The 127,302-nt window shown below is 40.8% G+C and overlaps 6 protein-coding genes and 1 long non-coding RNA gene across 10 annotated transcripts; 4 read left to right on the forward strand and 3 right to left on the reverse strand.

The window, feature by feature from the left end:
- The first annotated feature begins 6,926 nt into the window (after positions 1 to 6,926).
- LOC119483600 (H/ACA ribonucleoprotein complex non-core subunit NAF1-like) lies at positions 6,927 to 15,923 on the forward strand. Of its 2 annotated transcripts, XM_037761830.1 has the most exons (10): positions 6,981 to 7,064; positions 7,415 to 7,484; positions 8,608 to 8,867; positions 8,990 to 9,134; positions 10,789 to 10,882; positions 11,052 to 11,134; positions 11,319 to 11,479; positions 11,651 to 11,702; positions 14,008 to 14,095; positions 14,186 to 15,923. In XM_037761830.1, the coding sequence occupies exons 1-10, from the start codon at positions 7,009 to 7,011 to the stop codon at positions 14,578 to 14,580; spliced, it is 1,404 nt and encodes a 467-aa protein (XP_037617758.1). In that variant the 5' UTR covers positions 6,981 to 7,008; the 3' UTR covers positions 14,581 to 15,923. The 2 variants fall into 2 exon arrangements, with proteins under 2 accessions (XP_037617768.1, XP_037617758.1); XM_037761840.1 differs by lacking the exon at positions 7,415 to 7,484 and having other exon boundaries at positions 6,927 to 7,064.
- A 2,080-nt stretch (positions 15,924 to 18,003) lies between these two features.
- Positions 18,004 to 24,123, forward strand: LOC119483605 (galactose-specific lectin nattectin-like). Its single transcript, XM_037761854.1, has 5 exons — positions 18,004 to 18,139; positions 19,501 to 19,608; positions 22,032 to 22,192; positions 22,443 to 22,546; positions 23,821 to 24,123. Exons 1-5 carry the CDS (start codon positions 18,025 to 18,027, stop codon positions 23,969 to 23,971), a joined length of 639 nt encoding a protein of 212 aa, XP_037617782.1. The 5' UTR covers positions 18,004 to 18,024; the 3' UTR covers positions 23,972 to 24,123.
- A 4,289-nt stretch (positions 24,124 to 28,412) lies between these two features.
- On the forward strand, positions 28,413 to 73,009 carry LOC119483592 (zinc finger protein 638-like). The gene is made up of 24 exons (XM_037761821.1): positions 28,413 to 28,694; positions 48,826 to 50,575; positions 53,510 to 53,571; positions 55,625 to 55,654; positions 57,045 to 57,241; positions 59,601 to 59,779; positions 60,544 to 60,759; positions 62,573 to 62,671; positions 63,218 to 63,255; positions 63,359 to 63,405; positions 64,575 to 64,606; positions 64,872 to 64,991; positions 65,442 to 65,573; positions 65,764 to 65,805; positions 67,245 to 67,382; positions 67,576 to 67,740; positions 67,899 to 68,450; positions 68,575 to 69,051; positions 69,147 to 69,317; positions 69,451 to 69,712; positions 69,829 to 70,101; positions 71,311 to 71,436; positions 71,570 to 71,691; positions 72,711 to 73,009. The coding sequence occupies exons 1-24, from the start codon at positions 28,627 to 28,629 to the stop codon at positions 72,765 to 72,767; spliced, it is 5,355 nt and encodes a 1,784-aa protein (XP_037617749.1). The 5' UTR covers positions 28,413 to 28,626; the 3' UTR covers positions 72,768 to 73,009.
- Positions 73,010 to 76,434: 3,425 nt separating this feature from the next.
- Positions 76,435 to 94,464, forward strand: LOC119486020 (zinc finger protein RFP-like). 2 transcript variants are annotated; one of them, XM_037765913.1, is made up of 11 exons: positions 76,435 to 76,568; positions 84,469 to 84,957; positions 86,661 to 86,841; positions 87,296 to 87,391; positions 87,951 to 88,040; positions 88,203 to 88,346; positions 90,131 to 90,278; positions 90,601 to 90,645; positions 90,779 to 90,805; positions 90,922 to 91,097; positions 92,521 to 94,464. In XM_037765913.1, the coding sequence occupies exons 1-11, from the start codon at positions 76,561 to 76,563 to the stop codon at positions 92,887 to 92,889; spliced, it is 1,773 nt and encodes a 590-aa protein (XP_037621841.1). In that variant the 5' UTR covers positions 76,435 to 76,560; the 3' UTR covers positions 92,890 to 94,464. The 2 variants fall into 2 exon arrangements, with proteins under 2 accessions (XP_037621841.1, XP_037621843.1); XM_037765915.1 differs by having other exon boundaries at positions 90,925 to 91,097.
- On the reverse strand, positions 93,958 to 119,701 carry LOC119486027 (GTPase IMAP family member 9-like). The gene is made up of 4 exons (XM_037765927.1): positions 119,496 to 119,701; positions 117,010 to 117,610; positions 103,186 to 103,192; positions 93,958 to 94,185 (listed from the first exon to the last, which is right to left on the reverse strand). The coding sequence occupies exons 1-4, from the start codon at positions 119,536 to 119,538 to the stop codon at positions 94,120 to 94,122; spliced, it is 717 nt and encodes a 238-aa protein (XP_037621855.1). The 5' UTR covers positions 119,539 to 119,701; the 3' UTR covers positions 93,958 to 94,119.
- LOC119486029 (UPF0687 protein C20orf27 homolog) lies at positions 98,607 to 112,071 on the reverse strand. 2 transcript variants are annotated; one of them, XM_037765928.1, is made up of 6 exons: positions 111,905 to 112,071; positions 107,416 to 107,488; positions 105,643 to 105,779; positions 104,104 to 104,257; positions 100,418 to 100,543; positions 98,607 to 98,858 (listed from the first exon to the last, which is right to left on the reverse strand). In XM_037765928.1, the coding sequence occupies exons 2-6, from the start codon at positions 107,432 to 107,434 to the stop codon at positions 98,746 to 98,748; spliced, it is 549 nt and encodes a 182-aa protein (XP_037621856.1). In that variant the 5' UTR covers positions 107,435 to 107,488; positions 111,905 to 112,071; the 3' UTR covers positions 98,607 to 98,745. The 2 variants fall into 2 exon arrangements, with proteins under 2 accessions (XP_037621856.1, XP_037621857.1); XM_037765929.1 differs by having other exon boundaries at positions 107,416 to 107,493.
- LOC119486030 lies at positions 101,590 to 103,046 on the reverse strand. The gene is made up of 3 exons (XR_005206422.1): positions 102,180 to 103,046; positions 101,903 to 102,073; positions 101,590 to 101,787 (listed from the first exon to the last, which is right to left on the reverse strand). It is a non-coding gene; the product is annotated as an uncharacterized LOC119486030 (long non-coding RNA).
- Positions 119,702 to 127,302: the final 7,601 nt, after the last annotated feature.

Genomic DNA, 127,302 nt, shown 5'->3' on the forward strand with positions numbered 1-127,302 from the left:
GAGGAATCGATAGTCAGAGTTTCCTCCGCGTACCACTAGAGAGAGGACGCGTACCACCAGTGGTACGTGTACCATAGTTTGAGAACCACTGCACTAGAGCACCAAATGTGGATTAATCCGCCACTGGAAATAGTCCCAAAACAAAAGCGCTACTTTCTCCTGTTTGAGTAATGTTTGATGAAGGGATTGGGATGGACAGCATAAGGATGTCAGAAAGTTTTGAGACAGACTAACACATTGTTTGTATTGCTCTTTACATGGGATTTGTTGACAGTACGAATGAAAATATATAGAATATCGCCAGCATTATCCTTTAAAGGGACTATTAGTAACTTTCAGAAATGCTTGTTAACAGCGACACCTGTGGCCATTAAGTTAATGAAAGTCAGCGTTGGGCTCGCGCTTGCTCGCTCTAAATATACCTGAACGAGCATCGCTCAAAACAGTGAGGCGACACACGTCAGCTAAAACCACAATATCACTCTGTATTTCACCTGCTTGGCAGTAATGTTAGCTGACCAGACGAAGGTCTCTCCATGAATCACTGCTGATTCTAGTGTTGGCTTTTCCTGCTTCAGCGTCGGTGACGGGGCTACACAGCGAGTAACGTTATCGTCTCCCAACTGCGCCCGCAGGGAGACACCGGCACCCGGTCGGTAACGAGACGACAACGCTTCTCGTTGCGGAGCCCCGTCACTTCACCTGACACGGAAAACCTCTGTTGGTCTGGAGGAGCTGCAGCATTTATTTCTGCACAAACGTCCACTGAACATTCACTAGATATTCTCAGAGCTAAACTAACTCTTCTGCAGTGTGGAGTGAACGCGCGTTCACGTCTAGAGGTGGAGCGAGCTGAGCGAGAACGCGCGCGGCTTGTGTGAGTGAAGGTTAGCAGGCAGAGGAGCAGTGAGTCCGGCCACACGCGAGCGCGCGCATACGCGAGCGCGCGCATACGCGAGCGGCGCGCATACGCGAGCGCGCATATGTCCTGACCCGGTACCTTTATACGCTTAAAAAGTTACAAACAGTCCCTTTAAGTTACATCACATGTTGGTTTGAAATGTACACTCTGACCTGAGTGTGTTGCTAGCATAGTGTTCAAAATGAGAGGAATATATGAGAGGTATTATTTGTTTTATTAAAAGTTGAAATGTTGTCTTGCAGACAGATCGTGTCGACCCTCACTCGCGAACAAGACCCCGAGGTACTTGAACTTCTTCACTTGGGGTAAGGACTCATTCCCTGTAATTAACAGTAATTTCCCCTTGTTTTAAAGTTTAGGTAAACATTGGGAATGAAAGCTTTTATTGTGCATAAAAACTCTTAAACCGACATCAGAGAGGCAGAGAGTGTATGTAATGTCAAAATGTATAAAATATAGCGTTTGAAACTGTAATGTTGGTCTTGTCCTTTTAAGGCTTTTTAGAGTGTCTTTTTCCTTTAAAGCTCATAAACAGCTGAAACTTGTCACACACGGGAGGAAGCGTGGAAGTGACACACTGACGGGAAAAGAAATCCAGGAATTTGAGGAATTTTCTCTGACATATGGAGATGTCACAGTGGAGACGCAGTCAATTTATTCTGTTTGTGTGAGTGTGTGTGTTTGTACATGTAAGGAATGCTGTTGACAGTGTTTTGTCCTGTGTGACACAATGAGTGACATTGGGACCATTACGAAGAATACGCACTGACAAACAGCACCTGCTCTGTGTGTGCGTGTATGTGTGTGTGAGTGTGTGTGCGTGTGTGTGTGTGTGTGTGTGTGTGTGTGTGTGAGTGTGTGTGTGAGACAGAGAGAGAGAGACAATGCCAGAAAAAAACACCTGCTGCCTTTACGACCAGCAAACACATCCTGTGGCCCCTCAGAGACATCAGTTCAACTTCTCTGTGTACTGTATATAAACAAACAGGCTCAGGTTGAATGCACATCTGTATTATACGACCACGTAGGAGCAAATGTGTATATTCACCTAAGTGGTGAGAGTGAATCAACAGCCCCCTTTGAGATGAAGGACATGCTTAAAGCCCCTGCTCCAGTGTATTTTGACATTTCTATGATATTTCCTATTTATTTGAGTCATTTCTTGGCTAAGTGTGGATGTACAAAAGTATTTTGTGATTTATATATAAATGACTCTCCACCAAAATAGTTACCGTTGTATATAAATGTAAAAAAATATCCATGTATAAAAAAAATAAGCTTTACAAATATCTTTCTGACGCACAAATAAATATTCTTGTTTTAAATAAACGTAATAGAAATTCACAAATATATGTATTTAAAAATAGTTCATCAAAAACATTTATATACAAACTGTTGAACCTGCATTTACAAACTGCTGGTGATGTATGAACTTCACTGCATACCCTCACGGGGGCTCGCTCATGTGATTGGCTGAAAAAGGAGGGAGACATCTGATTGGCTACATATATTACCTGTTGAATTTATGGATCGGTGCACATCAGGGGAGTCTCATAAAACCCCACACACAGATGCAGTGAAGTTCACACATGACACGCTGTTTGTAAATACAGGTTCAACAGTTTGTATATAAATGTAACAACATCCAAATGTGTTTTTGATGAAACTTGCAAATAATTGTACATACATATATTTGTGAATTTCTATTACATGTATTTAAAACAATAAATATTTGTGTGTGCATCAGAAATATATTTGTGAACCTTATTTTTTATATGTCGATTTTTTTTTTTTTATGTATATACAACAATAACTATTTTTGTGCGCATAAAAAAAAATATTTTCGCGGAAAGAGTCATTTATATATAAATCACAAAATACATTTGTGAATCCTTCTGTGTGCATTCATTAATATTGAAACTGATCTGAGGTTCACACCTTGGACATTTTTTTGAACAACAACATGTTGTTGAGTCACCTCCGTAGATGTTCCTAATAATAAACTACGACATCCAACAGTTGCATTCCCAATTCTGTAAGACAATATCAGAGTGACCTTGATAGGCTTCCTTCATTTATTTTAGTTTTTATACATTCTTGTTTTCTTCTCCAGTGTGGACAACTGGCATACCCAGAGGAAAACAGGTGGCATTAACTAAACAATAATTGTCATACAGTGGACCATCAGTGACACCACAGTGAAATACAGTATGAGTTACTAAGGCTCTTTAGCCTCTTGAGTCACCGGGATAAATATGAGCTGTAATGTTTTCAAGGTTTTCACATTGGGGAGTTTTCAGCTATGTCTCCTGTCTATTTTGTCCCGCTGAACAATGGGAATCGGTGTTTCGAGGCCTGGCTCATACAATGTTATCGTAGGAAATATCATAAGACACAGAGGCATGTATCTCAATGAGGCGTATTGGTGTTCCACTTCCTATCCACTTGAATTCACACAGCAGTATAATTCTAGTAAAGCATTCTGCTGAGGTGAGTCACACACACTAACAACAATAGCACATTTCTCAACTCCTTTGGTGTGTGCAAATATGAGTCCTACTAGGGTTCTTTTACAGTTATTCTCAGTGCTGACGCAGAACTGTGACTGGTGGCCGTTTATGTCATTTTGTTTTTCAAAAGCAACACTGATTGGCACAAAAGCGCTGCGGCTCTGAGGCGCTTGAGAAGTGTTGTTTGATGTGTGAACTGGCTTTGAACTAAAACAGTGGCACTGAGCCGGTGCCAGTCGATTAGCGCAGTAACAATATGGCCATTGAGGGACCGGCATGGAGTATTTATTTGACCCTGCTGCCAGGTGAAAAATTGGAAAAACTTGTATTCCAAAAGATTGTCAGTTATTAGGAAACTCAGTTGAACCGGAGACAGTTTTGCATTTTTGACACGAGATGGGAAAATTGATTTGGGGGGGTTCTGATTATGAAATAAGCTGTGAAGAAACCGAAATGAGTGCGATTAGAAATGTCATTTCCTTGCGTATTTTCAACATTTTACATCAGAGGCTTGTGCAGACATTCAGCCAAGGAAAGGTTATGAAAGGACATTTTGAAAACTGAGACATTTTTAGCAACAGTCAACCACAGCTGACATTCAAAACATTCAAAAACAAAAAGGTTTTAACAGTTTTGCTCAACCACACAGAAAAAAACCCCATGCATACTCCACATCCCCAAATCTATCACCACTATTGATAACTTAAATACAATGAGGACTACTATTCATGCATTCTGGGGAAATTATGTCAAATTTAATCATGTCAATCAATTTAACACAGGATTAAGACAAAAAAATTGACTTTTCAAGCTTAGTGAGCTTAGTGAGCTGCAGTATTTAAACTATTTGATACCAAATATCACGACATCGCTTCAGATCAAATCAAGATCAAAGTTGTATTTTATGAAAAGATTCAAACCTTTTTCACTCCACGTTGAGCCAGACTCCTTGTGATCACTGTCTAGAGATGAAATCAGCAGGATTGTGCCGCCACCTACTGGCCATATTTGATAAAGTGAAATTCTACCTGCATCCTATACATCCTCTTTTAAAATACGAAGCTACATATCCATCTATCCGTTAAGGTATTAACATGTTCATTCTGCCTCAATCGGGTCTCGAACTCACAACCTCAGACACCAAGTTGCTGTCTTGGTGAGCTTACTACTCAGACAATGCTATATATGCATTGATATTTTTACGTTTGAAATGTTTTGCTAATGTGTCATTAATAATAACTTCCAATGTGTCCAAAATTGCAACAGCATAAGCTACAAATCCTACTTCACAAAACAATAGTAGTTATTAGTTTTATTCAAGTAGAAGATTTGAATATTTCTTCCACCACTTCCTCCACAGTTTGGAGGTATTAAATCTTTATTTGACTATTGCCACTTTTGTTATTAGTTAGTATGAGTATACAAGTATTTTCTCTTGTGACATGTGAACTTTGACTCGTCACTTGCATTGTGGCCGTGGCTTGATGATTCAGAACTGACACAAAATCGACACAAAATCTTAGACCCCATTGACACTTGTGCCGGGTTCAGACTACACAATATTTTTGTCTGTTAAATTGGTCACTGTGTCAGATTAGGCGAGTATAGAATCAATCAATCAATCAATTTATTCTGTTTAAAGTGCAGAATCGCCATACAACATGGTCCCAATACACTTTACAATTAAAAAGAATATAGAACAAAGCATACAGAAAGCAAATAAAATAAAAAGCATTAAAAGTAAAAGAACCGCATTAAAAACATCAATGGATGTTAAAAAAGGTGATGGACCAGACAAGGTTCTAGGGTAGACTGTAGGCTAATGAAGTAAATAAAGGTAGGTTTTCAGTCTTGGTTTAAAGATTTCAACTGAACTGGCAATTTAATGTCTTTCTAATATGACTAAATGCTTTAAATCTATTACAGTCTTAGTGTTTGTTTGATTCTCCGTGTAACATCCACACCTATAAGCCTAGATGTTGTAACAGCAATAACATTGTAAGTGGTGAAATTACTGAACATTGCACATTTAGCCTCGAGTGTTTCCTACATTAATTAAGGTGATTTAGGCCTTTTAACAGACTTTTCAGTGTCCCACATTTTGGACATGACTGTCCCACATTAGGAAATAATAATTTGTCTGAGACAACTTGGCATTAAGAGCATAATGCTATGTCCACCATTTCTTTTATGAGTGTGATATCTGCATTTTCTTTTTTTGGTTTGATTAGGACACATCCTGGAGATTTCAGAGTGGTACTGGGTGTGGATTTAATGTATTAGCTTCATATCACAATATTATTCCAGAAGTCTAAAATGCAAAAAATGTCCCACATTAGGCTAATTCAGCCTAATTTTCTGAGTGTAGTTGTTCTCCCACCATTTTTTAAACCTAAAAGCACCAGCAGACTCATTTAGGCTATAGTTTTGCATTCTGAGTAGGTCTATTTGTGGCAGAGGAGTTAATAATGAGACTGGCTCTTCTAAAAAGGAGATCTCACAAGATGTTGGTGCTGAGGACTGTGTCTCTTGTCTCTGTGGTTGGCCTATATTAGTATGCCTAGAGAGGACTAGCTGTTTAAATTAGCAATCGACCCTCGCTCCTCTATCCACAAGAAGTGAGACGAATGTAACAACAAAAAAGTATGGGAGGCGATGTTGACAACACAAGAGCCGTGCGCACACCCGGAAAAACACAAGCCCACGTGTTGTGGACTGGAGAAACCAGCCAGTTTCAAGCTCACAGAGAGAAACGATTACCACCGGAAGTTAAGCATTTGGCTTCAGGATAAAATGTATATATATATTTGTTTTATTATTATTAATCGTTTATTAATGTAGTCTACTGTATGCTGTGAAAAGGACAAATGAACATAAAATGTATCTTAGCATAACGTCTCATTGTACTGTATGTTTCCATTGTAGTTTGTACTACATCACCTGTTTCACCTGCTGCCCTCTGGCAGGCGTACAGGTCAATGAAAGCACACACCTCCAAACTCACAGACAGTTTCTTTCCCTGGGCCATACGGACACTGCACAAATTATAAATCTGTGCAATATTAATACACTGAATGTGAAATACATGTGTCTGTGCAATATATCCTTGAGCAATATACACCTCAAGTGCAACTACCTTTGTTTACATTTTATTTATTACATCTACCCTACCTATTTTACAAGTGAAATTACCTCTGTTTACATTACATCTATTTTTATATTTTATACTTCTAGTGTAACACTTATGTTTATATTTATCTATTACATCTACTTGACCTGTTTTATTTGCTTTCTAACTGTGTGTGTTTAACCTGTTGTATGTTTTATCAGCCTTGTTTAGTCTTGTGAAGTATTTGTTTTAAAGCACTGACCAGAAGTGGCAACTGTGAATCTCGTTGTATTTAATACGATGACAATAAAGCTTTCTATTCTATTCTATTCTATTCTATTCTATTCTATTCTACTAGTTTAGCTGTTTTTTAAACCCAACCGTCTATGAAGCTTATATTTTGAAGGTTGAAAACGGAAGTGGTTTGGTTCATTTGGAGGAGCTTTACAGTAGCCAGGAGGAGGTTCATGAGGTTTCATGAGGTTGTTCTTAGCGCGGAGCCAGGAGTTTCACAAACGAACAGGTATTATACACGTTTAACTAACTCAGTGTTGCTTTGCTGACATGTTTGATTGTAGAAATCGCTTTAAAGGAGTCTCCGGGATGATGCGGGTCGCGGCTGTTTAGCCCGGTTCACTTAGACCCAACGCTGTTAGCCCCGGTTAGCTCGTTAGCCGAGTGGCGCTAACGGGGTTGTAAATCAGCTAACGTGCTAAACATTTCTTTAACTTTTAGTTTGTTCGTACTATAACTCTACTCTGCCTGTAAACTGTTTTTTTTTATTTGATAGAAACATGTTCAATGCAGACATTAGACGTTAGTTTTGAAATAAATGGAGAAAAGTGTTAAAGTGTACCTTTTTAACCCGGCCAGGTGTTCAGGGGACTTTCACACACATGGATCTCACGCTGTATTGGCAGCTAGGGAAGCTTTCAAAATAAAGGTGCCATTTATTTTTTTATGTTTGAACAGTGTGAATTAATATAGCAGTGAACGGGTCCTTAAATATTTACTGATCACAACTCTATGGCAAGCTGTTTTAACAGTCAATAGCTAGACAGGATATTCATTAGAGATATCTGCAACGTAAGTTTAAGATAAGATGAGATATTCCTTTATTAGTCACACAGTGGGGAAATGTGCAATGCACAGCAGCAAAGGGGATAGTGCAAAAAACAAGAAGCATCAGCTAACACTGTAAACAAAAACAAAGAGCTAAACAAAGTGTAACAAAATATGAACCATTTAAATAGAAGGAAGTATAAGAATAGGAGCAGTATATACAGAATTGACAATAAACAGACTATTAACAAAATTGGAAGTGGAAAATGATATTGCACAGTGACAATGAAATGAATGAAATTCCACCTGAAAATATGAGGTTATTGTCAGTTTTTGGTGTGGAAGTGGTCTACTGGGAGCAGTGCTGGTTGTGGGACCACAGATCTGTGATATATTGTATTTTGCGCCAGTAAAGGCTGTTGGGAATGACTATAAACAATGAAAAAAATATATATTACCATGTAATCCATTTATATCTATATAATATACAATATAATGTCTATTTTCTAGTAAGTATATTATGAGTATATAACATACAGTACATGTACATGTACTACATGTGGGAGCAGTGCTGGTTGTGGAGTCTAACAGCTGCAGGAAGGAAGGACCTGCGATAGTGCTCCTTCACACACTTTGGGTGGAGCAGCCTGTCGCTGAAGGAGCTCTCCAGTGCTGAGATGGTGTCCTGAATCGGGGTGGGAGTCATTCTCCATCATGGATGACAGCTTAGCCATCATCCTCCTCTCTCCCACCACCGAGCCGGCCTCCCTAATCACTCTGTCTAGTCTCTTCCTCTCCGCAGCCGAGATGCTGCTGCCACAGCAGACCACTCCATAAAAAAATGTCTGATGCCACCACCGTGTCATAAAAGGTCTTCAGGAGAGCCCCCCTGCACTCCAAAAGACCTCAGTCTTTTGACTAGTCAAAACTCTAATACATGTTAAGTTAATTTCATGTTATCTGAAGACCTGTCTTCAAAGATTTCAAATATATGTATGTTTCAGATGGATACAAAATTACCAGAGGAGAATGGACAGATGTTATCAGCGCACAAGGAGGAGGAGGAGGAGATGGAGGTTACCATGACAACGCAATTAGAAAATCTCATTGTAACCCCTGCCAATGCAGACACATCATTAAATCTAGAAAGCCATCCAGAGGAAACAGAAGATGTACACACAGACAGAGCAGCAGCAACGCTTTCTGTAGACAGCGTGTGTAAAGCAGAGGACTGTGACGGCGATGAGTCAGATGATTCAGACAGGTATAATTCACACACACACACGGCATGTTATTGATGTATTTAGACTGAACATGCTGGTTACAGTACAGTACAAGAATGGAAATAAAGAACTGACTCTGACGCTCTCCCTCTCCTCTCCCCAGTGACAGCTCTTCCTCATCCTCCTCTTCTTCCTCTTCATCCTCATCCTCCTCTTCTCCCTCTGTCCGCGTTCTTGAGCGTGATGATGACGACGAGGGTTTCAGCCAACCAGCGCCCATCAAAACCAGAGATGAAGTCCTGCTCGAGGTCAGTGTTGCTCGGCAAAAATCATAATCACGATTATTTTGGTCAATATTGAGATGATGATTATTTAACACAATTACACGTTGACTTTGGAAACATGCATTTAGAAAGACAATTTCATAGCATATGTTTTTAAAGTTCAGTGCTCAATCTGGTGCACTTTGAAAGCAAAACTAAGAGGCTAGATTTATGAAGAATTTCATGCTCTTTTATTAGGTACAATTGATCCGTACCGTGCCCGAGTACGATTGTCCCCCCCATCTCCGCTCAGCTTTCACATTAGTAAACTTGCTCCGTACCCGAGTACACTTGCGTCATCATCAACGTGCATTTGTTTATGTTGAGATCAGCTGTTCTTGTGGCGGAGCATCGTAAAACACTTCATTCAAACTTCACAGAAACAAAATAAAACTCACCAAAACTGTCGTCGTTAGTCTTTCCAACAATCACCAACTCTGGTTTGGTCTAAATAAACTCTTATTTCACAGAGTTTGATGTGAAAATATACCGGATCTACACCTTGTCTCCCCCCGTTGTCTCTCTCTCTGCCCGCTGAGCAGCTGAGCGTCTCTCGTTCTTCGGAGGCAGACCATTAAACTAGCTAAATAAAACAACAAACATCGCCAAACACCATCGCCTACTATTGTCTATATTTTAAGGAACCTCTCGCCTGCCTTCCTGCTTTATCATCCACGGCCGTGCAGTTCAGAGGATGAGATCGGCGCATGCTGCGCGCAGATTCAGACATGGATATGAAACAGTTTTATATCTATGTATGTATACAGATTTTGAAGGAGACCAGCGATATTGAAAATACTTTGCCCTTTCACAACTACTGGCTGACTGCTAACGTTACGTTAAATAGCGGTCCACTTCTGTGTTTTGGTCCAGTTGGCTTTCAGACCTGATGTGAATGTGTATATATACACATTCACTCACTGATGGCAGAGGCTGCCATGCAAGATGCCAACCTGCCCATCAGGATCTAATCTAAATACTCATTCACACACCAATGACACAGCCTTCAGGAGCAATATGGGGTTAAGTATCTTGCCCAAGGACACTTGGACACTTGGGTTTAATCGTTTTGTTTGAAATATAACTGCAGGCCCCTTGCCACAGCTTCGACGGCTCGTTCTATTTTCAGAAATGATATGAATATGTGCAGGTGCGCTATGGTCGGCTTTGAGTCTGTTGGTATCATTTAAGTATAGAATGATTAGGTTAAAGATAGTTTAATGTGCTGCAATTAGTTTTATGTTTATTTATAATTCATTTTAGGCCACCATGTAGAGTGCTCAGTGGCTGATTTAGTTAATCCAGAGATAGAATTTCCATTGAGATTTTCTCTGGTGGACTACCCTTAGCAGTGAGGAAGTAGGGTTGGGCGATATGTTAAAATTTTCCAACCGACCATCGTGGCGATTGCCAATATATTCGTGCAGGTGTGTGTGCGACACATAGGCACACTGTCATGTTCAGTTCTCATTTGTGAAGTCTGAACAGTCTCCACATGCTGCCGCCGAATGCAGAACCATCTTACTAGATGTCTTGGTGTACTTTTGGTTTTGTTTTGTCATTGTGTTCTAAACCCTACAAAACAAATGAAATCTATATACCATCAGACCAGAAGCTGACATTGTGTGTTTGTGTGCAGGAGCTGCCAGCAGTGGAGGAGGTGTCTGTGTCATTACCAGAAGATGCACAACTGCATCCTGTAGGAACAGTCTCCAGTATTATACAGCAACTTGGTAAATGTATACACACACACACACGCCAAGGTCATACTGCAACTTCTTCTATCCGATTTCTAAAGAACTAGAAAAACTCAGCTCTTCTTAGGTAGAAAACAAATAGAAGTGGAGGCTTTTAATGTGTATTTTCCAGCTCTGTCTTAAACCACACTTTTGGTGTCTGCAGTTATAATCCAGTCTCTGAAGGACACGCCCCCTCTGACCGATGACACCATCATCTTTAGATCTGATAGGCTCGCTGTTGGCAAGGTGGGTGGACCAGCAGAGGCTTTTTTACCTCTGTCTACTCTTGTTTAATGTTATCACTTTGTTTCTACATGGTCATGTTCTCTTGTTTTATGTTATCACTTTGTTTCTACATGGTCATGTTCTCTTGTTTTATGTTATCACTTTGTTTCTACATGGTCATGTTCTCTTGTTTTATGTGTTCCAGGTGTTTGAGGTGTTTGGTCCGGTGTCCAGTCCGCTGTACATTTTACGTTTTAACTCCGCGGACCAGATAAGCAGCAAGGGGCTGACAGAGGGACAGACTGTTTATTACACACCGAACATCAAAGAGTACACAAGATACATCCTCACACAACAGCTCAAAGTGTAAGTGCACGCAACCACAGTATACACTACATAGAGCACATTAAAGCGAGGCAGATAATGATTCGTTATTTAGTTAGTTTGTTTGTTGAGTCACTTTTGATACGATGAAGTGAAGTTTGTTTTCTGACCAAACCTAACTAGTGCGTTTAAGTGAAAATGCTTTTCCTTCAGTTTTAAGGGATCTGATGCATCCTGGAAGAATGACCAAGAACCACCAGACGAGGTAAGCACATAGACGGGAATGTAAATGAGTCGGGCGTAGCATGTTTATTACACATCACTGTATAATCGGTGGCCTCTACTTAGGGGTGGCCGGTATACCGGTTTCATCACCGTCACCGGTGTCACGCTCGGCCACGACATGGATTTTGCAATACCGTCTTTACCGTGATAAACACACAGGTTTTGATTTAGCACTCACACACGATGGAGATACAACACCCGATCAACTACGTCACACCCACGCAGGATGTCTATGGTTACGTACAGGCTACCGCCGTTCCGTCACGGAATTTTTTACTTTTCATTCATATTGACAGGTTAGAGCAGCCACACAGAGCGGGTGAGCAGCGCGGGTGCAGCCGCTCGTACGCGTGTGGCGTCCACACAGACAGCATTGCTGCTGCGGAGCTGCTACTGCATGCAGCCCTCAACAGATTGTTTTCATCATCTATTTTGGCTGAGAACTGCACGCATCACTCGGAAAAATTAGGCGTCACACGGCGAATCTCTAAATGAGCCGCCTGCAGCCGAGCCGCGCAGCTCACGGTCCATGTGTCTTCTGTACAGTACCGGTCCAACAGCGTCACTCTATACGCTGGATATTTTCAAACTCTATCTTCATGTGGGTTAAGATGTAAAAGGTGATTTCAGTTTCTTCAAAGATGTAAATTCTTTTAAATGTAATGTAATTCCCAGTTTGGCTGTGGCGAAAAGAGGTGAAAAACTTTTCAAATAATAAAACAACAGCAGGCTAAATATGTGAAAAAAACAAATATTCTTTACTGCTGAGATCCAGGTTGCTCGACAGTCAGCTACAGGTCACTCACAACTGGAAACAACAGCATGACTGTTATCATTAACTCTGAATGGATCACATTACATTCACATTATGGGGCAGGCTACTCCTCCCAAAACACATGTAGGCCTATAACTCATTTTTTAATTTGGAGCCGATAAACACATCTGTTTTTGTTAAAAAAAAATGTATCTGTTCTTTCTTAAGATATGTCCCCTTACATTGGCAATAGAGAGAAAAGAGGTAGAATCATGCTTTGAGTGGAGTATCCCTTTCAATTTTGTAATACCGTGATATAATACCGTCACCGCAAAAACCAAAACAACAAACATTTTCATGTGGTGAGTGCAGTTGTCGTCGTCTCTCCGCTGAACCACTGTCTGCCTGTCCGTGAGGAAACACCAAGCATGGTAGATGACTGCAAAATGCAAGAGACTCCCACACTGAGCTGAAATGAAACGAGTGCACATAAATTAAGTAAATAACTTAAAGGGACTGTTTGTAAGAATCAGAAATTGGTTGTAACAGCGACACCTGTGGCCGTTAAGTCAACGAAAGTCAGTGTCCTGTTGCTTGCGCTCGTCCGTGTGCGCGCGCAACGTAAATGTGAGCGAGCATCCGTCAAAACAGTGAGGCGACACACGTCAGCTAAAACCACAACATCACTCTATATTTCAGCTGCTTGGCAGTAATGTTAGCTGACCAGACGAAGGTCTCTCCATGAATCACTGCTGATCCTAGTGTTGGCTTTTCCTGCTTCAGCCTCTCGACCGCGGCTGGAGGGAACAGGTGAGACACCGGCAACCGGTCGGAGACGATAACCTTACTCGATGTGGAGCCCCGTCACTTCACAAGACACGGGAAACCTCTGTTGGTCTGGAGGAGCTGCAGCAGTTATTTCTGCACAAACGTCCACTATACATTTACTAGATATTCTCAGAGCTACGAAGTCTTCTGCAGTGTGTAGTGTGCGGGTATTCACATGAGGTGGAGCGAGCTGAATGAAGACAAGCAGGCAGAGGAGCAGAGTACAGCAGACACTCCGGCCCTGGAGACCAAAGCTACGGTCTCCCCCGCATCCTCCGACCGCGGCCAACACTGTTTAACAGACGGCCTTCACTAGATACAACTTTGCGGTTTTGGTGCTTCCGTGTAGTTTGTGTTGGAGTCTTGTCTGAACAGCATGGCCACACGCGAGCGCGCATGGGACACCGACCCGCAATGATTTATACGTGTAAGAAGTTACAAACAGTCCCTTTTAAATAATCTTTTTCTGTTGTGTGGAGCTGCTGCACACACATACACACACACACACACACACACACACACACACACACACGGAGCTCAGCGGCGTGGAGGAGAGACGGACAGTGGAGAGTTGGCCGCTGACGGCGGCTGCTCTCGTTGTGTTGCCCGACCGGGCGAGTGAAGAAAAACATGAACATTGAATCTCTCTCTCTATCTCTCTCTCTCTCTCTCTCTCTCTCTCTCTCTCTCAATCTCTCTCCAGGCTTTAGATTATAGTGATGATGAGAAAGAACAGCAAGCTAAGAGGAAAGCCAAAAACTCCAGAAAGAAGAGGGACAATAACAACGCAGGTATTTACACACGTTACAGTCTTAATCAAGTCTTAAATAGAAAGTAATAAACTTGACTTTGCTTCATCAGATTGTTTTCCCCCTTTCCAGATAATCCTGCCCACGTTACCCAGAACACCTTGCCGCAGCAGCAGCAGCAGCATAATGTCCGGGGTTTCCCACCGAGACACGCAGGACCGCCACTCAGGCATCAGAACCCGAGGAATAAACACCCGCTTTTCAGCCACACACCCACTCCACACAGACACGCCCACCCACCACCACCGAGACACACAAATGTCCCTCCCATGTACCTCCCCCCTCCCTGCCCTTACCCTCCTCACCTTTTCCCCCCACCCAACTTCCCTCTGTATCCCCCCCATCCTCCTCCCTCTTTCTTCAATCCGTCTTTCTCCTCCCATCTCTGGCCACCAAACTCTGTGCCCTTCTCTGACCTTCCTCCTCCTCCTCCTCCTCCACCCCCTCCTCCTCCTCCTCCTCAGTGATGTACATGTACACACTGACCAGAGTTCCTCCCGCTGGGGAGTCGATGTTATCTCGTTAGATGAATATGTCATCTGTTTGTAGACCGTCAGACCGGACAGCTGGACAAATCATCCACGTGTGATCGATCACTGGCTCTGCTTGTTAGCTGTTTATTAGGCTGTACAATCACTGATTATGAAATAAAACATTTACTTAATATAGCTGATGGAGCCCAGTGACGTGCTGTCACCAACCACATATCCTTCCACTGCAGTGTTTTTAACATTTAAATACTATGTACAAAATATTAGTTAGGTTATTTTTTTGTTTACCATGGAGACCTCCTGAGGGAAAGTAGTCACTGATTAAAATGTTTTTGTTTTTTTTATATATATATATATATTTGTCATATTCCAAGTATGTGACCATTTTCTTTGTCAAATGCCTCTTATAACACCCTATTCTCACGTGCGCACTGAAACACCGGAAAAAAGCGGCACGCTGCCATTCATTGTGAAGTGAACCTCAAAAAAAACGTGCCGCAACTCCGGACTTAAAAGGCACGAAGTGGGCGAGTTGAGAAACGTTATGCACATGTTGTTGCGTCAGCCAGTCGTGCTGGTTTTTGGTTTCCCCACCAAACGCAAGCACATAGTTGTTTTCTATCCAAACTGAAATCGGTTAAAAGACCTCCGAAACAAAACCGAGACAAAGCTGATCGTCACGGTCAGTGGACCCCTGAGTCTTTATGATCACACACCTCATTTTAAGATGGGCGCGAGTGCATTTTCGCTACATACACAGCGTGGGGGCGCTGGGCGTGAAAACGACAACTGCATCGGTCCGAAACTCGCAATGACCGTTGCGGTGCGCCGCGTTGCGCCGGGTGTAAGATGGGGGCCTTATATGTCGAAATAATACACAACACTGTTCTACTGATTATGATCTGTATACTGCTATATTTGCATTTCTACACTCGAGCTTCATTCTTTGAATGTATTCCTTTGTTATGGTCCAGTCTCATCTCTTAAGTTTGTGTCCTTCATACAGTCATGTCTGGAATGGAATGGGAGAGCATGTGTTGGTTTTAAGGTCTGAAAAGAAAATGGACTAAGGAAAAGAACTACTGTTCAGTCTCCGTTTAGTTGCAGCTACTTGATTTGTAGACCTTCAAGGACTTCATGTGGCATTTGTTAAATGATCATTAGCTGATGTGTCCTGATGTGAAAGTGATGGGATACCAGTCATTGTCACTCATATGTGATATTGTATATGTACTGCATATTTTTTTGTAAATGTCAATATTTCCCCCTCATTTAATTAGCTGCGTCAGTGGAAATAAATGTCCTCGTGTGAGACCGACGTCAGTAGTTTGAGCCACATTTCTCTTGTCCCATGTCAACATGTGTCTGTAACACTGTTGTGTAAAGCTGCTGCTGTGTTCACTCTCTTTGCACAACACTTTTCTCAACAGGACTTTTCTACACAGAGTGAAACTGGAATCTGGCAAGACACACAGAGCCATGAATATTTGAGTTGAAACACTTTAATGATCCTGTCCCGCCTGAGATTATGTTATCTTCAGTTTACATTTTTTTCGGCTCCAGCCAGAGAGCCATGGTTTACCTGCTGCAGACATGCTGGACTCAGTCTGCAGATCCCTGAAGCCCCGCCCCCCAGCTGCTGTCACTTGTTTGTTCAAAGTTTATTAATATTGAATGTGTCCAAATTTGATGGGGTCCCCAGCAATACACCTGCCAAATGTGAAGTCGCTGATGAGATGTGAATGACATACCCACCCGCCTGGAATGACATCGCCATTTGATTTGATTGAGTGGCTCATCATGAACTAATTCAAATGGAAAAACGATGGAGTTTGACATTTAGGTTTGTTTCAGGGTGATGTTTAGTGTTACATTGAAATTATGTCATTTGAGTTTTAATTTTGCAAACATAAAAATGGGAAACTTCAATTTCATATAATCTGAAAGGGTCTCAGTGTAACGTATCTCTTAAACAAACCAAGCATGTATTCTTAAATTACACACTAAAAAAAGTTTAAATTTAGTATAAAAAAACCAGTAAAATCCTCTGTAAAGATCCTTCAGTAACGCACTAAACCAGGGGTCAGCAACCTTTACTATCAAAAGAGCCATTTTAGGCAAAAAAAAATCTGCCTGGAGACGCAAAACATTTAAGCATTGTGATGAAGGTAACACAGCAGTCTTAAGTATATAGTATATACACTCACCGGCCACTTTATTAGGCACACCTGTTCAATTGCTTGTTAACACAAATAGCTAATCAGCTAATCACATGGCAGTAACTCAATGCATTTAGGCATCTAGAAGACGACTTGCTGAAGCTCAAACCGAGCATCAGAATGGGGAAGAAAGGGGATTTAAGTGACTTTGAACGTGGCATGGTTGTTGGTGCCAGACGGGCTGGTCTGAGTATTTCAAAAACTGCTGATCTACTGGGATTTTCAAGCACAACCATCTCTAGGGTTTACAGAGAATGGTCCGAACAAGAGAAAATATCCAGTGAAAGGCAGTTGTGTGGACGGAAATGCCTTGTTGATGTCAGAGGTCAGAGGAGAATGGGCAGAGTGGTTCGAGATGATAGAAAGGCAACAGTAACTCAAATAACCACTCGTTACAACCAAGGTATGCAGAATAGCATCTCTGAACACACAACACGTCGAAGCTTGAAGCAGATGGGCTACAGCAGCAGAAGACCACCCAGTACTAGCAAGGTGTACCTAATAAAGTGTCCGGTGAGTGTAAGTCTAATGCAGTGAGGGCCCAAGTGCAAATGTACTACAGAGTATTAGGGCCACATTGAGGGAAAAAAATCTGAGATTTCGAGAATAAAAGTCATAACTCAACAAGAAAAACTTTCGTAATATTACGAGAATAAAGTCATATCTATGAGAAAAAAAGTCGTAATGCTACGAGAATAAAAGAAAACATAAATTACTACTTTATAATATTATGACTATTTTCGAGATCTCAGATTTATTTATTTTTCCTCATTGTGGCCCTAATTCTCCGTCGTACCGTCGTACCATAGACCTACAACAATGATAAAAAAAGTGCAAATTTAAACAAAACTGTTTTCTAACTATTTTCAAATCCAGAGGGAGCCACTGGAGAGGGGCTAAAGAGCCACATGTTGCTCTGGAGCTGCAGGTTGGCCTAACCAAACCAAAACCAGAAAATATTCTCACTGATTTTCACTGAAAATGTTAATCATTAATATGTAAAATAAATAATAAGATAACAACTTTGTACACAATAAGAAAATAGCCAAAGAAGCAACAGGTTTTTATTGTCTATGTAGGAAACATTTACTTCCTCTAAGCAGGACAGGAGGACCAGTGACGCACAGGAAAAGATTCAAGTGTAAAGAGTGCGGCGCAACATCACACATGTAACACACTTTCTCACAGCAGCTGCTTCAGCATGGCTGTGTCCTTTCATTCTAGTGACTCTCATATCAGCTATGAAGTTGGTGATTATCAGCAATTCCCCAAACCTGAACCTGAAGACGCTGCTTCAGAGAAGACTCCAAAACCAGGTAAGTAATCTTGGAAGCGTAATGCATTCACTTGAGAAAAAAAATAATATTTGCCCTGTTTTTTTCTGAATTAACAAGATTGTTATCTCAGAATTATATGAGAAGTTTTCATGGGACAAAAAAAAAAATAGTTTGGCTAGTGTGGTGCCCATTTCGGTTTTGACACCCCATTGCCTCGTATGAAACAAATTGGCACTCAAACCGATCCTGAAAAGCCTCGGCACATCTCTCTGTGGACCATCTGCAGCTCAATTCAATTTATTTTTATACAGCGTCAAATCATAACAGAAGTTATTTCGAGACGCTTTTCATATAGAGCAGGTCTAGGCCATACTCTATAATCTAGAGACCCAACAAGAGATCCCCCATGAGCATTGCATTGTTATGCGACAATGGCAAGAAAAACTCCCCTTTAACGGGTAGAAACCTCGGGCAGAAGCAGGCTCTGGTTGGGCGGCCATCTGCCTCGACCGGTTGGGTATCTGGGTCCGACTGGGTTATTAAGGCAGTGAGTATTTGAGACACAATGAAGTGATTCCAACTACTGCTGTCCAGAGGCTAACATGGTCATGTCTAGATGGTAACCCTTAAATTGCGAACTGCTATCAGTCACACCGGAGGAGCGGACGGGCCACGGCTCCAAGGATTTGAATTTGGACTGCTGTTAACCCTTTTTAAACATGATCTGTCAACGCTGCATATTGCTCCTTTAAGTATTATAGACGGTATTGTTATTAGTTTGTCAACTTTGCGCAGGCACCTCAATACTTTGCAGTTGTTCAGATTTAAAGCCCATTCTGGACATGGAGGTGTTTCTCCAGGATCAGTTAAACCGATATGCTTTATGGATACAAGATGATGCATCTGAAATGCATCCAGGCTGGCTACGTGGTGACTCAAGAGACAATCGGACAATTACGCCTCAGTTGCACTTACATCATTCTTCATAGGTTTCATAGTGCTGGATCAAACTAAGCAGGCGGGACATGTTTGCTTCCATGAAATGGAGCTCCTAAGTAAATGAGAGCTTCTTGGGGATTTTGAGGTATTTTGTTAATTCAGAAAAACAGAGCAGGATTATTTTTTTTTTCATGAAAACTTTTCTCAAAATGCGCGAGATAATTATCTTGTTAATTCAGAAAAATAGGGCAAATATATTTTTCTCAAGTGAATGCCTTACTCTTCTGTACATATGAGATTATTTAAGTATTGTTGTGTTTTTGTTGTACAGTATATAGTATATTATTTAAGTTGGTTTAAGACCGTTTATGTTACGTACCCAATGTACTCTTTGATTAACGGGACCAGAATTGAGCTAAGAAAATGTTTTCTGTACGTGTGTGCGTGTGTGTGTTGTCCAGAACTAAAACATTTCAGTGTGGTTCTGCTGAGCTTTGGCCTGCTGTGTGTTCTTCAAGGGATTCTCAACATCTCTCTGAGACTCGCTCTGAGTGCGCCCACTGATAAATGTAGGTAAACCTTACTCTGCACTCTCAGTTCAGCTCTGTGCACCTTTTTAGTGTCTTTTAGCACGTTGTTTTGGTTTTAACAGCATCTAACTCTACTCTTTTGGTTCACACGAAACCGCAGACAGACACAGTTAGAGACTAACTGGTGAAAATAGTGGAGCATTTAGCAGCTAAAGAGACAGATATATTTCCTTCAGGAGTTGGTGGAGCAAAAAAATTAGAAGTGAATATGGGACTTGCATTCATCAGGTGGACAAAACACCACTCCTAATGAATGCTAACGTTTGCTCTGTAACTGCTGGATTTGTAAACAGACAAACAAGTTGACCATTGCAACTTCAAGGTGATGTGTGTCAAAGTTGTGATTGCCAAAGTGACCAAAAACAAAAAAATGAATTCTGCTTCAGGATGTTTGATTACAATTTATATAAAAGGTTATTATTACTCTAAGTCTACAGTGTAGTTATAGCTATGTATTGTGTGTACTGTATTTAGAGGTATGTAATATAGGGATTAATACTATAAATATATAAAGTACTAATTGAAATCTATCATAGTAGCAGTATGAACAGGGATACATTTATGATAGTCCATCCCTTCTTCAATATGTACAGTCATTAGTGAGGCCCACAGCGGAATTTGATCTGTCCATGGAATTGTACTGACATAAATAACATTGTGTGTAAAGCACTGAACCGCAGACTGTATATAAAGATGGACGATGCGTCTCCACTTCCTCCCACTGTACAGAAGTGAAGCCAGAGTCTGCACAGTAGTGATCGGGTGGGGGCTGGAGCCGCGGAATTGAGGTCACCCGCCCGAACCAATCGCGAGCCGAGCACGGCCGCAGCTCGTTAGCGAGAGACTCACAGCTGCCAATCATGACGTCTCTCTCACCCCCGTTTTATAGCATCAAATAACTAATGAAAACCAAACTGATCAGTAAAATGAACTCTTGAACATCCATCAGCGTGGTAATAACTACCTAAAATGACAGAAGGGTCGGTGTCCCATGTGCGCTCGCGTGTGGCTACGCTGTTCAGACAAGACTCCAACACAAACTACACGGAAAAACCAAAACCGCAAAGTTGTATCTAGTGAAGCCCGTCTGTTAAACAGTGTTGGCCGCGGTCGGAGGACGTGGGGGAGACCGTAGCTTTGGTCTCCAGGGCCGGAGTCTCTGCTGTACTCTGCTCCTCTGCCTGCTTGCCTTCACTCACACACCGCGCTCGTTCTAGCTCTTTCGCCCTACTCTCACGTGCATGCGTGCACACTCCACACTGCAGTAGAGTTAGTTTAGCTCTGAGAATATCTAGTGAATGTACAGTGGACGTTTGTGCAGAAATAACTGCTGCAGCTCCTCCAGACCAACAGAGGTTTCCCGTGTCTTGTGAAGTGACGAGAAACGTTATCGACCAAAACTCCGGTGTCTCCCCTGTTCCTGGCCCATGTCCCATCCACTCACCTGAAGGATGCAGGCTTGGGGCGGTCCAGATGTTTTGGAGTCACCTTTGGGGAGCTGTCATGTCGTCCATCTTTATATACAGTCTATGCACTGAACACTGAAATGTTGAAATTTAAAGGGCCAGTTCACCTAAATGACAAAAAAAACATCTTGTTCATTTACCTCTCGTGGTATGCTGCCATGCAGATTGCTTTGTTTTATTTCAAGTTCAAAGATTTCCGCTTCCATCAATGCAATGCTTTAGGGAAAACCCTGAAGGGTTCACCCCTGAAGTTACCTCGCTAACCCCAAATCCTGCTTCGTAGTACAGGCCTCTCAATTCGTCAAATACCACCGCTTGGTCAGTAGCCCAACCAAGGCACCGTTTAGCGTCTGTATGACATAATATATGTCATCTGTATGACTGATGTAGTATAAAGAGCGAGAAAGTCCGCTTAGGGAGGAAGTCGGGGTGGATAGTTGGGTCAAACAAACACAGATTTTCACCCAGGAGACCGCTGTTTGTGACCCGTGGGAAGCCAGGTCAGTGCTGACTATTTTACCTTAGTTTTATTACGTAACTACTGTACTTAACTCACGGCAGTTACGTAACTAACGTAGTTATTTTATGTAACAAATTTCGTTATTTTACGTAACAAACATAGTTATTTTAACCTTACCCACAATCTTTTCCTAAACCTAACCAAGTATACCTAAAAACTAAACCCCCTTGGAAGTTTAATTTGAAAAGAGACTGTATGTAACGAGTGAACACTTCGTTCCTGACACGTCCAAAACTGACGCTATAGGGGGGTGGAGGGGTTGTATTTGACAAGTTGGAAGTGAGAAGGTGTTGGTGTTTTGCAGCATGCTGTTCTCCGTTGCATCATTACACTGTTCTGTCCTATATGTTCTGTCCTATATGGCCTGTATTGTGACATGTTATGTTGGGACATGCTGTGTGTGTTGCTGTAATGAGGTGAGACAGAGGAAGAGAGGTGTCCACAGGGCTGGCTGATGTTTGGCTCAAGTTGTTACAACATTTCCTCCGAGAGGAATAGGCTGAGCTGGGACGCCAGCCGACAGATCTGTAGGCAGAGAGGCGCCGACCTGGTCATCATCAACAGCAGACAGGAACAGGTACCTTCATATTCCCGTACTCCACTGCAGGTTTACAGCTTCGGTATTTGCCTCTTCTGTTTTGAGAAAACCATCTGAAGTGTATCTTTAAAGAAATAGCCTATAGGAGGACATCTATGGAACATCTCGTTTGCTCATAATTAACCTGTATGTCCTTGCGACAAATGCTCTGTGAGACTAAGATATGTAAATAGACAGTTTGTGACGCTGTAGTTCCTTTGTTGTTTATGAGAATGTTGTTTTATGACAGGCTTTCCTCACTGGATTCACCATGCAAGCGTGGGTTGGTATGACTGACAGGGAGGAAGAAGGAACTTGGGTCTGGGTGGATGGAACACCAGTGAACAAAGACGGGTGAGATATGGATACACATACATGGGTAGCTATGGTGTGCAGATAAATGATGAGCACATGCCATTTCATGTATGGACAGTGATCTAGGGGTATTTCTCATTTCCCGATTTTGTGCCTCCTCGCTCCACCTGCTTGTGACCCAGAAAATCAATCTTAGCGTTCCATCTTGAAGGACGTCCCCATTTCCTAAAATGCATCTCGAGGAGCGAGCATCGAGGTGGTGAGGATACACTGATGCATCCTTTGCGGAAGTGTCTTCGTCAAACACAACGTAGTTATTTAAAGCAGCAGTTGGCGAGATTGGCGCAAATATGGTTAAAAAAAAGTTATTTTTATAAAACGGTCGCTATATCCTGACAGTAGTTCATGAGACAGGTAATCTGAAATAAAATCATGTTCCTCCGTGTCCTCCGGCGCTCCTAACGGCATCTGCAAGTTTTCACAGACCGGAGGAAAACAACCAATCAGAGCTGATCTGAGGTCTGCCGTCCAGCTGCCGTCTATGAGAGCCAGCTGTCAATCACTCGCGAACTCCGACCAAACGGTCAAACTAGGCAGCGCTGATCAAATATGAATCAATATTCTGTTACTGTAATGCCTATTTCTTTCCTCAAATGTCTTCAGAATCATCTCGTAGTGTACTGTTTAGCTGTAAAATGAGAAGGTCTGTGACGCCGGCAGCTATGTTGAGATCTGTTGAGGAAATATCATGCACCGCCCACCACAGCACAGCCAATAAGAACGCTCTCTCTCTCTCTGAAATGACCTGTGATTGGTCAAAGTCTCCCGTCACGGGCTAGATGTTCTAAAGCCTGAAAACAGAGCCATGAGGAGGTGCAGAAGTCTAGTTTTCTCTCAGAACACTTGAATTACAATATGCTGAAAGGTTATTATGGAATTTTAGCCCGATGATGCCAAAAAATGATGCCTACTGAAGCTTTAACAGGACATAAAGAAAACAGTACTGATGATTATGATATTTGCAGTCTAGATGTTAACGTTCCTCTTTTTAACGCAGTTTCACAACAGCCAATTAAAAACATGATACTAGTGATGCAAGAGCAAATCTAGTTTTTTCTAAAACTAAAAATGCACTGCACTGAAAGCCATAAATCAATAATTAGAAAAAAAATGTTTCCGTCATGGGTTCTGTACCAACATCAATGAGAACTTACTTGATTAGCTAAAAAAAAAAATAATAGTAATAAACAACTAACTACCAGTCAAACTGTGCTATATCTGGTTGATTTGAACAGTGTTCTGTCTGTCTGTAGGTTGATCTGGGCCCCTGGGCAGCCTGATGACGCGTTTGACGGAGAAGACTGTGGTGACCTTCGCACAATGATTGATTTCATCGGCTTAAATGACGTCAGCTGTAGTGTCAGAATCCGGTGGATTTGTGAGAAAAACCTTACGGTAGCTTAAATGGATATGGACTGCTCTGTCACCTTGTTTTGCTGTAGCTAGTCCAATTACTGTGTTTGTACTATTTGTGTATGTGACGAATGTCAGAACCACTCGTGTGACCAGCAGACCTGCTTTGTTGAACAGCAATAATAAACATAATAATAGCAATGAACTTGCAAACATTTTACTCGTAAACTGCTCAAACTAACATAGATATTTAAATTATTTTACTTTATTGTCATACATTTATACAATACATTTAAACAAATATTCGTATTTATTTATATTACTACACGCTTAATGATAGATCCTATTTTTCAGCATTATTATTTGCACTGTTGTTATACATATTTTTTAATTATATTATCTTATTATAGCTCTAGTACAGGGGTCAGCAACCTTTATTATCGAAAGAGCCATTTTAGGCATGGCAAAAAAAAAAAAAAAAAACTGGAGCCGCAAAACATTTGATCATTGTGATGAAGGTAACACAGCTTATAGTCTAAGTATATAGTATATAAGTCTAATACAGTGAGGGCCAAAGTACAAATGTACAACGGAGTATTTGGGCCACATTGAGGAAAAAAAATCTGAGATTTACAGAACAAAGTCATAACATTACGAGAATAAAGTCATAACTTAACGAGTAAAAACAGTCGTAATATTAAGAGAATAAAGTAATTACTTTACAAGAAAAAATGTTGTTATATTACAGGAATATAGTTATAACTTAACAAGAAAAAAAGTCGTAATATTACGAGAAAAAAGTCATAACTTTAAGAGAAAAAAAGTCGTAATATTACGAGAATTAAGTCATAACTTTACGAGAAAAAAAGAAAATAACATGTAAAATTACTACTTTATATTATTATAACTTTATTTTCATAATACTACGACTTTTTTCTCTTAAACTTATGACTTTATTCTCGTAATATTACGACTTTATTCTCAAAATCTCAGATTTATTTTTTTTCCTCAATGTGGCCCTAATGCTCCTGTTAGAGCTACAACAATGATAAATAAAAATAAAAATGTAAACAAAGAACAGTTATTCATTTCCATTTTTAATAATCCACAGGGAGCCACTGGAGAGGGGCTAAAGAGCCGCATGTGGCTTCGGAGCCGCAGGTTGCAGACCCCTGGCCTAGGCTATGTCTATATATATAAATATCTATTCTAAAATGGGAGCAAAACATAACTCAATTTCTCCCCCGGTATCAATAAAGTATTTCTAATTCTGATATTTATTTATTTCCTTTGCCGGAGAGAGGGAAGTTTGACTTGAAGCATAGCCAGTACTCCCTCAGATATTGTGGTGTACAGATATGGAATACCAAAAAACTCGTTATTAAGAGTTCGTTATCCTTAGAAAATTTTAAAAGCAAATTTTCATCACATTTGATTTGTGACGTGTATATATGTCATCTTCTTTGCCCCCCTCATGTATTTCTTTGTTTTTATTGGATTGTTGTGTACTGATCAGTCAGTTTTTCTTGTTCTTGTTTCATAAAGTGGATAATCCGAGGTGATGTAAGGGAGCAGAGGAGAGTGATAGAGTTAATAAATAAGGGTGTTATGGATAGATAGATAGATAGATAGATAGATAGATAGATAGATAGATAGATAGATAGATAGATAGATAGATAGACATATAGATGACCTTAAAACCAAACTCAGTCCCACTTTCACCTCCCACACACATGCACACACGCTGACACACGCTCATGGACACAGATGGAATTTCATGCTGCTCAGGGTTTTGCATTTTTTGCCTGGGCAGAAATGGAAACATCATCACTCATATCAATCAACACCTGTCACCGTGTGATTTGCTCAGGACACCCACAGTTTACAGGCAGACACAGCCAAACCACTAATTTACATACACGACAATAATAAGAGCAATCTTTATTTATATAACTCTATTTATACAGCAAGTATCAGCATCAAGATTACACCGACGAACCTGTATGTCGACGACCACGGACTGAAGATGGACGACGCATCTCCCACTGTAATAAAGTGGAGCCAAAATATCCCAGATATGGGAGCTGCCATCTTGAGTTTTGTGGCGTCATTTGGAGCCAAAGTCTGCGCAGTAGTGATGGGGGGGGGCTGGAGCCGCGGAATCGAGGCCCCGCCCACACAGTGACGCAGAGTGGCGAGGGAAGAGGCGAGGGAAAGAGCAGCCTCTGACGGGTAAGACAGATTCCTGCTGAGACATCATGACCCTTTTTAACATTCCTCTAATATCTGGAGGGAGATCAGTCCACTGTTTAGTTTCTGTAACTGAAAAAGCAGTTTGAGTAAATGTTGCGGATGAATATTTTATATTTCCCGTCTCCCCTCGTTGATGATCCTGTTTGTCTGACTTCATTATGAGCTGTTAGAATAAATAGTATAAACCTGCAGTATCTTATAAAGTAAACAAGCAGAACATAAACAACTAAATCAAAGTTGTATTTTTCGATAATATTGTAATAGTGGTACGAGTTCGTTTTTTTCTCCAGTGCTTTAAGAGCTGGTTTGAAGGCTAAAGCCTGGTCTAGCATACTGCTAGATACATCACTTTAACCGTCACATACTGCATACTACTGAGGAACGCAATATGTACTGGTGATTGTCATTAAATGACAACTATGGGCAATGAGCAGTGGCATTGTGTATATTGTATGTGAATGAGAAAAGAATATGATTTGTAAATGGCCAGGGGTCTCATTTATAAAACAGTGCGTAGGATCTATACTAAAAATGTACGTGCGCACAAAAGCCGAAAATGGCGTGCGCCAAAAAAAATCTGACTTATAAAAATGTTGCCAACGTTCCCTTTATAGATCACAGTCCACATGGAAATGTGCGCATGTGGATCAACCTCATATCCCGCCCTCTACACCCCCACATTTAACCAAAAATGGTCAATTCTAATTACCTCATGAATATTTCTACACAGTAATGAGCCTGTTGATCTTTACGATGAATCACGGCAACTACCGAGAGGAGGACCAAGAAAAGTGTTTTTCCGACACAGAGATGGAGGTGCTTGTGGGTGAGGAGGTCCCTGAACACTCGTTCCCTCCTCATTCTACCATTCTCGTAGTCCTCGGTGCCGGTATATCCACCATGCAGCATGTTACGAGTGCCAACGCGGTGTTTATATGTTTACAGCCATCAGACTGATCAATTCACTTGTCAAAATGATCGTGACAATCAGTGAATTCCCCCCACCCTGGATACCATTTGACTGGAGACAGTCTGATAGTTGCACCGAATAGCTGTTTTCATTGTCTATGTATACTGTATCTGTCCCTATCTAATAAACCATACATAAATTAATAAGTCATGTCATGTTCACTGCAGCGATTTATCACACATCAACTTTATGAAAACTAATATTGTACTTGGTGATATCTGCACACTATTAGAAGATATTATTAAAACTATTGGCGCTCTGTTCTGATATTTGATGTAATCTTGGATTTCTACAACCGATGATGATGATTATGTCAACAGGTGCTTCACAGCTGACCACGGGTGTCTGTAGTCCGACCCTCTCCTCTGAGCTCCGGGGGAACATCCCCTCCTGGCAACAGGAAGTCAGCGTTATGTGACAAACATCATCTGTTTTACATTAAATTTACATTGTGTGATCTACCCTTGATATGGAACAACATAATGCATGTTTAGTGCGTGTTGTCTAGCGCCATATAGTAGACACAGAAAGTAGTGCAAAATGTGCAATACATCAATTCCAGCGCCCCCGACATGCGGGAAGGTGCGAGGGCCCTCTGCTTTAGTTATATTATTACTATTGCTCATTCTGTCATCTTGGGGTGTTCCCTCCTTCCCTTCTCACTCCCCAAAAATACACATCGCTCCTCTTTCTTCTTACGCATCGCTCTCTCTTCTTACATCATCCCCGACCCGTCTTCCCTCTCACTGTCCCCCCCTACGCGTCACCATTCCACCTCTGAATCAGCGGTCTGGTGTAACCGGAGACTCTGAAGCTGTGACTTGTGACCCAGTAATTCCTACCATCCTGTAAGAGAGGGCTAACCCTGGATGCTGCCCCAACTGACTGACTGAAATGAAACATTAGAAATAGCTTAATACAATTTTAAACGATACAGGAATTCAAAAGGAGCAGCGTCAATGTGTTGTACGTGTTATACTGTGATCCAAAAGCTACTCCGTATGACACAGCTTGTTCTATATACGGCAACGAGACATATTAGATTTGAAGTGTGGCTAATCTAGATGCTTTTCATTTGTCGGCGAACAGTTTCTTTCGGTATGCATTTCCGACACTTAGGGCGGGTAATAAAAATTCCTTACGCTGGTTCAGTGTGTCTGTGTGATACAGGGAGAAGGGGGTAATGTTGTATGTGTGTGAAATGCCAGAGAGGGAGGAGGCAAAAAGAGAAGGAGCACTTCAAACTCAGAACACTTCACATTTGTACCGTGCCGGCTGCACATGGAGCAGTGTTCCAGCACACAAAGGTTCTAAGTTTAGTTTCTCTGTTGTTGAGATGGTGCCGGCAGGCCTTCGAAGGTCTCACATTGTGGATTAACTCCTGTCTTTTGCGCTTCAGTTTTGGGTCTTTTCATCCTCCATTTCAATCTATAATCACTGAACCACTAAGGGAGGTGATCCGGGTTTCCAGAGTGGTCTGGAGATGCAGAAGACCAATAAGAAGAAGCGAGCTCAGAGGACCAGCACTAACCTCACAAAAGCAGCTCATCAGTGAGTAACAGGGTCAAGATGAGAGGGTCAAGTCAGGGACAGAAGATCCACTTCAGTTAAGGAAAATAAAGCATGATGTCATTTTGTGTCTGTTCACCCTCCTTACAATTATGTGATGAATTAGAAAGTCATTCAGCAATATAGTTTATTCCTGCTAAACAGGATGTACTTTATACTTTTGCATTTGGCAAAATAACTTTTTGACTATTTGGAAGTTTGATTCATTTGGTAATTTCATCTCTTTCCCCATAGATCAGTTTATAAATTGTAATTATCAGTGAAACTGAAAATCAAATTTCAAAACATTGATGAATATGATAGAAACTGATCTCTCAACAGATCTAAAATTCAGACAGTCCACTCAAACAAACTAAACTGGGTGCCAAAATGTTGATGTTTCCCCGTGAAAGTAAAATCAATACAATTTAAGATGCATTTACTACAGGAAAGAATAAAAACAAAAGTTTTTTTTGACAAAAGTCAAAAAAAGTTTAAAGAAATTAAATGTTGCCTTTTTGAAATTTCACAAATAAAAAGGACCACAGCGATCCTTTAATGTTACTGTATATGAATCAGCATGATTGGGGATAATTATATTATAATGATATTTGTCATGACAGCAGTGATAGAAAAGATCAACCAATAGTGTTTAAGCTATTGTCAGTTTGTGTTTTGTATACAGCTCCTGTAGGTGTTAATGGATGTGAATAGAAAGATAAAAAATGAACATGACAGTGATAGTTATTTTACTTGTAGCAAATTTAAGTCTGAGTGTTTTCCGCTGAATAATTTTCATGTTCTTTCAGAGAGGACTCACTTTTCATTTGGTGTAGACAGCTGTAATGTTGAAGGCTTATCTATGAGCCTCTGCTTGTCAGCATGGTTTAACATTCTCTCTCTCTCTCTCTTTCTCACACACACACATGCACACGCAAACACACACACACACACACATACACACACACTAGGGGTGTAATGATATGTTTTTACAACAATACGAAACGATTTCCATGGTTCCGATACGATTCAAGGACGATATTTGGCTCATCTAGAGCGATACGATACGATACGATTCAATGATTTGATTGATTTAAATGATGATTTAAATAGCTGATACTGGACAGTACAGGTCAAGAGTCCTCAATGTTTTTCTTGTAAGGGAATCAGGGATAAATTAATTATGGATATAAACATGTAAACAACGATTAATGGCAAATACGTAAACCTTTTATTTGGAAATAATAAAAAGTGCAACTGCAGGACCCACTGATTCAGTTCTCAAGATACAAGGCAGTGCAACATTTAACACAAAATATAAGTTAAATGAACAGTGATTTAACCTGCTGCTTCTGTCCTCATTTTCAAGATAAACGGTAGAGTAATAATACAGTGATCAACCGCTGATAGTGATCAAACCGCTGATAGTGATCAAACAGCTTGGGACAGAATCATTCCTATACAAACGCTGTTTAAATAATCTGTTTATAGTAATCAAGTAGTTCACCTACAGTGTTCATTTGGGGTCTTTTCCTACATGAAAACAGGGAAGCAGGAAAAGCCAACACTAGGATCAGCATTGATTCATGGAGAGACCTTCGTCTGGTCAGCTAACATTACTGCCAAGCAGCTGAAATATAGAGTGATATTGTGCTTTTAGCTGACGTGTGTCGCCTCACTGTTTTGACCGATGCTCGTTCATGTCTATGTAGAGCGAGCGCGAGCAACAGGATGCTGACTTTCGTTGACTTAAGGGCCACAGGTGTCGCTGTTAACAAGCAATTTCTGATTCTTATAGAGTCCCTTTAACACAACTATTTATGTCTCCTTTTATATAGCTGAGTGCAACACCATAAATGTCTTTGGGGAGAGACTATCCTGAAGTGTGTGCCGTCATCCACATTTGTACATCTCGCCGTTCTCTATGGCACCAGGCTTTTCACCCTGCCGTTGAGTGAAGACTTAGCAGACATGGTCAAACAGCACTTTGTACGAACTAGTTAATTTTAAACAGAACCTGGGGTCTCCCAGATGGTGAGGTGATAATGATGCCTCTCACACATTTAACTCCACTTGATATCACACGTTACTGATAGATCCACTTCATCGTATCATATCCCATATCATCATCATTTGTGCTAGTGAGCCATAACTATTCCATTAGCACCTTACAAATGTAGAATATATAAACCAACTCAAATCTCATATCAAATTCCGCTCAATATCTCATCAGCGTTGTCTCACCATCACGTCCCCCTCCTCGGGAGCACAGAGGAGAGGACCGGACTACCAACACTCACGGTCAGCTGTAGAGCAACATAGCTGTTGAAATCAACATCATCAGTTGGAGAAATCCAAGATTACTTGAAACAGCATTATTACACGGCTGTGTTGAATACTCGATTCTGATTGGTCAATCACGGCGTTCTGCGGTCTGTCATTTCTTTATAGCAGACCGTTGCGATATATAACAGACCATTGCTATGTATAACAGACCGTTGCTATGTATGGCAGACCGTTGCTATGGGCGCAGTTCTGATGTCGGACTCTGGCAGACCGTTTTTGTGTCAAAATATTGATTTCTTCAGTAAGTAGCCGTGTAATAAGCAGGATAATGTACAGCTAGCGGATCATTGTTGTGAAAGAATCCCCTTCAGTCCTGTCGGGGATTCTTTCACTACAATGACCGGCTAGCTGTTCATTATCCCTTACTTAAAGAATGGCAGAACAGATCATTTTGACAAGTGAATTGATCAGTCTGATTGCTGCACTGTGATGACTACGAGAATGGTAGAATTAGGAGGGAACGAGTGTTCAGAGTCCTCCTCACCCACAAGCACCTCCATCTCTGTGTCGGAAAAAAACCTTTCTTGGTCTTCCTCTCGTAAGTTGCCGTGATTCACCGTAAAGATCCACTGATCAACGGGCTCATTACTATGTAGAAACATTCATGAGGTGCTTTGCATCGACCATTTATGGTTGAATGTGGGGTTGTAGAGGGCGGAATATGAGGCGGATCCACGTGCGCACATTTCCAGGTGGACTGTGATTTATAAAGAGAACATTGCCTGCAGGTGTGCGTACGCACAGTTTTATAAGTCTGATTCTTTTTTGGCGCACGCCATTTTTGGCTTTTGTGCACACGTACATTTTTAGTATAGATCCTATGCACTGTTTTATAAATGAGACCCTAGGTCTTTAGAGCTTCCAAAGAGAATCTAAAACACTTGGTTACCGGTGACAGCTGCTTCAGTGTGGGATACATGCTCATTGATTTGAGATGCAGGGCAAGGTATGGTTTGACTTCTAGAGTTTCAATTTCATGATCCACTTTGACAGCACAATAAGCTTCTTTGGATTATACACAAACATTAATGTACACTTATTCTCATTTTTTGTCTTGTCGGGAACTGCCATTGATCAGCCAACCCTTTACCTAAATCGAACCCTGAATCTAACCGTAAGACTATATCCAACTTCCAAATCTAATAATTAACTTCACTATTTCCTCTACACCAAACCACACGTTACTCCAAAACTAATCCGGAGAATTGAGGACCGGCAAAAGAAAAAGGCCTTTAAACTGTCTCTCACTGCGATGATGAATGAGAACACTATACACCACCTAAGACAACCCCATGCATGGCCTTGGCCTTTCAGAGGAGTGCCGGCAGTAAAGGGGTTTATAAATCTTGAAGACAATTTGACAACTCATGCAGGGTCTTCGACACGCTTTGACCTTCAGACGTGTACAAATCTAAAGTCGTCATCGTGCTGGCATCTTGTGCTCAAGTGTTTCATACGTTCGCTCCAGTTGTGACAGACTCTTAAAATAGTTATTCTAGACTGACACTGCACACCACTTGTCCCTATAAAGAAAAGCCAATGTAGCTGCTACAGAGTGACTGACGACAACAGTGTTGGTAAAGCGCAGGGTTTGACGGCTGTATCGGCAGGAGGGTTAGATCAATGAAGATATTATTAAATGCCAATTAATATGGCTGCCAAGGATGTTTTGTGTGCCTCACTTTTGATTACTTGCAAATTACTATACGTCACGGAAGGCATCAGTTTATCAGGATGTGGCAGACATAAGAAAATGTAACCAGGTTTCTTGTTTACAAGATTCGATTAATGCTGAAAGACAGTTACTTGCATGCATAAAAACACATTGAATGAGACTGAAGTGAGGAGTTTTAATTAACTTACAGGATATCATGAGATCTAGATGACAGTAGTATCACTCTCCTTTTAGCAAGCAAGTTTATTATTCCTTCTTTTTTGAAGTTAGTCTGAGAAAAGACTTGAATGTTGAATTTATAGACATGTATGGTACAACTTGCTGAATAATTCCAAAATGTTGTAAAGGAAGATAAAGAACTACGTTAATTTGCTCTATAATCATTTTATTGGGTTCCCACTCCCAGCTTCCTATTATGTATACATCGCATATAGATCAATAACTTATTAGATATCGTCCTTGAATCGTATCGGAACCATGGAAATCGTATCGTATTGTTGTAAAAACATGGAAAACGGGGATGATTCATTCGCTTCCCTAGTGCGTTCGCAGGGATGTTGTTAATAGTAGCCTACAATTTCATTCTGCAATTATTGAAAAGATCTTTAATAAAAGACCATAAACAAATGCTTTCTATTTGAAAATGTTCTGTGTATATCGGACGACATCCATTTGAGCTTAACAAAAAAAGTTCTGTCAGGCCAAGCACTTATTTCTAGCACCATCTGCTGTAACCCTCTAACATCACAGCTCCAGTTAAAGCAGTTAAGCAGGTCGTCCACCAATCGGAAGGTCGGTGGTTCGATCCCCGGCTGCTCCGGTCACCTATCGATGTGTCCTTGAGCAAGACACTTAACCCCAAATTGCTCCCGAAGGCATAGCCATCGGTGTGTGAATGAGTAATTTGAATGGATCCTTTGCCATGCAAAGTTGGCACCTTGCATGGCAGCCTCTGCCATCAGTGTATGAATGTGTGTGTGAATGTGTGAATACTGATATGTAGTGTAAAGCGCTTTGAGTGGTCGGAAGACTAGAAAAGCGCTATATAAAAGCAAGTCCATTTGCCATGCTCCCGTGGCTGAAAGGCCGCGTGCCTGCCGTCATTTAATAGCCTTGGCACTATTTTGATCCACTATCTAACGCAACACGTTATCTAAGATGATCTAATTAAGTCATTCATATGGCTCAACGCAGGAATGTTGCCTGGGTGTAGAAACAAGTATCAAGTGGAAACAGGAGCGCTAATCCGCAGCATGTGGTCCATCCTGAATATGACTATATATCTCCAATGTCAGTCGGTGGTTTAAGTCTGGAACCCAGATTCATCAAACACCTTGGAACCGTGTGTGTGTGTGTGTGTGTGTGTGTGTGCGTGCGTGCATGCGTGCATGCGTGTGTGTGTGAGAGAAACTCAGTCCCAACTGACATGAAGTTATTACCATAGCACATCAGCACATCAATAGAAGCTCTGTCTTATTGTCTTAGACCAGGTGTCAGCAACCTTTACTGTCAAAAGAGCCATTTTTGGCCAAAAAATAAATAAAAAAATCTGTCTGGAGCCGCAAAGCGTATTTGAGCCTCATAATGAAGGTAACACCCCCTATTAAGTCTAATGCACAGAGGACCCAGGTGCAAACGAGAGGCAGGACATTGAAGAATCGTCTTGAGGAGATTTGTGCTGGAAGCTCTTTTCAGCAGGAGTTTCCAGTGTGTTTGTTCTGGAAATGTCTTTCAGATACTTTTTTTGTTGTTTGCTAATTTCTCGCCGCAGAAAGCAAACAAATCTGTCCGGGCACTATTAAATTCTCCATTTTCCTCTGACAGTTTTCTCTTTTTTTTGGGATTTGGAAACCTACTGTAGCTAGGGAAACTCAAGACTAGCCAACACTATTGAGGATCGGCAAAATGAGATGATAAGTGCCGTGCCATAGACGTACGTAGGCTATGACACACAGTTTAGTTTACTGAAATGTTAAAACTTATTTTATTATTGTGTATAGGCTACACATTTTTGCAGTTGGAGAATGTAAGAATCACTCTAGGCCTACAACAATGATTAGTGAAAGTTAAAATGTTAAAAAATAACCTTTAATCATTTCTATATCAATTTTTTGTCAAAGCCACAGAGAGCCACTGGAGAGGGGCTAAAGAGCCGCAGGTTGCTGACCCCTGTCTTAGACTGTTCTCTCTCTCTTCCAAACACACTCACACACAAACACACACAGAGCAGTGGCTATAGCTAATAAAGTTCAACCCTTGACATTCAGCTTAAGATTGCGAGCAGTGCAAACTCATTGCAGAAACAGATGACCACATTGCAACCATTTAGTTACATTCTGTTCTTTCCATCTCCTCTTTCTTTCTTAATGGGCATATTATATACACTTTGTAGAGTTAATTTAGTATATCTAATATAAATATATATATATAATAATATCTAATTACCAACATCCATTCTCATATGTTTTAAATATCTTAGTAGCTGGCTCAGGGGAATTCATCTGCACGTCTTCGTGGGGATAGTTGGCAAACTTCCTGTAACATGCTAGCACTAGTCACCCAGAATAGCCCATCAAGCTAGCTGACGTGATAACTACCAATAAGGTAGCTAGCTTGGCTGCCAACAGGACAAAGAGTTAACACATTGTATTTCAAAAGACATTTTTGTAACATTGTCTCCTGTCTCACCATGCTTCTTTGTGTAGCAGTCTATACTTCGACAAAGACCCTTACCAAAAAGAAGATTATTCAAGTGTGCTATTAGTGTGCTATTTTTAAACTTAAAATACGAGAGTATACTTTCAGTTTGCTTTTTATGTACTTATCAGAGATATACTTAACACAATTATACTTTTGTACTTGGCTTAAACTGACAATTATACTAGGTTTATGCTTACTTTTTGATAGTGTAGCCTGTTAGAATGTGTGAGAGTTTGTAAACGTATGTTTTGATATGAATTTACGTCAATTCATCAATAATTTTCTACGTTTTTGCATTCTCCGTTCCCCGTGGAGGCATGTGAGAAAAACAAATTTTTTATATATTTTTTTAATCTCATCACAAAACATCAAGTCAAATAGCAAAAGGAGCCAGTCTCTTTATGTGATACATAAATCATTGGCTATGTACTACAGTAGAAGTTGAAGAAAAGTATACATCCAGTTGAACAATTAAACTAGTAGATATACTATACTTTAAAGTGTACTTTCATAAACTAAAAAAGTGGGCTACAAGTATATAACTAGTAAACTAACGGAATACCCATAAGTTCACTTCATAGTATAGTTGCAGTACAAAATACAACTTAGATGTAATAGTTGTGTTCTCAAAGTTTCCTATTCTTACACTTAAAGTACACTTAAAAGTATACTTTTATAAACTAAAAAGTGGGCCAATTTAGTCCCAAGTATCGAAGTAGTACACTTACAAGGATACTACTAGTACATTGATATCAGTATACTTACTACATAAAGTATACTAATATAATTGATTTTATTCAAGTTTACTTCATAAAATAAACTTGAAGTATACTACTTTTTCGTAAGGGGGGAAGGATATATAAAAGTGGACGGTGCAGCATTGCTAACATGATGACCCTCAGAGGTCAGTACCATGGATGTACAGTAGTAGAACTGGACAGGGTGTGGCTAGACTGGCTTGCTAATACAATTATTACTCTAAATCATCACGTGTATTATGCGTATGTAATTTTTTAACCATGAAAGGTTTTCTGTTTTCTCGCCTAAAAAAGTGTGTATGTGGAAAGCACAATGTGGAAGCAAACCAGGAAGTGGGAAACTTTTTTGACTTGTGCAAAGGAGAGCAATTTTTATTCACGTGAATTTTGGAGTCCAGTATCCAGTTCTTGTTGACATCCGTGGTCGGCACAGTCCAGATGGTATGCTCAGATGGTCAGGTCACCAAAAGTTAAACCCCACACGGATTTACTTTGTCTCCATGAACAAATGTTCTGATCACGCGGATTCTATTGATATGAATTTCTTTTGGTTCAAAAGTTTTGTCGTAAATGATAGTCGGACCGGGACCTTCCGCACAGTTTTTTACCTCTTGTTGACAGACTTCAGTATCCCAATTGTATTTCTATTGATATTAAAAAATGTATATATTATGCTTGCTTACTGGAGATGAGAAGAAATTCTTCCATATTCAAATTACTGGCATTTCATACATGGTCCATCTTTCAGCTTGCCTCACTCAACCCTTTACTCAGCCCTGTATAAACACAAACAACGTTTCTGCACCTCATTTTGTCACCTTGTTTTCTCTTCAGCCTCACTGCCAGTTAATCAGTCTCCCCTTGCTGGTCTATCATAGTAATGACAGGCTACACAGGCTATTTGTGTGTGTGTGTGTGTGTGTGTGTGTGTGTGTGTGTGTGTGGCGTGTGTGTGTGTGTGTGTGTGTGTGTGTGTGTGTGTGTGTGTGTGTGTGTGTGTGTGTGTGCGTGTGTGCGTGTGTGTGTGTGTGTTGGGGGGCGGGGGGGATGTTAACTGTTAAAATGTTAACATCCACTAACAAGTTCTTGGTGGCACATTCAGGGACACAAGTGTGCTTCATAGGCCCTGTTCAGACCTGCCATTAACAACATGCCTCCTGAGTGATCCGAACACAAGTGGAAAGCTTTAAGTACGTCTGTTCACACCTGGCGTTAGAATGCGTCGTCACATGCGTCTTGAGTGACCACTTGTGATCCGATCTTACTTCCTCGCTCTATATGTGAATAAACACGCAGTAAACACATGGCTGATACAGCAGACGATGTGAGGTAATACTGCATGAATGCCATTGGTAATATCCTACACAATTTGGGTACATTTCATTAACATTAAAATAAAAGGTTGGTGGTCCCCGGGGACCTCCATGCCGCCGGCACCGCTGTCTTTGCCAGACACCAGCAGGGTACAGAGGTTCAGAGAGCCGGGGAGGAGAGAGAGCGGGCGGGCGGGTATCAGCTCTGTGCAAAGCAGTGGAACAAAAACACCGACACATCTCCAACAGCACTTTGTGTCTGTAGATATGTAAATGGACTTGCATTTATATAACGCTTCTCTAGTCTTCCAACCACTCAAAGCGCTTTACACTACATGTCAGCATTCACCCATTCACACACTGATGGCAGAGGCTGCTAAGGTGCCAACTTTGCCCATCAGGATCTAATCTAAATACTCATTCACATAATCACCCCTAAACCAGTCTGTGTTGATTTTATCTCTGCAACAGTTTGCCCAATTTATTATCTCCGCCAGGAGATTATGTATTCAGTTGTGTATGTGTGTGCATATGTGAGTGTGTGCATGTGTGAGTGTGTGCATCTTGGTGTCTGTCCACGGCTAATCTTGCATAATGCTGGACCCATCGGCCTACTATTTTTTGTGCTCATTTATGACTGTATGCTCGAGGACCTCTCATGGTTGCAGTGATTCACACTTTATGAAAACATATTTTATTGACAACACATTTTATTGCCTGTTCATACCTGACTCCTGAGTACTCTTAACCGGCCGGTAAGTGCCACAGGTGATCAACACCTGCTTCAGTTTGGAGTCTTGTTTCAGCTACGGATTACAAATTGTTCCTCTCTTGATTTGTATGTATGTATGTAGGCTACTGTATGTACATATGTATATCGCTTTGCAAATGACAAACTGAACCGAGTGCTGACTACAGCGGAGCCCATCCTCTCATGTCAGTAGGAGGAGAGCTAGTTAGCTGTTAGGCAGTCGTTGGGCAGCAGAGGCCTGCGGTGTGTTTGGCCAACAGAGATTTACAGAACAACAGATTTAACGTGGCTAAAATAACTAACAGTGCTAACAGCTAATGTAACTAAACACACAGCAGGACTGACAGTTTCAGATGAAGCGTTACACAGTGAACTGCGCTTTAGCTGCACGGAGCCGGCGCAGACTTCTGTATGGAAATGAGAGCATATCTGTTGCATGAGGCGTGCCAGTGAAAAACGCGTCTGATACACTTACGGTCTAGACGGGGTGGTAACAGTTGTGGTTTGTATTCATTCAATCAAACATTACAGCAGTGGTCGTTGCAGACACACCTGGCGGAGATCTGGGTGTGGTGTACAACTAGGCTGTAGTACAGTATATTACAACAACCAACTGACAAACAAAAGTATCTTTCCTTTTAAAAGTTACATGTAAAATAAAAAAAGATATATTTTTCCAGAGAGTTCCTGTAAGAGGCACAAAGTCATTTCTAAATCTTGTATGTACAAACCTCTATTTTTTGCTTCGATGTGGGTGCTGATACATTAAAACACCAAGATTTCTAAATTTCTAACCCTGATCAAACTTTGAATCCTTGTTGCCAAATAGGTATCTGTCTTTTATTCATTACATCAAGTATTGGCAGTAAATTCAGGAGACCATTTATCGAAAAAGAAGTGTCGTTCAGGTGCCATCTGAATAGTCATGATCCTAGTTTTTCAGGGTTAGTCAGGGTTCAGCAACCTTTACTATCAAAAGAGCCATTTTAGGCAAAAAAAAAAATCTGTCTGGAGCCGCAAAACATTTGAGCGTTGTGATGAAGGTAACACAGCCTAAAGTCTAAGTATATAGTATATAAGTCTAATGCAGTGACGGTGCAAAGTGAAAATGTACGACGGAGTCTTAGGGTAACATTGAGGGGGAAAAAATCAGAGATTTTGAGAATGAAGTCATAACTTTACGAGAAAAAAGTCATAATGTTACGATAATAAAGTCAGAACTTTACGAGAAAAAAGTCTTAATATAACCAGAATAAAGTCCTAACTTTACGAGAAAAAAGTCATAATATGACAAGAATAAAGTCATAACTTTACGAGAAAAAAAGAAAATAACTCGTAAAATTACTACTACTATACTACTATATATATATATATACTAATATTATGAATTTATTCTCATAATACTACGACTTTTTTTTTCCTAAACCTATGACTTTATTCTCATAATAGTATGATTTTATTCTCCAAATCTCAGATTAATTTTTTTTCCTCAATGTGGCCCTAATACTCCGTCGTACCGTCGTACCATAGACCTACAACAATGATAAATAATAATGAAAATGTAAACGAAAAAATAGTTATTCATTTCCACTAATTTTTTTAAAAATCCACAGGGAGCCACTGGAGAGGGGCTAAAGAGCCACATTTGGCTCCAGAGCCGCAGGTTGAAGACCCCTGGCCTAAGTAATTCAAGATTTAAACCCTGGTGGATTCTGCATGACACGGCTATCCATTCAGATTGATGATCTCCACTGGCAACAACCTAGCAGCTGCTCTCTCAATCTGAACCAACTGCGGGACCATCCAAGATATTACTTACCATAGTGCATGTATCATCTTTGTCACATGCCCAGACTGTTGCTTGCTCATCACATACGCTCTCATATTTTCCCTCTGCCCATTCCCCATTCCAGTCACTCAGCAAGTTTTCTCTGTTTATTCCGGGCCAGCCCACCAGAGTGATAGATGCCCCCTCTCTTGGCTCAAAAAATAACCATCACTGGCTACAATAGTAATAAAATGGTATTTTAATCGGGCTTGGCTCGAGAGGTCGCTATGTGGCGATAGCGCCACACTCGCAATATGAAGTGCCCCGCCCGCGTGTAGGAAAGCAACAATACACATGCCCAAAGCCTTTGGCAATGAAAGTGAATGGCACAAATTTGATGCCAAGTCTGGCTCATTGTGTGTCGCCCCGCTGCAATTTGATTGCCAAGTTGTTGTTGTCTTTATTCGCTCGTAGCTGGCAGAAGTTAAAGAAGATAACTGTGGTCACCATGTGGATTATCTTCCACAGCACATATTTGAAAGTCTGCCTTTTGAAGAAAAACTTGAGATCAAACACCTCGGTACCCACCAGCTGCAGAATATCGTTATAAACCAGACCTCTGGTAAAAAATAATCAGATCAAACATGGAGTGGATCTCCAGGAAAGATTCTGTTTTGCTTCCTCTGTGTGTGTTATTCAGAGGGGAAGGTACATGGTCAAGAACAGGCTTTCAGGATCTCAAGCACCTTTTTGAGAGGATTACCAAACATAACAGCAGCAGCACCAATAAAATTGGGCTCGCTCAGCAGAGCAATATAGCTACCCAAACTGACAGCACGTAGCCTTCAGATGGGGAATTGAGCAGTATAACAGCAAGTTGAGGAGGACAGGTACGTGCTCAGATGGATTATTACATGTTAAACTGTGTGGGAAATGTGAAATAGCGCATTATGTAAAATTGTAAAATTGTGTAATTTTCTGGTTTTGCATCTGTCAGAAGTAGTTGCCCCACCATTTTTTTCCAAATAGATAATAACACAAGTTCCAAGAAAAGGGGGCTGATGTGGTTATAAAGAAGGAGAAGAGTTGACGGAGTTCAATTCATGACTGACAAACGTTTCTCTCACCTCCCTCTGTTTCCGGTCTTCATCTGCTCCGCCGGCGTCATTGCAGCCAGGGAACCACTGTAACCAAGTTTAGCTGCACTTCTACCGTGAATACCACAATAATCACTTCTTAACCAAAAATGACTGCATGCTCCAGTGGGAGAAATGAACAACATCTGCAGGTGCATGGTGCTATGTTCTACAAAGCCCCATAGAACGTCACACGGAGAGGCAAATTTGATTCGTTTTTTTGGAACACACATTTCCTGATAGATGGAGCTGGAGAAAAATGGAGAGGATGCTCTTTTCTTATTTTTGTGGATCTCTAGACACACATGTTGAATAGCCATGAAAAGTGCATTTTGTAGCCTAGAGTATGTGACCTTTAAAGGACCTAAACTAAATTGAATTTTTCGCCCCATACAGTAGGTGTATCAACTAACATAATATAGCTATGTATGCCAGATTGTCATCTAAACACCCAAACACACAAAAGACCCTGCAATACACAAGATGCACAAACTGGAGCTAAAAGACCCACATCCAACATATATGCATTTAATACAATTAACTAGTGATGTTACGTGCTGTGCCGAGGCTTCGGAGCGTGTGTCGAGTAATCCAGGAAGTTTTCCGCGATGCCCTTATCGAGGCTTGTATCGTTTTAGACCGATGACGTCATTGATGACGTCCAAAGCCTCGCTGCCCGGCCATACCGCTGACTGGTTCATGAAGTGGTTCAGATATTCACTGGTTGAACCAATGCCACTTTTAAGAAGTGACACAGAACACTAATATTACCCCTCCTGCCATTATTATATTATATTACACTACACTACAATACAATTATTGACCAAAGGATTGGTTTACACACATAAGATGCATTACTCACAAAACAATTACAGTTAGTACTTGTACTGTATGTTATATACTCATAATATACTTACTAGAAAAGAGACATTATATTGTATATTATATAGATATAAATGGATTACATGGTAATATATTTTTTTTTTCATTGTGTATAGTCATTCCCAACAGCCTTTACTGGCGCAAAATACAGTATATCACAGATCTGTGGTCCCAGTAGACCACAACCAGCACTGCTCCCAGTAGACCACTTACACTTACACACCAAAAACTGACAATAACCTGATATTTTCAGGTGGATTTTCATTTAATTCTCACTCTGCAATATCATTTTCCACTTGTGCAATTTTGTTAATAGTCTGTTTATTGTCAATACTGTATATACTGCTCCTATTGTTATACTTCCTATCTTTATACTTGGTTCATTTTTTGTTACACTTTGTTTAGCTCTTTTTTATTGTGTTAGCTGATGCTTCTTGTTTTGTGCACTATCCCTTTTGCTGCTGCACACTGCAAATTTCCCCACTGCGGGACTAATACAGGAAGATCTGATCTTATCTTATCACATGGTTAAGATCATATCTGCCTGTTTTACACTCTTTGACCACCAGGTGGTTTCGTGTGCACATGAAGCCTCGAGCAATGAACCCTTTTCCGAACCCTTTTGCTGGAAAGCTTCAAAGCTTCATGAAGCTTCAGCTCGCCATCGCTACAATTAACCATTGGGAGAATGTTGAAGCGTGTGCAGTTTCTGTTCAATAGTTTGCATGTGATTTGTGGGGATGCCGGTTTTATTGTGAAAAGCTCCGGGCGGAAGTGCATCTCGTCTCGTTGTTCCCGATGACTGCCGGCTGAAAAAGAGTCAAGACCTTCCGGTAACAACAAAGATCCAAATCGACTATTAGCGAAAGGTATTTATTGAATGTGTTGTGCACTCGGGGATGGTAACGTTACGAGTGGCCGTTAAATGTAACGGAACCGTCGTTGTGCTCTCCTCTCGGTAGCGACGTTACCGAGCTGTGCAGTGAAAACACCCAAAATGGCGGATAGATGTGAGTCCTCGTCGGGTGGCCTGTAGCGGGAGATATACATATATATATAGATATATACACATCTGTATATATCTATATATATGTATATATCCCGGTTTACAAAGACGCCATCTATCCTATCATAATACGAACAGTTGCGTATGTGTGTAGTTAATTGATTCTATAGACTATGTGTGCATATAGCCGGTGTGTAGGGGTTTTAATCCAGATGTTACAGGGCTGTTTGTGGTTCAGGGGCTCTCAGTAACGTCACTGACATCTGAATATTGGAGAGGTACCTGAGCGGTCCGAGTTGTACCAGAATACTGTTACAAATACGAACCACTACAGCAGAGGGAGGAGAAATACAGAGTGAGAATAGGATATGATGTTATCCCTCAGGGGTTTCCACCAACATCACTGTTTCAAGCTTTAAAGGCCCAGACACACCAACCCAAAGTCTGAACTAATAATACGATATTAAAGGTCCCATATTATAAAAACGTGAGATTTAATTTTTTTTTATTTTTTATAAATGTATAAAGCAGGCTTAAGTCCTATATAAATACTGTGAAAGTATCGAAACACTCAATCCACAGGGAAATACAAACAGCCCGTATTCAGAAACTCTGCATTTGAAACAAGCTGTCAGGAGTTCTGTCCATTCGTGATGTCACGGATATACAATATTTAGACCCTTGACACAATTTTAAACGTAAACATTCTAAATGTGTCCCAGTTTATTCCTGGCTACAGTGGATGTGAATGTCATCAGCTGACAGGAAGTACACATGGACCCAAGCTGTTGCCTAGCAACGCAATTCTGTTGCAATTCCATCAAAATGCAGTAAAACGGAGCGTTTCAGACAAGGTGAATACAGGTATACTCAGGTCGACAGTATGAGGAAAATAAAGTTTTTTTTGATTATTAAAGCATGTAAGCATGTTCTAGTAGAAACACAAAATACAAGTATGACCCTGAAAATGAGCACGATATGGGACCTTAACTAATAACGCCTAGTTACGTGAAATCGTATACTTAGAGTTAAATTGAAGCGTTATTGATGTTACAGAGATGTCCATTTACGTCTCTTATGAACATCACCCCCGCATTGCATTGTGGGATATTAATGCCGCCTTAGTGTCCAGCGTTGCATGCTGTAATATTTCACCGAAATAGTATGCAATTTGTGCACTAATGGTTTCATACTAAGGTTTCGGACATACTAAAATGTCTCACATACATAAATTATAACGTTATCATGATGTGTTCAAATGTAATCTCGTAAAATTAAGTTTTTGGCGAGGAACTTGAATTAATCCAGTTGTTTGTAGGAGATGTTTTCACATCAATATAAAATAAATATTAGAGAGGGGATTATGACCTGTTTAACTTCCAAACAACTTACCAAGATTATTTTCATCAAAGCAAATATTTAAATAATCATAATCATTTGAATTGTGTTTTTATGCAAATAACCACTATAGATGACAATAACAAAGTACCGTACAGTACTGTGCACACTACCCTCCCTCCCCCCAAAAATAGGGCTCCCCCGGAAGCCACGGTGTAATTAAAATATATCAAACATTGAATGACATCGGATCTCAAATGTTATTCCTTCATTTAGCGCATAGATTACGAAAGTGGCAGCTAAAATTTTTGAGTGGCAGACAAAAAAAAGACTTGTCTGCCACAGTGGCAGGCGGTGAAAAAAGTTAATTTCAGACCCTGCTCGTTAGCTTGCTTTCCTCACTTTTATTTCTCGTGCACTGATTTGTTTAAGCCGAACAGCGAATCAGAGTGATTTCTCTCACCGGCGAGCGCCGCTGACACAGTCAGACTAGAGCCGACGGTGTGGGACGCACCATAAAAACTAGGCTGACGGACGCTCACTGACGGCCCCAAACTGACCATGAGCTTGGTGTGTCAGGACCTTTAGCTTCTATAATGCTGTCTCTGCGAAGCAGTGCTGACAGCTTCTCCATTTCTGGGTTTTAATGAAACTAAATTCTCCACTTTCTCTACAGAATGATATGTTGACCATTGCATATAGGGATGCTAATTTGAAAAGTAAAAATTTAACCGATAACTGACAAGATTTGTGCCTTGCATGGAGCGGAGCGCCAGCTGCAGTGTTTGTCTGCTGAGTCCCCAGTTCACCCGTCCGGGAGCATTACTGTAGCAGCCGCGGTGCTGCGTGTAGTGTCGCGGACATGCATCCCCTTTCCCAGTAAAAGTCTCCACCGCACATTTAGTTTAGTTTAGCAGGTTGTCAGCTGTGTGTCTGCCTGGCGTAACTGAACTGCGCCCATAGCAACGGTCTATTATAAAGAAATTACTGTCCGCAGAATGCCGTGATTGATCGATCAGAATCGAGTATTCAACACAGCCGTGTAATAAAATCTGTTAAAGTTCTTGACGTCAGTTAACGGTTAAACGGTTAATTATTAACATCCCTAATTGTATAGAGACTTCTGTGGTAATATAATGCAAAAATGAGTCACCCCTTGTGCCATATGTTGCATCAGAAATCACATTGTGAACTTTAAAACTCTTATGTGCTGACCCTCGAGTGTTCAGCCAGTGACAGAAGTTTAAATACACCGCTCTGAATATACGTTGTCTGTCTGTAGAGAAAGTGCAGATGGATGCTGTTGTTGCATTTATTCTACACACTAAAAAGCACTGCGAGAAGTCAGCACTGGTTTTAATGAGATGAAATGCTGAGGCTTGGATGTTGTTGTTTCAACTGCTTTTTCTGTTGAATTCTGTGGGACCTTTCTATTTGGGTAATTTTCCAGACAGCTAATGTTACTCTACATTAGTGAAATGTATGTGAAGTAGCTGTAAAAGGCATTATAACCAAACTGACTCTTTGGAGGACTGGTCAGTCATAGCTATATGCCAGACCTTCTAAACATGTGGCTTTACGGAAATGATATGTCAACCTGCATGTGATGTTTTCTTCAGTTGAATGCTGCTTTGCTTAACTTCCACTAGCCTATTTAACCTCCGTAACTAATATCTGGTGAGATGATTGGCAACAAAATCATCTCTTTGTCTCTGGTATAGTTTGCCCAGCATGCAAGCTCACCTTTTTCTTATAATAAGTAAATGTTTGGTCAAAGGTTGCTTGGCTTTTTCTGTTAAAAGGTATCAGTTCTTCAAAGACTGGAGAACTTTACTAAAATTGATTGTGCATACCAACTTATTTTTTGATATATTTATGACCTGACATAGATTAAGATGACAGGGTGGATTAATATCTCATCACAGTTTGACAGGAGTGACACTATTGCTAAAACAAAATCATTTTTAAGGCAGCTTGGTATGTTGTTAAAAGAAAACATCCAACCATTCAGCCCAATTTGGGCTCAGGTACAGGATATGGAAAATAAGAGAGGGTGGCTAATGATGCCAAAAGTATGTTAATTGTTTAGATCACATGGGCTGTCATATCTGATGATAGTCTGGGACAAAAACTTTGTGCAAATACATACAGCAGTGATGCTCAACTTGTGGCCAGCAGGCCAGATAATTCGCAATGAAAATAAATTGATTCACAATAGGATTTTGTTGTAAACTTTTAATGTAAATGCGGTGCCAGAGTGCATAAAAAAGCATCAAAATAGATTAATACAGCTTGGTCCGGACTAATCACCGAATGTCCTCATATCCTAGAAATTATTAACTGACCCCTGGCCTCCTGTCATTTTTTATAAGGCCCCCGGGTAAAGCAAGTTGAGTGTTCCTGACATACAGTCAAAGCCTGCAGGTATCTTCAATGGACTTGCTTTCTTCTTTAGGTCTTGCAGAACATATCGGTAGGGCTGGGACTATATGCTTATCTCTGATTTGATACTATCACGATACCTGGGTGCCGATTCAATATGTATTGCGATTTTTAAGTATTGTGATCCGATATCACGATTTATAGCAATTTTTGTGAACTTTTTTTAACACTATACCATGGGTAAAAGTTGAATCATGCACTTTCTAGGGACTTTTAATTGGGAATATCTCTAAATTGATACAGTAAAAACGCTTGATTTCTCTGTTTCCAACTTCTTAAATATGAATTTTCTGGTTTCTTTACTCCCCTATAAGTGTAAACTGAATTGTGAACAGACATTTCCCTCCACAGTCAGAAAATGTCTGTGGACAGACATTTTCTGACTTATTATTAACCAAAGAACCTATTAATTAATCAATAAAATAATGGGTAGTTGCAGCCCTATTTCCCTTACAAATTAGTGGTATTTACTTTTTTAATTTATAATATAACGTGTTATACTTCTGGTGAATATAGTCCAATTAATCCTATTTCCATATATGTATTTTGTATACGCCCTTAATGAACATCTTATTTTGAAAACTGGACAAAGTCACATGTCTATACTTCCGCTAACTTCGCCAAGTCTAAAACTAGCTCTCTCCATCAGCTCCGTTCTCTTTATACATCCATGGTCAGCTCCATCGGGGCCGTTTGATTGCATTTAACATAAATGTCAGTATATTGGTGCTCTACAGTTGTACTGCCGGCCCATTTGACCACGGAGATGAGAGTGACGGCTGGATACCGCAATACAATAACGTTACCTGTCCATGACAGAGTTAGCATGTAGCTTTAGCCATCATGCCTAGCTCTGCTTTTCCTGCAATGTGTGAAACCCAAAGTGTTTCCATACTTTACTGTATGTGTACTGTAGTGTTTACCATACTTGCATACCATACTCTGCTTTCTAGCTTCGGCTTTGTTTGTTTTTTTAAACCGATATGATGTGACATTACTCAGACTACAACAATAAAAGCCGTAACTTCCTTCTACCTTCTTCTATCGATTCAAGCTAGGAATGTGAATTCCAAGCAAAAATACTATTCGAACATCACTGGGAATTAGTCGATTATTATTCAAAAATTGCTGCAGTTTATGCAATTATTTGTCCTGCATTGTTAAGACGGGATGAATATTCGCATAAACGGTTCGATTTTTTTAATAATTTAACAACTATTTGAAAAATCGAAAATCATGACCCATCCCTAATTCAAGCAGTACAAAATCGTAAAAAAAAAAATATATTAAAAAAAATCGTGATACATAGGTGAATCGATTTTTTTCCCACCCTTAATATTTAATATGTCAAACAGGCCTACATGTTGTTCAAGATGTTTAGTTAAAGCTCACCATTTTATTATTTGAGTTTTACTGGCGTTATGCAAAGAAAAGTTCACAATTTGTATGATTATTTTGAATGCATTCCAGGACATGGTAAGTGTGATTTAGAATTTGTAGACATTGCAATGATCTAACGTCACCTGCAGGGAATATTCAGGGAAAACTGCAATATGTGCTTGTAGAAGTGTTTTGTTCTGCTGTGAACATTTGGCAAAGAGGCTTATGCCATTTTTTGGACAAAGTCCACTGTGTTGAAATGTTGAACATGCATTGTAGGCCAGCAAGTGGTTCTTTGGAAACAGGATTATATATTTTTTTTATTTTTCTATAAGAGCTTTAGGCTTCTTTGTAGTGTCCCCGTTGGTTAAATCCATATTTGCTGTGTTGCATAATGTTGCTTTGCTTTCCCGTCCTGAAAGAAAAGCACAGTGGGACTACAGGAAAGTGATCTTGAAGGGATTTCTTAGTGCTTTGACAAATTTGAAAGGAAAGAAACCACAAACAAAATGAGGACTGAGCCAACTTGTAATAAAAAAAAATACGTGGGAAAAAGGACTTCATCTGAAAGCTGCTTTTGAAATGAAAAATGAAAACTTGTTCATCTGTAATAGTATATTTCTGCTTTCCATCTCACAGCCTCGCTGTGCACACCTACAGTAATTTGCACCCTGCTCCTACCCTTCGTTTGGAGCCCAGTGCAACATTTTCTGTTGCCAACCACACCAGTGGAACCCATTTCATATTTGGACCTGTGGCTGGTGCTGCTGCAGCGACAGCTCTCCGATTGGCTCAGATTGAGACTCAGGCACAGATTGCTCTCCAGCAGCTTGCTACTCTAGCAACCATAACTGTTGGCGACCAGTGTCACAACAACAACAACGGACTTGCGGCGGCATTACCTCCTCACCTGGCCCTCCTGAGTCTTCTCAATAGACAGCAGGTGTCAGCTGTTGGGTTTACCGTGGATTCAAACAGCAAAACTTACAGAAACACACGGCCGAGTCTGTCTGCTGCCATGTACCACCACCACCACTCCCAGCAACAAGGGCCACAACCCTTCTCTAATGGGCCCAGGCCTCCACATCATCAGCCAACTCCAAATCAACATCAGAATCGTTCTCCCTCCAATATGCTGTCGCAGGTGATGGGTTTCCAGTTTCCTCGTCCTACCCAGCTCCCTGATGAGCTAGAGTCCGCCCTGGCTATCCGGGGTGCTAGGGACATGGATCACCGCCTCATTGACCACATGAACCGACCGAACCAACATCAGAGCCATGGCTCAGGTTCTGGGATCAGTCAACATGGAAGCTACGGCTCTAACCCAGCAACACTCACCTCTGATAATCAGCCTGGCCACCAGCAAGGAGTAGACTGGTCAAGCTACCAACCTCCAACTAAACTGTTTGCCGGTCCTCCACCTAGTGCTAGCCACCAGTCCCAACGACACCAGGGACCTCAACAGCAGCCACAAAGTAGCCATGCTGGAACAAGCATGCCAAGCTGGACTGTCCCAGTAAATGACTCACCATCACCCCAAGCACGGCAACCTCATGGTGGCGGAAGTGGTGGTGATGGTCAGGCTTTGTACACACCAGAGAGTGCAGGAAGCATCTTGGCTAGCTTTGGACTTTCAAACGAGGACTTAGAAGTACTGAGTCACTACCCTGATGATCAGCTAACCCCAGATACTTTACCATTCATACTCCGTGACATCCAGATCAACAAGTCAGGCAACCAGAAAACTGTGGCTTCCACTTCCTCATCCTCGTTCTCACGCAGCATCCACGATATGCCTTCCCGCTCTTCACCATTGGCACATTCAAACTCACCAGAAGTGCCCAGCCTTCTTACTGTTACACAGACAGCAGGAAAAGTCATTGACTATGGTCATGCCAGTCGGGCAAAGGACGAGAGTAATACAAGAGAGACTTTCAAAAGAGAGCGGCTGTCCGGTGAAAGGACAGTTAAAATGTACCCATCCTCGTCGTCGTCCTCCTCATCAGTTCCAAAACTAGATAAAGCTGAAAGGCGGCAGGTTCGTTTGGAACACGGTGAATCAAGCAAGCATGGTGACCGGGACTATCGAAGGCCGAGTAGTGACCATCGCAAGAGCAATCGGTCGCCTGGGAGAGAATTTCCACCAGCATCCAAATCACGTAATCTAGACCGAGACTACAGGCGTGAAGCACCCAAACCTAGATCCCCATCTGAAACCAAGAGCGAAGCATCCTCGAGGCGGTCTCTCTCTTCTTCGTCTGGCTCAAAACTACACAGCAGCAGCAAGAAGTTACCTACCCCCACCATGATAAGTGATTTCTCAGCTGTGTCTCCAAAGGTGTATCCCCATACCTGCTCCCTGTGCCACACACAGTGTGATCAGGAAAAGGTGAGTGCCAACCTGCCCTCGTACCAATATCTGAAAGGAATATCTTCACATGTTAAATTTTAGTCTACAACCATTCTCCACCAGGCAGTTATCAAGATGAGAGTGATTCTGATGCCATTCAAATAGTGTTTTGCATGGTTTGTAATTTCCGTTTAAATAAGTGGGTCTAGGTACAGTTGCTCTAAAGGATCCAGCAAGCTTGTAGCCAGCAAAACCCATTGTTTTGAATAATGAATGCCAACCATACAAGCATACTCTAGTTTCCTTTGAAAGTATTAAGCCAGATATTTGTACCCCACATGATAACTGCATGTGGTCAATGCTGAAGAGACTTCAGATGCAGCACCGCTAATTGCTGCTGAGATGGCTAGAGATGCACCGATTGCAATTTTTCTCGGCCGATTTTCGAAGAGCCTGACCTGCCTATTCTGATTTTCTTTAAGAACTATAAGTGACGGCAAGGCTCCAGGTTAACTTTTTCCCCCACCGCCTCGAAACCCGAGTCCCAAAAAAATTGTAAATGTTATCCTTTTACTTTGTTATTGTCAGGTGGTTCCTCCACAGCTTATATTGCAGTTGTGACAAACTGTGAGCTTTACGTCAAATACACTCATGCAGAACTTCCATACCGATGACCTGTTTTGTGTGTTGCTGTGACATAACGGTCTGTGCAGCTTTGCCTCAATGTTAACTCATTCGGCGGCGCCACACGTGTAAATGTGGCAAAAAAACCCGGAAATATGAGACCGATTGGCTGGTCACCGGCCATGGTGCATCTCTACAGATGGCAGCTATAAAAACCCTATTTCACATCTTCTCGTGTGCGTTTTGTTCTCAGTGGAACAATGATTTCATTGTTACGTTAAGAACAAGTATGATGTGGGGCATGGTTTATTTGATTGACAAATTATTATGATTTGGTTGCCATGTGCTCATCCTACCACAGCTCCACCCAGGCGTTCTCCTCTTTGCCCAAATTAGGATGTTCTGACTTACGGTAACTGACAAAAATGGCGGTGAGCAGATAAAACCAGGCTTTGAAAATTCCCCTCAGAAACCTGTGGGTGATGTCACAGACACTACAGCCATGTTTGTCAAAAGACAACTGTCTGGTGAAGTAAAATACAACTTTAAACTGTAAATGTGTCCTGAAAAAAGGCCAGAAGAGCCACGAGACATGGTAAAGCCCAAGTATTAAAGGATACAACTTTGGAACTACTTTCCAAATACAACAGTTTCTGAACTAGAGGTTTCATGTGCAAGTCCATTAAAACTTTTTTGCACACAACCACAAGAGCGGTACATGCAGAGAAAAGGTACATAGGCTGTTTTGCTCATTAAATGAAAGAGATTAAACAAACCTATGTGAATCCAGCATTAATATGACAACCCCAAGTACCACACCCGTCTACAGTTCCCAGGAAATGTACAGTGAAGAAACTTGCCAACGTTTATTTTTCTGAAAACAGTGTGTATTTAATGACCTCCAGTAATCGTAAGATTAAACATTCCAATCACATCACACATTTTTGTGTGACAATCCTGGTCCTTGAACCATTTCATAAAGAACCTGCTGTTTTTTCAAAACTAATATTCTATTGGTTTCCTGGGTTATAACCTCCCCCAATATTAGGTTTATTCATGAAATGTTTCACTTGGCATTTTAAGGGTGATACGTTTAAGAATTCCGGTTATCGGTTATAAAGGACAGATACTGTAGCTGCATGATTACATATCTTTTAATGGACAGGGGAAGATGTCTTTAAAAAATTGGTATTAACTGATCAATACATAATAGAAATATTTCTTTTTCAACAGTAATTACTGTTGAATAAACTCCTTTTTGTTCTCTGAGAAAATCCAGCGCTTTGTCTCTGGCTTTGGGTTGGAGTTTCTCATGTTCTCAAATGATGCTGGTATTGACTATAAAGATGAATAACAAAGTTTTAAAATGGCTTGTACTCTGCTTCAGTGTTGTAACAGTAATTACTCGTAGTTGAGTGTGACTCTTAATTCCATCAAGTATGCCAGGTGTGGAGTTTTTGAAGATCCAGTATATTTGGACAAAAGCAATTCTACGGTCATTCCTTTCAGCTTACATTTTCTCATTAAAAGATTCCCATTGTCTAAATAAAGGTGTCCCCAAATTTACAAAAATGTCATTAGCAAAATTAAGGTTGTAGCCTGATGAATAAATAGTCCCATAATCACTCAATTGCATGAAATGATTTAGCAGAATGTGAAGTGGTCAAGGTTCTATATGGTTTTTAGGTTTCAAATCTAAACCTCTTGGTTTATCTTAATCGTTGTAGACGTGGGAAACTTGTTGAACGTAAGGAATTTCTTTCATTTTATTTTGAACAAAATTTTCGTACACCACAGGCTGTGACAGAAAATCCATATAACATAAGCAACTGATTGGTGGATGAGCAGATAGTGGTGTGAAAAAATGACTTGCCCTATTCAAGGCCTTGGAACATAGCTCGTAAGTTAATTGAAAAGCATTTGCAACAAGAAGACGAAAAAAAAAATTTGTTTTGATTTCTTTTTTTTCTTCCAGTGATTATGTAGTGTGTTAATGGTGAAGATTGATAGTCACACTAAAGATAATGGAAAGTAGAATGGACACAGAACATGTCTACAAGACTAAGCATTGTATTACATTTCTGCTCGCAGGTGTAACATAATTTGAACATAAATATGGGATCAAAGAGCTGGGCCTCAACTTTCAGTTAGGGTTCCACACCATTTTAAGAAAATGACACCAGTAAGCAAAGATCCACTTGAGTTTTTGTCTCAGTACTTAAGTCTTTCGCTGTAGATAAATGAGTTATCGGATTGCTTAGATGAAATGTGAATCTAGCTTTGTTGAGGATTGCTTCTATTTGTGTCTGATTGTGTTATCTTCCTCTCCCATTTGTCGTTTTTCTTCAGGACTGGGTTGACCATATTAACACCGTCAACCACACTGCTGCCTGCAGAGACCTGCGCAACAAGTGAGGACTAGGGATATCAACAGTTAACTTTTAATTATCTGATGAATTATTAATTATAAATACGCATGTCGGTCAACAGGTTAATTTAGGTCTATATGTAAACTTAAAGGGTGGGTCTATCTGCGTTCTATTTCCATTTTTTTTTTTTTTTTTTTCAAAATGGTAACACCCACTCGGCTGTTGCAAAAGGTAGTGAGGCAGTTTACCAAAGTAAGCTAATCAAAATTAACAATAATGTGAATGCTAGAACTAGCGAGCTGAGTCAGAGTTAGCTGTGCAAGGTTGGGAATTGGGTTGGTTTGGATTTTTGTGCATTGTATGTATACTCCGGCGTTCTGTGAGGTAAAATGACTGTTTTTGTGAATGGAGTCTGGTCTGGTCTTTAAGACCGCAACATAACGGCTTCAGTTCCTCGTCGGAAAGAGCCGTCTGATAGCGAGGTAAAGCGGGTGTGGACCGGAGCAGCAGAAAAAACGTATTTTAGCCACCTAAAAAAAATCAATATCAGTTTAAGTGTACGCTATATATAGAATATTTTCACAGCTTCAGAATAGATGTGTCATCTGATAGGCTCTTCTGATTGGCCTTTATACCCCATTAAACTATTTAGAACGAATATCGGCTGATAACGATCAATAGTTGATCGATTGGAGCACCCGTGACCTGAACAAAATGAGGCAATAATCTTCAGCAAAGCCAGCGGAAATTAAAATAAAGGCAGGACATTTACTACACAAAACATTGAAATTGGATGCATATTTGGAAATATACGCTTCAAAATGCAGCACCGAAGCTCTTTTTTGTTACACCTCTGGAGGATTACAGAGAGAGGGGATGATAGTGGCATCATCAATGTGTGCAAAAACGTAACATGTCACAGAATGATGCATGTTTTTGGGATAAAGTGTAAATAAAGTACACACAGCATTTTTAGCTACCCATTTATCATATATTAAACTACGTTGTGTTATCTAATATGATAATAAAGGCTACGTTTACAAAATGATTAGACACTTCTGAAGACAGAAATGTATATTTCACTCACTCCACCATCCCAGCAAAGATTTGCTTCACATAGTGAACCTACTAAAGTTTTTCAGCTGGTCATGTGGCGACTGTTGGATAATGTAAGAGTTTGTCCAAACATAATAAAATGAGTTTATATTTCATTTAGTTTGCTAATTGCTTGATAATGTAATGAACTAAGACTGGGTTTGGTACTTTTTGACAGAGAGAACAGGCGACAGATGGATCTTTTTGCAGGTTTATTTGGAAAGATAAAAAGTTAAAAAAGGTAACGTTACAAATAGAACATGTGCAAACACGCTGGCGGTACTGTGAGGTGGTCGGCTTATTATTAACACGGTGTGTTTCTGTGTAAAGTTACAGCCGATGTCTCTCTCATTCAGCAGCCTTGTTATGTTCATTTAACGTTACACTACGTTGTTCCTCACCGTCCCGCCATCTACCGCTTTTTTCCTCCTCGTGACGGATGGCCAGGAGCTCCCACACCTCAAAGTCTCGCCACATATCCGTGTGGTCTCGTCCGTCGTTCATCTCCAGTGTTTCTGAAATCATTTCCTGCTGCTGTCCCACCGTTTGTTTATGAGCCTCGGTGTGAAACGGGTATTAGATGCTTGACCCTCTTCGTGAGCCACACATTTACTTCTGCTCTCTAACTCAGCTTACGATGGGCTCGTTTTTAGGGAAACGGCTGTCTGTTTGGTTTTATATTCGGGAATTGGCGTGAGCAGTGAGAGTCAACCATATTCCTGATGTGCAGGCTGTAGAACCAAAACAAGCTGACAAGGGGTAAATCTGGACAGAGCTACAGAGCAGGGACTTAATTCTGAGTGGGCCTGGTACTACAAGCAACCATTTGACCTTACACAGAACATCATCGAACTCAATGCAGATTTTAAATAGTACAGCTTTGTGTCGATGCATACATTTGCATTTGGTACTTCTTTTCAAATACAAGTTCAGGAGTAGAAAATGTTGAATGACATTCTAATGGGTGTTTGTGTGTGTGTGTGTGTGTGTGTCTGTCAAGGTACCCTGGCTGGAAACCAAATCTACCAAGGTCAGTTGGACTCTTGTTCTTATGTTTCCAATAATCTGTTTTTAGCCGTGCCTAGCAGCCAGCTGGAGTCAGTCCTGTCAGTTGGCGGGTCCCACTCATTTAAAATATTTTCAAGTGATTAACAAATCACTTGACTGTGCATTTACAGCCAATCTGACACAGATCTTAGTGTTTTGTTGGGTATCCATGTGAAAGTAGTTATATTCATTGTTTCGGATATCTTGTATAAAATAGTGTAAAAGTGAAATTATTGTTATTGTCTATGTTTTAGAACCTAAAACATCTAACTAACTGATATGAATAACTTTCATAACACAATATGCTCACTACCTAATACAGTGGAAACCGCTTATAGTGATCACGTTTGTCCGGGTCAAATTGATATGCGGATGATTATTATAGCCAAATTTGTTGTTGTGCATCATTTCTAATACAAATTAATTGATATTTTTGTATTTATTACATGAATATAAAGTAATGAAACAGACCGATCCGCTATTTACTGGCTCGTTGCCAATTCTTCTGCGTTTTCCCTCACTGAGGGTGAGGCATTGCCGGGTTTGGCCGGCTCTGCAGCGCCAGCGTACATGCAGAACGGCGCCCCTTTGCCAGGGCTCCTCGTTCTCTCACCCGGTAGCGGCGTGGAGGGAGACGGGCGTCGGTCTTCATGAGCTGCCACCTCTGCGGTGCAGAGGAGCCGGTCGGCAGAGTTTCACTTTGGATTATCAATCCACTTGACGAGGGCGGTTTCACCCACAGGTGCTCTCCCCGTACGCATTTGTGTTTTATTCATGAGAAAATTACTTTTCCTTTTCCCGTCATGATATCTATGTGCACGCAGCATCAGCCTCACGTATCCAGCCAGAAAGCAGACGGTCCGCGAGGAAAACTATCACGGAAGTAAAGTAAAAAACTCAAATTCAACTAACGTAGTTTTCAAATGTTTTTCCATATGTTCCTTGTATGAAAAGATCCAAAATAAACACTGTTAGCGGAGTACTTGATTACTTTAAACAAATTATTTAAACAGCATTTGTGTAGGAATGATTCTGTCTCAAGCATTTTGATCCATATAAGCGGTTGCTCACTGTAACCGTGACCACTATAAGCAGTTTCCACTGTAGTCTGTACCTAATAGTCAATAACAGCTTTGTTCCAAGGTCTGCTTTCTGAATAGAATATGGGCACTTGAATACACAACAAGCTGTATCCACAGCAGTTTTAAACAGTTGTTTGGTGAATCCTGAAATCTTAACCAGCCATTGTTGCTCGGGCAGCACAAAATGAAAATCACTGATCTATGTAAATGTAGGCCTTTGAACTACCACTTGTCACAATCCACTGTAACCTCACTGGTTATGTCTGTTCATCAATGTTGTCTTTTGTCCAGTCGGAGTGGACAGTACGGCAGCCGGGCTCTGTGGGATCCCAAGAATCACTCTCCATCCCATTCTGTGTCTCGATCCCTCTCTGGTTCTCCTACCCCAAGTCCTCCTCACGGCAAACACAGAGTGGGCCCCCATCCCTATAGGCCGCACGCAGAGCCTTACTCTCCTCACTATCAACCTCGCCACCAACACTACACAGGTAGGCCGCACGCTAGAGAGTAGGCATAACGTGTATGTTATGCAATGTGGGGAAATAATGGAGAAATTACTTAAGGAGTGCCAATGATGTTAATGACATGATATGAATAATTTCATTGTTTTTCACCCTCAAAGTTAGAAATAATAGAAGGATGTCCTGGGGCTGATTTGCAAAAGTGGTAATGGGCTATTCAGTGGATTTCGAAGTGTCTTGATATTGGCTTTATTATCTCTAATCCATCTCCAACCCATCATTTATTGTAAGCCCTGGTACTGAATGTACACCACATGTCAAAAATTGCATCATTCTCTCCCTTTAATAAAGTGATCTTGTTTTCTGCACATTTTTACCAGTAAGTAACCAAAAGGTACATACAGTACAAATAAGCAGTTTATTAAACGCTTCAATATACTTGAGTATTTTCTTCATGTTGGAAATGAAGACTTTATTCAACCTTCTTGCCTCGATAGATTTATAAGGTACTTCTCTCCACAGATGTAAAACACTACATAGAAATAAGATTTAATGCAGGTTATACAGAATTATCTAGTTCTCAAGCATAGCTCAAATTTGAATGGCATTACTAATTTGAATGTAGACTTACTGTAGGGTAGGTGAACACTGTGCTTTATTATGCAGGACATATTGCATTGGACTTGGTAAGGGATGAATCAGATCAGGGAAAATATGTCTAGTAGGGTCGGGGAAAAAAATCGATTCACCTTATGTATCGCTTTTTTTTTATGATTTAGAAATTGACTTTTTTTAATGCCAGAATCAATATATTTTCTTAATTTGAGTCTATGCAGGGGTAGAAGGAAGTTACCGCTTTTATTGTTATAATCTGAGTATCAAATCCGTTCCGTATCCTTCAACCAAAACAAACCACAAGCGCCCGCTGTGAGCCGAAACGAAAAAGTAGAAAACGGTGGAGGGTCTGCGTGGATACGACCTGCACCCTCACATATTAAATCCAAAGTGGTAAATACTACACATCCAGTAAAGGATGGAAACACTTTGGGTTTCACACATTGAAAGGAAAAGCAGAGCTAGACATCACGGCTAAAGCTGCATGCTAACTCTGTCACGGACAGGAAATGTTATCGTATCGCGGTAACGTTGCGGTCGAGCCGGCCGTCGCTCTCATCTCCGTGGTCAAATGGGCCGACGCTACAACTGTAGAGCACCATATACTGACATTTATGTTAAATGCATTCAAACGGCCCCGATGGAGCTGACCATGGATGTATAAAGAGAACGGAGCTGACGGAGAGCTAGAGACCACCTTGGAGGAGTTAGAGGAAGTATACACGTGTGACTACGTCCGGTTTTCAAAATAAGGTGTTAACAAAGGGAACTGTATATATAAAATAGATATATGGAAATAAGATTGATAGGATTATATTCACCAGAAGTATAAAACATTACATGTAAAAAACAAAAGAAATAGAAAATAAAAATAAAATACAACTAATTTGTGAGGGAAATGTCTTTATTCTTTGATTTTTGGGTTGCTCGAAAACAATTTAATAAATAATGCCTTACTGATATATTTAACTTCAGGACGTCTCTGACTACATACACGGTGAAAATCAAACATTTTTAATGTATTAATTTTGATATTTTTAGTAGAAGTGTACGATTCAACTTTTTCCCATGGTCTAGTGTCAAAAAAGTTAACAAAAAACACAATACTTAAAAATTGCAACATATATCGAATTGGCACCCAAGTATCATGATAGTAACGGGATCGGTAGATAGGTGTATCGTCCCAGCCCTAATGTCTAGTGTAGTATACCCACTTCTAAACTCGCCCATCTTCATTTGATCTCTTAAGAACACTGTCAGCACTGTCACTCTGGCTCACACAGTCAGGCCTAAGAAGAGGGACAGGAAATCATTAGGTCGGTCAGTGTGTATGAAAGATTATTTTTTGGGCATTTTGAGTTTGAGAGCTGATAGTGTAGAGAGACAGGAAACATGGGGAGAAAGAAGGGCTTGACATGAAACAAAGGTCCCCAGTCGGAATTGAACTATGGATGTTGCAGCTATGTGGCATGCAAGATGTGGAGAATCCCATTTACTGTGTTTGTAAATATAAAAAACATACCTTGATATCATAAAGCCTTTATAAGCCTTCATCCCAGATTTGAGAAACCCAGGTTTGATTAGAAATTTCCATATCGTACACAGGGGCTTTAAATGACCAAACATATCCTGGCTTTGCCTTTTCAAATACAGGGATTTCTTTCTTCTTTTTTTTTCATATGATTGTAAATTGACTAAATTGAATTACTCTTTTTGTGAATATCTTTTTGCTCCCCTGTCCTCCTCCCTATGATTCATGGCGTGTCTACAGGGGGTTCCTCTCGCAGTGGTCTGAAGCGTCCGCATGATGTTTCAACCAAGTTCTCCGCTGGCCCCGGCCGACATCCATCCTCCTCTAAGGCGGGTCATAGCTCCAAACATGGACCGTTACAGTCCTCCACCAAAACTGTCAAGAGCGGGACGAAGCCCGCAACCAAGACGACTAAGACGGCAAGTGCCAAGGCACCTGACACAGTGGTTGTACACAGTTTTAAACATTTAATGTTCTATCTAAACAAGCAATCTTTTTCCGAAATATGTGTTGAGTGAACATCGCAAAAATGAACACAACCACAAAAACACATTCTAGTGTGTCTTTATTTACTCTGTTCATTCAGTGGCAGTTAAATGACTGAAACGTTGACTGTTTAATCGTTGAACTTTTCCTAATATGAGTATTGTTGAGTTTCCTGCTCTAGCCAGTTTCAATTTGACATTATCATAATGTTCCCCAAACCTGCTTAATGTTTGAAATGAGTACAGTAGACACTAGCTTTTACATCATTTTAGGTGTTGCCAATATGAGCTTGAGTATTTGTTATTTATGTTGGTGAAGCTTACAGATGTTAGAGGCTGATTTCAGGGACAATGCTGGAAAAATTTTAGATCTGGTGGCTTGACAAGTTGATATTGAATTATTTCATTTGTTTTTTAAAGGAACAGTGTGTAACATATCAGGGGGATCTATTAGCAGAAATGGAATGTAATATTCATAGCTATTTTGGTTGCAATCTGCAACCGCACCACAAGATGCAGCCCTATCTTACACACTGTACCTTTCAGCCACCTCAGTATTTTCTTAAGCCCAACCACAATGTCATTGTGAATAAACATTCACAGTTTAAAATCATGCATTTTTTTTTTTGCTTCTGGTTGTCTCAAAAGGGATTTCCTCCTAAAACTAATCTAAAAAAACGTATGCTGTTGGTTTCTAGTCTGCCAAGCTTCCACCAGCCAAAAAGAAGAAGAAAATGGTGACTCCAGCCTCCCAGGATTCGTCTGTTGCAGATCGTCTGGTGTATCTGACGGGCATTCCAAAGGACGCGTCTGAGCAGGAAGTTACCGACTTGGTTGGGTCCTTTGGCAAGATCAACAACGTGATCCTCATGCCATGCTCAGAGGAAGAGAGCGAAAAGGGCGAAGGACAAAAGGTGCTATTTAAGTGTCACATAAAAGTTATTGATGGCATTTTGCAAGAAATTTGACTTTTGGGATTTTTACTGGTGTGTTAGTTTAATTGAAAGCGGAAAAAACAATTGTAATTTTATTGTTTAAAGGCAGGAAGGATATAAGAAAAGAACAAAACATGCAGGCCGGCATGAAGGAATGCAACACCTAGAGGTCGACCGATATGGATTTTTTATGGCCGAAGCTGATTTTTGTTTTTTTACAGAATCGGGACAGCCGATGACCGATATATGATGTAGAATTTTTTTTGCCGATATGTTTGGCTGGTTTTCTTTTTTCCCTCCATCTGATAAAATATAAAAGCTTAATAATAACAAATGATACACAACATTTCTTAACTTAAGTAAACATTTATTGAACAACACTTATGGTATCTCTCTCCAGTCTGCATTTTGTGTCTGCACTGCAGTGCACTTATATTTGATTTTGTGCATGACGGTTAATAGTAGTAATAGTACAGGGCTCAAAACCTTTTAAGCACCTTTCCAAAACTGTCTTAAAGCATGTTTTTTATTTATGTTTGTTGACAGACACTGTTACAAGCTATATGGCCATAATCTAAGTGATCACAAAAAAATTATAATAACTTTGTTCACTGGTATTACACAGCCTGCTGCTCATATCTGCTCTGCTGCAGACTACACACTGGCCACTAGCAGTGACGTCATAGAGGCTATGTAGGACCCATAGACCGTAGACTCGTTTAATGAGCGAGTGAACTTTTTGCTAAATGTTTCGACAAATTACTCGTTTCCGCCCTCACACGCAAACTTGCACTTATGACGAGCATTGTCCGCATCAACTCTAGTACTGTGTGTGTGTCTGAACACGGCGCTGCAGCAGCGTGAATGCGAGAGCTGCTCCGCCCCGCACAGAGCTAACGTTACCGATGGAGAGAAATTTTCTGTTACCAAAAACAGAATTGATAACGTCGGAGCTTATCAATACTACGGTCTGTAATAATTTAGCCCCCGAGCTCGTTACCGGGTTTCGGTACCCACCCCTACCTGTAAGGTAGCTGGTTGGAGGCTCGCTATCAATACAGTTCCAAAGTATTTTCTCTCTAAAAGTAACATTTCATATCTAACCAATTAAATATATAGGTCTTTGAAAGAGAAAAATGTAACCCTTACCGGTTTCTCCCAGTTACGACGTTGTTCTTCTCACGCACTCTTGCGAAGGTTAGCCCACTGGGCTACATCTACTGAGGTCTGCCGGTAGAATGGCAATTTGATTGACACAAGGGGCGGTGTCACACGTGTTCTACAGCAACAACAACAAAGGGCTGCCCACAGATGTGCCTGCTTGCTAATCGGCTTAATATGCTCAGGCATCAGCCGATGCTGATTATGAAAAAATTTCAAAAAAACCAGCCCGATTAATCGGTCGACCTTTACCAACACCCCACTCAACCCATACACAGACTTTTAAATAAACACAATTCAAAAGTTGTTCATTCATTCATTACTGAAAGCTGATGATAGGCTGATGTTATGTAGAGATAGTACAAATAACACTAATGGTTGAACTTTATCACAACCTTTTTGCTCATTTAGGGAATATTACAGCAAAAAGAAATAACATGCAGCAATCAAAAAGCAATCAAATTAAATTTGGCCATTTCTTTTAAAAGGATGATGTTTTTTTCTGTTGTGGAAAAATTAGTCCTAAAATCAGTAACCGTGGATATGTTACGCTGTGAAAATGTCCTGGTCCTGTGTTGCAGAACGCCATCATGGTCCCACATTCTAACTTTGTCACCCTCCCTTGTTGCAGGCGTCGGTATGCATGGTGAAGGCTGAAGACGCCCAGGCTTTGGCTAATTCCACAAATCTCTCCATCAGAGACCAACAAATCACTGCTTCAGTAGCCAAGGTACGGTGTGGAAAATCTACATGTCATTGACATATCCTGTTTAAACCCTGCGATACATAAACACATGGAACCGCCACCACAAATGCAGAATAGGTTCTTATTAGGGCTGTCAAAGTTAACATGATAACGTGTTAACGCAAATTTGTTTTAACGTCACTAATTTCTTTAACGCAACTTACGATTTTTAGGTTGTAGCGGGCTCAGTTTTAAGGCTAGACTGAAGATACTGGTTTCGTATGAAACAAGAAAACCTAAGGAAAATGTCGGAGAAAGCCAGAGTGAACAAATTGATGGTGTTTTTAGTAATGTACAATTTTGTGACTGTTTCTGTTTGTATTTTAGTGCAAAGACTGATATTCAATTCAATGGGGACACAGAGAGCGCAACATCAGAAACCACAACACTAGAGATATTGAGACCTTTTGTGATAACTAGGTCCAGAGTGTGACCCCTTTTTCAACATGGATGTTTAAATCTTTGGACCATATGTACCGTATGTATTCTCATGTACACTTTCAGTAAACACGTTTTATTTATTTGTTTTAGAAACCTGATGCGGGACAGTCTTCTGATGCTAACAACAGGTTTGTCACAGTTATTATCATCTTAAGCATTTTTTCCGACTCACCCTGCCAATTTCAGAACTGCACTCGTTGCACTCAACTATTAATATTTCTGTCTTCGCAGCAAACCTGCTCCGGGACAGGACAAAGGTGCTGGTGGGGAAGACTCTGGTAAGAAAAAGAAAAAAAATAACTGGGAGTTTGCAATACCCACCAATGAAATAAATCAGTGCTGATATATCCAAATCTATCATCGTCAAGAAATGCTCAGTACATCAACTCATAATAACTGTATCTTAAAGATATAATATGCAGCATTTTCCTAAAAAAACAGTGCATAGACTCCTACAAAATCCCTCTCAATCATCACTTATGACCACTAGAAGTGTGTCTGTATCTACAGAGACCCTGCAGCCCTCTGCCTGTATTTTCTCTCTTCTTATTATTTTGCTGTGTTCCAGATGTCCCAGCTAATAACGTTCAGTTCGTCACATCCCTCGGCGTCTGATACCATGGCACAAGTCCCCATTTAGCGTCTGTATGGTGCAAAGCGGCTGTATTTGACGACCTGGGATGAGAAATGTTTTGCTCAGAGAATGTGCTCCACACATGCGCAGTAGATCGCTACGCTACCACTTTTCACGTTGTGGCTGCGTGGACAGGTCCGTGCAGTCACAACGAATTACCTGGTACATGGATGTGGAAGGTATAACTTTGGCTTAAGCCTTCCACAAGTCCACAAAACACATGAAGACTGGATGGGCAAACTCTGTTGCTTCAGGAGACCCCTGGGCCAACCAAGGTTGCCGCCACGGCAGTTCACCGTAGACCTTCCGACCACAACTCCTAGCAGCCAACTCCACAGTGGAGATTTTAAAAATGGCCCACTCTGATTCCATGCAGAGAGAACTCTCAACAACTCCCGTCGTCTCTCACCCTGGGCAACTTTAGAAAAGGCGAGAGTCCAGTCCCACTCCAGGAGTTTGGTTCCAGAATCAGTGCAATGCATAGAGGTGAGCCCAACTATATCTAGTTGGTGCTGCTCCACCGTCCGCAACAGCTCCGGTTCCTTCCCCTGCCAGACAGGTGACGTTCCACGTCCTTAGAGACAATCTGTGATGCCAGTGGTCGGCACGCCTAGGTTCGTAGTGCACCCGAGCCCAATACCCATCCCTGTGAGTGGTGGGCCCACAGGGCGGCGGCTCCATGTGCCACTTCTGTAGCTAAGACACACGTAGGCGGGTTTGTGACGTCATGGCTTGTGGTTGTGGTGTTGAAAATATACTCATTATAGCACTTTTTGCCCCCCTATCTCTTCCTCCTCCAACTCCCCACTGCAGGAGGCGAGGCTGACCAGAAGACTTCTGATGAGGTACGCAATGCATACACAGATTATAAATTATATATAACAACATTGTGAAACATTGTGAGTGTTGTCAACCAACTCCTGGGGATAATATGTGATTAATTGGACATATTCTGCTTTACTTTATCAAATTTGCAAATTTGCAAAAAAAAAAAAAAAATTTGCAATTTGCGTAAAATCTGTTTTGTTTTGTTTTTTAAATTGAGATCATCACTTGTTATAACATATCAGTATTCAGGCATCATACGTCTCAATACGATGTCTCCTACAGAAGGGCATGGTGTTGATCACAGGACTTCCTGAGAGCGGCTGGTCAGAGAGTGACATCATCAAGCTGGTCCAGCCCTTTGGAACTCCCTCTGACATCATTCAGGCGGCACAAATTGGAAAGGTAGATATAAACACAGTTTCCATCTGAGCTTTTACTGTTTCTTGGAGAGGATAAAACACAACTGGGCAGCAGTAATACAAGCAGCTAAAGTCCTGAGTTCCTTGATGTTTTTGCAAGATAGTTGGCTTTCTCTGTTAGTTTAGACTCCAAACCAGCTGTTCAATAGGATGGTCAGAACATATGATCATGAATACCAACAATATTGGTGTTGTTGTTGTTGTTGTTGGTATTTCCCCAGTTTGGCAGTTTATTACTCATATTAGTATTAATATATTATATACTGATTTGTTGTTATTATTATTTTATTGACACAAATGCCCTGGAGCTCTTTATCAGGGCAGCTAATGTGTTAGGGTGACCATTTCCTGTGAAAGGCTATATGTGTTGGAAAAACACCGTTGATGTGCCCACAACACAATATTAAAACCATTGGGTTTTTTTGTATGTTAGGTACTTGTGTCAGTGCTAGACATGGAGATTGCTCAGGAGATAGTGAAAGTCCACGCCTTCATCCCTGCAAAGATTCAAGACTCTGAGCTGAAGATGATCCATATCAAACAACGTATCGGTCTCAGCACACCGGTAGGGCTCTTCATCCCTTACCCAGTTTTCCTCTACAGTATATTGATCTACTCTTCTCCTCTGTTCCTGTGTCTAATGTTCTTTCTCCATTATCTCACTTTGAAAGAGGTTGGTTCTTTGATATTTTACCGTGTTGAACAATGAACGTTAAGCAATAACTGACATTTATACTGAAAAACTCTCTCCACAGGTGGCTCTCTACAATCTTCTGATGGGATCAGTGGACCCATTAGTGAGTTTTTCTACTAGTATACTTTTCTGTCCAATTTATTTTAATTATTGGTTTATTGATTTAACAGTGACAGTGCACATTAATAAACTTTGCTGCAGTTTTTCATCTGTAATCCCTTGACAATGGTTAGGTAATTGATCGTTCAAAATTGTGTTTATGTGTTTGGTATGGATGCAAATTTAGAATTTTTTTTGTAACCGATAACCGACCATCGTTAACTGATTATTAACCGGCAAGATAAGTGCGTCGCATGCAGCGGTGCTATTTTTAGTGCCTAATAAGCCGCCCAGCTGCAACGAAAAGTCAATGCACAAACAGGTTAATCATCATTTATCACCAGCTGCAGTGTATAAGCAAGACAGACAACTGAGTCCCCAGTTCACCCGACCGGGAGAGTTACTGTAGATGCCACGATTCTGTGTGTATTGTCCCAGTAAGTCTCCACCGCACCATTTAGTTGCAAGGTTTCCGGCAGACCGTGTGTGTATTTGTGCTACGTTAGAAGCTGTAGCGTTGCTGGTGGCTTCGCGCTCGCCGTTGTCACACACATATGGTCCGTCAGTGCGGCGTAACGTTAGCGAGTGTCCGACAGACAGCGTGTGTGTGTGTGTGTGTGTGGGGGGTTGGTGGTGGCCTTAAAGCTGTGAACGTAGCAGCGCAGTGTGTGTGTACTGTTTATTTGTCGGTGAATAAACTCAAGACCTGAACCAACTTCCTCTATCTGCAACCTCCGATTCAGACTCACTTAAGGTGGGCTGTTAAGGTGGGACCAGCTTTTCTCCTTAACCTGACGAGCTGCTCCTCTGCGTCTTTTCTCAGCTTTTTAGCAATTTTTTTAATATTTCTTTTAACCGATAGCATTAATAGGTTAAAATTCTTAATGTCGGTTAATTATTAACATCCCTAGTGTTTGTTGATCCAAAGGTAGATTTCCACAAAGTTTCTTATCGCACTGGTCCAACCTAAATGAAGGTGCCTCACAGTGACGGCACGACATCACATCCTGCAGCTGCGTCACCGTTTTTTGTTTTTTTTCTTTTCTGACATCTCCTGACTGCTCCAATTATCCCGCTGTGTTTACTCCCTGTGATGCAGCGTGCTCAGGGTTTTTTTATTAAGCAGCTTGAAAGAATCTTTGGGCAGCACTCTTTAGATTCAGATCTCTTCTAAAGATTAGTGATCTTTGCAGTACCTTTTTAAAAAGTAGTATTTCTCTCTTTGACATACAAGCTTGTTGAGGTTCTGATTTATTAAGATAGAAAAACAGTGAATTAGCAAACAAAACAATACTCATCATATAGTGTTGCAGGGTTTCAAGGGGCTGTGATAGCATCATTTATTGACATAATAAATGACATAATTTGAACCGATTTGTTACATGAACTGGTGATGAACCAGCAATTGTCCACTGGCTAATAATGTTCCTTTGCATCCTGCAGGAGAGCGCCGTTCCAGTAGGCTGGAGCTGCCTGTTGGTGATCAGTAATGTTCCCAACACGCCGTCCGGCTCCTCTGAGGTCCAGAAATTAGTGCGACGCTTTGGCACCGTCATCAAGACCCTAGTGCTCAACAATACGGTGAGGACTGTTTGTCTGTGCAGCCGCAAACATTGCTAATCCATCATCTCCTGAACCTTCTGTGCCCTCAGTCGCAGCTATGTCCTGCGTCGAGAATCCATTCTCAACCCAAATCTGTCACGTCTCACCTCCTTTATTTATCGGGCAAAGAAACCTCATATGCCGTTGACTTGATATGTCTCTTCCTGCTCAGGTCATTTGCGAGATGGCCACTGCGGCCATGGCCCTGTCCGTTTACAAACGCTTCCAGACGTTTCCGTGCATCATCCAGAACAACCCTCTGTTCTTCTCCCGCAAGCCTGACCCCAAAGCCAACACACAGACCAAAGTCATCACTGCATACCTGGATTCACCTGAGGTTGGTAACTTTGACAATTGATTGATGAGTAGTTATGGGATGTCCATTTAGACACATACTAATGATATACAGTCCTGCAGCTTTAACTTGTATCAAACACCTGAATGCACGGGTTTTGATGCGACTCCTGATCGATACCTCTTTGTTTTTGATCGTAGGATACACCTGCGAATGGCAAAGGCAGCCAAGCAGCAGCAGACGAAGAGGAGACGGCACAGAAAGAGAATTCTGCATCTCCATTGGATGGGATTGAAAAAGACGGCGATGGGAAGGACGAAAAGATGGAGATTGGAAAAGACGGTGATGGAAAGGACGAGAAGACGGAGGTTGAAAAAGACGGCGATGGGAAGGACGAGAAGACGGAGGTTGAAAAAGATGGTGACGGAAAGGACGAGAAGATAAAGAGCACGGAGAAGATGCTCGGTGAAGACAACGCTTTGGGAGAAAACTGGAGCAAAGATGACGAGATCAAAAAAGACGAGATCACCATTGCTCTTTCTGAGCAAAACGTCAAACCAGAAGGAGCCTTGGATACAGACATGAGGGAAAAATCAGCTGTTAAAACTGTCATGGAGACAGCAGAAGAGGACAAAGCCGTCGACGCACCCACAGCGGGCCATGACGAGACTCCTGCTGGTGAAGAGACAAAGCCATATAGCGCCGATGGCAAAGCAGCTTCCCTGGAGACGGCCATGCCAGAGCTCCCTAAGGTAAAATATCCCCAAAATCTGCCTCTGTTTTTGGAGCCAGACTGCGTAGCTAAGGTCAGAAACCTCCCACATATTAATATGATATTTAGAGTTTTGACCTTATTTTTGATTCGCGTTTCAACAGGTTACTCAGGAGATGGTTAACGCACTGCTTGTGGAGTGCCGAACAAGAACCGCCAGCCATCCCAACAACAACAACACAGCAGCTTCCACCGACGGAGAACAGGGGGAGACACAAATGGAGTCAGAGCCAGGTGAAAAAGCAGCAGATGAGACAAAAGAGCCATCCAAGAACCCCGCAGAGGAGCAGGCGAAGAAGCAGGAAAGGGAGCGAAAAGAGAGGGAGGCAAGAAAGGAGAAGGAGGCGAGGGAGAGGAAGGAGAGGGAGAGGAGGGCCTGGGAGAAGGAGGAGAGGGTCAAGCGGGATGAAAGAGGCAGGAGGAAGAGGGAGGAGGAAAGGAGGGAAAGAGAGAGGAGGGAGAGGAAGAGAGCCTACGGCGAAGGCTTGTCGGGGTCGAGGTTGTCGTCCAGGTCGGAGGGATGCAAGCAGAGCTCCTTGAGGGACGAACAGTACGACAACTCTGAAGCGGAGACCAAAATGGTGAGAAAGCGCTGTCGGGTCAGAAAGTGTTGAATCTCTCCTCTTTATTCTTCTTTATCCTCACCTCTATTCTTTTTGTCCTGTCATGGAATCAGGAGGAGGAGGAGGCGTTTGATGACTTCCCGTTCAACATGAGCGACTTTGTGACGGTGGATGAAGTCGGAGACGTGGCCGACCTTCCTTCCCCTCCTCCCCCCTCTGTTCTCATGGAAACCACAGCGGGAGGGGAGGACGCCCACACATCTGTCCAACAGAACATTCTGGGGGTACACAAAAAAAACTTCTTCTCTGCATGGTTATTGGGGTACTCGGGGCACGGTACGGATTGATCGTACCTGATATGAAAACGCCCTTAAATTTCCACAATGTAATGACATCGTGGTCCTCTTCTGTTTGTAGGACACGCCCATTGAGGTGACTGCAGAAACGACAATGTCAGATGCCCCGGCAACCTTTGTGAAGCCTGACAAGCACGTATCAGAGTCTGAACCTGTGACTGAGCCAACAGCTGAGACTTCACACGGTTCAGTGTCGTCAGATTTAACACCGATCGCTACAGCATCCCTCTCAGCGGCGTCGCGAGAAGAGTCTTCACCCGGCCAAACACTTGTTCCGACATGTCAACCAGAAGCCCCTGAGACTGAGACCACATCGGAGACAGGTACAATCTCGCACTCATTAAGTCTTTGTAATGATGTGAAGATAAAACACCACCTCGTGTAAGTTTTCTTTCTTTTTGTGATTGATTTTGGCCTGAAATCTGTCGTTATTCTTTAGAAGCCACACCGACAGCCGCTCTGGACTCCACCACTGAGGTTGAGTCGCTTCCTGCACCTGCAGCTTCAGCCGCCCCAGCTGACTCCTCCTCAAACTGCCCAGCGACAGGAGCAGTGACTTCAGAGAGTGAGAATGATCAGAAAGAGGGCGACGCTGTCAATCGCAGTCAGGCTAAAAAGGAGGAGGAGGAGATGGTGTCGAACAGAACGGAGGAGCAGGAGAAGATGCAGGATAAAGAGGACAAAGAGACCGGAGCTCCCGCTGTGGAGACAGGTGGGGTTTCTTTGATTTAGTTTGAATTAGACCTATGGGTGGCAGCAGTACCTTAGTGGTTTGAGTTGTGTCAAATGTACGGCCCGGGTGCCAGTTCTGACCCGCCAAAGGGGTCCAATCCTGGTTTCCTCCCGAGGGGGGGGGGGTCACAATTCTCCCGGATTTCTCCAGATTTATGACGGATTTTCACACTTTTTATTCCTTTTCGTTATTTTAGCCTGTTTCTGGAACTGAGCAGTGTGTATAATCCCTACTGTTTCCACCCGGACGACAATAGAGCTACATCCAACTGTCGTTTCCCGGCGGAAGAAAGCAGTCTATGCTCGCGACACAGCGCAGTTTGAGCTCATGTTTAAGCTGCGCTCGCCACAGCGTGCAGCACCCAAAGTTGGGCATATTATTTCCATACAATCATATATTAATTGGGATTCATGTTGATAGATATGAGTGGACACTGACAACCATTTAGTTTGACATTACTTTTAATTATTTATTTATTTTGAACATGTAACAAAAACCTCAGTAAAAAACAAATAAAATGAACAGTGAACATATAGCAAACTATCAATAAACAAATAATCAACATAAATAAATATTACATGTCCCAAAAGGAGTAGGAAGAAGTACAGCCTACACTTTTATGATCCTACACCTTCTCCATAACTCGAACAATTAACTCAATATTTATCATATATTCCTTTTTTTTTATTTCAATTCCAACCTCGGTAATGAGGTGATGTTTTTCACCGGTTGTCCACGTTAGGTCAGATGATCCTTTATTATATGTTGATGTAAAGTGTTCCAGCAGCAGAAGGACCGGCAGTATCTCTCCTTCACACACCGCGGGTGAAGCAGTCTGTCACTGAAAGACCTATTTAATAACACACAGACGGAGCAGCGCCTTTTGTAGTCCGTCTTCAGAACATTGTAGTTTCACCACGGCAGACCCGGGTCACTAACATCCACTGCTGTCGCATCATAATTACGGAATCTAATGAAAGAGCAGTCGGATTCTCTCAAAACCGCGGTTGTCTTTTCCTTCTGAATTCTCTTTCTCATCTTTCCTTGACCTCATGACGATTTCCATCGAGGTCAAAGGAAAAGTGGTTAGGAAAAGACGTTAGGACGCAACTTTTTGACTTTTCGACCGCAGCTTCAGGGCTTTTTAGTCCCCTTTCAAGATTTTAAAGAGGTCTCTGTCCCTCACAGGAAACCAAGAGAGGTCTGATGATCAAACAAACACCGAAGAGGAGAGTGTAAAGAAGAAATTAAAGACGGGCACTCCCACCAACACAGACTGCTCCCTCCCTCCTTTTGACCCCAGCAGCCCAGTTGGTAAGACACTCATCTCTATTTGTTCACTGTTTGCTGTTTTTTATTTTCACTATTGTGTTCATCTGATTTTTACGTGTATGCTCACAATGAGTTCACTTCATGTCTGTGTGTGTGTGTGTCCGTGTGTCCACAGGTATGGAGTTCTTGGTTCCAAAGACAGGTTTCTTCTGTAAGGTGTGTAATAGGTTCTTCAGCGGAACCAAAGAGGCAGAGATAAACCACTGCAAAACCCTCAAGCACTACGAGAACCTCCAGGTAGACAGCACACACACACACACACACACACACACACACACACACACACACACACACACACACACACTTGTGTGGATGTACTGTTTAGATGGAATTGACTCTTTGAGCTTTCTCCTCTTTAGGGATGTCATGATACCAGACATTTAGTAGACGATACCAATTACCTTGGAGAAGTTAGAGGAAGTAGACACGTGTGACTACGTCCGGTTTTCAAAATAAGGTGTTAACAAAGGGAACTGTATATACAAAATACATATATGGAAATAAGATGAATTGGATTATATTCACCAGAAGTATAAAACATTACACGTCCCTTATAAATTAAAAAGAAAATACCACTAATCTGTGAGGGAAATGTCTTTATTCTTTGATTTTTGGGTTGCTGGATAAAAAAATTTAATAATTAATTCCCGACAATGACTGATATATTTGACTTCAGGATGTCTCTGACTACATAGATGCTGAAAATCAAACATTTTTACTGTATTAATTCAGATATTTTCCAAAATAAAAGTCCCTAAAAGTATGTGATTCAACTTTTTCCCATGGTCTAGTGTTAAAAAAAAATTAACAAAAATCGCAATAAATCGTAATATCGAATCGCAATACACATCAAATCGGCACTCGAGTATCGTGATAGTATCGAATCGGGAGATTGGTGAATCGTCCCAGCCCTAATTATTTATGCAGGGGGACCTTATGATATATGATTACCTTATTTACGATTGTTTGACTGTCACTACAAAGGATGTTCACTAAAAAATGAGGGTGTCTCATGCCAAAAAATGATTTGTTTCTTGACAAAATGTAAGATGAAGTGATTGCAGCATGGTTAAGTGCCATTTTATGGGTTTGTGATAATATCATTCATCTTTTCTCGTCAAATGGGGCATTTCCCATTCTTCACTTTTTTTTTTTTTTACACTTATTGTCAGGTGTCAATCTCTCAGGACATTTGTTTGGTCACAAAAGCCAGAATAATCCGGTCTAATCCAGTTTCCTTGTTCATTCTCTTCTAGAAATACCTGCAAGCCACGAAAACGGCGAATGTGACCGTCAAGCCCGATTCCATCTGAGCTGCGGCTACGAAACTCTCGACTGAATTCATCATTCCCCTCCTTTTGTAATTTTTTTTTGTCTTCATTTATCAACTAAGGGTCCAGATTCTCATCGATGTAGATTAGCCTCATGTTCTGTCTCAGTTTGAATATGTGGTATTTTTGTTCATGTACAATTTAAGACAAATGTGTTGAAACTGTGTTAGAGTGAAAGATGGCTGTCGGTATGAACTGTACGATCAATAAAAGGGTTTACTAAATCGTCTGTTATCACTCATTCACGAGGTTTGTGGTGCATGCTCAGAGCTTTGACGTTGGAGTTGGGAGTGTGGTGGCAGTTTCTGTTAAAACAAGACACAAACCAACGTAACAACTTGTCTTTCAGTGAATTTAATAAAAAGGCATACATTAATAACTAAAGCATCTGCAGATGGACTCACGAGCACAGCCACCTGTTGTGGACTGTGGCAAGTGAGCCCCGAATACAAAGAGTAGTCAGTATTTATACATTTAAAGCATAACACGAAGATAAGTGCAAAGAAGAAAAGAAGAGAAGGATAGAAAGTGTATCAATGTGTCAGCACACAGCAGACAACAGAGCATCACAAGACATAACAAGTATTTCAGCAATCTGTTTGCAGTTACAGAGATCTAAAATGTTAGGTCACTGTCCTATGGTGACGAAGTTGAACATGTGAGGCACTGAGATTATCTAAAGGTACACTGTTAAACTGCAGATATGAAAATTGCCATTACAGGAGACAACATGAAGAGAGAAACTTTTAACATCATTGCTCAACATGGCAACAGCAGCTATTTTGACCAGCTTCATTCACAGGAAGATTGAGGAAACTACCTGCAATAAAGTTACATTATGGAAACTTGTAATAGATTTCCCTTTTGTTCACACTAACATCTTACTTGACTTTATTTTGACACATTAGAGCTTATTTTGTCTTGTTTTTCTAATGAATTGGTCTCAATTTAAAGAGTAACTTAACACTAAATCCACTAACTTTTTTTAGTTTAAACATTGTGTGTGCAGTCAACTGTCAATTCTGGTCTCATTCTATAGTGTCTACCATTACAACAGAAGTTAATTTGCCTTTTCCAGAGAAAGTTTCAGTGCTGTCCTCCAGATCCAACCGAAATCTGAAAAAAATGTCCCTCAATGACTTGCAAAGTAATTCCCACAGAAGAGCAGGATTGGTCTATGTGTGATCGACTTCTGATATTTCCTCTTAATCAGTGAAGGGATTTGGCACTATATTGTGATGATTATGATGTGTTTTCAATAAAAGTATGCCACAATCTGAGATTATACAAGCAGTATTCAGACGTCACTGTGTGGCTCAGATCACAGATGGGCCTTTTTCACGGAAGACTTTTTGACTTCTCACAGTAGGAAAATCACAGGTGTAAATAATGAAATTAAAGCTTTAGTAGGCAACAAGTTTTTGGCATCATTGGGCAAAAATATCCATAATAACCTTTCAGCATATTGTTATTCAAGTGTTCTGAGAGATAACTAGACTTCTGCACCTCCTCATGGCTCTGTTTTCAGGCTTTAGAAAAATCTATCCCACAGGTCATTTCAGAGAGAGAGAGCGTTCCTATTGGCTGTGCTCCAGCTGGTGGGCGGTGCTTGGTATTTCCTCAACTGATCTCAACATGGCTGCCGGGTCACAAACTTTCTCATTTTACAGCTAAACAGTACACTACAAGATGTTCCTGAGAACATTTGAGGAGAGAAATAGGCATTACAGTAACAGAATATTGATTCATATTTGATCAGCACTGCCTAGTTTGACCGTTTGGTCGGAGTTTGCAAGTGATTGACAGCCGGCTCTCATAAACGGCAGCTGGACAGCAGACTCCAGATGACTGCCACACCAGAGGAGCAGGATTTTTTTTTAGATTACCTGTCTCATGCACTACTGTCCGGATATAGCGACCGTTTTATAAAAATAGCGTTTTTTTAAATCACATTTGCTCCAATCTAGCCCACTGCTGCTTTAAATCAGTTATTGAGGAAGTACTACTGTTAGCTTTGATTTGCTTCCTTATCCACAATAAGTGCTCAATTTGTGTATCATGTGTATTTGCATGTAGTCTGACTGCACTGGGTGTGGCTCCAGGGTCAGTCACTGGGAGGTAACCAGTACAACCACAGTCTTCTTTCTACTGGTGACTGGTGAACAGTGTGATAAGAGGAGCTTGATGGTAGTTGCTGTATTTGTCATGTTAGTTTGGGCCAGTTGCTCACTTCTCTGAGCTCTAGATTTGATTTATTATTCATTCATAGTCACAGAAATTTGGCCTTCAAAATAGGGATGCACCGATCCGACTCGTCCAGTCCCGATACCCATAGTGATACCTGGGTTTTGGGTGTCGGCCGATACCGAGTACCTCCTTCTTCTTCTTCTTCTCCTTCTCCTTCTCCTACCTCTCCTTCTTCTTCTTCTTCTTCTTCAGTGATAATAAACTTTATTTGTATAGCACCTGCCATACAAGAAATGCAGCTCAAAGTGCTTTATAATAAGGAAATTATGTGCACTGAGTGCTTCACATGAAAATAGACATATAGAGTGAACATAAAAACAGGGATAGAATGCCATAAACAACAATAACAACAAAGGAAAACAATAATGGGGTCTGATCAGTCTCAATATTAATGAATGCACACAGAAGGATTCACAATTTAGTGATTTATATATAAATGACTCTCCACAAACATATTTTTCAATGCACACAAAAATAGTTATTGTTATATATAAATGTAAAAAAAAATCCACATGAAAAATAAGGTTCACAAATATATTTCTGACGCACACACAAATATTTCTTGTTTTAAATCAATGTAATAGAAATCCACAAACATATGTATTTAAAAAGTATTTGCAATTTTCATCAAAACCCCCCCCCCCATAGGGACACGCTCATGTGATTGGTTGAAACTGGAGGGAGACATCTGATTGGCTACAGACAACTTCCTGTTGAATATATGGATCGGTGCACGTCAGGGGAGTCTCATAAAACCCCACACACAGATTCAGTGAAGTTCACACAGGATACGCAGTTTGTATATGAATGTAACAACATCCAAATATGTTTTTAACGAAAACTGCAAATAATTTTACATACATATATTTGAGAATATATGTATGTAGAAATTTAAAATGGCACTTCATATGTAAAAAGTTGCCAATCCTTGGCTGCAATAGCATCAGTTATATCAGAACTGGAGAGTATTTCTACATTGAAAAGGGGGGAAAGCCCTAATGTCTTCACTGTTTAAGACACCCACGGTCTTGAGAAGAGGTGTAATGAGGAAAAATAACTAAAAACACCTGTGTGCGTGTTCCATTAGTGTGAAAAGGATGAACACATGGATGGAATTGAAAAGAAAAAGACACATTAGTAAATAGAAAAACAAAAGTTAAAAGTATTTTTTAAATTCCTATTTATTTGTATTTAAAGACTTCCATTAAAAAAGAGCAGAGAGGAGTGTCTGGAGGCATGCTGGAGAGGCAGAGGGGCAGAGGGAGGAGTGGAGATTGTTTTAAAAGGGCATACCTGAAACAGCTGCACCTGTCGAGCAGGTTGGACTGGACTGGAGGAGGGGGGGCTGAGAAGGAGGGGTCAACAGCACAATGAAGGAAGTCAAAAGGAGGGGAATGTGACAAGTGCTAAGCAGAAACAGGGATTGATATGAGGAGAAAGGACTCTAGAGAGGGAGAGAAAGTCTTGGAAATACGCTGCAGCTGTTTTACCACCACTGACATCTCCTCTGGGATCACTTCAGCCCCCTATGAGCAGGTAAGACATGTTTAACTCAGTAGAAACAGGGTGGAATCCTCTGTCGTTCAGTAGAAATCTGTGTCTCTTACCATATTATGAAGTTTTATGTGTCTGGATAGTATCTAGTCCATGTTGATGGACTAATCACAGCAGTCTGTAGTACATTTGCAACATCCAACCTGTTATCTCAGAGTAAGTATGTGAGATAACAGACATAAGTATACAGTATTAAGTAGTGATACTTAATGCTCCATCATTATCAAGAATGTTAAAAGGTGTTAAAAGGTTCAAGCTAACCACAGTGTTTGTTATGTGTCCAGCTAAGCGCCATTTCCAGTAATAGTCCACTGTTTTTCTTATTAGAAGTATATGAATGTGAGTAGTGTGTGAACGAATGTGATAAGGTGGATAAGTGAAGATTGTAGAAAGCACAAATTGCACCCATTACTGGCCTATCTCTTGTTCCTATAGAGGCTGAACACACTTTGGACAAAAGCGTCTCCTAAATGAACGTAATGCATTTTGTGTTGAGAAACGAATGGCAGATAATGCAGCTTGTAGGCACCAGGCACTTTTATCAATAGCCTTATGGGGGCCTGTTGACATTGTAGCTTTACAGTTTCACCATGCAGAACTCAACATGTGACTGATTTCTCAATATGTTACAATGCACCGAGTGGCACCGCTGACAGGTGATGTAGGGTTGTGTTGTATAACCCCGAAACTACTGTATACCTGAGACATGAGAACAAAGAGTTTAAATATGTGTCTTAGATGTCTGATCACCAGTCTACTGAGCAGGCTTCATGATTTGTTCCATGATGTAAAAATATTGTTTGAGTGAAAATTCGCTAGTGAAAGGTAAGACAGGAAACCATGTTTCTTTTAATTTTTTTATTGCCACCCATTTTGTAATGATTGTGATGAAGTTTACAAAGGACCATCACTGAACATAAAGGTGTAAGCAACCACACTTTTTAGGTTTTGGTAAGACAAAGATACCGGCAGCAACAGGCTGTATACAGTATGTATACATTATGTAAATTATAGCTATATTAGTAGTGTGTGTGTGGTCAGGTTCAAACCTGGCTTGGAGCCCTTCTGTGTGGAGTTTGCATGTTCTCCTTGTGTTAGCATGGGTTTTCTCCGGGTTCTCCGGAGAATAGAACATGCAGGTTAGGTTCATTGTTGACTCTAAATTGCTCGTAGGTGTGAATGTGAGCGTGAATGGTTGTCTGTCTCTGTGGCCCTGTTCAGACCTGGTATTAACATGCGTCCTAAGTGATCGACTCACAAGCGGACAAGTTTGGGGGGACCAGAGGGTGGGTTCTACGCTTCCGCAACTGCACCCGCTGTACGAGAGCAGTGCAGAGCGGCGGCCATGAGCTATGCGCTAACACGCACTAAAAGCACGCGCAGCAGGCCTGGCTATGTCAACAAAGCACGGAGAAGCTCAGATTACAACTCATACAGAGGGAGAGAGACTTCACTCTCTGCTCAGGTAGACATTACTCCTATAACTTTACATAGCTAAGAGTTTGCTGCTATATTAATGCCCTTACGAAAAAGTAGTGCACTTCAAGTTTATTTTATGAAGTATAAGTAAAGTTCAAGTATATTTCCCCTAAGTATACTTTAAGTATACTGATATCAATGTACTAGTAGTGTACTTGTAAGTGTAACAATTCAATACTTCTGGGGCTAAATTGGCCCAATTTTTAGTTCCTAAAATATACTTTTAATTGTATAAAATTTAAGAACAGTAAACAACTAGTTTACATTTAAGTTGTATTTTGTACTGCAACTATACCATGAACTATGGTATACTACTACAAGTGAATAGGTATACTGTTAGTTTAATAATTATATTGTAGCCCACTTTTTAGTTTATGAAAGTACACTTTAAAGTACTCTCAGTTTAATAGTTTTTATACAGCAAGTATACTTGTATATACTTGTAGCCCACTTTTTAGTTTACGAAAGTACACTTTGTATACTTTAACTTATAGTACTTAGCCAATGATTTATGTATTACATACTTGCTCCTTTTGCTATTTGACTTGATGTGTCGTGATGATAAAAAATAACTAAATGTTTCTCTCATGCCTCCACGGTGAATGGAGAATCCAAAAACGTAGATAATTCTTGATGAATTGAAGTAAATTCACATCAAAACATATTTTACAAATTCTTTAATATACTCTATCAAAAAGTAAGCACATACTACGAGCCAAGTATACCTCTCTCTAGGCCTCTGAGGCAAGAGTACTTTTATTAAGTATATCTTGATCAAAAGATTAAGTTCAAGTATAAGCCAAGTATACTTTAGACTTTTCTGTATACTTGTCCGTATAAGCTAAGTATACTGTACTTAAGTATATCTCTGATAAGTGCATAAAAAGTAAACTGAAATGATACTCTCTTATTTTAAGTTTAAAATAATTATACTAAGAGCACACTTGAATAAACGTCTAGCACGTAAGGGTGCTCTGAATATTGAATTTAGCAACTTTTAAGAATGTGCAACTTTTCCATAGAATGTAAACACATATAAATTCAGAGCCTTTCAGAGCTCTGGTCCAAGGCTTAACCAAACCTAATCATTCCCTTTCACTTCATTCTATTCATGTCAGCCAATTTGTGGTTGGGAGACGGCTTATTTGCCCTTGGGAAACTGTCCAAGTTTGTATATCAGTAGACGGTTTAACAACGGAATCAGTCATGTAAAAGTGAATTGCTTGTAAAAGAAATAGAACGAATACTAACAAGAGAAATGGGAGGGTAAAAATGTAAGAGTTGACTTCCTGGTGACGATGCTGACGATAACATTATAGAACCAGAATGAAATCTTGATCTGAAGCTTTGACATACAGTATGTGGCTCCAAAAAACTCTAAATACCTCCAAACGTCACAGGAGAAACACACAATCAACACTGTCTCATTTCCTCTCTCTATTCCAGCTATGATAATTATGCTCAGGTTGTTTACTGCACTCTTAACCCCATTGGCTATAAGGCTCACCGATGGGGAAACTGGCACTACCTGTACTGCAGCTCCTTGTGATAGAATAGAAAACTGCATGTGAGCTACTTTCATTCTTCAGATCCATACAGGTTTAGTTCTGGGTTAAATTAAAATTAGGATTAATTTGCGGGGTAATGGTTAAGATTAGTGAGGTTGAAATTAGGGGAAAGATACGACACTTGGTCCTTACATGTAGCAGTACAAATAGATGTGTGCCAAGTGTATCTATGACTCATCATTTTAGCTGCTAAGGACTGTGGCTGACACCTACATTGCAAATAACGTGTGTCCCATAAATCAATAAATCTCCCAAATCGTTGACAGTAGTAGAAGTGGCAGTTGTGAAAAATGGCAATTGTTAATGAATAAATACAAAATAAATACTTATAATCAAATAATTAAAAGACATTGAAGCAGCTGAAGCCGAGTTATCCTGTATTTTAGTCCCCAGAGTGGGTTCCACTCCAGAAAACAATGCAGCTTCATAGTCTTTTGTTAGACCCTCCCTGCCCACATCAGGGGACTTTCACAGGGATGCACCGATACCGATACCGGATTGGATATCGGTGACAATGGGGCCGATCTATTCAATTCAACTCTGTGTTTATATACTAAGTACATTATATTCTGGAATTTTAATTCCTGTTTAAAGGTCCCATATTATGCTCATTTTCAGGTTCATACTTGTATTTTGTGTTTCTACTAGAACATGTTTACATGCTTTAATGTAAAACAAAACCTTTATTTTCCTCATACTGTCGGCCTGAATATACCTGTATTTACCCTTTGTCTGAAACGTTCCGTTTTAGCGCATTTTGACAGAATTGCAACAGAATTGCATTAACATTGCTAGTCAACAGCTTAGGTCATGACATTCACATACACTGTAACCAGTACATAAACTGGGACACATTTAGAATGTTTTACATTTAAAATTGTGTCAAGGGTCTAAATATTGTACATTCGTGACATCACAAATGGGCAGAAATCCTAATGGATTGTTTCAAATGCAGAGTTTCTGAATACGGGCTGTGTGAATTTCCCTGTGGGTTGACTGTTTCGATACTTTCACAGTATTTATATAGGATTTACATGAAAACATGAAAATCTCACTTTTTTATAATATGGGACCTTTAAGTTTTGACCAATTTGTTGCTGCATTAAAAAGGTTTTACGCCTGAATTGTAATTCCTGTTAATTTAGAAGATTTGAAGTTGCTGATGCACGATTTATTAATTTAATAATAAATAGCAACTCAGTAAATGTGTATCTATGTATTTATTTGTCACATTTTGTTTTACAAAGTTAAGAGAGCAAGTCAAGCCTGATGTTGCCTTACACATAAAAGAATGATCCCAGCATACAGCTTATTCATTAAACGCTGGTATCAGATCGGTTCTCGGTATTGGCCGATACCCAAAACCCAGGTATCGCTATCGGTATTGGGAGTGAGTTGGATGGGTGCAACCCTAATCCGCACCCCCAGTTTGTAATGCAGGCTTTGTGTTAAAAATGTGTAGTCTCCAAGCCCAAACTGAGATAACGTTGGTGACATCAATGTCTCAGGGTTATTTTCTCACACTTGACAAGGCTCCTCTAGAGGCACACAAGACACCATAACAACTGTTATCACAGGTTGGGTACTACACGCCATAATGAGCAAACTGATCTTTATGTGTAAAATCAGGATGTTGGGTGAAAGTTTTGTTTAGTATAAGCTAGGTTACTAATTACCTTTGTCTTCCAAGAACTGGATAAAGTTGGAGCCATTAACCTGAAACTAGTTGCCTTCCAGCTATGAGGTTTAGTATACAACACTGATGACAACACTACGTCAGAGCCATGTGGTTATCTGAGAACAATTAAATATACACCCTCCTGCCAATCAGAATCAAGTATTCTCTGTTGCAGTGATGAAACAACATTTTGCTTTTACTTTAACATTTTTTGCAAAATATCTGAAAAAGTTTTAAAGCTTTGCCTCGGACATCTGATTTTTGCTCTCAGCAGAGTTTCCCCTCCCAAGAAGTTACAATTTAGTAGAGTAACTGAAGTTGTACTTGACTCAAAAGTATTACTGTGAAGTTCCAGTCTTGGCAAAACAAAAAAAAAAGGACATAGTGACACTATCTGTTGTGTTGTATTTAATCAGTGATAAAGACTAAGGCTGTCATCATTCTGTGTTAATCTTATTGTCAACAAATTCCATGAAAATACCAAAACCAACTATCATTTCCCATCTCTTAATACTCCCCTACACAGTTTGTGGTACTCCGCCCTAAGTCTATTTGTTCCTATTTAAGATGTAAATCTTTAAAAATGTATTTTATTTATTTAAAAGAAAAAAAGGTCCAGTAATTTCCAAAAACAGCAAGCAAACGTTTTTCAAACAGTAGGAAATAGTGCATTTGTCTGGGACTATTTTCAGTGGCGGATTAATCCACATTTGCTGCTCTAGTGCGTATTTGCGGCAGCAAGGCGGTGTATGTGGGATTGAGGTAAAATAAGCTACAGCGTGTGTGTTCATGATAAGGAAAATTTCACCCACTGCAACAGTGTGGCTCATTAATGAGTTTTTAGTGTTTTTATGGACAACAAGCTCTATGGCACAGAGGAAGAAGAGATATCAGGCTTTGATACACAGCATACTTGTTAGTATAAACATTCAGTGTTGGTTTTGGTCTGTTGTTGTCAGTAAGAAAAATATAGAATATAACTCATCTTTTAAGGATGCAGGCTGGTACCTAATGTTTCTGACTGCAGGATAAAGAGTAGAGGACTTGTGGATGACTGCAGGTTTTGAGTTTTGTTGTCATATTTTAATAATGTTCCAACCTAGCCTGATTTTCCTGATCTCGCAAAACTACTCACTTGTATTGTTTTAGTGTGTATGTTAGGGTGTGTTTAAGTGCTGGAGGCACACACTCATTCAGATAGACTACTGACTGGAGTACATTGTTTCTAACATGCGGATGCATGTGTTGCAGATGCAACACTCACTCCAATAACTGACACGGTTCATGAATAATTTTAGAAGCAGGATTTGTTTTGGGTTAAAAATTAAGGATTATGATTAGGTTGAGTATGAAAGGACTGCCTCTGTCTTTTTGGGAGTTTGACCAATTCATCACCAAACTCCAATCACAGGATTGGTACTAAAATCACCTCTACTCTTTAGTGTCTGTGATAGATCGCTGTTTAGTCTACAATGTGTTAAGTAATCATGCTTGGCTTGTATTTTCCTGACAGTGAGAAAACTGGTATTACCGACTTGCGGTTGTATGCCTTCACCAAACGGTCAATTTGCAAATCATCACTTCCTATTATCCTATTACTAGCGTATTAGACATTTGTGTGAAATTATCATAATTAGGATATGAATTCTTGAGTTATGGCCAAAAATGTCACAGTGACCTTCACCTTTGACCTTTGACATTTGACAACCAAAATCTAAACAGCTCATCCTTGAGTCCAAGTGGGCATTTGTGACAAATCTGAAGAAATTCCCTCAAGAAGTTCCTGAGATATCGCATTCACAAGTATGGGCTGGATGAACGTGAGGTCACAGTGACCTTGACCTTTGACCACCAAAATACAATCAGTTCATCCTTGAGTCCAAGAGGGCGTTTGTGCCAAATTTGAAGAAATTCCTTCTAGGCGTTCCGGAGATATCGAAGAATTGACCGTACATACGAACAGACGGACGGATGGTCAAGCCGAAAACATAATGCCTCCAGCCACAGCTGTCAAATGACACAAAAACTATTTTGATAATAGATGCCATTAGAGCTGAGTGAGAAAATTGTTTTGGGTGACACCGTGAAAACATTGTGGGTGTGTTGCTAAAAGCGATGAAGATGAAAAGTGCAAGTCCAGTTTGAAGGCTCATTACAAACACAGTTTTTTCTGCACTGATGTGAATTTGTTTTTCACTGGAATCGTCTGCACCGCTACTGTCAGTGATTGATTGTGTGATCAGCTGCCATAGTAAATGCAAATACATGTAAACTGAAAACAAGGCCAAAAATGTGTGTAAATCTGGTCCCACAGTATTTCACATTACCATAGGTTGCATCACATTCTCATTCCCCAACTCGTCAAATACCGCCATTTGGTCAGTGCCCCTCGGCATCAGAGACCGACGCACGGGGTACCCCTCTTGCGTTACTTTTGGACGTGTCAGGGACGGCGTGTCAGTATACGCTCGTTACAGGTATATCGTCCTTTCAAAATGAACTGCCATTTTCACAGGAATTTAGGTTTAGGCAACACCACCACTTAGGGTTAGGGTTAGGGTTTCGTCCGTTTCCTAAACCTAAGTTTAGGAAACGGACGTAGTTAACGCTAACTTCACAGGACTACCGATCACGTGACTCACGGGACTAAATGACAAAATAAGTCACCGGTTACTTTTTGTTTTTCACACGGGCCACGAACAGTAGTCTCCTGGGTCTAAGCCCTGTGTTTGGTTGACCCCTCCATCTACACTCCTGCCCGCCCTGAGTGGACTCTAACGCTATTAATACTACATCACATGCTCTGACCGTCGTAATGCCGCGGGTGGGTTTACATTGGCGTTAGTTCGCTTACAGTCACTTAAGGGCGCCTCTGTGCGTCGGTATCCGATGCCGAGGGGCACTTACCAAACAGCGGTATTTGACGAGTTGGGAGTGAGAGCAGGTTGTAGGAACCTGTTTGAGTTGGGTTTTTTTTTTTACAATGCCTGCAAGTAAGGAAAATTGTGTTTTATGCATCAGGTTTGATGTAGATTCATATCTTTCACAAGCAAAACACAACAAATAGCAGATGAAGAATATAGTATGTCTGTCATTGTGGTTTTAAATATCCTGAATTGTGTATTTCTTTCTAATGGCAACACTATCTCTCACGCAGCTTAACATTGGCTATGGCAATGCCTGCGACCTTTCTGTCTGAAGACCAGTTCACCTGCTCGATCTGTCTGGAGGTGTTCAACAACCCAGTCTCAACACCATGCGGCCACAGTTTCTGCCAGGCCTGCATCTCCTCCTACTGGGATGGAGGAGGAGGGGCCATCAAGTTCTACCAGTGTCCCCTCTGCAAGGAATCCTACCGCGAGCGACCAGAGCTCCATATCAACCGAACCCTAAAGGAAATCACTGAACAGTTCAAGGAGATAGCCGACATTGGAGAGCCAATAAATGGAAGAGGTGGAGGAGGAGTGGAGGATCATCACCTGTCTCCACCCCAGAGGCCGGGGGAGATGCCAGATACCATCTTTGCTGAGATGATGACCCGTTTTCAGCGGCTGCCCTATCCAGATGTACCTCACCCCCAAAGCCCCAATGAGCACCGCGACCCGCCTCCACCCTACTCACCTCCACCCTACTCACCTTCCCGCAGGTGCCAGACTACATTTCTAAGATTACATTAAAATTGGTTTGACTCATCTTTAACACTTCACAGATAAGGATATTACTAAAAAAAGCAATGGGAATAAGTAAATGTAGCATAATATTGTCAGAAATTAACCGTACATTTTTTTAAAACGGACACATTTATGGTATGATGTTGGGTGAGCCAAACAACAAGCAAACATACCGAGACAGAGAAAAGTGGGATATGGGGGCAAGACTTGCCAGTGGCCCCTAGAGGCGGTATAAAATTGCCAGATAGAACCACAACATACTCCTGAAATCCAACCAGCATGTTCTCTGTGGAGGAGGCAGAGTTTGAAGACTCGGAGGTAGCCTCGCCCGTATCCCTGGCAGAGGTATCTGAGGTAGTCCAGAAGCCCCTCAGCGGCTAGGCGCCAGGTGTGGATGAGTTTCCCCTGAGATGCTGAAGGCTCTGGACATTGTTAGGTTGTCTTGGTTGACACGCCTCTTTAGTGTTGTGTAGAGATTGGGGACAGTGCCTGCGGAATGGCAGACTGGGGTGGTGGTTTCTATTTTTAAAAAGATGGACCACAGTGCTGGAACGGAGGCTCCGACCAATTGTCGGACCTCAGATCCAGGAGGAACAGTGTGAATTCCTTCCTGGCTGTTGTTTGCCCATCCAGTCTATATGTGTTTTAAGTACTTGGAGAAGGCTTACATCCGTATCCCCTGTGACGTTCTTTGGGGGGGTACTAGAGGAGTATGGGGAACGAGGGCCGTTGCTATGAGCCATCTGGTCCTTATATAACCAGAGTGAGAACCTTGTCCGTATTCTCGGCACAAAGTCAAACAGGTTCTCAGTGGGTATACTCCAGGGTTCTCCCTTGTCACCGATTCTGTTTGTGATTTTCATAAACAGGATCTCAAGGTGCAGTTGGGGGGAGGAAAATATCTGGTTTGGAGGACCTCAGAATTGCTTCTCAGCCCTGCTGATGATATGGTTCTGTTGGCTTCATCGGATCATGACCTTCAGTACGCACTGGGGGAGTGATTTGCTGATCCAAGTGAAGGAGTTTGAGTATCACAGGGTCTTGTTCACAAGTGAGGGTAAAATTGAGTGTGGGATCGGCAGGTGGATTGGTGCAGCAGCGTCAGGAGTAATGCGGCGTTGTACCGGACTGTCGTGGTGAAGATGGATCTGAGCCAGAAGAGCAAAGCTTTAGATTTACCAGTCAATCTTTGTTCAAATCCTCACTTATGGCCATGAGTTTTAGGTAGTGACTGAAAGAATGAGATTGTGGATACTGAAAATTAGTTTTCTCCATAGGGTCACTGGAGGTAGTCCAGATAAAGGCCTTTACACAGCGGGGGCATGACAAATAAAAAATGCAAAATACTCACCTGCGAATGTTAGGTGTGTAAAGCGCCGCCGGTGTGTAACGGCCTTAATGTTATTATTACAATACATTAACACAGTGATCGTATAGTGGGTTAAAATTCATGTCAAAATAAATTAAACAGAACTGAAACTGTCCCTCTCTTAAACAAGGAAAACATAATTTGTACAGATTTCTCATTAACATAGTTACATTACAAGACACCGAAGGCAAGAAGACAAATAATATCCAACCCCCCAAAAAAATTAAATAAAAAAAATGACTGATATGATCAATAATAAAATTATCTAATTATCAAAATAGTTGCTGATTAATTTTTGTTACCACACAGGTTCACTCTGAGCGGTCCAAGTGACTCTTCCCCTAATCCGCCTCTGTGTCCCATCCACCTGAGAGGGCTGGAGTTTTTCTGTCGCACTGATAACACCTGCGTCTGCTGCATCTGCGTGGAGACAGAAGAGCACCGAGGACACAGTGTCATCCCTGCTAAGAGAGAGTGGCACATCAGGAAGGTATTAGTGTGCGTGTGTGTGTGTGTGTGTGTGTGTGTGTGTGTGTGTGTGTATGTTTTTACTGTAACTGCATCATCAGAAGACAGATTGTTTCTTTGAGGTTATATTAAAGATTAAAACATTTGTGACTTTGGCAACACCTAGTAAATGTATAAAGAAAAAGACACTGTGGTAGAAAGTGAAAACATGAATTTGACTCAGGGACAATGGAAATGAATGGGCTGAAAAGCAACACACAGGGTGCACCAATTTTCCCGAGGCTTAGGGCTCATTTACCTACAAACAAAAAATATTAAAATTGTAAGATGCTCAAACCACATGAATAAAGGTTATGGTAAGGTGTAGCCTAGAATATGTGACAGGTTTCAGCGTTAGGAGAAGGCTGCTTATTAGTATCGTTCTAGACACAGTAAGGTTAATCCCAAGCAAACATGTGCTTTTCTGTCTTCTCCAGTCCCAGTTGGGTATTGCAGAGGTGGAGCTGAAGGATCTCATCCGTGAGAGAGAGAGGAAAGTGGAGGAAATACACAACTCCTTACGAGAGATACGGGTGAGTTTTCAGTCATGCGTCGAGGTGGACAGGTTCAGTCCTGATTTAAGACTTTCACTTTACAAACATAGTAGTTTTAAACCAACAATATAGGTTTTCCTAAACCTAACTAGGTGGTTTTGTTGGGTTGTTGTTTTTGTTTGCACTTGCTAGTATGAGCAAAGCATCTGTATGTGACCATGTGCATGTAATTAACATTGTGCATACCGGCAGAGTCGGAGCTAGTAACTTTGTAAATTAATAAGTACGAATGCTGTGGGGGCAGAAGAAAAAAAAAGGAAACGTCAATAATAATAATAATGACGACAATAGTAAGCTCTTGCTGCTAAAGTGTAAATCTTTTTTCATTCACTAAAGGAAAATGTCTGATTTGAAGTCCAGAGTATGGTCTTGTTATTTTGAAGTAGTTAGACTAAACTATAACATCATCAGTGGTTTGTCCCACACTTGGCCAGAAAAATATCCTCCGGTCTGCACCACAGTTTGCTCGTGAGCTTATATAAGTAGATGACATAACAAACGTCCACCTCACCTCTATCGCTGTTCATCTTTTATTCAGGCTGCTGCTGAGAGAGAGACAGACGGAGCTGTTGGTGTGTTTTCCAAACTGATCTCCAGTTTGGAACGTTGCCAAGCTGAAGTCTTGGAGGTAAATAACACTGACACAGGACGTATGGAGATAATCTCTTAACAAGAACTAAATGTCTTTTCTGTTTTCACTGAAATAAAAGTAGGCAAGCCCTCTGATTATTAAGGGAAATGAGCATTTTCAGGTATATTAACTAAGCTCCGGGGCATCTGTTACCTCCAGGTGTTGGAGATGACTCGGCGTGCGGCTGAGCACAGAGCTCAGGGCCTGCTGAAGGAGCTGGAGGAGGAGATAGCTGAGCTCAAACAGAGGAGTACAGCACTGAGCCAGCTGGCTGTGTCTGACGACTACATACTCTTTCTCAAGGTATGGATGAACGGATGGCTGAATACAGTGAAACAAGAGAGTATCAAAAAATACAGTAGTGGTAAATACTCGACTAGTTATGCATCCAATAATGAATCCACGAGGACAGTGGTTCTCAAACTATTTACACCACGTACCACCTCAGAAAAAATTTGGCTCTCCAAGTACCACCATTATGACCGATGTTAAAATACAGTAGCGTACGCCTATACCCTAGTCAGCAATGCACAGTTCACGCAGGAGGCAAATTTATCCCTAATAAGAATATTAGCACTGCGTGTTTGGGTGTAAGATGCCGTTTGAGGTGCGATGGTTTCATGGATTCATTGCAAAGAACATCACCACATACTGCAGCCTGGGCCCTTCCTCCGTCCTGCTCCAGCTGAATCCAAATTTGAGGTAACTCGAGTCACATGTCCTTACTGTTTTGCGCCGTTTGCAGCTAGCAGGTGCTTAGGAGACTTCCCATGGCGCTGCTGAAGTAGTCGCTGGCACTTGTGCTCGGTTCACTGTCGTCCACTTCAGTTTCTACAGGGATGCTCGAAATATTCTCCTCCTGATCCGCACTTCTCCTCCTAATAGTTCCCGTTTGGAGCCACAATTACAGTGTTTTTGAACCCTTCATCATTTTAGCTAGAGTATTTTAGTTTGATGTTACTTTCTTCTTTACTACATCTCACATGGAAACATTGTACTTTTTACTCCACTATATTTATCTGACAGCTTTTGTTACTTTATTTTACAAAGAAAACGTAACCTCCGCTTACTATCTTGTCATCACAGTTTAGCTTGTAACTATTCGTGGATTTTTTTGCATGCACTACTACCCGACTACTACGTAGCTGCTACGTGGCGGGGTGGCAGCGCGTGCATACGTTTTTTTGTTTCAAAATAAAAATATTACAGCAAAGCCAAAACTTATTTTAAATCCCATTTCGATGATGTCATGGTTAAGGTATTTTCATTTGTAGTAGTATTTTGATAGTTTTATATGTTTTTAAATAAATTGCATTTCATTTTTTAAAAATATTTCAGAGATTCCTCCGCGTACCACTAGAGGGAGCACGCGTACCACCAGTGGTACACGTACCATAGTTTGAGAACCACTGCACTGGGATATCCACTAGTTAATTTTATAGTCAGTTATTAAATCTAGAAACATTTTTGGCAGCAGTGGTTATAGTGCTTAGCCGAAGAATCTGAAGTACCTTTTTCACTCCAGGAACTTTTCCATGAACTTCTGTAGAAACTCAGGACCTTTTCTAGCATTTTGACCAAGAAATCCCTGCTCCTGATGTACTGGCCAGAATATAAGACGAGCCTGAATATGGTCCCAGTCCAAGGACAAGATCGTCATGAAACATGAATTGTGCCTCACAAATCATTTTTATATTGACTACATTGTGGCTGAGCAGCTAGGGTAATGACACCCTGGTAACAATAATAAAAGTCCAACTTTTGTGTATTATATATCTATTGTCATAACGCGGCTCCTGTAGGCCATGGCAAATACGGGAATGGACATAATAGTTGAATACTTGGTTGAATAGGGCCATAAAATAATGTAGCTTTATGTTAAAGGGATAGTTCGGGTGTTTGGAAGTGGGGTTGTATGAGGTACTAATCCATAGTAGGTGTATTACTCACAGTAGATGACGGTCGCTGTCTACCCCCAGCTTGGAGAAACAGACAGGAGTACCGATACTGGAGTAAATCAATACAGCGCTGCGGATGGGATCGTGCAGAAAAACGTATCCATCTTTTTTTGACATTTCTCTCTGCAGACGTTCCCTTCCCTGTCCACCCCTCCGCAAGCTAAGGACTGGTCCAGTGTCTCTGTGGTATCTGAGCTGACCTCAGGGGGGATCCTCAGGACTGTCAATCAAATGATGGAGCGCTTTCAGGAAGAGATGAAGAAACTGCCAGAAGTCTGTAAGTCTTCATTCAGACCGAGGGTAAAGCTGGACGGTCAAGTAAAGATGCTGGAAACATTCTACCGTGTACATACTAAAACTCCAATCCAGAACTAGATGAAAATTTTTACAACCACATGGACCAAGTGTAGCAGTAGTGTAGCAGTAACTTAATTTTTGTTTCTGTGGCAAAGGACAAAAACATATATCACATGTATTTTTTGTTCTAGAAGCTCTGATGCCTTTCTGATTCAGAGCTTAGATCGTATATTCACTGAAGTCTGAACAGCACAAGATCCAAACAGTGGTATTAAAGAAATGTTCTTTTCCCTAATTAACAGGCCAGCGATCCTCGTTGGGCCAGTCCGTATCCAGGCCCAACCCAAGTAAGATTCTGATTACCCGACAGCACACAGTTTATGCAGTTCAAGTTTTTCGGATCCTGTTAAATTCAACGAATCAATAAAAAAGTGGAAAAAAATAAATAAGAAAATAAATATATTCTCTTTTTCTTTGCAGAGGTGAGGAGGGTTCAAGAATATGCAGGTAAAGGTTTAAAAGTAATAATTTCTGCCAATATGTAATTTTAACTCACATATAGTGTTATTTTCATTGATAGTTTAATCACCAACCATCACTCTCTCTCTCTCTCAATCTTTCAGAAGACATCACTTTAGACGCCAACACAGCCCACCCACGTCTCATGATCTCAGCAGATGGGAAGCAGGTGCACTGTGGCGACAACCATCGGTCGGTATCCGACAACCCTGAGCGCTTTGACCGGGTGGTGTGTGTGCTCGCCAGCCAGGGCTTCAGCTCAGGACGGCATTATTGGGAGGTAAGTGGGACACAATCAAGCTTATATACTGTATACAGTATATATATATATATATATATATACACTGATCAGCCATAACATTAAGACCACTGACAGGTGAAGTTAATAACATGGATTATCTTGTTACAATGGCAACTGGCAGTGGGGGGGATATATTAGACAGCAAGTGAATATTTTGAACTTTGAACTTTGTGTTGGAAACAGAAAAAATGGGCAAGCGTAAGGATGTGAGCGACTTTGACAAAGGCCAAATTGTGCTGGTTAGACGACTGGGTCAGAACATCTCCAGAACTGCAGCTCTTGTGGGATGTTCCCGGTCTGCAGTGGTCAAGACCTACCAAAAGTGGTCCGAGGAAGGAAAACCGGTGAACTGGCGACAGGGTCAGACCCGAGACTCATTGATGCACGTGGGGAGCGAAGGCTGGCCCGTGTTGTCTGATCCAATAGAAGAGCTACTGGAGCTCAAACTGCTGAAAAAGTTAATGCTGGTTCCGATAGAAAGGTGTCAGAACACACAGTGCATCGCAGTTTGTTGCGTATGGGGCTGCGTAGCTGCAGACTGGTCAGGGTGCCCATGCTGATCCGTGTCCACCGCCAAAAGCGTCTACAATGGACACGTGAGCATCAGAACTGGACCACGGAGCAATAGAAGAAGGTGGCCCGGTCTGATGAATCACGTTTTCTTTTACATCATGTGGATGGCAACGTGTTGGAGGTGTTGACTCGGCCTCTCGGGGGGGGGGGGCTTCAGGGCTCTGCAAACTGAGTCGAGCTTGTCGCCTGCAGGTCACCTATGCTGTTACATGCAATGCATGCTGGATATACTGAACTCTTCTTCGCTTCCCTGGAGTCAACGACCACGAGTGGATAGCCCACTGGAACAGTCTGCCATTGCAACTCAAATTGTGTATGTTTTTTCCATACTAACTTATATCGCTACCGCCGGCAAAATACCTCTGCTAATGAAATCCATGCTCTACTTTATAACCACAGTGGTTCTGTTAAAGCATGTGACTAAAATGCCTATTTGGAATACATCAGCCAAGTGTATTTCACCTATGTTTCTAACCGCTAGTTGCCAGGTTAGGTGTCTTTTTCCCCGTTAATCAGAGTGTATTTCACCGGTGTTTCTGACGGTGAGTTGCCGAGACTTGGGTGTGCGACACAACTATGTCATGGCAGGTGTATTGCTTAGGATACAAGGAAGCGCAGTGTCGAGTGCAGAAGTTGTTTGTACGAGCAGTTCTCTTGTTTGTATGAGCGAAAAATTGCAAGCAGCAACACCGCAGGCCAAGCATTCGGCCCGTTCTGAACAGCCATGTTTTGCACGGGCACTGCACTGGTTTAATTTCAATTTAATATTGACCTTACCCTAATAGATGGAAAGTCTGCACTCCTTGCAGTAAACTGTACCCTCTTCTAGGTGGAGGTGGGAGGAAAGACCGACTGGGACCTGGGAGTGGCAAGGCGGTCCATCAATCGGAAGGGCAAGATCACTGTAAGCCCTGCCCATGGCTACTGGTTCCTCAGCCTGCGGGATCGGACCGACTACGCCTTCCGAACAGAGCCCTCAACCAACCTGACAGTCAGCCTCAGACCGTCCCGGATTGGAATCTATGTGGACTGTGATAAGGGACTATTGTCCTTCTACAACGTGGAGGCCAGATTGCTCATCTATACATTCACAGATATTTTTTCTGACACCATCCATGCGTTCTTCAGCCCCTGTACTAATAAATCAGGACGGAATGAGGCTCCACTAATCATTTGCCCTGTTGCAATGACAGAATGAACTGAGCCAACAAGTTAAGGGCATTACAAATGCCTCTACAGGCTTTCATATATGTTGGAAGAAGACTGAGATGCAAAACATACCTCTGGAACAGATTTGATCACACCTGCACTTCATTCCTTCATTGCAATAGTGATGATGAGCAGTTAACTTTAGGCTAAGATGTCACTGATGAGGTTGTTTTATGGGCCAGTGTCAAAATTTTAGATTGAAGTCAGCAGTTGTCAATATTCGGTTCTAACATTCAGAATCTTCGGGTTTGGCCCTATTTAGTGCTGAAAAATTAAGTATTCAGACAGACTGGAGCACAGAGACTCCCTCATCTGAAACCCAGGGCAACACACTAGAAATCAAAATAATTTGATGGATGAACAGTATATTATACATGGCCACAGATAGCTTGTTAACAGCATGGATGTATTTTGAGAACTGGATACTGGAATCCAAGATGGTAGCCCTACCCATTCAATCAATTTATCCAAATTTTAGGCTTCCTCTGGCTTCCATTTTTTTGGGCCCATAAAGCATGCATACTAGAATCCTTCTCTGGCCGAGCTGGTTTAAAGCGTGCACATTAAAGATTTCCTCTGGGTGAGCTGTCTGACTTCCTGTTGGCTCATGTGAGTGGAATTTAAATAATTGACTAACGTGGCTCTTCGAAAGTCCAATTGTATCCAATTCATCTAGTTATTTCAGGTTGTTTCTGTCTGTGATTTGAATTCTTTCAAAAATGATGTAGTAGTTGTAACGTGACACTACTGTAAAAACCTTTTGTTATTATTATTATCAATATTATTATTTTTATTATGTTCGCTTGTATATCGTCTTTATCTTTTAACACAATGGTTTACTGGAGTCTTAATTTTAAACCTACTGATCATCATTTTTACAGTGTGGGTGACGATGAAAGATACCCAAATGAATTTTCTTCCAGCTCACTGTCCACCACAAATTCAAAATGTTTACAGCAGGGTGTTTGTATTCTGTTGTCAACAGCGAACAATTAATTATAGATTCGATTAATATATATTATAGAAGTGACGTGATGATGCGATTTAAACCTTGTTCTTTTTTTTGTCTTTTCTTTCTTTCCATTTAAAATGTTATGTAATGTATCAGTCTTAAGAATCTCCTGTGGTCCTATCTGCTTCTCAAGTGATCCTCTATGGAAATGGAAAGTCTTAAACTTGGGACAAACTTGAAGACCAGCTGAAACCTGTCTTATAAACCTTATGACTGAGTTACTACCCTTGCAAAACCTGCGAGAACGCCAACTGTCGTCTTTAAAAGGTAAAGCTAAAGCAGCATTTAAAGCAGTAGGGGAGACCGGGGGCAATTGTAACATCTCAATTATCTCCAATCAGAAACGAGACAGAACCATGAAACTCATTATGCACATGGTCTGTGATGATCCCTCTCTGCTTGCTAAAGGACAAACTGATGTCTCATACTTATCAAAGTTTCTCAGCCAAGACTCATTTTTGAGGTATAAAAGTAATGTTTTTTTTTATCTGCAGTATTTTCCTCATACAGTCTTAACCTTTAATGTCTATGAATTTAAATCTGTCTAGTTTTGATTACCATTGTGTTGTCTAATATTTGATATCTTTGTCAGATGTTAGCTTTTCTGTTTCTAGCCATGCTGGGTTGCTTTTGTCATGGGTGGTACACTTGGGTTGGATTGTAACGCTGTGTTACAAACGACCCCGACGCCATCAAAATAGTGTCTGACTAAGTAACAACATCAAAATAAATGATTTTTTTTATAATAACTTGTTTTGTGTTCAGTTTAAATGTTTATATAGACTCTATTCATCATGTCCAGTGTTTACGTCTCTTGCCTCTCAATCTGGGGACCGGGGTACACTTCAATTCAAGGGTTCAAAAAGAAAGTAGTGCCATATTGGCTGAAAATCAACACATAGCCTGCTGAAACTCAGATTTAAAACCTGGTTGGAGCCATTTCATTTTTACACATTTTAAACAAGGGGACTTGTGTAACATCTCAAATTGCACGAATCAGAAACAAGACAGAACCATGAAACTTGTCATGTGATGCCTCCCAAAGGACAAACCCATGTCTCATACTTGTCACTGTTTTTCTGCCAACGCTTTTTTTTTAGGTATGAACGTAATTGATTTTTCAATGGATATTAAATTGTTTTAAATATATCTATATTCTTGGTAGTTTATTGTGGTCCTTGGTATATATAGGAAGGTATTACTTGTATTGTTTCAATTGCCCCCGTATGCTGTTACAATCGCCCCCGCATGTTGAGGCAGATGTAACATTTGACTTCTAGTGTATCAATCAATATTCTGACTCTAACATTACTTGTAAAAACATCTGATGACAGTTAACAAGTAGAACACAAATACAAGTTACATAAAAAAAATTGTATCCGAATAACTCAAGAGGTTTTTGAGTAATGACATCAAAACCAATTTTTTTTTACAATTGCCCCCGGTCTCTCCTATAGGGTGCCTCTCTAACATAAGAGGCACCTATGTAATATAAATGTAATTAAAGAGGAAAGTGTACAGTATTCATGTGAGAGGATACTTTATTGACATCAGGTAAACAGACAAATGGTATAGTCCTGATGGGCACAAGTGCAAAAGGACACAGGATAATGTATGGTGTCAGGTCATTTACAACTGGCTGCAGATAAGCTAGCTGCTAACTGCTGAAAACTACGTAGGCCTACGTGATGCAATCAGCTACATTTTCCAGGGACAGTGTCATTAGAGCTGGCTAAGACATCTTTAGCAGGATACATTTTTGTCAGGCCATGTCTTATAGCCTAATCAAATGTCCCTACTTGTGATTAAATAAATGCACTTTCAAGTTACGATAGAGATTTAAGAACGATTCAGCAACTACTGTATGCTAAAGGGTTAGCATGCAGCTGATGATCCACCAAGAATACACACACTATCTTAGAGTTAGCTATTCAAATCAGACAATACACCAAAAACTTGGTCTATCCTGTAATAAATAACTGACACGTTTGGCTGCAGCTTCCGTTTTCTGAAGTTACAATGCGGTAAATAGCCTACAGTAGTCCTAAAAAACAGCCATTAACATATATCATTCACCTGCCCTGTCTTAGTTAATTTGGTCAGGACAGTTGAATTGGTCATACTTCAGTATAAATCATGCAAATAGGCCTAAAGGGGGAAACTGCAATCCTTTTCTCTGTTACAGTATTTACCGTATATTTAAAACAACTTATACCTGACATATTATCATTTGATGTAAGCTGTCTTATACACATGAAGAAGGCTATGCTGATGTCAACAGAACAGGCAAATAAATATGTTTTTATCAATCATAAAATACAAATTTCTCCTTATTTATAAAATATAACATAATATTAAAGATAACAATAATGGCATTTCCTGCCCAATCAGACAACAGCACTTTCTGCTTTTTAAAATGCCACATTAAACTATTTTGATAGTAGTATAATAATATAATATATAATAATTATAGTAGTAATAATTTATTGTGCTGTTTAATACTTTGTAATGCAATGTCTCATATTATACAATTTAAATTTCCAGCTACAATTAAAATACATACAACAGTGTGACAGTGTGGTGGTATGGGAAATCCTCATGATCTCCCCTTTTTTCATTTATGGCTATTTAGAGATACAGGAATAACTTATACCATCATGTCATCTGATAGTAAGGTGTGATGCAGACAGGTGGATTGGTTAGAACGCTGCTGAGCAGTCACAAGTGGCTCTTATTGCAAAGCGTGCCAACGCTGCCACAGTGCACTGTCGTCACCAACGTTGAGTCAGTTTTCTTTACGTGATATATCGATAAGAGGCTGCAATGGGAATAGTATTGGTGCAATAATGAGGTGCAGGCAGTAACATATTTGGTGGCAGCCATGGAATCAGAAGTAAAATAAAAATAACAAACATCACCAAACACCCTCGCCTACTATTGTCTATATTTTAAGGAACCTCTCGTCTGCCTTCCTGCTTCAGTTGGCTTTCACACCTGATGCAAACCGTATCTGAGTACACATGATCCGTGCCCGAGACCACCTTTTCAAGTGGACTCGACTACGGATCGACGAACTGTACTGTACGAAGCGTTCACACTTATCAAACAAACTGGATTTTGGGGTCAAGTGTACCCGGATCCGGGCCCGGGTCGCTGATGTGAAAGTACCCTTCAGTATTTTTCACCCTGGACCCTGTTTTCCCATGTTCCTGTGTCTAAGTGACTAATGGGAACAACAATTTTTGGCGTTTTAATTTTAACGTTCTCTCTCAATACTGGACCAATTTCAAAAAAGTATTGTCCCCACTAGTCACTAATGCCTGGATCAGACTACACGATATCAGCCCGATTATAGCCCGACACGGTCGTCGCAGGGGATCGGGAACGATAAATGAGTGTTGTGTGCGAAAATCGATCCTTTTATCTTGTGTAGTTTGTCATAGTACACGACAACCGACGCCACATCTGGGACGCCCCACGACACCCCGAGGAAAAGTCTAGCATGTCATAATTTTTCGTCTTGACGCGCCTAGTGTGACATCTCCAACGACGTGTTCCTTTGCGTTGACCAATCAGGTGCTCTCTCCAATGCGCAGTCGCAGTCAGGTCACTTGGTAATAAACAAACATGGAGAAAAGGAGGAGGGATGCCAAGTTTGCTGCTGTCAGGTGGGACAACGAAACTGACTGAAGTATGGACAGCCTGTACCGTCCTCTATGTGCCGCCCAGGAGTGCATCCACATCCCTTTTTTCTTTCTTTTCGCAACCAAAGACCACCAGCATCACACACAACGCTTCTGTCGCCATAATTGACAGTTGCTTCAACCGCCTCCCGGATGATGTCTGAACTTGCGCATGATCGTGGAATACGACGTGCCATGATTGGTCGTGGTCATACGTGTAGTCTTGCTAGTCACCCGACCAAGACACTGCAAGAGTTTATGGCGCTGTGATCGTTAGATCTGACATGGTGACCATCGTCAAAGACAAAAATATTGTGTAGTCTGATCCCGGCATTAGACACAAAAACATGGAAAAAAAGGGTCCAGGTTGAATAATACCGAAGTTATCCTTTAACAGAGAAATGACTGGCTAGTTTTGATCAGAAACACTCATCAAACCACTGTTGAAATTATGTGCAAAGATTGAATAACATGGATTATTGCACCATTATCATTGTGTAAGTCTACTGCTTTTCTTGATGTAAATCACAAACAGTTGAAGGTACTGTGTTTTGATGAGTGTTCTTTGTGGTCAATGTTGCACATAGTTAAGGAACAGGGGACATTATGAGGCATCTGCAGCAATCTGACTTTTCCTTGGTTGGGCTGCTGTAAAATATAATATATTTGTAGTTACTTTACAGTCAGTACTGTCTATATACTGTATGCGTGGTGCTGATCATGACTTTTATTTTCCAGGCAGTGGCTTGGCGTGTATGTGTGTAATGTGTAAGCTGGCTACTGTTGAGTGCTGGTTTACTATACCTCCAACAACAGAGGCGCATGGCTATCTAAATTGGATAACAGTTGTCAAATGCCCATACAGAGCTGCAGGCTGGTAGTATTTAAGCTTTTTGGTGGAGGAGCCTCATTATCAAGCAAATATTCTATATGACACAGCATTTTTTGATTGTTTGACCTATTTTCCAAAAAATATTTTGGAATGCCACAATAGCAAAACACAGCATCACAGATGTTTTCCCAGTCTAATAAAACTGTTTCTAATTTGGGGACCACATTTTGGTGTTCCACACTAACACTCAGGGCCCCGACCCAGTCTCTGATTAACATGGTTGTAGATACATATACATTATATGTGTGCATCTTTTCATCACATCCTCTCACGGCTGCCGCTGCTGCTGCTGTTGTGCTTTGTGTGGCCGTGTTTCTGAGCACCAAGACACCTCACCCCCTCCAGCAGCATGGGAGTCCCGTGATGTGGGTCTGTACAGAGGAAGAGAAAGGGATGAGAGGGGACAGTTTGCATTCACTCCTGGCATTTACACTTGTCAGGTGTCAGGCTCAGTCACAGCTGAGTTAACCCTCTGAGACCCACGGGATTGCCCGACTTTACTGTCTTTCAGAGGGGGTAGCAGGTTCAGTTTTAGAGATAGAGAGAAGCTACAGATGTCATATAAAACTAAACAACCTAAGGAATCATGGGTGACAACCATGTCATGCTAGCTTGTCGGGAAGGAGGTTAAATAACACTCCAATTTACACTAAATTTTTGCGAGGAAAAACTGGCATGGCCATTTTCAAAGGGGTCCCTTGACCTCTGACCTCAAGATTTTCTGAACATTTTAATGATCACTTTTAAAGCATTAAATGGCATTGCTCCAAATTACATCAAGGATCTATTGACCCCCTAGGTGCCTGGGCGCTCCCTTTGATCAGCGGATGCAGCTCTGCTGGTTGTTCCCAGATCTCGGCTTTTGACCAAAGGTGACCGGGACTTTGCGGTTAGAGCCCCCCGACTATGGAACACTCTGCCTATTGAAATCACATCTTTTAAGGCCCTTCTTAAAACATTCTTTTAAAGGAAAGTGTTTTTGAATAATTGATATGATGCTGGATTTTATCATCCCTCTCTGGCCATTTTATTCTGCCTTTAAAAAAAATATTTTTTTTCCCCCCCAGATGTTTCTTGTTTTTATGATCCCTCTGTTGTTTGTATTTTATTTTTTGCTGATTTATTGTTTTTTGCTGTTTTTTTGTTGTTGTTCTTTTCTGAAAAGCATTTCACTTTGTAACCTTGTTTAGAAAAGTGCTATAAAAAATAAAGTTTATTATTATTATTATTATAAGATATGTGAATGAAAATGGATTCTATGGGTACCCAAGAGTCTCCCTTTCACAGACATGCCAACTTTATCACAATCAAATGCAGTTTAAGGCAAAAAAAACATGCAGTTTTTTGCAAACAGTATAAATGTGTTATTTTCTCCTATTCTAAAATGGTGTATTTGAATATTTCTGCATACTGGGGTCCCTAAACAGTCTTGGAATTACATAAATTGGGTATCACTGTAAAGCTGAGACTCTTGTGGTTCCAAATGTATTGAAAAAAAAAGAATCTCGATATATAGGTTAAATTGATTTTTTTCCTACCCCTAATGAATTCTTCCAGCAGAATCCTCATAGCTACTCTGATTTCTCCCCTCAAAAACCAGAGCCTCTTCCGTCAAATCTAACTGCGTACAATAACCATTTGCTATAAATCTGTCAGAATTGTGAGTGGTGGTGAAAAAGCTACAGAAACATCTCAGAAAATAAAAATCAGTAACATCTTTGGAAAAACATGTTTGTGTGTATTTGGGAAGTTAACCTGGCAGTGGCATTCAAAGCTTGATTGGCATGTGTCGGTGCAACACACTACATACTCATAACCTGCCTAGAATTTGTATGAGATGTATGCACAGCTTTATTGAGTGTGTGTGTGTGTGTGTGTGCGTGTGTGTGTGTGTGTGTGTGTGTGTGTGTGTGTGTGTGCTAGCACATACCAATGACTTTGGCCTGGAATCTGACCTTCAGACTGCTGCCTTTTCTCCCTCTGGTTACCAGAGTGATCTCCTCCTGTAGCACCCCCTCCTGGTGAGTCCTGTACTCACATGTTACCTTTACTCCTCCTTTAAGAGAGAGAGAGAGGGTTCATCAACATATACATTTACTTACACTTATTTTGTATTTTGCTTGTAATTTTGTATGACCTGTTTAATTCAGTTGCACGGACGGTATGTGTTGTTTCATCAGTAATATGTTGTTACTGATGAAATAGTGATGAAAAAAAAAACCCTCTATGGGAAAACACAGAGTTGCAGTTGCTCGTGGAGCAGTCGCTGCACTGTTAAGAATTTCCCAGTAAAATAACAGTAAAGAGCTGGAAGCAGGGTTGCCATTATTCTACTGTAAAATTAACATTATTATACTGTCGCTGAAATTTACAGCTTTGTACTGTTAATGAAAAATACAGTATATACTGGTTTTTTGATTAATTTCACAGTATTTTACAGTTAATTTACTGTTTAAGGATACATTATATAGCTGTTTTTCACCTTTCTTTTACATTATCTTACTGATTTGTTTCAATGCACTATTTAGGTTGTATTTTTTACATACATTTTAATAAACATTATTTTTTGCCTAGATGAATAGACTTAGCAGGTTACAGACATAGGAATAGTCACACTAAATACAATTAAAGGCACTTGTTAAGAAAAAGGCTATAATTAAGGCTATAAGGCCCAAAATGTCTGTCTCTAGCTGGCTACAAGCACAGAATGCAAACCATAACAACATGTGAGTGAAGAACAGAGCTAATTCACTGATTTTCCAATCAAGTACAATGTGTGAGAAAAGAACATCTACAGCTTATCTTATTGCACTTTATTTTTTATTTGCATATGAAGTTCAACACAGCGCCAACAAAAACCTGACACAGATAACAAACCAAATTTCAGAAGAAATAGCATTTCTGAAGACATCTGTCAATCTTACTAACCTTACTTTGTGGAACAGTTACAGAGAGTTGAGCTATATCATAGAGTTAAAACAAAACTCTGAAATAATATTTTGCCTTATATCATGTAACATGTGAATATACTGAATATATTGCTGAGCCTTAAGGCATATCATGGTACAAATTAAAAAAAAAATGAACATTAAATAAAAAATAATGTGTCTATATACTAATGAGCACCAACACCACCAGACATGTGACATCATGTCCAAGTATGACTATTCAGGCTCTAACAAGGCACATGGATAAGTGTGGAAGTCCAAGTATTGGGCGATAATGGGGGAGTGAGTTACTTTGACTTATGGTCCACTCAAAGACACCAGTTCTCTCAATCCAGCCTTGGTAGCCCGCTGACTGTGTGAGAGAGAGATATATGAGTTCCAACATAACTTTCATTGTAACTTCTCACATACAAAATCAGCATGTGTAGCCCTCATTTCCTCTTATCATGTATGTAATGTAAACTCACCATTTTAAATGAAGTCCCACTCAAGTCCATGAGTCCCATCAGCAGAGTGGATACATGTGGATATACGGTTGTAGTCTTGTCTTGTAGCTCGTGAATTTGCCAGTTTTCTTTGAGAAGACTTTGCCCTGTCCATCCTTGGTGCCTCTCTCAGGGTTTATTCCTACGGTGCACCTGAAAAATGATAGTGTTTCTTCAGGTACTGTGTAAAAATCAAGTTGTGTGAATCACTTAGATTAATGCCACAATAAAAATACAGGTTTTACTGAAAGTATCTAACCTTGAGATTAATTTGAGCGTGCAGGTGTAGAAGGTGGAAAATAATGCAGCAAGCCCCATCAAGAAGGTGGGCTGGATCCCCTCACATATGAAGTGGCCCTCAAGGCTGACCATCCAGCGCCAATAGCTTCCTGCTGTTTCACCTGAAACTTAGAAAGAATTTTCCTCAGTCAACTTCATGGATTTTTAGTCAATGTTTGAAATGAATTGTGTTGAGTGGTGTGCATTACTGGTTGAGAAACCGTTTTTTGATCAATTATGAATATTCTGACCATCTGATCTATAGAACATGTGGTTTTCAGATATCATTCAAAAACACTAGTTAGCTAGTAAATAAACTTGCCTTCAATTTTGTATCTGCTCTGCTGAATTACCACCCAATAACCAACGTGCACTGAAGTCTTAATGTTACTTTAAATGTTGAAGGGACTTCCATAGACTGTAAAATGTATACACCGTCGTTATGCATGAATTCACTGGCAAAATACATGTATCAGCACATTAACTTAGATATTAACTTGAATACATAGAAATTAAAATGAGCTCCTTGTGTTGTCCGATTAATGTGCAATCATCTGTGAAATTCTAGCTAGCTGTTGAATCCCTCTATCATGACATGCACATATTCTGTAATGCAAACTAACTGGAAACATCACTGATAAACTTTGCACAGATTTATTAATTAAATAAAATTACTACTCACCAAATAATCAGTAAGATGGGGATGGATGAATAAAAGAACGGATCCAGCCTCACATGTGCAGATCAGGTGAAATTGCTCTTCCCAGAATTCAAAAAATACTGCATGAAACTGTTATTCATGATACTTTAGACAGTTGATCAGCAGTAAAGTGCTGTTTTTTAAGAATACATTATAGTTCAGTTAAAAAACGGCCTATGAGTGTAATTTAACAGATTTTCTTTTGTATTAACAGTAAAGCACTGTTTTTAGCAATAACAGGTTAATACTGTTGAAATTCTGCTGTAAATTAACAGCAATTGTTTACAGTGTGGCTATACGAGGGGGCAGGATATTAGCTCACTCTGCCAAAAAACTACAAAGATATTTAAGTGGCGGTAGGCCTAACCCTAACCCCAATTCCATAATAATCTTTCAGCATATTGTAATTTAAGTGCTCTAAGAGTAGACTTCTGCACCTCCTCATGGCTCTGTTTTCAGGCTTTAAAAAATCTAGCCTGTGACGGGAGACTTTGACCAATCCCAGGTCATTTCAGAGAGAGAGCGTTCCTATTGGCTGTGCTCCGGCTGGTGGGCGGTGCTTGGTATTTCCTCAAATGATCTCAACATGGCTGCCGGATCACAAACTTTCTCATTTTACAGCTAAACAGTACACTACACATACAGTAGTATGCCTGTTTTAAATTTAATTTAAGTTACTCGCTACTCGAGTAATTTTTTAAGTAAATACTTTTGTACTAGTACTAGTATTTTTTTTGCAAAGTACAGTTTTTGGCTACCCTACCCACCACTTGACTTGTGTAAATTGTTTTCATTAATTTATACTGTAACTATTAGATAGCGTACAGTTTATGGTTTGTGTTTCGGGTTTGGGGGCGGCAGTAGCTCAGTCCACAGGGACTTGGCTTGGGTTCAAGTCCCCGCATGGACCAAGTACTGACTGTGGACTGGTAGCTGGAGAGGTGCCAGTTTGCCTCTTGGGCACTTCCCTTGAGCAAGGCATCAAACCCCCCAACTGCCCTTCATGGGCAGCCCCCTCGCTCTGACATCTCTCAATTATTGCATGTGTATAGGTCCTGTTTGTGCATGCGTGTATGTATTTCGGTCCTGTGTGTAATGTGTAAACTAACTTCTTAAGCTAAGCACTCATTCGATGGTTGCCTCACTACAATGAAAATAGATGCAGCAAACTGAAAAAAAATGCTCTGTATGATCAGGGCCTTACCCTCCAGTGTGGAGTTAATCCGATGGACCCGGAGGCTGGGAAACTTCCGAGTTGGAGAGGAGGAAGGAAGACAGGAGAGCTCTTTGCCCAGTGTGGGGACATCTGGGACGGTGAAGACAATCTCATAACAGTTGTGGCACTTCAGGAAACCGGCCTGGATAGAGGAACGACAGAGTACAGGCAAAGAGTAGGGTTGTGAATGTAAAATCTACGATAACTACAGCTGTCCGATAGATATAGTGGAGAAAAAGGTATGAAGCCTAAATATACCTCCAATACCAATACCTCCAAACTGTAAAATAGATTGATACTGGATTTTTGAGGCAAATACCAATATAGATATTTGATAGTTACAAAAAATTGGCTATGTATATATTGGCCTTTTTTTCCTTTTACATTAAAACATAAGAAACATTTTTTATGAGGTCCCCTTTAATTAGTTTCCCTCCTCCCCCCAAGAGTTATTAATAAGACATATGTTGAACAGGACTCTTTGAAGATGAAAAACTAAGCTGCCAGCGGGCTTCTGCCAGCGCATCAGTCGTTACAAACTCATGCTGTGAGGCCAACAATTCAAACCCACAGAACATTATCTCAACGTTACCAAAGATAGGCTGAATTTAGGGAAATGTGTATGAAATGATGCACAAGACATTAACCTCTTAAGCCCTAGGTTGCTGGAAGGTGTGGTTCGCCTAGACAGACATACCCAAAATAAAGTAACATCAGTAACAATCAGTAACATTGTGACTGTTACTATGCCTGAGTAAATTGTGATGAACCAAAGGAAAACTTTAAATTTTTATCCTCGCCTAAAATGTTTTCTAGATTAGACAGTGGATAACACCATTAGAGCAATGATGTCATGCACAGAGATGCCACTGAATTCATTCAGCAACTCCTTGACTACAACTGTGCCAAAGCAGATATAAATAACACAAAGCACATAGATTCTACAAAGGTTTTAGGCCACTTGAATACCCAAAGTGTGGCAAATGGGTTTTCTACCTCTTGAAAGGGAATCTGGCTATAAAATACTACAGATATCCACTACATGAGGCTCTGTGCACACAGTGGAGCCTTTGGCCATGACATTTACCCTGTGCATCATCACATTCTACCACTGTGCACAGTATAAAGTCAATAAAAAAGAACTAAATTGAATAATTTTGACTCCAAACGGAGTAGTTTTATTATAATAATGAAAGATGATCAAGAAAAACTTAGATAATAACAAATAAGATCCATAACAATGTAAAAACACTATGAGAACAGGGAGAGTGAACCACAACAGGGAAGTTGCCGGCCAGACAGCTACATAAAAGCTGACACTGAAAAACCTCCGTAAAGCCGAGGGGAGCTGCAAATTCAGCAGATAATTCTAGGTAGGTTCATCACTATGTGACCCCTTTAACATTGTCGCATTGTTTTCACATCGACATCCGTTACATTGCAATTATAAAAATATTGATTATAGCTGCATGCATATGATGGGCCATGAAACAGACCCTCTAGTTCCATGTACACACACAAACACACCTTGACCAAGTAGCTGCCATCCTTCTCCAGGATAGCAATGAGACTACAGAGGTTTGACTCGTCATCTCTCCGCGTTGGAGAGCCTGGGGGCTCGTCGTCGTCAGGGAAATGCACCCCGGTGCCCTTCGAGGTGGAGCCTGGTGACGGAGAGAAAATGGAGTTTTGTTGGGTTTTTTTAATTATATTTTTATTGACACTTAGCAACAAACATACTTCCATAAAATAAGTTACAGACCCTGTATACATACAGTACATCACCCACCTATGTCTGTCTAAAGTGCCTTGTTTTAAGATTCGTTATCTTTTCAATATCACACAATCATAGATTTGCAAATAAATAAAATCTGGCCTGTGGGGTGTTACATAGTTCTCCCAGTTCTCCCAGCGTGACACAAATAATTCCAATTTATGGTTACCATATGCTGTTTTCCTCTCCATTTTGTAAATGTCCATTGTAATGGAGAAGATCCAGGTTTTAAATCATCCAGCAATCGAGGCAAGCACAATTATGGAGATGTGATTATAAATAATGATAATCATATCTTGATGTTGCAACAAAGCAGAAACAGCAACATGAATTTGAATAAATGTTTAATGAATTCCTGTAAAGCAGGAAAGTGAAGATGCAAAGAGAGCAGATTTGAGTCAAAAGAAACATCTGGATAAATGAATAGCATGCCCACTACTTCCTACTGGACAACACCACTGTCTAGGAATGAAGAAAAACAGATGCAATTGTGCATTACAGCTCAAAAACAGCACAGACATTAAAGTGTTACATGAAGGCAGAGCAGTCAAACATTAAAAATAGAGTCTAAGGATAGACCCAAATGTTCTCCCCCATTCACTGTTGACATGTTGAATTTCAAAACGTTACAAGTGAGCTGATAAAATGTGGCTGTATAGGCCTCTATCGGTAGACAGTAAACAGTAAACTGCTGAATATCAGTGTTGGACATTTAAAAAGTATTTCTTGATAGCCTTCGTATATGTATAATGCATCCATTTAGAGATAGTTCTGGAAATAACTGCCATTGAACATTTTAGCATGCTTTATTTCATCCTCAAATTTTGTCCCTGCAGACGTTTTGAGCATGGATTAAATAATATTAAAGGCTTGACTATCCAGCCCTGTATCATTGGTTATTGGACTGAAAAAAATGTTTGAGATTTCAGACTTAAAAGCTTATTTCACTTGGTGCATTGAGCTGAGTAACGTTAGTCAACGACAAAATAAAACTTTCTCTGCCGTTTTATTTGCTGGGGTTGGCGTTGGTGACGGCCCAGGATTTGGGTTGCTTTCTTTGTTAAATATCTTAAGTAGGCAGAACGTTTTTGGGCACGATTGGGCAAAAAAATCCCATAACAACCTTTCAGCATATTTCAAGTGTTCTGTGAGATAACTAGACTTCTGCACCTCCTCATGGCTCTGTTTTCAGGCTTTAGAAAATCTAGCCCGTGACGGTAAACTTTGACCAATCACAGGTCATTTCAGAGAGAGAACGTTCCTATTGGCTGTTCTTCGGCTAGTGGGCGGTGCTTGATATTTCCTCAAGAGATCTCGACATGGCTGCCGGGTCATAAACTTTCTCATTTTACAGCTAAACAGTACACTACAAGATTCTACAGCTCCCCTCCTTTCTGTGTATTATCACTGGCGTGTTTGGGGGATCTAAAGTACACCAGCTAAGTTTACAGACGTCCCATAACTGTATGAAGGCTAAACTACATGCCAGTCAACTGTAGCACTCACACACAGCGGCACACACTTACCTTTTCTTCTTGTTGCCATGGTAATGTGGTTAGGAATTAGAAAGCGTCAGACAATACCCGACAGATGTCATCACTGACCTCCAGAGTACGAGGACAGACAGACAGAGAGGAACACAGAGAGAGACAGTGCCATGCTTGTGAGGTCTGACAGTTGTATCATTTACTAAAGTAAAAACAGTCTTCAAGCTTGAGATCTTTTTGCTGTCCTGGGCTTCAGAAACAGACGGTGCACTGCATAGAGTATCAATATCACAGGGCTCCGCTCGACCTCAGTACTGTATTGATCTTACACGTCCCCGTCCCTCCCTTCATGTCTTTCTCTGTCCTACACTTTGCAACGCAAAATATGCTTGCATGTAAATAAACTACATAGCTTGTGCACAGAGTTTCAGTTCTGTTACAGAAGCAGGCTTGTGACTGGAAGGTTGCCAGTTGAATCCCCGGACTGGCAGGATGAATCTGGGCAAGGAAAGTGAAAGAGCAGCACTTGCCCCTCCCTCATTGCCAACCCTAAGGTGTCCTCAAGCAAGATCGTAAACCCCCAGCTTCTCATTCTGGGCAGTTTGTGAATGTGAACAATGTGCTCCTGAAAAAGAGAGGATTGCTGCATCGCTCTCAGTGATAGTTGTGATGTATTCACACACTGATGGTTCGGCCTTCAGGAGCAGTTAGGGGTTCAGTATCTTGCTCAAGGTCACATCAACATGACAGCCCGGCCGGCCGCGCATGCTTTTAGTGCATGTTTGTGCATGCGAGGGTGCCCCAACGACTAGCTCACGGCCGCCGCTCTACATTGCTCTCATATGGCGGTTACAGCTGAAGCGTAGCGCCCACCCTCCGGTTCCCCCACAGGTAGACAATGTTAACTCTGTCAGCACTGTGCTGTTGGCACCGTTAGCTGCAAGCTGCCGGCTCAGCCGTCGCCATGTTGAGAGCCGTGCAGAGGCAATAGAAATGCTCCCAATCTCGCATTAAGCACCTTTAAACATAAATTAGATACCTACCTTATAGAAAATAGGACATTTGCATTGGTGTTCACAAAACAAGAAAAATACTGAACATGAAAGATCAGGGTGGCTGAGGGATGCAGCAAGGACGGGCCTGTCTCCTAAAAATGACGTTCCCATACAACAAAACGGCATTGTGAAATACGTTTTGAGGGAAACATATTTTATCACGGATTATGTTTTTTTTTTATGTATCACAAATATGTTTGTGTTGTTAATGTAATGTAATGTTTGTAACGATAGTCCACGGAAATCCGCGTAGGGAGGAGGCCGGGGTAGTGGACGGGTCAAACAAACACCGGACTTTCGTCCAGGAGACCGCTGTTTGTGTGAAACCAAAAGTCAAACTTCAGTTGTTTGAATCTTGATGTTTTTTACTTAACCTAACCAACTAGTTTTACTGTATTTTTGTTGTGTTTTGTTTCAATGTCAAAGTCATTTTAAGCCAAACCATTATGTATTTTTACTAATCCTAACCAAGTATTTTTGTTGAGTTTTTTGTTTTGTTTTGTTTCAATTTACAACGTTAACCAGGTGTTAACGTTACTTTTAAAACAGTTTAAAAGTGCGACCGTAATCTGGGAGACTGTTTCCTTAAAAATGTTTTTGAGAATGCAGTTTAGTTGTATAGGAACGTAATTTTGTAGGAGACAGGGTTGCCCAGGAGGACGCTATGACTGCATTTGAGTGTGTCTTTGGAACAGATATAACTTTTACCATTACATGGCACATCGGACCACATCTGGCAGAATTTTCCAAATTATTTCTTTATGTGGTCAAATATTTTAAATAGATATTGCTAGTAGTGTAGCTTGAAGCTCCCACTAGTAGGTTTTATCATCTATTGACATGGTAGATCACCAATATGAGGTATAAAAGAATGCGACAGCGACCTCTAGCGACTGTAGTAATTATGACAGGAGCAGAAGTGGAAGTCAGGCGCTGTAGAATAGACAGTGTGAAACTCCATAAAGGCTGGAGGTAGGGGATGATGAATGGGACACAAAACACAGGACTTTCACCCAGAAAACAAAAAAAAGAGTTTGCATCCTGTGTGAAACCAACAACATGTCTTTGTGTTTGTATATTATTCTAACCCAAAACACAAAGTTGTCCCCTAAACTTAACTTTTTTTTGTTTTGTTTTTTTGTTGCCTAAACCTAAAGAAGCCTTTTTGTTTGTGTTCAGAACATAATGTTTCATTCAGTTTTACATGTTAGAACGTGTTGCTTTTAAGTTTCAATAACTTTTACAACGTAGTAGGCCCCCCTTTGACCCACATCTATGGTGCTTGTAGCGACTGATAACGCCTATTTAAAGGTCCCATATTGTAAAAAGTGAGATTTTCATGTCTTTTACATTATAAAGCAGGTTTAAGTGATATACTGTATAAATACTCTGAAAGTATCAAAATGCTCAATCCACAGATAAATACACACAGCCCGTATTCAGAAACTGTGCGTTTGAAACAAGCCGTCAGGATTTCTGTCCATTTGTGATGTCACAAATCTACAATATTTAGACACTTTCAAAGTTTTAAACAGTTTTAAACGTAAACATTCTAAATGTGTCCCAGTTTATTTCCTGTTGCGGTGTTTGTAAATGACAACAGCTGACAGGAGGTAAACACGGACCCAAAGCTGTTTCCTAGCAACGCAATTCCGTCGCCATTCCGTTGAAATGTGCTAAAACGGAGCGTTTCAGACAGAGAGTGAATACAGGTATATTCAGACAGACAGTATGAGAAAATAACGTGTTGTTTGAACATTAAAGCACGTAAACATGCTCTAGCAGGAACCTAAAATACAAGCATGAACCTGAAGATGAGCACGACACTAGGGGTGGGCGATATATCGAATATAGTCGATGTATCGCGGCTTGTCCCACGCACGGTATATAAAATGACTATATCGCAAACATCTACTACAAATTGTCATGTAATGTTTTTAAGCCACCCCGCCGGCATGAGACTCGCTTTGGCATTTCTTTCTCTCCCTCCGGCTCCCTCTGAGACACACAGATACATACGTCACAGACTCCGCCCCCATCCAGACCGCTCTCCTGGGCCAGTGTGTGACGTAATCGGCCAGCGTGTTTTTGTTTATGGAGGGAAGCAGTGGAGAGAGAGGGAGCCTGGAGCCCGGAGAAAGCAAAACAACTGAAGCGTCAAAGCGAGTACGGTAGCGAGAACACGACCAAAGCAACCAGAACCAGCCCAGAAGCAAATGGCTCTGGCTTCCTCGCTTTCCAAAGCAATCCCATATGACAAAAAAAGTGCAAAATGGAAAGAAATCATGGCCGCTGTAAACTAACGCTGGTCAGCGTAGTTGAAAAGCCCGAATTCCAAAACACTCATTAAGACACTTGATCCAAAATATGAATGTCCAGCTAACAGAACCAAAGCTGTGAGCCTGAATAAGTGGACCAGACTGCAGTTTTGGCCACACAGTAGGCTACACCTCGAGATTGGTGAGTCCTTCTACACTGCTGGGAAAATAATAATTTTTATTATCAGCAATGTCAGAACAGCTTACTGGTAAACATAACAATAAGTTACTTTACACTTATTACACGCCATTAAAAACGTTGTGTGTGTGTGTGTGTGTGTGTGTGTGTTATGTATTTATCAAAATATATATAGCATGTATTGCCAGAAAACTTTTTGGTTAAAGTGAATACTGTTGGATACTGTTTTATTAAATTGAACTTGTGATGTCCCCCTTTTTGCATGCAAGATTAAAATAGTTCCAACAGAAACCACTGATGAATATAAAAAAGAAGGTTTTAATGCAGACATATGCTGCAAGGACTACAAGAACCATCATATTGGTGTGATTGTATGCATCAAAGGGTTAAATCGAGCATTTGTGAAGTGCTTAGAGAATATTTGAAAATATATTGCCTAAAAATATCGCAATATTATTTTTAGACCATATCTAATCTAAACCAGCCCTACACTACACGTCCCCTTTAATGGCCTGATAACAGTCGAATCGGGTGCGGATACCAACGTCGGCTACACTACCCACTCTTCAAAGTATAGTGTCTTTCATTGTAAAGCTATATGGCAGAATTTCACATTTAGATTTATCATCTTACAGAGTCCCAAAAATAGGTGACAGGCTGCAGGCAGGATCATAAGAAAGAAAGAAAGTGGCCACAAACACGCTGTCACTGTGAGATAGGTGAGGATGGGATGTCTCATTCGTGGAGTGAGACGAGAGAGAAGGGCAACACCCCTGCTCACAGTCAATGAGTGTCCCTCCTCCTCAACTGGGCGGACATGAGCCGTCTCATTGAGCTCTTGAACACATCAACTGCTGAAGGCGTGATCGCATAATGGATAGAATCAGCCTTACTAGTGCGCACGGACAAACAGGCCTAAATGAAAGTGTCCCGAGAGGACAAAACAGCGACACACGCCCATCAGCTCAGCATCCTGCAGTGAAATGAGTCAGCCAGTCCCCATGGGGAATACGTACCGCTCAGTGCAGATGTGCCTCTCTATATTCACAGCATGTCTCTTGTCCCCTCTGAGCACCGACACCAACATCTGTTCCGGTGTAGCGCTGCCAACATGGTCCTGCGATGTCCAGACAGAGAGGACGCTTAGACATGGCTCATGATCGCGGGCGTGCGCCTTCTCGGCGGACACGCGCGCAGCGATGATTTGCCTTAATGTGGGACAGCATGCATTGTGCAATAATAATGGTTATTTATAGTTTTTTTTTGTCTTCTAATGCGTTATTTAAGATATGGGGGGGCTTCATCTCTGTTAAAATGATTTTTTTTTTCAAATTTCTGCAGGTTGTTGTTTTTATGCCTATGTATTATTACTGGTTATTCAGTTATTATCCATAATGCAGTGTGTGGTAAGCAATGGGTGTCTGCAGGTTCAAGTTTAAAGCTTCAGTAGGCAGCACATTTTTGGCATCATTGGGCAAAACATTCCATAATAACCTTTAAGCATATTGTCATTCAAGTGCTCTGAGAGGAAACTAGACTTCTGCACCTCCTCATGGCTCTGTTTTTCAGGCTTTAAAATGTCTACATGACGGGAGACTTTGACCAATCACAGGTCATTTCAGAGAGAGAGAGAGCATTCCTATTGGCTGTGCTCCGGCTGGTGGGCGGTGCTTGGTATTTCCTCAGCAGATCTCAACTTGGCTGCCGGGTCACAAACTTTCTCATATTACAGCTAAACAGTACACTACAAGATGATTCTGGAAACATTTGAGGCGAGAAATAGGCATTAGAGTAACATAATATTGATTCATATTTGATCAGCGCTGCCTAGTTTGACCGTTTGATTGGAGTTTGCGAGTGATTGACAGCCGGCTCTCATAGACGGCAGCTGGACGGCAGACTCCAGATCAGCTCTGACTGGTTGTTGTCTGTGAAATTGTGCAGATGCAGATTAGGAGCGCCGGAGGACACCGGAGGACACAGAGGAACATGATTTTTTACCTGTCTCATGCACTACTTTCAGGATATAGTGACCGTTTTATAAAAATAACTTTTTTTAATCATATTTCCTCCAGTCTCTTCTACTTCAGGTTTATTGTGTTGCCTCAAGGTTTGATGTATCGGTTTCTAACAGGCCCTCTGCTTGTTACGGTTGTATGTGTTCCCTGTATAGTGAAATGAAAACATTTTAATGGTTTAACATTTGAACTTTGCAATTCACAGCAGATTCGTGAGTGTTTCCTACATTAATTAAGGTGATTTAGGCCTTTTAACAGACTTTTCAGTGTCCCATATTTTGGACATGACTGTCCTTAATTAGGAAATAAAGATTTGTCTGAGAAAACTTGGCACTGAGAGTACTGATATATACTGTTTTGTGGGCCTCTGTTCATATTACAGGAGGTTCGTGAGAAACTTTTCACAACATGCTGCACCGCTGAATCACTTGGTAGGGAAAAATGTGCCCTTTCAGTGGACTGCTGAGTGTGAGGCGGCTTTTACCTACCTCAGGCAGGTGCTTATCTCCTCTCCGGTGGTGATGCTGCCAAATTTTGCACTCCCATTTAAAATCTGCACTGACGCTTCCAAAGATGCAGGGGCTTGAGAGGGTGGTGGCCTACGCCAGCCAGGCTCTCTCCCTCACAAAAAAGCAGTGGACCACGTTCGATCGTGAACTGTGGGCAGTCGTGTGGGCAGTACATGAATTCAAACACTATGTGGGACTGTCTACTTTCTCAATCATAACTGACCATCGTCCTCTGCTGGGCCTTAGGCGCATGGCTATGGACCATGACCCCACAGGACGGAGGAGTAGGTGGATTTTGGAGTTGGACCCGTTAGACTGGGTCATGATTCACAAGGACGGATTCACAGAGCCTGTCAGACCGAAACGCGCACCACTGCTTACAACCCCAAGTCTGATGGCATGGTGGAGCATCAAAACAGAACTCTGATCGATCAGCTGGCTAAGATGTTGCTTTCTCATGGGGGTGAGTGGGACACATATGTGAAGCATGTTGCATTTGCATACAACACCTCCAAGCACTCCAGTACACGGTTCACCCCCTTCTACCTCATGCATGGGCGAGAGGCACGGGTTCCAGCTGACGTGTGTGTGCCCCTAGGCATTCTGGACTACCGGGGCCCTGGATCGCCACTAGAGTATGTGTTGTCCATGGCGGAGCGGCTGGAGTCAGCATTCAGCATGGCTAAGCTACAGCGTGGTGGGTGCGCTGGTATGGCTAAATAACCCCACTGAGAGCCGTACCAAGCTGGCGCCACACTGGAAGGGCCCCCATCGGGTGGTGCAGGTGCTGGCTTCTGGAGGGGAAGCTGTACAGACATACCCCATCATCAACCCCCTGGACTCAATGGAACGAGCCCAGGTTGTTCACCATGACAGACTCAAACCTTACACTCTGCCATTACCGACACAGACTGTTCCTGCTACTCCTCCTCCCTTCACCTGCCCTCCAGCTTTGGGGGCTTTGCCAGCCTCCCAGCTTCCTGTTGGGGAGGGTCAGTTTCAGAGCAATTTATGGAGCCACAGTCTACAGTAGCTCTGTTTCACACTACATTCTAAGCCCGACCACTTTTTAGCGGTCCAATTAAATGTGAAGGATTTGATTTAAATCCCTCTTACTGTACACCGCTCAAATATTCCATTTCACTGGGGAATAGGTTACAGAAGCTAAAGATGCTCTAATGTCTGTTTCACTGGGAATTTAAGGGTTGAATTCAAACAGAAAATAAAAGTGAAACAGCAGTGGGAACTAGCATTGGAAGTTCAGAAGATCTGAATGAGCCTAATGAAAGTTATGATACTGTGACAAACAAGCCAGCATGTGGTCATCTGGAAAAACTGTTCCCACATGTCACATATATCTGGGACATACACTAAGTCATTATCATGACTGTTTGCGTAATTATTGTATTTCTTTTCTCAAGATTTCCAACCCCAGGTCATGTGTGCGTTTTGGAAAAGACTTTAAAGATTTTAAACGTTTTAAAGTAAAGGTCCCTGTATAATATAATATCATATAATATCATATAATATCATATAATATCATATAATATCATATAATATCATATCATATTATATTATATAATATATAATATAATATAATATAATATAATATGATATAATATAATATAATATAATGTACAATGAAACATCTTCCTCCGTTTTAGCGATCATGCTTTCAGTCTATAGGCTACCACTAACACTGCTACTGTTATTACTATTATGTACTCACTAATAATAACAATCAGAATAACAGGCAAATAATAGTACATAAATAAATAATGGTATCATTAAATAATATTTGTTATGACCTGAATTTATTGAAATAATGATGATAATACAGCAATTATAAAAAAAACAAAATAATCTAATAGCATAACCAAGACATGACATCAGTTTTATTGTTTGCAATATTAGACACATATTGCTTTTAATACGTATCGTATTTTTCATGTTTTAAACACAATATCATGTTAGATATGAACATCAATAAGCTAACATTAGTTTATAGATTAGCTAACAATAAGGAACGTTAGCTAGCTCTTATCTGATGTTACAGAAGCAAACGTTTTATTTAACAGTTTTTCACCAAAATCTTTGGGGAAAGAAAAAACATCTTAACGTTAACTTAACGTTACTCTTCATAGATCATAAACGTTTGAATATAAAATTACTCATTGAAATCGGTTGAGAAATGTAGACGTTATAGTGCTTTTTATACAGAAAAACGGCAGCTCCCCCGTTCCCCCCATGGAGTTACAGGTCAGTCTTGCCCTGTCCAATATGGCGCCCACGTTGACGTACGATCCAGGAGTCAATGCGGCGTCTATGTGTGTATATCTATGGGTGGCCCTCTGCGGTCCAGCCAAACTCATGCAAAAAGAACCCTAAATGGCAATGTGAGAGTATAATATGATGTGTGACTTTGAAAAAATTTAAATTGTGGTTATAGTTCTGTGGATTAAATCATTTTTATTTTATTTTATATATTCCTGTGTGGAGGAGATTCTGGAGGGTTCCTCTGTTTAAGCCCGAACCACTCATTATTTGAACCAGGATCGAATTGTCTTTCCCAAACCTTTAAAAGATTTTACCAGAGAAAAAGATGGATTAGACTTCTCAGCTTCCTCTCTGGCCTCATTTTCATACCTGGACTGCAACTTCTCTACCTCCGCTCTCAGTTCTCTGTCACGCTGTTCATTTAATTCATTCATCATGTTTGTCATCTCCCTTTCTTTCTCCTCTCTCTCTCTCTCTCTCTCTGCTTTGCTTTCCACCTTCTCCCTCTTTCTCTCCTCTTTTCTCTCTTTCCTCTCCCTCTCCATCTCAATCTCCAACCTCACCTTCTCCCTCCTCCTCTCCTCCTCTCTCTCTTTCCTCTCCCTACTCATCTCCTCCTCTCTCTCTTTCCTCTCCCTACTTATCTCCTCCTCTCTCTCTTTCCTCTCCTTCTCCATCTCCATCTTCAACCTCTCCCTTTCCTTACTCATTTCCTCCTCTCTCTCTTTCCTCTCCTTCTCCATCTCCATCTTCCACCTCTCCCTCTCCCTACTCATCTCCGCCTCTCTGTCTTTCCTCTCGCTCTCCATCTCCATCTCCAACCTCTCCCTCCTTATCTCCTCCTCTTGCTCTTTTCTCTCCTTCTCTTTCTCTTTTATCTCCCTCTCCCTCTCCCTACTCATCTCTTCCTCCTCTCTCTCTTTCCTCTCCCTCTCCTTCTCCTTCTTCCTCTCCTCCTCTTTCTCTTTCAGCTTCTTCTCCATCTCCATCACAAACCTCTCCTTCTCCCTCCTCCTCTCCTCCTCACTCTCTTTCCCCTCCCTCTCCTTCTCCTTCTTCCCCTCCTCCTCTTTCTCTTTCAGTTTCCTCTCCATCTCCATCTCCATCCTCTCCATCTCCCTCCTATTCACCTCATCTCTCTCTTTTATCTCCCTCTCTCTCTCAGCCTGGAGTTGTTCATTAATTTCCTTCATCTCTTTTTCATATTTCTCTTGTAGTTTTCTTTCCACTTCCTCTTTTTCTTTGCGTATTTGTTCTTCTTTCTCTTTCAGGATGCGTTGTTTCTCCTCTTCGATTGCCCTCTCGGCCTCTTGGAACATCTCGTTGGTGTAGTAGCTTCCTCCGTTCTTCTGGACTAAATTTCTGATCTTCTGGAGCAGCTCAGTGACCTGAGAGCGGCGATTCTTCAGCTCATTATTGAAGACATGGTACTGGCCATTACATCTGGCCACGAGTTCCTGCAGCTCTGAGCATTCCGTCAAGAAGTCCTCAATAGTTTTGTTTTTAAGAAGGTCTCCATGAGTGAAGAGAACCATGCTGTATCTGTCTGCAGCCTGGCCGAAGATTTCTTGAATCTTTTGCACTGTCTGCTTTTCCTCTTCAGTGTATCTGCCCAGCTTGATGACCACCAGGAACACATGGGGTCCAGGAGCAGCGTAAGAGATACACTGGCTGATGTCTTTAGTTGTTTTATCCATGCCATGCCTGGTGTCGAACAGGCCCGGGGTGTCGATAACAGCAACCTGTTGCCCGTCCACCTCAGCTTTGTTCTTGGAACAGTCTACAGTCATAGACTTTGCACTGAACTTTGATTCAAAGCGCTTTCGCCCCAGAATGGTGTTTCCAGTGGCACTCTTCCCAATTCCAGTCTTCCCCACCAGCACTATCCTCAGCTCCTCCTTATTTTCTCTGCTCCATCCTGTGTAGAAGAATGAGTGAAACAGAATAAGAATCTACACCCGGTTGTACATACATTGTACTTAATACAATTTATACAAAAATAGGAGTAGATGTGATATGTAGAATTTGATTGAAGAAAGCTGATCAGCTATAAATAAACTTCTAGTTATAGTGACAAAAGATTAATTCATAGTTAAATGGGTCATAAAAACAACTGAAATCCATAAAGGGTTAAAAACATTTAAAAGGTTTGAGTGTTGAAAATAAAGTATTTTTAAAAAGATTAAAAACACTTTAAAAACATTATTATGGTTAAAACCTCTTTAAATGTCAGAATATGTCCTATCTTCCTGTCCATCTGTGATCTACCTGCTAAGTCTGTTCTGAGATTGATTAGTGATACCTGCCGAGGCCTGAATGGGAAGCTTGCAACTACGGTGCCTCATTCTCATGAGACTGCCAGAGAGTCGGCATCGTGTCACGAGTCTCACTACAAATATTCCCCTATTCAGGTACAGAAATAAGTATTTCATACTCAAAACTTTCAGATACGTTTACTAAGCTGTCGAGTTCTGTTTTATTAATATGCTAACCTAATGTCGAGTGTTTTGTACGTTGTATTGGTATTGTTCGAGCGTGAAGTCAAACACTGGTTCAAGCAAGTTAGCTCTGTTTGATCCTGCCGCTTTAATAGCGTCACACGATGGCAGTGCAGCGCGACTCATGGCGTGTGTATGTGTGAAGACATAGTATGAGCCAGTGAAGTGTATATGTGTGTTTAAACGTAAAGATGATGTATTTGAGTGTTAATTATAAAGTGATTGTTAAGACAAGAAATTGACATAGGAAATTTAGAACAATTTATGTCTTATAGGATATTTTTGTTTAATTATTCTTGCTTAGATATTTAATGTTTATTGATTTATAGACTTGTTTGCAGTAATATTTAATCTGTTATATTGAATTTATCCTGTTTAATAGAAAGAGTGACAAATGTGAATTTGTGAATTTGTTTGATTATCTAAAGAAATGTGAAGTAATAGAAGTAATTAATATTTGTTAATTTGACCTAGTGTGAAAACGAAGATGCACATAAATGCAAAGCATTATAAATTATAAGAATTTGTCACTGTAAATATTGTTTAAGTGAATTAAAGATTCTCATGAGACTGCCAGAGAGTAGGCATCGTGTCATGAGTCTCACTACAAATATTCCCCAATTCAGGGCACAACATAGAGAATTATCTATTCTGCTGCTTTGTCAGGGCCAAAAAAGGAGTTTGTTGGAGGTTCCAATTATAATTTTACAATGTGGGAAATTCAAACGTTCCTTTTGCAAATTCCCCAATTGAGACAAATACATGTATTCATGCTGGCTCGTCTAGCTTTCTTTCTACGATCTAATATGGCTTCCGTACACTGTTCACTTCACCGTGTGGCAGCAGGTCTATTAAACTACCCCCTCTGTCAGCTGAAAGTGGAACTGCATGGTGGAAACCTGTCCACATATCCACACATTTGTCAGAAGGTTTCTTAGATTTTAAAAATCAACATTTATCCAATACACTAGAGAAAAGCTTCTGCTGAACCAAAAGACAGAAATAACAATACATGACAAAAAACATAAATAAATAAATAGCAATCATCTGTCTCAAACATTTTACTAGTGACCAAGAAATCATGGTTTTTATATGAAAAGTAGAGCTCCAGAATTTGCAATCAGATTATGAATTTAGAACTAAAGGTTAGGTCAGAATAATAAAATAATGTATTTGCAGTTCTACTCAGTATAAGTTTATAGAAGTATTAGTCTACAGAAGTACATTAAATAAAATTAGATTCAGCAGTGATCCCTGTTAAAATAACTGTACTATAAAACATGGATACTTTATCATGTCACTTACCGAAGTTGCTGGACATGTTTGGCTGGTAATAAGTTCTGTCCATGTTTGTGTTAAAGAGTACGGAGTCGATTCTGCAGCTGAACTGAGTTCAGAGTGTCTCCTGCAGCCCCTTTTGAAAGGCTCTGCTAAACACACCCACTATATCTGCACACGATGACAGTAAAACTAAATCTTTATCTGGTTGTTGTCTGTTATTGGAGGATCTCTTAATAGATGTGGTATAAATGAGAATATATTCAAAACACAATATACAGTCTTTAATCATTTTGAAGGAAATAAACTCGGAAAGAAAAGTTCAGAAACTTGTGTTTGGTGGATTATTTCTCTGTTGTTACAATGCTACTTGGCATTCTATTTTACATCGTTGGAAAACCTGTTTATTTACCTTCACAATGATGTCCAACTTGTAAGGATCATGCATTTGTGGGATGAGCAGCACAACTGATTATGTGGATAGCACCCAAGATAAATTTTCCCAAATGCTCTACCAATGGTAAACAGTGTATTCTCCTGTTGGTATTGACTCTTGTTGTGAGTTGTTTGGTGGATTGGATGATTGAACTCTCTATCAGTAACAAGGAACAAACAAGACATATTGGCTATTTTACACTTTTAATTTAATACTCCGTCAGGAGCCTCAGTAGCGGTGGAAGATCCATACGCAGCCACAACAGCCTGGTACCTCCTCCTCATGCTGGTCACCAACCTGGTCACACGTTGCCATGGGATGGCGTTCCATTCCTCAACCAGGATTTGTTGCAGGTTAGCCAGCGTGGTTGTGTTGGTCACTCTAACACGCCCAAGCTGATCCCACAAGTGTTGAATTGGGTTGAGGTCTGGACTCTTGGCAGGCCATTCCATTCTCTCTACTCCCACATTGTGGAGGTAGTCTGTGATAACCCTGGCTCTGTGGGGGCGAGCGTTGTTTCTTGGAGGAGGAAGTTAGGTCCCAGATTGTGGAGATATGACTGGTTGCAGAATCTCATCCCGATATCTCACTGCATTGAGATGGCCTTCAATGATGACAAGCCTTGTTTTGCCAGTGACATCGTTGAGGGAACGCACAACCACGCTGGCTGACCTCCAACGAATCCTGGTTGAGGAATGGAACGCCATCCCACAGCAACGTGTGACCAGGTTGGTGACCAGCATGAGGAGGAGGTGCCAGGCTGTTGTGGCTGCGTATGGATCTTCCACCGCTACTGAGGCTCCTGACGGTGTATTAAATGAATAAAGTGTAAAATTGCCAATATGTCTTGTTTGTTCCTTGTTACTGATAGAGAGTTCAATCATCCAATCCACCAAACAACTCAAAACAAGAGTCAACACCAACAGGAGAATACACTGTTTACCATTGACGGAGCATTTTGGCAATTTTTTCTTGGGCGCTACCTACATAATCAGCTGTGCTGCTCATCCCACAAATGCATGATCCTTACAAGTTGGACATCATTGTGAAGGTAAATAAACAGGTTTTCCAGCGATGTAAAATACAATGACCATTAGCATTGTAACAACAGAGAAATAATCCACCAAACACAAATTTCCAAACTTTTTTTCCCCGAGTTTTATAAATTAAATTTATTAAACGATTCAATAGCTTATCAACTTATTTTTGAGAAATGTTTTTATTTTGTTTTTCACTGGATTTCCTTTTTATTCAATTATTGCTATTATTATTTTATAAACTGCCATTTTCAAATGACTTTTTCATTTCATAACGACACTTTTCATTACAAACAAAGGGAGATGAAAAACATGAGTGGCTAGTCCCCACTAGCCAGCCAGCTAGATCCTGATGGGAAGAGCAACCACATCATGTTTTAGTTCTTGTCTTACTTACATTCACACGGATGTGTGAAATGTCATCAGTTATTGCCCAAGTACTGTCTCAATTCAAAATCAGCCTCAGGCCAAATGCAAATTTGAAAAAACATAGTAATAGAAATAATTTCATGAAAATTAAATCCAGTAAAAAAAAAAAAAAAAGCAATAAGTTGCAATAACTATTCATAATTTCTGGTACATTTATATATTTTGTTCTATTTATTCAAATCCAATTATTTATTTCATAATGTCTGATGTATTTTTCTAATATTGACTGTTTTATTCACTAAGGGGGAAACAATAGCTTTCATTTAATCAGTCAAAGAAAATGTTCATGTTACCCAAGGTCTTTAACATCCTTTGTGGCATACATTAAAATATACCAACAGTCTTAAATACGTTTAATGAATATATGAAGACACTGTAGAGCAGAAGAGCTCAGTATCATGAGGACATGCAGAGAACTGCTGCCATTTCCTCTAAATACTGAAGGAAGGGGAGAGCTTTGTACTGCTTTGTGCAACAGGATCTGCAGTTTGGAAGATCTGTTGACCGACATTAGAGGAGCTAGCATTTTGCTGTTGTTACTGTGACAGGTCGTGATGACTTTCTGTGCAGATGAACGTGTGATGCTTCCGTTCAATCTGAAGAGTGTACTATTGGGATGCCAACGATTGAGGGACACATGAACTAAAGTGATTGTGTTCCGATGAAGGCCCCGACATGTAGCCCACGAGCCAATGATGAATAGTGGAGTAAGAGGGAGGCTGGTGGTGAGACCCTGCCGTCATATTCTCCCCCCAAAAAAAAACACAGATGACGTGTCCGTGGGAACTGAGTCTGTGGAATTTGCTTGCTCGTGAAGAAGAATGTATGCCGTTATGCCACTGCACAGTTGTGTGTGATGTTGAGATGAGGTCAGCCATGACTAAACACTGTTCAAAGTGGATTGTGTGATCAAGCATATGTCAGAAGGTGACGTGTCTCCAGCCTTATGGTCACAGTTGAACGCCGTAGCTGCACCGTGGTTATGAGGTGACGTTGTTTCCACATCCAATACATTCTGACAGACCTTCTTTAATGCTCGTAGATTTTGATCAAATTATTTCACTCCATTCTCATTCCCGGGCGTCGGAATACTGATGCTTGTCGCAGCCATCGCATATATTGACTGTTAAGGCTTTAGTGTTTTTATGAGGCACAGGGCTTACCTTTACTACGATGTTAGACTTTTATTTATATTTATTTATTTCGAGCATGGGTTGGAGTCTGCCTCCAGCTGCCGTCTATGAGAGCCACGAGACGTTCACTTGCAAACTCCGACCGAACTTTCAAACTAGTCTGCGCTGATCAATTATGAATCATATTTTGTTACTGTAATGCCTACTTCTCTCTCAAATGTTTTCATAAACATTTTGTAGTGTCCTGTTTATCTGTAATTGAGAGTTTGTGACCCAGCAGCCATGTTGAGATAAAGTTTGAGGAAATCCCAACACCGTTCACCAGCCAGAGCACAGCAAATAGGGACGCTCTCTCTGAATTGACTTGTGACTAGTCAAAGTCTCCATCCTCAGCTAGAATTCTCTTTTTTTTTTTCTTTTTTTTTATTAAAGCCTGAAACAGAGCCTTGAGGAATTTTAAAATTCTAATTATCTCTTAGACACTTGAATTACAATATGCTCAAAATCATTATGGAATTTAGCCCAATGTGCTAATTTTGTTGCCTATTGAAGCTTTAAGGCTTCTGCCAAAGTGAAGCGACAGTGAAAGCGCCGGGTCATGACGAATGTCTTACTTACATTCACACGGATGTGTGAAATGTCATCAGTTATTGCCCAAGTACTGTCTCAATTCAAAATCGGCTTACAGCCAAGAACAGGCCTTTGTGCTGGAGAGCTTTGTGCTGCTTTGTGCAACAGGATCTGTAGTTTTGAAGAAGTGCTGCCATTTCTTGTAAATGCTCAGGGAGGGGAGAGCAAGGTTTGAGGAGTACAGTTAACACGGGGAGGTGTCAGAAAACAGAAGTCAGAAAAACAGGGGACAAACTGACACTGAATAAACTGTACACACATTAAAGACACTCGACCTGCTGAACAGGCTGACCATTTACCTTAAAGTTGAGATTAATGATAAAAATGCCTTTTTAACCCTTTTAGATCATATCCCCAGTCATATTGTGCACCTATTTAACAATATATGCAAAAAAAAATCTATTTCTTCTTATTTTTATATTACAATAGAATCATCTTTTTCTTCCTGTAGAACAAAATATGACGTGTGCTTATGTAAGCTAGGACCAACCAATAATAATATCATCAATCAATCTGCAACTTATGGAGCCACAGTCTACAGTAGCTCTGTTTCACACGACATTCTAAGCCCGCCCACTTTTTAGCGGCCCAATCAAATGTGAAGGATTTGATTTAAATCCCTCTTACTGTACACCGCTCATATATTCCATTTCACTGGGGAATAGGTTACAGAAGCTAAAGATGCTCTAACGTCTGTTTCACTGGGAATTTAAGGGTTGAATTCAAACAGAAAATAAAAGTGAAACAGCAGTGGGAACTAGCATTGGAAGTTCAGAAGATCTGAATGAACCTAATGAAAGTTATGATACTGTGACAAACAAGCCAGCATGTGGTCATCTGGAAAAACTGTTCCCACATGTCACATATATCTGGGACATACACTAAGTCATTATCATGACTGTTTGCGTAATTATTGTATTTCTTTTCTCAAGATTTCCTTCTGACAGACTATTCCTTATACCCACTATGTGGATATTGTAGTGTATAATATATATATATATATATTGTAGGCCCAGGAGTTATGAGGTATGATATGAGTTATGAGAAGAAGCTGTAATCAGGGTTTAGCAGTTGTCATTATGCTCTAACACTTCCTCCTCTTCTTTGCTGTGTGCTAAACGGGTATCAATGACCTGTTATATATATTAACATTCATTGTTATATTAGTGATTAATATATCATTATAATACAATAACAATCATATTGTTGTTGCTGCTGTTGTTGCAGCATTACTCTTTAAGTTTTTCCAGTAGCTAACCAGAGATGGAGACCCCAGTTATCTGGATCATCAACCCAGATGCCCCCAAGGATTGTCAACAGGCTGTGGTGATAGCGACCAAAGAGGCCTGTTCGTATCGGGAGAAGAAGCTGGTATTCCCCAACCCTCCACAGGAGCTGCTCAACCAGACCACCGCCCTGGCTCACGCAGAGAGGCTCCTTCGAGCAGAGGTCATCCCCGGGCCGTCGCGTCAGAAGTGCCTTGGAAAGCTGGTGTTGCCATTTGGCCAGTATGTGAATGCCCCATTTTACTGGCTCGTGGCAAATGATTTGGGCTACATTAAATAGTAAGCATATTATATTTAATACCACTGTAGGCTATGCATTATAAATACCATTTTCATGGCTTGTTTAAAATAAATTACCTGTATATATGCTTGTGCATTATCATAATTGCTGTGATATTAATGATGACAGTACTGAGTTTATGTATAATATGATTTCAGCATGCTTGACAAGCACAGAGCAGAGGTGACAAACCCACATAGAAAGGGACAGGTGGGGAACCAGTGGGTGAAAGACTAACTCACTGAATACGCAGAGAGCTTCCCACAAGTCTCCGCTTTCCTCGAGGCCAACATCGACAGGTGTATCTACGGTCAGAGAGGATTTGAGCATCACACCTTTCAGGAGATGCGGGAACTCTACAGCCAGTACCACACCCAGAAGGACAGGCCTGAGCAATTCAGTGCTGAGCAGAGGGAGATGATGCACAAGGCCTACAGCTCTGTGAGGAGGTGGCAGAACACACCAGTCACCCACATCTTAAGCGTGCAGATGAAGCGGTTCGAAAAGTAAATAAAGGAGAAGGAGCAAGTAAGTGTTGATTTGATTATTTGTTATGAAACAGGAAGAGCCGAATAGCATAGTAAATGGAAATGTTTGTTTGCTTTTGGTAATTAAAGACTGGTACGTCATAAAATCTAGATAGTTACATTACATTTGTTGTCCAGCGACTGCAGGCACGCACCTCCCAGTTCAACCCCTCATCATGGCCAGGCGATGACGCTGAACTGGTAGCCGCAAGCCAGGCAGTTGAAGGTAAGTGAGATACAGAGTTAATATACATCAAACCATTACAAAAAAAAAATCTAAATACAAAACTACTTTGTTTGGTAAATTCTCAGACTTGCTCAAATCCCAACAGTCACCATCCGCTGTCCAGCCCAAGCAGCCTGAGTCCACTGTCCATCTCATCTGCTGACCTCCCTCCAGCACCACACCAGCCAGCCATCCTCGCTCCACCAGACTACCCTCTGATGGAGTATGTGCCCACACCCAGCACAGCAGGGACAAAGGTGTTAAAGGGAAGGACGGACCTTGAACGTTGACCCTCTTGCTCATATGTCCACTGCACAGAGGATTGTAGGTCAGAATACCCAGAAAAGCATGCTGGCTTACATACTGCATTTGACATACAAACACTTCACCTCTGTTGTGGACAAGTTGGAGTGATAAGCTGTTAATATGCTGTATATATCTGTAAATATGGTACAGTTGCATTGTATTGTAAATAGTCTTTTAAACTGTACTGCTGTGTTGTTGCTAGTAATTTATCCAAAAGGTGATCTGGAGGAAAGACTCTTAAAAGAATTGCATCTAATCGGACAAACTAAATAGTTTTCATTTTCTTGTATATATTAATGTTCATATTGTTATGACATTTCTTTCTTAGTCATGTTCAGTGATACTTGTCCGCACTATAGTTCTGTGTTTTTTTCTAAGTGTTCCCCATTTCATGCACTTTGTTCATTAAAATGGTCTGTGTTACAGTAACAATGAGTTGTGGAATATCAATTAATGAATGCAACAATAGGGGTATATTTGTTTTCATAAAAAAATAGGGACACAGAGTACCAGATTACTTGCATGCACCTATAGTACAATGATATCAGATAATTTTGCCTATATAGCAATAGAAACATTAAAGTAGCTTTAATCAGCCTCAGAAATATTAAACTACTTTTAATCAGCCTCCCAATAGTCATAAGGGACTTTGTAAAGACAGAAGTGACACATATAAATGAATGGCATTTGGGAAGACAAAGCATTCTCGTACAAGTATACTTTTGATAGAATAAGCCATATTTCGTTGAAAAAATATCTGTCCAGTAACAAGTGAAATAATGATATGAATTATGTAGCATTTGCTTACACAAATATACTTGAGATTCTGTTTTTATAGCACCATAATTCAATGGCTTCAATAGGTATCACAATTAATAGAAGATTTAAATCTGTAATGGCCAATGTCACATATGGAATGAATACAGATGACATCAACAGTCTGCAACATTTGGGGTGAATGGGGGTGAGCCGTATTGTAGACTCTTCCTGGACTGCATATTTTCCAGTAATGGGGGCCTTTGTTTGCACTCTCCCCTGTAATCATATACACAGAAAATGTTAAAGATCTATAGGTATAAAGGGACAGGTATAGCAGCTGATGGGATGTTTTATGGTGTATGCGTCTGCTCTCTTGAATTGTTTGCTATATTTCTGAAATTAACCTAAGTCAAACATCACATGAGTGGAAAATGATGGAACTGTCAGGCTGCATCTATAAAGTTACACCCAGTTGGCAGAAGTACTCTGGTGCTGCTCTGCTGAAGAGTACATAAAATGTTATCTGAAAATGGTGACACCACACATCACAAAAATAATTAAAGAAGTCCTACACATAAAATGACATTTGTGCTTGCATGATAAACAAACACATTGAATAATAACAGAAACCAATAAAGTATCATGTCTTTCTTCTGGATTCACCATATCAGGGTTCTAAATGAAGACCGAGTCTGCTCCATATTTCATATATTTGGTGAATATATGCCTATTATATTATAAATCTACATGCTGACTACTAAATAACAACATTCTGGTGCTTGCAA

This window comes from Sebastes umbrosus, chromosome 3, assembly GCF_015220745.1.
Source record: "Sebastes umbrosus isolate fSebUmb1 chromosome 3, fSebUmb1.pri, whole genome shotgun sequence".
NCBI lineage: Eukaryota > Metazoa > Chordata > Actinopteri > Perciformes > Sebastidae > Sebastes > Sebastes umbrosus.

What these genes read in the sequence shown, in the direction of transcription:
- LOC119486029 (XM_037765928.1), bottom strand. An exon ending in GATTAACTCCACACTGGAGG is followed by an intron (nt 100,544 to 104,103) that starts GTAAGGCCCTGA and finishes TCTCTCTTAAAG; the next exon opens with GAGGAGTAAAGGTAACATGT. An exon ending in ATTCCAGGCCAAAGTCATTG is followed by an intron (nt 98,859 to 100,417) that starts GTATGTGCTAGC and finishes TCCTCTGTACAG; the next exon opens with ACCCACATCACGGGACTCCC.
- LOC119483592 (XM_037761821.1), top strand. Translation starts at nt 28,627, where the DNA reads ATGCAGAAGACCAATAAGAAGAAGCGAGCTCAGAGGACCAGCACTAAC. An exon ending in ACCAGAAGACTTCTGATGAG is followed by an intron (nt 64,607 to 64,871) that starts GTACGCAATGCA and finishes TGTCTCCTACAG; the next exon opens with AAGGGCATGGTGTTGATCAC. An exon ending in TGAGACCACATCGGAGACAG is followed by an intron (nt 69,713 to 69,828) that starts GTACAATCTCGC and finishes GTTATTCTTTAG; the next exon opens with AAGCCACACCGACAGCCGCT.
- LOC119486027 (XM_037765927.1), bottom strand. Translation starts at nt 119,538, where the DNA reads ATGGACAGAACTTATTACCAGCCAAACATGTCCAGCAACTTCG. An exon ending in AAACATGTCCAGCAACTTCG is followed by an intron (nt 117,611 to 119,495) that starts GTAAGTGACATG and finishes TCTTCTACACAG; the next exon opens with GATGGAGCAGAGAAAATAAG.
- LOC119486020 (XM_037765913.1), top strand. An exon ending in GCCAAGCTGAAGTCTTGGAG is followed by an intron (nt 88,041 to 88,202) that starts GTAAATAACACT and finishes TGTTACCTCCAG; the next exon opens with GTGTTGGAGATGACTCGGCG. An exon ending in GAAGAAACTGCCAGAAGTCT is followed by an intron (nt 90,279 to 90,600) that starts GTAAGTCTTCAT and finishes CCTAATTAACAG; the next exon opens with GCCAGCGATCCTCGTTGGGC.
- LOC119483605 (XM_037761854.1), top strand. Translation starts at nt 18,025, where the DNA reads ATGGCTGTGTCCTTTCATTCTAGTGACTCTCATATCAGCTATGAAGTT. An exon ending in AGAGAAGACTCCAAAACCAG is followed by an intron (nt 18,140 to 19,500) that starts GTAAGTAATCTT and finishes TGTGTTGTCCAG; the next exon opens with AACTAAAACATTTCAGTGTG. An exon ending in GAGTGCGCCCACTGATAAAT is followed by an intron (nt 19,609 to 22,031) that starts GTAGGTAAACCT and finishes TGCTGTAATGAG; the next exon opens with GTGAGACAGAGGAAGAGAGG.
- LOC119483600 (XM_037761830.1), top strand. Translation starts at nt 7,009, where the DNA reads ATGAGGTTTCATGAGGTTGTTCTTAGCGCGGAGCCAGGAGTTTCACAA. An exon ending in GGAGTTTCACAAACGAACAG is followed by an intron (nt 7,065 to 7,414) that starts GTATTATACACG and finishes TAACCCGGCCAG; the next exon opens with GTGTTCAGGGGACTTTCACA. An exon ending in CTCACACAACAGCTCAAAGT is followed by an intron (nt 11,480 to 11,650) that starts GTAAGTGCACGC and finishes CTTTTCCTTCAG; the next exon opens with TTTTAAGGGATCTGATGCAT.